Source organism: Tachypleus tridentatus, chromosome 10 (assembly GCF_004210375.1).
Source record: "Tachypleus tridentatus isolate NWPU-2018 chromosome 10, ASM421037v1, whole genome shotgun sequence".
NCBI classification, from domain to species: Eukaryota; Metazoa; Arthropoda; class Merostomata; order Xiphosura; family Limulidae; genus Tachypleus; species Tachypleus tridentatus.
In genome coordinates this window covers 169,656,810-169,800,988 of record NC_134834.1, presented here as the reverse complement: position 1 = coordinate 169,800,988, position 144,179 = coordinate 169,656,810, and the positions used below count along the sequence as shown (strand labels likewise).

Sequence of the window (144,179 nt, the reverse complement as noted above, 5' to 3'; positions counted from 1 at the left end):
CATGATCAGTATAAGCAGTCTAAGATGGCTAGGGAGCTTTACAGAATCAATAAGGATTAAGATCAAATGGAACATAATAAAAGCCAAATAAATTACCAAAAGGTGAACCTTAAGAGGTAAGATTGCTACAGCCACTTTAGAAATGAAATTAGCACCTTAATTTTTTGTGGAATTTATTTTAGTACATTATTATTTTTTAAATAATATATATATTATATTATATAATTATAATATATTTACATATTATAATCTATAAAATAATAAATACATTTAATAACTCTTAAGTGAGAATTTTGAAAAAAAACATTTTAAAATATTATAAAATTTTAATTACACGAATTTTTCATGTATGTTTAAGAGAAAAGGCTTACGAAAAATTAGAGACATTTCTCTAAACATATTTGTAATTTACTTGATAAAATGTAAAATTACTGTTTTTTACACTTTTATACATTTTAAAGCTAGTATATAATAAATTTAAAAGTGCAAGTTTCTATATAATTGAAAATATGGAAATATATGGAAAACAATAAAACTAATGTTTTTATGTATTTAAACGTGCTGAATTACAATCATTGCTTCAATAATGATGTAAATAGTATTTCTACAGATAAAACTGACATTTTCTATGTTTTTGAAAGTTGCTATGCAAAAGTACAAAAAAGAAATTTTATAAACATCATAATGTAGAAAAATATAAAACTACAATTTTTTATGTATTGAGTTATAATTTTTATAATGGATGAAACTAGAATTATCATAGTTATAAAAATTACTAACTAAAAGTAGAACTTCAAGATACTGTTTTCAAAGACATATTCGCAATATGCCTTAAAGAGTTATCAATGAACTGTTTTTATCCTTATCTTTGTTCTCGTAATAGTATGGTTGTTGTGAATTCAAAAGTGTTTTTTTTTCTGCTGAAAGTCTTTCTCGTTTTCTATTATGAACATTTTGAACTGTATTAACATCTCACGTTAATTATTGTTAAAAGGTTTTATTCTCATACCCTTGGAAATAATCAATTATCTTAAAGGTTTCTGTTCAAAGTATTTTGTATTAATCTTTTTATTAAAAGGGAGTCGAAGGCCGCCTTCAAATGTCACCTGTTTTTAACTCTCACACTACTATACAGTAATGTATTGTCTGTCAGTCAGTCAGTAGACTCTAATTTGACGTCACACGCTTAACGTTGCAATTTTTACTGCCGTGAATTCAGAAAAACGTGCGCTTAGCAGAAATTACAAGAAGGATTATGCACTTTGTACGTTACATTAGATCATGACGTATGAACTTCAAAAGCAAGAAATAAAAATATTTGTTACTCTTAATTTTGCTTTCATTTATTTTTTAAACAGATCCTGCGAAAGTACATCTAGTATTATAATTTATTTAAGATGTTGTACATTACATGTTTTTAATCTCCACTACTCTTTATTATTGGCCATTGCTTGCCTGCTTTGTCTATTTGCAGTGCTGCAAAGCATGTTTGTCTGGTGCAAGAACGCAATACAGTTAGTAGTTTATATTCTTTTTTTAATTTATTATTGTATTTCATTGAGGACATAGATAACAAAAACACTCGGAAGTAAAGAGGAAATAGAGAAATATCAGCGGTTTTATTCTCTTTCTGCTTATTCATATTACTTATTCATAAAGTCTTCAAAATGACTTGCACTTAAGTGAGATAGAACACATGTTCATACGCAACGTGTAGATAATTAGTTTTGAACGAACTAAACTTTTTTTTAGCTCGTTATATATTGTTTATGGTCATTATTCTTACTATTTTATTGTTTTATCCCTCAATGGATTAGCATTGTTGAATAATTCGTTTAGGCTTGCGTTAATTAGTTTTTTAATAACTACATGAAATGGTTTTCTGACCCCTGAAGTCGTGTTTAAGTTTAGAAACGTTGTAAACTCCCCCTGTTTGACTATTGAGATTAACACAATAACATGTTTAACAACACTATTTGAGATAGTTAGCCGCGTCTAAGTTACGTATGGAAACGATTCTTAACAGAGTGGATTTTTCTCAGGGGAATTAACTAAAACACTGTCACAGTGTTTCACTTGAACTTTGTGTCTTATGCAATTAAATAGCGTTTTGGTGGGGCAAAAGTTAAACTGTTGGTACTTCGTGGTATTGAGTTTGGTATTATATGATTGATAGTGAAGAAAATACGACAAAGACAATTGTAAACAATGTAGTTATTTTTTGTGTCAGAGTAAAACGCTATAAGTTATATTTTAAATAAAACATCTTTATGGTCACTAATGTATAATTACATAATTTATACTATAATAATACAGAGAGACCCAATGTTCGCAGCGAGGGAAACAAAATGGTACATATCTTTTAACTAAGACTCGAACGTTGTAATTTAAATTATATTTATTTTAAATGTGATTTACATGAAATAATAAAAATGTAATATGAATTTTAAGTAAACGAAGTACAATACTATGTATTATTCTTATGACTTATGAAACATGTTATGATACAAATTAGCAGTTAAACGATTCTTTCTCAATGGAAAATATAATAACTGCTTAGTTAACTCAAGCAAATTATGATGGTTTAGTTTTCGCGGTTGATCGTTCAATGTACCGAAGATCCATGATAGAATATCGACGAAAGTAGATTTAATGATTTTTTTTATGTCAATGGAAAACAAACAACAACTCCCTTAACTTAAGCAAATCATAATAGGTTTTTTTCGTGGTTGAAGTTAAAATCCATGTTAGAATATTGACGAAACGATTATGCATCGTCACCTTCATAATAACTGAACGTAGATTTATGCGAGTTAGATTTATGAGCTATTATCGATGTTATGTTTTGCATGTATCATGTTGTGTTTTGCATGTATCATGTTGTGTTATACATGTACCATGTTATGTTTTACATGTACCATGTGTCATGCTGTTTTTACATGTATGATGTTATGTTTTACATTATCATGTATCATGTTATATTTACATGTGCCATGTTATGTTTAACATGTAACACGTTAAAACATGTAACACATACATGTTTTACATGTATCATGTATGATGCTGTGTTTTACGTGTATCATGTTGTGTTTTGCATTATCATGTCATGTTTTACATATATCATGTTGTGTTTTGCATTATCATGTTATGTTTTAGATGTATCATGTTGTGCTTTACAGGTATCATGTATCATATTGTGTTTTACATGTATCATACATAATGCTATATTTTACATGTATCATGTTGTGTTTTACACGTATCATGTATCAGATTGTGTTTTACATGTACCATACATCATCTTATGTTTTACACGTATCATATAACATGTTGTGTTTTACATCATGTATCATGTTGTGTTTTACACGTGTCATGCTTTTGTACATTGTGAAGAAGAACAAGAGCAATCAGAGAAGTTACATACACTCACTATTCCGTTGCTTTTCCAGACTGTATACGTTTATATAGGGTAATGTAAAATTTCACCTTCGAAATCACAGAAAACTATTCTTATATCCAAAATGATAAACTATTCAGCTCATTTTTTGTAGTGTGATGAGAAATATGAATCGTAATATGCATAAGAAATTTGGTAAATATCCTATCACAATTAACAGAGTTATTAACCGAAAACTGTACCATTGTCCTGTTTATAAATTAGAGAAAAAAAATGTTTCAAAATGATGCAGAATCAGATAGCGAAACAAATTTGGGGAGAACTGTTCAATATTGACTTCTAAAGTGGTGTCCTCAGTTGGTGCAGCGGTAAGTTTAAGGATTTACAACGCTAAAATCAGGGCTTCGATACCCTTTGGTGGACTCAGCAAATAGCCCGATGTAGCTTTGCTATAAGAAAAACACAAACACATTCTCAAGTAGTGTTAGCGTTTCGTGTAGATCATCTATTACCTATCGAAATACGCTCGCATAAACGCAGACAGAGAGAGAGACTCGTGGACCCAATTACAATACCTTCGAAAAGTGAGACATAATTCCGAAAGTTAAGTCGTCAGATTTTTTATTATTTAAGCAAATATTAATGTCAACATGCAGTTAATCATCACTTTTCAAACATCTATATAAACTTGGAAGTAGTGTTTGATAGCAAGTAATATACTCGGGATTGTGGGTGCTCGGTAGAAGTAACAAATAAACTCTGAGCATTATCATAAAGTGCTGTTGACTGGCTTTCCCCTAATGAGTGATTCTAAATTAAAGCCTTAGTATCTTTTCCATCGATATGAAATTTAAATAAACTTAAAACTTATAATCTTTAACGATAAAAGGGCGTTACTGTGCGTGTGTGTGTGCGTAACCACCACAACTCCAAGAGAAAGAAGCCAATTGCTTATTACATTTTAAAATAGCCTGAAACTGAGATAAATAGTAATTTAAATTTAGAAGTTACTTAAGTATCGAGATCTATCAAATTTATGATATTTGCTAACAAGGTTGATACAAACAATTTTCTTTCTTAACACAAATATGTTTTAACATTCAAACAACAATATAATTTATAATAACTGTTATTACAAGGTGGTTATTTGGCTGACTGATGCAAGTTTTTCCATCTAAGATTCATCTGCATTTTGCATCATCTATTTTTTCCTTCAATCTAACAAGCTTCACAGTTTCTGCTGATGAAGCTCGGCATGGCCAGGTTGTAGGGCTCGTATTTAAGGGTTTCGAATTCCTATCGTAATAAACATGCTCTCTTATTAGCTGTTAAAACGGTTATCACAAACAGTTATTCCAATTAATGATTCATATACAAACGTTTTACATATTAAAACAATATCGAGTCTTTTATCCGATGTAGAACTGAATACTTTATCGAGGGTTAACGACGAGCGAACTAAATCTGAGTTGGTATAGGTACAATTCACTTAAGGGGGAGCTAGCTATCTCTTCGCCGATTACATGCGAGTTATTAACCGCTGAAGTTATATAATATCTCATAAAAATTCTAAAGTACAGTGTTAAGTTGCTAACGTTTAATCGTGGGTAATGTTCAAATTTTATAAACGTTCCTGGTTAAAACATCTGAAATTAAGCATTGATCACAATTATAGCTTCCAAGGTCGAAGGTATACCAACTGTAGCGAACCATTAATGTACACTGTCTTTTGGCATGTTGTGTTGATTAATTTTATAACAGTAACGATCAATAGCATTCACATACACATGTAGTACATTTTTACACTTTAGAATATTCAACAACTTCAGTGAATAGGCGACAATTTCGCAATACAGATTTAACAGTATAATTTATGTACATTTCTAAAATAAAATTTAACTTAAACATGTGTAGATAACAAATTTATAATAGTAAATCCGTCCAACCTAGATACCTGAAACTTTGTACATATTCTAAGTAGACCCTCAAGGTGCACATCTAAATATTATTATTTATCCATGTGTATGCATGCATGCGCATATTTTATGTAAAAGACCACATAAAAAAGAAATGTCTGACATAGCTCCAAGGCAAAAGAAACTAGAAACCTTAAACTTTGCACACGTTCTAAATTTATCTTGAGGGTACACATCTGAGTATTATTATTATTTATCCACGTGCGTGCGTATCTTTTTAATATGACAAGCTGAAAAACACTGTGTTTTTCGTATAGCAAAGCCACAAAGGGCTATCTGTTCAGCCCACCGAGGTGAATCGAACCCCTGATTTTAGCGTTGTAAATCCGGAGACATACCGCTGTACTAGCGGGGGGCCCTGAAAAAAAACACACAAAAAGGGGACTCTATCGAAAATTCACAAAGAAAAGAACAGTTACTCATATTATAAATAGAAATCACAGATAAACGTTCACGTCTGTGCGTGTCTGTGTATGTGTGACGTCACATCTCGAAAAGAAAAGAGCTTAGTAGCATGAAATTATGAACCCATACTAAGTGGATTCTAAGGATTTGCACCCGGGTGTTGTTACTTATCTACGTCTGTGCGCACATGCGCGTGTGCATGTTTTATGCGAGAAACACATACAAAAGAAATGTGCAAGTGCTTACACGTATGGGTATCTTTTTAACAAGGTCATCTAGCGAAAAACTACATAGAAAAGAAGTGATGCCTTATATTACGAATAGAAATCACAGACAAACAGACACGCACAGGCTTTTCTGTGTATTTGTTCCCGCCATAGCTCCAGAAAACAACAAATATGTTTTCCAATTTTGTAGTGAATACATTTCATTTTATACTTTCAGCGCATACAAGAACAATATTAGGTTATATTTTTATTGCTAAGCGACATAGAAGCAATTTTTGGAACTCGTTTGTACCAAAACGCAATGGCTTTTCTATATACATGAGGTTTTTGATATATGTATGGAACAACTTATTTTCTATATGGTTTTCAGTAGGTTACCTCTAAAAAGACGCGCACGGGCTCATGCACGCTATAACTGTCTGTTTGTGATTTATATCTGTAATTTGTAATAAAAGGAAACACTTTTTTAATTATTATATTACGATGCTAATAGCATTATTATTATAGAGCGTGTCTGTGATTTCTTTTGAAAAACAGCCAATATTGTCTAGCCTAAAGCATTGCAAAGGTAAAACACTGTGATAGCTTCTGAGATAAAAATTTATATCAACTACAAATGTAAAATGTTTAACGCAATGATATTGTCCCCTGACAATAAATAACTTTTAGTTTACTGTATTCTCTTTACGCCATTTTTATGTTTCTGGAAATTAAAATTTTATAAAAATTGTTGGCTGTTCTTTCATGTTACAATAGACTTAGAATACACACACTAACATAGTAGTCGAGAATATATCAACCTAATATCCCAAGCGAAGCCGGATACTTTAGCTAGTAATACATAATTTAAACACAATGCAAACATTTGAATGTCCGAAATGTATATCAAGCTAAAAATTATTGCTAGTGTATGGAGCAAAAGCCTGAGTAGAGTTTCACGCATGAGCTAATAATACGTCACATCAATAACTCAGTGATACGTTTGAGGGCTTAAAACACTGGAATTTGTAAGCTCAACTCTCTGGTGGGCAGAGCGCGATAACCCTCTGCTTAGCTTTACGCTAAAACAAATCTTGAAAGGCCTTATTATTTTTAGTATTACCTTTATAAATTATATAGAACCAGGCTTCTAAGTCTTGTCGTTTAATTGTATGTTTCTTCAAGGATGCAAAACAGGAATTTGATAATATAGTCCGTTCACACTTGTTACTTATTAACTATAGATTTCATGAATAATAGTCTCGTGAATCAGTAAAATTCAATTTTTTCAAATGCTGTTTAATCCTGTGGAAACGAATAACACCGAGTTTATAAGTTTCCCTTTCTATAAAGTAGAATAAAAGCAGTGATAAGTTGAATCAGGAAATGCTCATATAATAACTAATTTAAAAGATGCGTGAATCTAAATGGCCAACATCTTATTTTTAAAAGTACATCTATTTTCTACAAACTACTTTGTGAACCGATCATTAGAATGTAAGCTATAGCTCCTCTTTATATCTTTTTTTAGTTTGTTTCCATATATCTAGTATTCTTTGTGAATCAATACACCTTTAAATGTGTATGTTTTACTAACACCAAAGCCACATTGGGCTATCTGCTAAGTCCACCGAGGGAACTCGAACCTCTGATCTCAGCGTTTTAAATTAGTAGACTTACCGCTATTTAAGAATGATTTTCTTTTATCTATGTTTGCTTTTCTTTACAGCTTCTTCAAAAATCTTTGATGGAGTTTATCGAACAAAATAATACACAGAATGAATTGCATGTGCGCACACAGCAATATCAAATACGCAAATGATGCAAGTAAGTAATGACAGAATGTAATTTTAGGTTAACTTTTAAGCCTATGGTGGTTTAACAGTTGTTACAAAACATATAAGTTAAGCTGGTTAAAAACTACAATGAAGTTTTAACTTAACAGAAAAATTAATTTAAATACGTTTGATTGAAACGGATGTTAATATAATAGGTGATTTTTGAAACAGTGACTTCAACAAATAAACAGACATGGAGATCATTTCTCTACTGTATAATAATTTGTTTTTAAAACTCATGATGAAATTTATTTATTGTTGTTTCAGCTGTTGTGTAACAATATGATTTTAACTACAACATTCCTGATACTCATAAAACAAAATTTGAAAAACTGCTGAAGTCAAAGATTCTATTTTGCGAATAAGAACAAACATATTCCTCAGAAGACAACGTAGTATTCTGTTATGTGATGGAGTATCTACGTTGTCACTACCTTATTTCGATTAACGGGCTTCAGTTACAAAAACTAGGTAACTTAACCAAGAACGTTACTATTGTGATGTTGTAAAACTGATATAAAATTATTAAAACGTTAAGTAATTCATGCAATATACCAATATTTTATTGTTGTTTTCTTTTCTTATGCAGTCAGCAAGTTATTCTTTATAAATAATGAAAACGTACGTTAGTTTTCAAGCAGTCAGTAACAGATGATGATGAATTATCGCTGAACCTGTAAAAGGATCACAGTAAAGAAGATAGAGCCTTTAGTTACATTAGACAAACCCCCTACGTGTTTTCTACTGAACATCTAAACCTACTTTAGTAGTAACATTTTCGTAAAAGATTTTCTGAAAAAAAAAGAACTACAATTTCTCTTGAGCAGCTGAAAATAAATCCTGTGAGAAGTTGAAGTTTCTTTGTATTTTATATAAGAATTTGGAGAAATATTCAAGTTCCCTTATGGAATATATTGACTGATAGCCACGAGAAAAACTGCTTAGAAATTAAACAGGATAGATGTCTAACAAGCTACAGAAATAATGCATAATGTATTGAAAGTTGTTGAAACCACAACTGTAACGTATACCTGAAAGAAAACCTTTGCAACATATTGAATATAAAGTAATCCAAATAACTACATAATACATGTAAATGCACAAAATTAACGGCTTCACGCTTAAAGTGAATAAATCTTACTTAAATCAGTAAACTGGAACGGACGGCAACTGTCTTGTGTAAAAAATAAAACATGAAGTGTAGAAATCGATGTTTCGAAAGTTTTTCATCATTTGTCTGAAGGAAGAAGATTTTCGAAACGTCGTTTTCTACACTTTTTTTTGTACACCAGACAGTTGCCATCCGTCCCAGTCTACGCTTCATGAATACTAAGCCTATCAAATAACCTTAATTAAAGTTTTAAAACTAATCTCCAAAATATTACATCTAAGTACCTTAGGACGTATAATTTTATTAGCTCTTTTTAAATGCACGTTATATTAAGTATTCATCTAAATTAAAACTGCGTATGGACAAACATTTGCACTAATGTTAATTATTTTGAAAAAAATGATCTAAAACTCTTTTATATATTTTATGTTAACTCCCAGGTTTGTCGTTGACTTTCTGTATTGAACAAATATATATTGTACCATATTGAATTAGTTAGTATTGTTACGTGTTATAACATTCGGTGTAAAGAACTGACCAGAGTAAATGGTGAAATTACTAATTCTCTTTAGATAATTATTAGAAAACATGTGCTGATACATAGTAGAACTAATTACGATATTGATGGTATTTTTAAGGCATTTTTGTTTGACTCCTATGTCATTAAGACCCTTTCGATAAATATACGGTTAACCATTTCTTTCTTTCCGTTTCATAATAGATTTACTGTCCCTTTTGTTTTATGAAGTGAAAAAAACGCTGAGTAAATTACTTTCAAATAATTACAGAATTTTACAAAATCAATGTATTATCTATTATGACTAATATTTCTCCACACTAAGTACTGAATAAAGATTTAAGTTTCTTTATAGCAAAGCTTAAGTGTGATTTCGATATGAAATGTAGTGTCCATACAATTACTGCCAAAATCTCTTCTAATGTGCAGCGAAATAAATCGTTGCTTTTTAAGAAGTTTCGCAGTGTCCCAATTAAATTGAAATGTCGAACTAAATTTACCTGTTCATTAAGTCCATTCTAATTATGTTCAATTTACTTGAATTCTCAACCTTAATTACTTTATCTATTTATCAATCAAGTTAGCCAATATCAGATAGATTTTAAAGCTTAAACATCCATCTCTTCTAATCACGTTAAGCTCTGACGGAGTTCGTTATATCATAACAGAAACTGATGACGTCTATTGTGACGTTTCTTTCATGATTTGCTCTTCCTTATTCTACTGTAGGAAACCCGAAGAAGTAAATTTAAAAAGATAATAATAATAAAAATAGATGAACCAAATAAAAAAAGTAGAAGCACTTTAGTCTACAGCACATGTCATGTATTAGATCGTTTAAGCATTGCATCAGAGCATTTGATAAAATCTTTGAATCTTGTACTTAGATCTTACTTTATGTTTATTAAAATAACCGAAAACTACAGCAAATGTACAAATATTCTGCAGTATCTTCATCGTTTTATAACTATGATTTTATATTTCATAACGCCAATATCACTCATTTTTGTGTTTGTTTGTAGTAAAGTATAAAGTTACACAATGGACTATCTGAGCTGTGACCACCACAGATATCGAAACCTGATTTCTAGTGTTTAAATCTAGAGACTTAGCACTCTGCCACCAAGAAGATCTCAGTTTTATGTTTCTTATGTTTCGGTTTGCTTTTTTTCTTAAAATACATAAACTGCAGTGCAGGAAATTATCAGCACTGTATTTATCAGACAGTAAGTTACATGCGTTGGCCCATAACTGTAACACAAGCGTATTTATTAGCACAACTTCAACTGATTTTCGTATTGTCAACCCGAAGACACAGCATTGTTGCAACTGAGAACATTTCAAAAAGAAAATTTCAATGATTTCTGTGAGCAAAGTTTTCCGCAATTTATAAATTAAATGAGTAGTTTAGTAAATATCTCTATGATTTAATATTATATCATCAAAAGCGTACGGATACGTAAACGACTTTTAGCTAGTTACTTAATTTTAATTATCCAGTTTTAAATGTTTTAAATTAGCATAGCAACTGTTACTGAAATAGTTATAATTTTCAAAGTATGACTTAAATCCAACACCATTCTAATTTTTTATTAACATTTCCTTAGAGTTTTTCACTGCTTTCTGTCTAACTTGATTATCATAGAGTTGTAAGGTTATATAAAAAATGTTAGTGCTAGTTTGTGACTATAAAACTAGCTTCCCAGATTCAAATTTGGACTAATATAACTGCAGAAAACCACATCATGTATATACTTAAGTAGAAAGCAATATTGTAAAAACACCATTATGCTACTTGGAAAGTTAATGTATCCAATGATTAGCTATCATACTTCTACCAAGGTGTAAAACGATAATTGTAGAAGAAAACCACGTTACAAGACTTCTCTTTGTTCATGTCCCATTATCAAAAGTTTAATAGTAAGCTTCAGGACTTAGAACGCTTAAATTCTTGGTTTGGTTCCTGCTTTGGAACATATCAGCCCTTTGTGTTCAATCAAAAACCAGAATTTGTGTTAACAACTGTAGTTTACTTTTATCATCAATCTCAATGTTCAATCGTATTCAATGAATGTTTAGAATTCGTTTCGATCAAATAATGAAGCTTAAATATTCAATGTATGTTATTTTAGAGCTTCAGTATATATGTATACTTATATTTCCAGTAAACACGTTACAGTTTGTTTTTCCAACAATCGACTATTTGCCAAATATGTTTGAGAAATACCAAGCAAGTCGTTTCGATATTCGATATATTCATGGTATTAAGAAATCCCATTATCTAGAAATTTAATGAATCACGAGAAAAAGAAATCTAATATAAGACATTAGCCTTAAACCTATTATATATTTAACGTTGCATTCCTTAAGAGAGTGAACAAAGAATGGGGGGTTAAAAAATTTAATAAGCCTACTACTAATGTCTTACGGCAAATATAATTGATTATATTTATGTTTCGCCAACTTGGAAAAGGGATTCATATTATAAAAATTGTTAAAGAAACCTAATAATCCGTGCGCTTTCGAAACGTAAACTACCTTCTTCAGGGTTGAATTTAAAAAGATCACGAGTTGAATTATAAAGTACGGAAATTGATAAAGTGATTATTCAGTGTTGTCATGGATAGCAGCTCACTGACATGGGGTTTAGGTTGACTTTTATTTAGAATACTGTAAACGTGGTTGATTTATAAGTGTACGAAAATAAAGGAATGAGGCGGAAAATTAATTTGAGAATCGTATAATAATTAAGGCTAGGGGAAGAAGGATTTGTTTTCTAAGCAAGTATATGAACGATGAATTACCTACATTGCGCCAAACGCAGATATATAAACCCTAATTTTTGTTTACAGGCCCTCGAGCTCAACGTTTAGAGTTATTTGCAGAAGTTTTCAAAGCAATATGAAAAATAAAATGGAAGTGAGTGCGAAAGTAGGACGCACATTGTGGTGGGAATACACTATCTACCAGTCTTAGCCTCCATTCTCCAATCTCACATAAAGAAATAAGATAAGGAAAAATAAAGGAATAGCAATAGGAACTGAAATTATAATAATAGAAATTAGGAGAACAGGTGTGGGTCTTCAAGCTCACCACATCCCATATCTATATATGGTAAAAATAATTGTGGTAAGGTGACTGCTCTCCAAAGTAAAAAAGTTAAGAGTTACATTAGTTAGTTCAGGTAACTGGTTGTAACCCTTCATACTAATATAATTCGTTTACTGGGCTACTATTCAGTGCCTCACTACCATAATGAGGGCTGGAATGCTAACTTCAAAAGGTAAGTTTATTTAACTTACTTACCTCAAATAGTAGTACCTTATTTTCATTATTCTGTTTTTCTTCTTCTTTACATTGGAGAGTATTCACCTTCCCACAACTGCCTGCATCAGTGGAGGGTAATATAGATGTGGGTCATTGTGGGCTTGAGCACCAACATTTTGCTATCTTATTTTCTATTATTATAATTTTAATTTCAATTTCTATTGGTGTTCCTTTATTTTTTCTTTATCTTATTTTTTTATGTGAGACTGACGAACTGAGATTAAGACTGATAAACGGTGTATCCCCACAGCAATGTGAGTTCTACATGTTTAGTCACCTCCAGCTCAAAAACTTAGGGTACATTTTATATTCCATATTATAGCTTGTTTTCTGGGGTCCTTTCAATTAATGCAGCTTTTTTTTTTTGTTTCGGCTTGTTTTAGTTTATAACAAACTAACAATAGCCAGAGGTTTGAAGTTGCTGTTTTTAATGCAGTTCTTTTTTTGATTTTGTTTTATTTTACTTAACATATTAATATTCTCTTTATATAAATATGACTAGATATGCACAGTGCTGATTTTGTGCTCTTTAGTGCTGCTATTTCACAATTTGTGCTTCTCTACAGGTTAAACTATCGAGCAATTTTTGAGAGAATTTGGAATTTTGTTGTTTTTCTCGCTCATAAGCTACTCTATATAGCTAAATACAGCATGTGTACTTTAATATTATCTTAGATTCGTTTGAAAGCATGCCATTGAATTGTCTCTTAAAGTGGGTGCTTTGCATCCTTATAATTTTATTACACCTACTATGGTACTTTTTTGTTAACGTTTCAATGTCATTAGCATAATTTGTCATGATTTTTAATACACGACTGTAAAGAAAACCTTTAAAAATGTCATAACAAACTAACCCTGTTCATTATAGCCTCGAATATTTGGTGTCATATGAATCTGAGTTTGTTGTCTGTCTAGACTTTAGATTTTCTGACTGTTACCTGCACATTTTATTTGCTTTTTGTACTCAGACTGGACGGGGTGTTTAATTCTTAAGTATTTAATCACCTTTTACACAGGGTTAAATAAAAGTTACAACACTGACATATTGTGCACATTTTTACACTATGTACAATGTTGCTATCCTCCTCTTTATTCCAAGCTATACTACAACGCTTGAAGGCGCCATGTTTGTTCTTGCTGTATTGGATACACAGAATTTGTCGATCCCAAGTCTTCTGTTTCCCTCTATGAAAGAAACAGGTCACCAACCTCATAAATTGAATTTCGCTCTTAGACCCACAATATTCAAAAGAAACTGATGTTCAAACAACATGTGTTTTGACACAGATGTTTCGGTGTCAATGAATGTAACCTGTCCCTACAACCAGCTATTAATGGCAATAATATATTTAACTAGTTTAAATATATTATTGCCATTAACTGCTGGTTTAAAAAGCCGATGCATAGCAGAGACAAGTATACCATTAGATATACTATTCACCCTTATGGTCTTTTATAATTACATTGGTCAACCATACTGATCAAAGTCATGAAATTCGAAATCTATTGGAAATTACATAAAATGTACTTGCAATTTTTAATATATCCAAAATTCATGATGTGAGACTGATTTTTAGTACAGAAAACCATATGAAAATGGTTTTATTTAATATAAATCACCATATTAAACTGATTTAGTTTGGTATAAGTAATTATATGAAACTGAATTTGTTTAGTATAAGTCACCATACGAAACTGAATTTGTTTAGTGTAAGTCACCATACGAAACTTATCTTATTTAGTTTATACCTTATGTGTAATTACATTTTGATATTAAGTTTAAGAAGTGATGAGATAGATTAGGTTTGTTCAGACAGTTTATGCAATATTCCTACTGCACCTCATTACATTATCATAACTGATTGACCAATCTGGACAATCTGAGGTCAAGTTTTCAGTCTAGGTGAAACCAGTAGTTTAAGTTCACACTTCACAGTAAAATCCCACTTAGTAAGTGTCTCAAGAGTCAGGGCTGTAAGCAGTAATAGTTATCCTTCGACGATTCTCTGTGGGCTCAGCAGATAGCTCGATGTGGCTTTTCCATAAGATAACACACACCCTTCGACAATCACTACACGAGGAAGTAAGGTGAAGCCGATAATTTAAGTTCACACTTCACAGTAAGAAAAACAACATTTATCATGTGTCTCAAGAATCAGGACTGTAAACAATAGTAGTTATCCTATCCTTCGACGATTACTACACGAGAAAATATTTTTACCTTAACACTCTGTCAATTATTTTAAAGCTTTACAAACAGTGGATGTTAATTTTCATTATTTTTTCCATATTTACCGTTGATATATCATTACAATTATTTAGAAACATTAAATAGTTTAAAATTATTTTGTTATCGCTGCAGAAACCACTCACCAGTTTTGCTAAAGATAAATTTTCAGATGAAAATAAAAATATTGATTTGCAGGTGACTTCATAGAAAGAAGTAAACCTTTCACGTACAACAACCTAAAGAGGTATGAAATGAGATTCTTTGTGCTATCTTACAAACTATCAGATCGACGTCTATGAAAACCAAAGATATAATTTTGTCTGCAATTCCAACTTGAAGATCCTTAAAAAACTGAAAATAGGCCTAACTGTTGCTGTTAACGTATATGTAAGTTTTTGTTTCTCTAACTGTTATTTCATTCTATTTTCAGTTTTACTAAATATCTCTCCAACTTTTTTTACACTTCTATCTCTTCTTACACTGGAGTAAAAATATTTTGTAATTACACTTGTAAGTGTGGTTGAAGCCACAAGGAAATCGTTACCATAAGAGAAAACTAGTTTATTATTTAACACCGGAGCTTTCCTGAGAATTGGAAAATTATAGGTTATGAAGTTCTTGGTTCACAAGATAACTCAGGAACCATAAAGTGTGAAATATTATTCATTTACTTGGAACTACACCGTAATATTAGATCTAAATACTATATTTTTACCATGTGACTGCCCTGAAATCTGCAAGGGTCTCGTTTTAGGGAAAAAAGTGTTTAAACTGTGGTTCCTTCTTAGAAACTTTCAAAACCTATAAGACATATAAAGCAATATAAAAACCTTATACTAAGAAAGAACCTGGACTTTGACTGTGTTTGTTCGGTATATCTGAGATAAATGAATGAATGTTTATTGTTTTATTAATATTTCTTTAGAAAATCTAATATATCACACTTTTAAGTGTCAAAGGTTTTAAGATGAAGGTTGACGTGTCTTTTTGTATGTTTTCTCTTTCTTTTCTATTTTTTTGGTTCTTGGGTTAAACCCATATTCAGAGGCAAATAAAGTATTCTTTCATATAGAATATAATCTCTGCATATATACGACTACATCAGAAACAGACATCGATTTTCTACCAAAGTACAAATGTTCTTAATTCAATAGTAATTAGACACGTAGCCAAATAATTAAGGCACTCAACTCGAAATTTGAGGGTCGTGGGTTCGAATCTCCGTCTCACTAAACATGTTCACCCTTTCGGCCATTGGGATGTTATAATGTGACGGTCAAACAAAATATTCGTTATTAAAATAGTAGTCCAAGAGACGGCGGTGGGTGGTGATGACTAGCTGCCTTCCCTCTAGTCTTACACTGCTAAATTAAAGACAACTGGTGCAGGTAGCCCTTAAGTAACTTCGCGCGAAATTCAATACAAACCAAACGATCAGTAAATCTTTCCAGTTCTCATAAGTTTCTAACTCCCTCTTTCTACCAGTAGTGCAGTGGCGTGTCTGCAACCTCGTATTACTAGAAACCGGGTTTCGATACCTGTGATGGGCAGAACACAGAAATATCTCTTGGTAGCTTTGTGTTTAATAGGAACTTAATTTTCTATCATTTTTACATTTCATTACTGAACTAAAATGGAAATTAGATAGAAATAAATGCAAATACAGAATTGTTGTTGTTAAAAGATATTATCTCATAACAAAAACTTATAGGTGACCTAAAACATGTCAAATGGAATAAAGAGGAAAGACTTCACCCTGAACATACAAAACGTCTTATTTTCAGCAACAGAAACTTAATAGTTGAGAACAATATTTGTAATATAAGCCCATCAAGCAATTTAATATGGCAACAAATGTCTGAGGAACTAGAAGGGACGATTTCTGGGACGATTTTGCAGACTTTTGCTAAAAGTAACAAACTTGGCATTTGAAGAGTGTTGAACCTACGTTAATAGAATGTTGATGTTGAAAAGAAAGTGGAAACAACCAATTTCAGTAGCAGCAGTATATCTTCAGTATATCTTCAGTATATCTTCAGTATATCTCCTGATGACAGCGATTTTTATGAGTTTGAAAGAGATGATTTGCCAAATTTTGACAAATTTACAATAAATAAATAAATAAATTACAATAAATTACAATAAATACTTCCAAAAAACTTGGAATTTTCTGCTAAAAAAATTTGTAGAAGAGAGAGAGAAAAGGACAAACATGAGTACATGAAATGACATGATTTGAATTGAGTATTCATACAGGCAGAAATATAACAAAATAATGAAAAAAAACATTACTTAAATAATACTATGTAACACAAATTTTGTTCCTGGATAGCATATATTATTTCTTAATTGCTTATATTGTAAAAGTACATCCAGTGACCTGCATAATGAAATTTAGAAATTAACCCATTTTGTAAAAACGGGCAAATTTTCACATTTTCATTTACATAGAGTCTGAATAAAACAACATATGAATCAAGATTTACATATATTTATACTAAAGTTATTCAAAAATCTTTAGAAGTAAGTAGTTTTTCGAGATTTACGACTGTAATGTAAATCAATTTCACGTATCAGCTCCCAAATATAGTCTCCCATTATGTTTTCGTGATACGCTCCCAGGTTACAAAAGCAATGTTTGAAGAGAAAAATAGATCTTTTCTATTTACTTTAGGCATAAGCAATTGGGAAATAACACTTTCTGTTTGTTTGTTTTATAATTTCGCAGAAAACTACTCGAGGGCTATCTGTGCTAGTCGTCCTTAAATTAGTAGTGTAAGACTAGAAGGAAGGCAGCTAGTCATCACCACCTACCGCCAACTCTTGGGCTACTTTTTTACCAACGAATAGTGGGATTGACCGTCACATTATAACGCCCCCACGGCTGAAAGGGGGAGCATGTTTGGCGCGACGGGGATGCGAACCCGTGATCCTCAGATTACGAGTCGCACGCCTTAACACGCTTGGCTATGCCGGGCCCCCAAAATAAGTAAAATAGTGTAACAGAGCAATTGTTTTGAATTACTGCACTTAATTTAAATAAAATTATTTCAAAGTTAGAAGTGGGTCTAGCTACAGTTATATTTCACTGTGAAATCTGAGAAAATTGTGTCAAGTTGTTTTACTGAAAATTTGGAAAGATAACGTAAAGGATTTCAACCCACTATCAATAAGTTTGTACTGTAATTTCAGAGCTGAAATTTTGGAGCATTTGGCATAGACCGGAAAGAAACAGATGAGTAATGGACCTGGAGAAGTCTGAGCCTGCACTCCTGCTATTATTAAATGTTCTACGAAGAGCTAAGAACCAACATGAAGCACAAACGAGAATCGATAACTGCTATCAATATTGCAAAAATCCATGGGACTTAATCCGTTTTTCGTACATTATTGGACTAGTTCCCAAATGCATTTTTACAGAACTTACTGCAGAATTGAGAATTCGAAGTTAAGATTGAATAGAAGAGACGGTGTTATTTTGAAACTGAATTGATCTGATGGAACGCTTTCCTCACATATTTTCCTATATCAAGAAACTACTCACTATATCTTTTCTGAATCAAACTTTTGTTGTATTGCAAGTGCTATGTGAAAGCATACGATAATTATGACACTCTTTTGATTGTTGGAAAAGCTGTGGAATAGCGATGTTTTCTCCACAAAGGTGGCGCATGGTTACTCTGGTAATTCTGAACGTAAGTGTCCTTGGTTTCACATATTTGGAGAAATACTGTTACTGTCATGTAACGACTGCAAGGAAAATATAATTGTAACTTCTACATATTTTCATCTACCAAACAATTATGGAATCTAGAAACCTATAAGAGTTTCAATGTCTCAGTTATATACAGAATTATGCGATAAAGTTATCATTCTAACAGGAAAACTTGCTTTTAATGTTGAAAGAAAAGATTATCCCGGTGGAAAGGTAGTTCCACAATATCAGATGAGGAAAGTTATGGAAAAAAATCCTGTCTTTATCAGTGTGTACAGTTACTTCAGATTCTGCGTATGCAATGGGATTTTTTCCACTGATGATCACATATTATCATCTTGCAGGATCTATTTATTTCCTGAATATTTAAAACCTGTAAGTAACCAAGAAAGTTACAGAGAAAATGCCTTTTTCTAACTTAATAAAGCTCAGCTACAGAGCGGCACACTGTTATAAAACACTTGTTAGTAGTAAAGAACTGACGTGGAATATCTCTTAAGACAAGCAATCCTTTTTGGCAATGTGTTAATTTGTTCTGTAAGACTCGTAACGTATGTAAATTATTATGTTGAATTATACACGGACTTTTCTTTACGTTAAAATACTTTTATTTGCGAGCTTTCAGTCTTCTTTAGATCATAATGTAATGAATGATAAAAATTCGTTAAACTGTGGAGCATGCTTTAAAAGGTATGTATTCAACAGCCGTAACAATACACAGTAGACTTATGATAAATGTAGAATATAAATCGATTGCTTTGATATAGCAAATATAAAGAGAATAAAATTGTAGGTATTATATAGAGAAATAAAAATAAAGAAAGTTCAAATAATACATTGTAAAATTAAAGATTTATTTTTTTATTGAAATCACGACAAATAATATGTTTTGCACCTTTTGCCAGATATGTCCATGCAATAATGAATGGTTGCTTGCCATTGTTTTGAGTTACATCTACGACTAGTCTGTTGTCTTTTGCTTGTATGGCAATAGCTTCCTTGATTTCCCTAAGTTTGGTGTTTTCTTGTTTGCCTGTTATTTTAGCATATTTTAGGTCTATATTATATGGTAGTTCTTCTGAATGCAAAGAGTTATAGCTGAAGTGTTTTAGCACAGCTCTTAATGTTGATTTGATGTTCTTTGAACCTTACCTGTAACGTGAATTTTCCCCAATGCAGTGTTTATTACATTCATACATAAACGGCTATAGACCACGTTCTTTGAGAGAGGACTGAAAAGTATTGATTTTTATCTTCGTATAACTGTCGAGAAGTGTAAATAACTTAAGAAAACTACGGTTCTGTTAATTTATTCATTATCCTATGAAACTTTTCTAGCAGATCTGGTATGTAAGGAAGACAAGCTTTTCGTTGTAATTTTCAGGTTACGTCTCATTAATATTTGAGAGAGATGAACCATGTAATTCATATTAAACTGTTTTATATGGGTAACTGTTATTTCTGAAAAATCTCTCAAGATGTTTGAGTTCTCCATCTAAGTAAAACATATAGTATATACTTGTAGCTTTGGATTTTAGTGTTTTGATAATTCTAGTTTTGACAGCTATTGTATGGCATGAGCGAAAGTTGTTATAGTTATTTCTTTGAGTCTTATTTTATAACAGTCCTTGAAAAATAATTTTACATAAACTAGAAATTTTAAAGAATGGTAATGTTATAGGTTTCCTGACCCAAGGCATGAAAGCATTCGTTTTCGCTTATGAATACGTATGTATTTGATGTTATTGCTCAGAACCTTGTTACTTGTATTCTCGTGAACGCCGACTACTGATATTATTTTCAATCAAGCACACACTCTGACATTATGAAACTGATGCAATAAAACAATTCAACAGACCAAACTGTAGGGGGGATGATTGTATGCAACATACCCCCACCTAAAATGAAGGGGGTTGTATCCCACCCATCCCCACCCCCAAAATATACGCCCCTGAACATTTCTTTTTCAAGATATTTGGTGTTAAAGCTTTGTCATGAATGTAGCCTATAAAATAAATGTATATACTTAACCTTAACTAACAGAATGAAATATTACAGGTTTAAATATGTGCTTCTGCAATACTGTTTTGTCTATTCTTTCACTAGAAGAATGGAGCAATTCTTTTTGTCAGTTTCCTGTAAAAGAAATAATAACACTTCGGAACTGTTCGATGTTTTGAATAAAAATTAATAATAATGAAAGTAAATTATAGTATAAACCCTCACGTGTATGTTTACTTTGTATGACAAGCCAGATCTTCTAAGTTATGGGCACTGGACGAAATTATTAGAGTACAGTTTTTGGTTAATTTGTCAATAGAATTATCTAGCAATTTCTTCAGTCAGATATTTTAGTTGTAAGGACTAACTTAGATTTATTGTATCTATATTTCATGTTTTTACTCTTTCCTGTGAATTATTTGCCTCAAGTATTGATTAAATACACCTACGTGTGTAGCTTAACCTGATGCGTTTTATAGAAGAACAAAACTATCTGATTCCTTTTAATAATAAGAAATAAAATTGTAGTTTGTACTAATACTATTTGAATTATCTGGACTGTTTCTGCCTCAGTCCAATTTCAGACAATCTTATAAATGCAGCTGACACTTGATTATGTATTAGTTATCTAAGGTAAGAGCCACTAGAGGCGAAAGAGCAGAAAAACAGTCAAAGTATAAAGACGTAATACAAAATATAAAGATATAATAAAAAGTATAAAGATATAATACAAAGTATAAAGATATAAGACAAAATATAAAGATATAATACAAAATATAAAGATATAATACAAAATATAAAGATATAATACAAAATATAAAGATATAATACAAAATATAAAGATATAATACAAAATATAAAGATATAATACAAAATATAAAAATATAATACAAAGTATAAAGATATAATACAAAGTATAAAGATATAAGACAAAATATAAAGATATAATACAAAATATAAAGATATAATACAAAATATAAAAATATAATACAAAGTATAAAGATATAATACAAAATATACTCTTCAAAAAAAGAAACGCAAAAGGGATATTTTTGTTATTTTAAAGAGAAATATATGTAATAACGTTACAAGCTCAGAGTATGTGATGTTACACGTGTTAAGGCACTGATTGTCAGACCAAAATGACAATAAAAGTTGTACACTTTGAAAACGGAGGAAAGCATCGGATTTTTCGCCAAAACGCATTCGTGTCCAATAAATTTGTTTGAGAGATCTGCATGTTCTGCAAGTGCAACATGTGAAAAATCCCTATAAAAGTGACGGGTTCTCGGTTTCCATAGTTCAGTGTTAAGTCACCGACACACGCAATACAGTTACGCCAAGACTGACCGAAGCACAAAGCAACAACGCCATTGTTTGCTTGAAGCAGACGAATCTCGATCAGATGTTGCCAGAGCTGTGAATGTCTACCCAAGCACCATCACAAGGCTATAGAATCGTCACCAACAACATGGATCAACTCGTGACCGTCCACGATCTGGCAGACCTCGTGTGACCACGCCCGCACAAGATCGCTACATCCGGTTACGTAACCTTCGGGATAGGACCACCACTGCGACGTCTACTGCCTCAACCATGCCAGAGCTGCGTAGGATTTCCGATCAGACCGTACGCAGCCGTCGACGAGATTCTTAGGCCCCATGTGCAACCCATCATGGTGAACGTCAACGACGTTTTTCAACATGACAACGCCCGTCCTCACACAGCCCGACTCACCACTGTCTTCTTGAGACACCACAACATCAACATTCTTCCCTGGCTCTCCAGATCACCAGATTTAAACCGCATCGAACATTTTTGGGACGAGTTGGACCGACGTTTGCGACGGCGACAACCTCAACCACAGACTCTACCTCAGCTTGCAGCAGCTTTGCAGGCTGAGTGGACAGCCATTCCACAGGATGTGATTCGTCATCTCGTCGCTTCCATGGGCAGGAGATGCCAAGCAGTTATTGATGCTCACGGGAGGAATACTCGTTATTGACGTTGAGTGACGTTAACCTTCAACTAGTGAGCGTGGACTTCGCCTTTGCAGACTTTGGATGTTCAGCAGTGAATGTGCAAAGTTTCACACATGTCATACAGAACTACCCGGAATACTTGTGAAATATGTCTCAAATTTTGCCTTTTGCGTTTCTTTTTCTGAAGAGTATATAAAGATATAATACCTACGTAGCTATATGAAGAAGAATACAACAACATATAGCAAAACATAAACATTTTAATATATATGAAACTTGAATGCATAGTAAAAAATTAGCCAAACTGTTGTCATATAAAGAAAATAATTATTACGGTTTTGAGAGTTTTAAGATTCCGGGAATGTGATAAACAAAAAAAGTCAGAGATTTTGAACTCTGTTGATGATCCTAAACATGTGAGGGAAGTTTTCCAACATAGCCTTAACTTTTAATTCTTAAATGGTGGTTTATCCTAAACACTCTATGATTTTATCTCTGATAACTACAAGGGCATGCATAACTTTGACTAATTGCCATTTTATCTTAATAACGTATTAGTAAACCAGACGTCTACCCATACACGCACGCACTTACAAAGACTGCTTAATAAACTTAGTTGTAGTTCAGCTTAGTTGGAATGTATAGCACAAATTAACACAAAATCAGCTTTTAGTTTCATGAGTTTAAGAATCAGTGGCGAGCTGAAATGAAGTCAGCTACCACTAACTATCTCCCCCCAAAGCACACACAACACAAGTTGCCTCATAGCTTTAATTGTGGTCAGACATGGGATATTCGTATTCAAATACAGCTTTGTGGGTATTCCCACTTGTATTCAATTACTGTGGTAAGGAAAATTAAAGTATTCGTATTCAAAGTGAATGGAATGATATTCGTATTCAAATTGAATGGAATAATATTCGTTTTCAAATTGAATGGAATAATATTCGTATTCACCGAATGATTTAGTGATTACTTAATATTGTACTTTTAACTCACCGGTTTTTAAAGTATTACTATTACATATGCAGCGCGTTAATTTCTCTTTCAATACGAGCTGAATGACGTTTATACTCAAAGATAAACTAAAACTTCTCTATGCAGGAATCTACGTAATATACTACGTCAGTTGATACATTTAAACCTTGGCTTTCTATAACTCTAAATAATATAGTACTAAACTTTAAAGAGAACTGCTGATAAGTCCTGAAAAGAGGTTGTGAAAAGTGAACGTGTGCAAGAGAGATTTTATTTTTTACTTGATAGCTCTGTAACTTAACAAAATTGAAAGCTATGAAAATTATGCTTTGCCTGACCGATGGAAATATCACTATGAGTAATATACGTTACACTTTGCACTTTTTGGAGATGTTGTAAATAAATTAAACAAGAGAGAATGTCTAGAGAAGAAAAGTCAGATTTTTCCCACTAGAGGAAATTCAAGATTATTTTTAATAATGTTTTATAAAACTAAGTACTTATAATTTATAAACTATTAAAATATTGATCAATAGCTACGATTTTACGCTACACTAATTTCTGTAGTATGAATAAAAAGTAGTTTAATTAAATTTTGAATGTAACTCAATAAAAACCTCGTATCATGCGCAGTAAAGTATGCCCGTGGTGAAAGAGTTAAGCGACGTCAGTACTCTCCAACCTCCTTAAAATGTATTGTATTACATGATTACTAATTCAGTAAAGTCACTTAAGAGAATCTAAGATGGATACTAAACAGCCTTCAGTGGTGCCTAAACACTTCATATTTCCTAATGATAGATCTGTTCACATCAGAGCAAACTATAAATATTGTAAGCAGAATATACTACTTCAGGAAAATCCATTTGTAACCTGCTAACAAATCTGAAAAAAATATCGTATTTATTATTTTTGGTAATGTTAACTATATTCTATGTAAATTATACAACTAAAGCTCTCATTTTTTATTATTTTCATTTATTTAGTGTTTTATGTTTCAATTACTTTTATTATAAATTCTATACTCTATTATATAACTGAGATACGCTTTTGTATTTCTAGCAGAATCATGATGCAGAGCTAAATAAATCTGCATCTGGTTCTAGTATTTCCACCCAGGTGCAGCAATCTACAATGACAGCGTACTGTAAAGAATGAACTAAATATAAGTCTATATACTCTCGACAGAAAAACATCACTAACAAACTCGTCAATGTTATTGTTGGTATAGTGCATCCTTTCTTATGGTGCAGTGAAAAGTTTTTCAAGATCTAATGATAGCCATGAATGTGTGATATATTCTTGTCAATCGCAAGCAACTTGAGAAAGAAGTCAGAACTCAGTCGGTAAGACCAACACAATATAACTCAGAAAGTAAAATGATTAAGTCTTTATTGACTATCCCGCCTGAGAAGTTGGATAACCTACATACCGGTACATCGAATCTTACTTTTCATGATCGAATTTGTATTTACAGATTTGGTGACAGTAGTGATACCGTTTGAAAAGACAACGTATTTCAGTCAGGATCAGAACATTATTACCTTCAGTTATCTAGAGCCATGTTTTTCTGAGCAATTGACTGAGATTGACAGCATGCAGTCCAAATATAATTTCAATCTTTTCTCTGCACTGAAAAAATATGTTCACGCCTGGCTGAGTCAATATGAGCAACGAAGTGTCTTCAACTTGACTGCAGCAATGGATTCTAACTGTCAACTTAACTGGTACTCACCAGACCCATGGTCTATGAATCCAATCGAATACTCCTACAGCAAAAATTCAAGAAAGTTTATTCAACAAATATTCACACAGCCATGGAAACAAAAGAGGACTTTAAATCCTATCTCTCTCTTTAAAAAAAAAGTAAGTTCTTTCATTTCTCTGCTGCCACCAAGAATCCAGCCACCTCGTCTTCAGAGGATACAGAGATCAACACGCCCCTTGATGGTCCTGGTATTCCTTAAAATGCAACCTTCTATATTATTGGAAGATTCATGAACAAATCTTCTTACCTTACCTCTACTAGCCAAACGCTACCTCAGTGTTCTAGCATCCTTTACCCTCGCGGTGTGTTTGTTTAGCATCAGAGGCAAAACCCTCAGACTTGAGCACTACTGCCTCACTGAGAATACCTTTGAAAGACAGACCAATGGACAGTTATTACATCTATAAGTCTCCTTTAAAGATATAGTTTTGTTCTAAAGCTATGTTTATGTGTTTTGTAAAATAGAAGTATTGTAATGTTACATTCTGGTGTTTTATGATTGTTTCATATTATCTGACAAAGTATCCATCAACGTATTCTATTCATTTTCAAATATTTAGCATTTTTCTGTATTCGTTTTCTTATCTGTTTTCGGCTATTGATCTCCAATATTCAATGATTCTCAAGTGCACAACAAATCCTGTTAGTTGCGGAACAAAAAACAAATCATCAACATTAAATATATTCCAAGTTTCATATAGATCAGAGTCAGTGGCGTAAGGCTGAAGCGAAGTTAGCCCCCTTAACATATATAGTTCCATAACTCTATTGTGGTGCAACACATTATAGAATAATCTCAGCACTAAATATATTCCAAATTTTGTAAGCGTTAGAATTGGGGTACGAGAAAGTTCACTTTAAAGCTAGTCTCTTCTGTAAGACAGATTGTCATTTGTAAAACAAAACAAATATTCATAGATATTTAGCTCTTACCTCATTCAAACTGGCGTTTGACATTAAGGTTTGTGTTTATTTCAAATTTTCATTTTCCTTTTTTTCATCTGATGGTGAACGTGTAAGAGAGAACCATTATAGGTTCTTTGTTTACATTCGCTCCCATTCAATACCACGCATCCTCTTGCGTTTCATATATATTACGTTTATAATTAGAATGAAATTAAAGACTGAGATTTTACATTTTTTGTGTGTTGATTCATTCTTTGTTAAAGTTGTTGTTTGTTTGTTGTTTTGAATTAAGCACAAAGTTATACAATGAACTATCTGTGCTCTGTCCAACACAGGTATCGAAACCTGGTTTTTATTGTTGTAAGTCCTCAGACATACCGCTATGCGAAGTTCATGTGCCAGAAAATACCACAGCGTTGTCGTTTGTCAAACTTTTATGCAAGCTCATTCGTGGAAATCCAGCTTTTAAAGAATGAAGGACCACAAAAAACACGAAGGAGCCATCAAGTTGAAAACTGGTAGTTTTGAGGACAAAGTAAGAATGATAAAACAAATTTATGAATTTATTCCGAACAAATAAAAGAATATCCTTATAACATTTAAAAGTGTGAGTTTCTACGGTGCCTTTCTTATGGTGTTGGTCCTCCGTGTAACCACTAAAGATGCGTGTATAGTAAAGAGCTGTTTTAGTACCCCTTGTAGTAGAGGCATTGTAAATGTAATATTCAATATTATATTCAAAGTAATTCATGAATAAAACAAAACATGCCAGATGAAAAACTGTGTGTGCTGCGAATACATAGTATAGATTTTGAATAGCATTTATAAAGTACTGTTCTTCACCATGTGAAATATTAGTGTATAAGGAGAAACGGCCCAAACACACAGAACACTGTCGATAGGTGATAGTCTGTTGTTATTGATTTTCTCACTTATACTGATAAAACGTATTGTGTCTTTAACGTAAGAAGGAAGAATAGTGAGTTTGTCACAAAATGAGCTATCCGTACTATGCTCACCACGAGTATCGAAACCCGGTTTTTGTTTGTTTGTTTGTTTGTTTTGGAATTTCACACAAAGCTACTCGAGAGCTATATGTGCTAGCCATCCCTAATTTAGCAGTGTAAGACTAGAGGGAAAGCATCTATTCATCACCACCCACCGCCAACTCTCGGGCTACTCTTTTACCAACGAATAGTGGGATTGACCGTCACATTATAACGCCCCCACAGCTGAAAGGGCGAGCATGTTTGGCGCGACGGGGATGCGAACCCGTGACCCTCAGATTACGAGTCGCACGCCTTAACACGCTTGGCCATGCCGGGCCAACCCGGTTTTTAACATTATAATTGTGATAATGTATTTTAAGTATTAGTTAGCATAGATAGATAGCTTTCCGGTTGTGAAGGCAGAAATTATGGGGCGGATATCCAAAGTTAATAAAAGTGTGTACCTAGAATTAGAAAAAATTATCCTTGGACAAACCTTTTTCAGTGTGAAAAACTGAAAAGTGTTTGTGCTTATCGCTGAAAGTTTTAATGTAAACTGAATTGTAGCGTTCCCAGTGAGTTTTGTACAGAAATGAGTGATCTTAAGTCGTCAGTTAGTCTTAGTAATATATTCTTATAAATAAGGATAAGAAATTTGTCATCTTTGTTCGAAAGTTAATACTGATATTTAAGTAAAGGCTCTTAAAACTATTCCTTTTTGGTTGAGGTTATTGAAAAAACTCATAATCTGTTTCAGAGTTTGGATTGTGTTATTTTAAAATAGCTTTAGTGTAAACTCTATAAATGTGATTTTCTGTTTGTGTGTGGGCGGGGAGTTCAAGATGTATCTTTGAAAGCGGATGCTGTTGTTTCCATGGTGATTATACTGTGCCGTTCAATATCAAAAGCGGATGAATGCACATAATACGTAAACCAGTGTTAATCAAGCAGACATGTTTCTATTGAATTTGTAGTATTTATTCTAGACTAACCAGCAATTAGTTCGAACTGATATTGGGCTAATTGCTATCAACATTCGCTAGCCTTGTTATAAAGGAATATGTTCAAGAAGAAACAGCGAAATTCCCTGACTTTTAAATATAACCTTTTATATCCGCTGTTTACTCACTGAGAAACTTATTATTGTAGTTAAGTAAAAGTTACCTTCATTAAAATTATATTTCCCCTGCAAGATGTCTGAAGAAATATTAATTATATTTATCTTAAAAGCTAACACTGTTACTTATTTAATTTAATCAGTAACGTTGTACGTGCTGTGACATACTTATTAGAACAAAGAAAAAACGTAGTAAGAACATTAAAATCCAAGAAAATGTTTCCAGTAATTAGCTTAATTATGTATTATAAAACTAATAAATCAGTAATTCTTTACTTTTTGAAACAATTTAATATATGTGTATTAACTTTCATTAAACTGTAACTACTAGTTATGTTATTTGAATTAAAAATAACTTAACAGTTCAAAGCATATCACACAGAAAGCGTTAGTAACAATAAACATAAAATGTGTTTTTATGTTGTTTTGGAATAAAGTCATATTTGGCCATCTGCTGCTCAACAGAGGGAATCAAGTCTCGGATTTTAGCGATGTTGCTCACTAAATTTAGAGACGTCATCACAGTAGACATGAAAATGACACAAACTCTTCTTATCTTTATTTGCACCTCACAACTAGTTTAAATATCTGATGTGTTCTTTAATCATACAGTTTTACAATGCAACATCATAAAATGTAGCTAATATTTGATTTTTAAACATATTATCGTATTTTATAACGACACCTGTTAACATAAGTTGGAATTTTTTTCTTTCTTTAAAACATTTATCTTAAAAAATTATATCATTCATTGCGTATGTCAAACTTACAAAACTAGAACAGTATTAATGGTTACATAAAACACACAAAGACATTAACTGTATTAAACTAACTGAATCGAAAGCAAAGGTTGATAAATATTTGCATATATATATATAGTTATGAATGAATATGATTAAAGTGTCGTTATGAGACATAATTCCATTAAAATACATACGTAATTGAGAAACTGGACATTCCACCAGTGGCACAGCAATATGTCTGCAAACTTACAATGTTAGAATCTGGGGTTTCGATACCCGTGGTGGACAGAGCACAGATAGCTCATTATATAGCTCTGTGCTTAACTTCAAACACACAAACAAACAGATTGGACACCTGTTCACAAGATAATAAAATCCTTGAAGACTTTTAATATTAATTTTAAGGCATAACCAAAGACGACCTCTTTCTGAAAAGAACGTCACAACTCTACATTTCATTACATATTGATGAAATATTTTTGAAAACATTTTGTATATTTAATACAGTGTTGATTAGAGTGTGAAGATGTAATAGTAAGAAATTATACTTGTTTTTGATAACATACGTTTTACAAAAGGATCTTTATAAAGGTGCCGAGGCTCAAAATTGAACAACAAATGTAAAAGATGAAGCTTATTTCCATTCAATAAGATCGTTTTATTTATTCCTTCATAATGTCAAAGACAACAGCCAAAAGCATACAGAGTAAGCAGTCTTTCAGTCTACGGCAAAATTTCATATACGTACAGTTCATGTTGCTCTCGTTTCTAGGCAGTCTGTTCCAAATTGACTTTCTGCTGTTTGTTGTTTTTTTTTCTATCATGCATAGTTTTCAATAACAACTAATAAATATTAGCTGGATTAGACAAAGGAACAATAAATGCATGCACATTGTACGCAATATTAAATGTCCAAAAATTCTAGAACCATAGTTATTTCAACGGATTTTACAGAATGTATTGTACATACTGCCGTTTTAATTGCTAATAATTTTTGCACCTCTCGCAAAAACGTAACCTTGTGCAGTTTGAGTCTTTAAACTTCAATTAATTGAGTTTTATACAAGCTGTCCCTTTGGAAAAAAAGGTTAAGCCTGACTTCTTTCCTACGTTGCTTAACAACTAACGTAGAATATAGGTTGCATACATTTAAATAATGCAAAATACCTGTCTAAGAAGTCGAAAAAATAACAAGTTAACCAATCAGGCACGTGTAGATCTATTTAATATAACATCTAACAGAGAACTGGAACATCTGGAGATCTTATTTTTTTATATAACTTCTGTAAATCTCACATTTTTTGTTGATTCAAAATGTTAAATTTAACATGAAACTAGTAGACAGAATAAAATGTTCAAATGCTTCACATGAATTCAACTTTTAGGTACAAATCAGTTATTTTCAGGTAATTTTATATCGAGCTTAAAGGTTAGTATTCTTAAAGTTTTATAAACTTTTAGGGTATTAAAGTAAACTACTTACAACTCCTATATTTATATAACAATTCACTGAAAACTTGTTAAAATGTTTATAGGTAATCTCTACACTAAGAGCGAAAATCATGACTTAGCCTATCAAAAATATAAAAGTTTTATCAGATTAGAATGAATGTATTATATAGATTTATTCTGAGCCAAGCCACGCGAAAGATGTTATTTCAAGGTGGCTTCTTCGATCTTATGAAATTTTTATAAGTCGTTTTAGCTGAATCGAAAGTAAAAAAGCTGATTTTTTTAAAATGAAAAGATTATAAAGAGTAGAAGTAAATAAAAAGGTAAACATTAACAAAATATTGAAGGTTGATGTTTTCCTTATATGCCAAAATTTTCTTTCACTCTAGTAGTAAAACAGTCTTGTAAAATTTAACCTTTCGTAACGAGCAGTATATATAATTACCAGCTGAAGTACCCGTCTCCTAAAAGGAAGTTTTGTAAATTCTCGGTTAATGAAAGGTTATCTTAGGACATGAAAATTTGGTTGTTTTACGTGTACTTGTAGAAAACGCAAAAACGCCCATAAAACCTGCAAAACGTCAGGTGTGCACATGGACCCAACAAACCTTCATACCAAATTTGAAGATCCATTCAGAAGGGGCGAAGCAGTGGTAAATAATGCAAAAACGCACATAAAAACTGCGAAACGTAAAATAATTTATAAAATTTATATGTAACGTAGCATTGACCTAATGAGCCTCCAACTTTAGTGAAAACGTATTCTCACCTTGTGAAGCAGTTACAAACATAAAATTAATTGGCAAAAGCCTTACACGTGTCCCAATTTATCGTACGATTTCAGCGCAATAGAACAATTTAAATTGACATTGGCCTTTTACACCTGGTGAATTATCGAAAACTTACATGGAAAAATAGTGGGGTTTTGGACATGATACGCTGCAGTGCTATTGTTAAGATGCACGGTTGTTAGATTTAGTATGATCGAACATGGCGACATAGACTTTAACAACTTAGAGAGGCTCCAAAATCGTTTTAATATAACGTATCCAATGCTCGGTATATAAACATATAAAATAATTTATTTCTAGAAAGTGTCTAATATAATACGAAAATTTTATTATCTGACTTCCAAATGTTTTAAAGAAATATTAGAAATCGGTCTGGAGATGCACTATCACGTTTCTGGTTTATTTTATAATAAGACACCCTTTTAGTTTTCTCCATGCACGAAAGCTTTTAGGTTCTTTAAATTTAGCTTAATTAACTTACAGACGAGAACGTTTTCTTGTATTGATATTTATACATGGTTATTCATAGGTTTATCTGAAGAAAAACCGCAGTGTTCTTCGTATATTTGTTTTTATATACTCAGAGCTGAATAATAAGGTAACAGCACTGTTCTCACTGTAAAGTTCGAAGCCCTCATTTTAACATTACAAGCACTCAAACTTATTCAATATTGTATTCAACTGAGTTAACTTTCAAGTAGTAACTTTGAAAAATGATATGCAAAGGTATAATGTAATAAAACATAAAGTTTTCAGTTATTTTACTGTATCATTTGTGTCCTAAATCTTAATATACGCAAATATAAAATGTTAATTAAAGAAGTAATAGTCTTTTGCTAAATTTCTCTGAACCATAAATATTTATTTAAAGATAAGAAATTCGATTCTTATTAATGATATGTTACACTTAAAAGAGTATGTCTCGTATACATTCAACAAACCGAGAAAATACATTATCTGTAGCTGTCAGAATGTTCCCATGACCGTACTATTTAAGCCATAGAAAGTTTTACTAAGGAAATTATTTTTAAAAATGGTCACACTGTTTTATAATAAACATGAAAACATTTAAAAATAAATACATTTTCGATACGGAAAGTACCTTTGTTGGCACCAGGGGTACTTATATATATTTAAGTAGATAAGATTACAGTTTATTAATTATACCGGGACGAGAATATTAACTTGAACTGGCGAATCTCCTTCGACTTTTCTGCTTGAAACTTGAATAAATTTTCAAGAGCAAGAGAGGAGGTTGGGACTAAGAACTACATAAGAAATATTAACATCTTTTATTTCATTTCTTTTATAAGGGCGGAGGTTAGGGTTAGTAGAGATATTATGGTAGTTTCATTTCATTTCTAGCTTAGGAATTATAAGACCTCTTAAATGTGGTTGCCTTCCAATAACTGGCTACCGACAGTGAAAGCCAGTATGAGACGTTGTGGGTGTACACACTCTACTCCATATCATTAACTTATTTTCCATGATTACTGATCAGTCTAAAATCTGTTATGACTTTAAGATGGCAACTGGGAGTGGCAATGGATTTTGTAATACTTATTTTATTTTAAGTTCATTGTTGTTTTATAGTGTTGGTTTTAATCACTTGTTAACAACTAATCTAAATAATGTAAAAAAGTATTGAAGTTATTTATTTCATTATATATATATGTATATGTTTATAACGAAAATAGAATCTCAAATTTACATTGGTAAAACAACAGAATAAGAAGTAATCAAGAATGTTTATAGAGAAATGATATATAATTTAGTTACTTCGAGGTATGGCCCAGTAATATCTTCAGTTTTACGATAAGGTAGAATATTATGATACTTTATAGGTGTTGATAATGAAAAAAGCAGAGTTAGCTTTCCATAAGCCATCTAGTGTTTCAAAACGACACTTTTTTGTTTTCTATTTCGACAGTTCGAACGCACAGAAATCCATGGGAGGCTTTATCAATATATCTTACTATACAATAGCATGAACACCCATCTCGTTCACCAGCTGCTTGAGATATGTCATGGTTGAACGGCTATGTCATCGAAGGAGCTTAGTCAACGTGGCCTTTTTCACTTTTCCAGATATGGATCTTTCTTGTTGCCTGGTGTTATTTTGTTATACAAAAACGGGTTTTCCCACTGGCCTTTGTGTTCATGGAATCTACCTGTTAAAAGACGCTGCTCTCTACTTACCAAGACAGGTCTCTTTCTGGATGGTCTTGGTACCTCAAACTTATTCATTCCTTTGTCTTCTAATGTCATTAAGTACAGGGCATATCTCGTCTTAACAATTCTAAATCCTTTATTATATACGTATCTTTATGACCTGAGTGTAATGATATTTTGCCTCTGAGATGGAAAGGCTATTAGATGTCCTTTCAAAAATCGATCACTTTTCAATTGTATAAAACTACCCACAAAATGTCAAACAAAGTCAAAATGTACGAGATCTAGTGCATGCTGTTCCATTGCGGCTTTATATCACCTGTATTTGGTACGTAATTTTTTGACTTTTGTATTCACATTCATTTTACTATAACGTATTTAAACTTTTGCAAAATACCAAAATAATAATTGTTAACGTCATAAATGAAGGTTAACGTACCCTAATATTGTATATTATAATGGCTATAGGGTAAAACAGACTTCTGTGTACGTGTGTTGCAGAACTAAGTAAACAACAAGGAAATAATCGGCTTACAAAATTGTTTTGTGGTCTTGTGAAGCTCTCTCAAGATTATTCCATCAGAATTTTTTCATGTTTACGTCAGTATTATCGAATGAAACCACACACTAAGAAAAATATGCCAATTGTTACGAACATTTCTAGAACAAAGGGATGATAATTTCTCTGGAGTTCCAGTATATGTATCTTCAAGTCTCAGGTATTTCCTTCTAAATTCTAATTTGCTGTTTTACTCAGTTTATACTGCAAGATGTTCTTAGAGAGATTATCAAACAGTTTCAGACCTCCCTCTACTCAAGCTTATAGTTGTTTAAAAGAATCATTTTTCTTCCAGCAGCTCATATGATGATTATGTAAAACAATTTTTTTCATTTGTGCTTTTAGTATTCTGGATACCAAGACTAGGGCCTTTTCCTCTGCCCGACCTTACCAGGTGGTTAGGGCGCTCGACTGAGGGTCGCAGGTTCGAATTCCATTATACCCAACGTACTCATCCTTTCAGCTGTGGGGCATTATTATGATACGATCAATCCCACTATTCGTTGGTAAAAGAATAATAAAAGTAATGACTAGCTGCCTTCCCTCCAGCCTTACACTGCTGAATTAGGGTTGGGTAGCGAAGATAACCCTCCTGTAGCTTTGCGCGAAATTCAAAAACAAACCAAATAAACCCTCTAATCTAATACTATTAAATTAAGGACGGTTAGCTCAGATAGCCTTCGTATAGCTTTGCGCGAATTTCAAAACAAACAAACAATGTCACCCATCCACTATATTGTCTATCAGTTCAGAATTAATTACTGTTGGCTCAAATAGCCTTTTAGGTACAATTGCATAAAAACATAGCAAAGAAACATAAATTTTCTTAGTTGAGATGTGTACAAAATAGCGCAAAAGATAGACTAGTCACATGTTAACAAGTTTTTGTCCTATTAATTTTTTTTCTGATTTCGTTTATCTTTATTAGAGACAAGTGAAGAGCTGCAAAGTATTTACGATCACATTGGTATCTTTATTGCAACAGCAATTTCTTTAAAATAAAGGTTTAGAATAGTATAAAATAATTGTAATCGCAGACACTGAAATCTGTAAGTTCACTTGTCTTAGACCGAACATTAATTAAGCTTATACGTGCATACCATATTTGATGCAAGAGATAAATTAACACTGCAAATTATGTACGATTTTGCTTTAATTTAGTTAACACTGTAACTTGTGTACGTTTCTTGCTTTAATTTAGTTAACACTGTAACTTGTGTACATTTCTTGCTTTAATCTAGTTAGGGCTAAGCTTTACCATACTTAATACCATCAATATATAAGCCTGTAATGTTATTGTACGATCTAACATTAGACCTCTTTTAAAAACTTTAATAAGCTTTTTAATTAATATGTTGTTATACAAAATGTTTGTTGTTTGTTTTGGAATTTCGCACAAAGCTACTCGAGGGCTATCTGTGCTAGCCGTCCCTAATTTAGCAGTGTAAGACTAGAGGGAAGGCAGCTAGTCATCACCACCCACCGCCAACTCTTGGGCTACTCTTTTACCAACGAAAAGTGGGATTGACCATCACATTATAACGCCATCACGGCTGGGAGGGCGAGCATGTTTGGCGCGACGAGGGCGCAAACCCGCGAATTACGATTCGCGCGCCTTACGCGCTTGGCCATGCCGGGCCTATACAAAATGTCTACTAAAGATAGTTTAAACACAACTTTTGTTTACATCCGTTGATATTAAATGCATTTAGAAAGCAAAGAACACGAGTATTATCACAACAAATAAAGTGAGTATTTTGATTGATACTTCAAAAAACTACTTGGAAAGGTACGTTTCAAAATGAGAAAAGCGGTGCAATTTTTGTACATTTTACTCCACTATATCTCTTTAATTTTCAATCAATCATAGATTACTTGGCTCTAATTGTCAGGAAGCCAAACTTCTTGCATCATGTAATAAGCTGTTATGATATCAGTGCGTGACGAAAGACAAACAAACAGATCCACATTGTGTTTTATAGTATTAAATTAACAACTAAGCAATTCTATATTTTTAAGACGATATGAAAAAAGTACCACTGTACTGAACCACTGATTATAAAACAGATATAATAATTTTGTTACTCGAATTAGCGAAAAAGTGAAAGTTTCACATAAAAATGGGTTCAAATGTTTAACTCAAATAATTTATTAAAATGTTCATCTTTCAATGGGTCGTTTTCTCATGTTTCACTTAGACGTAAAAGTTTATGTTAAGATGTCAAAAAGCTGATTTTCAGTTAACCACATAATTTTATTAGTTATTTTAAAACTTCATATATGTCGCTTACGATAATTAATTTTAATTTTCTGAGTATTAAAACATTATTTTGAAATAACATCTCATGTGTTAAGGTCAATATATACAAACACCCTTGACTTTAGCACAGAGCCAATCAGTACTATACTAATTATATTTATTTAACCAAATAAGTCTTTTCCACCTTAGTGTTTAATCATTCCTCATAAGGATCGCATTAATTTTATTCAACTTTATTAAAATAAAGCAATGTGATAAAGAAATTGAAAGAATTCAAAGACTTAATCTTGTTTGTGAGTACAGATATTGAAAGATAAAGTACAATAAAATAAAGAATAACATACAAATAATCGGTTTGATAAAGCCTCTGTATCTTTCTGTTTAATTAATTACCACACTATTAGACATAGTTTGTTTACACAATTATGCAAGTGTTGTTTGAAATTTTATATTTTTCATCCTGTAGAAACATTTAAGGTGAAGAAGCGAAAACAGGTAAACAAACTTAAAGCATCGATCAGAAAAACGTTCACTAGTGTTAAAAAAACAATTATGAGTGTGTACGTTTTATTTTATTATCATTATGTTTTGTCTTTCATATTTGAAAAATGGAAATTTATTTAGAAAATATGATATATTTGCATCAATTGATCTAGTGAAAGACTGTGTGAAAAGTGTAAAAAACTAAAAACATGACTTCTGGTAAACGAAATAAGGACGTTAGACTATTTAACTAAATATACAAAAATTACAGGGATAATGCCATAAATAGCAGATGAATTAGCAATTAACAGGTTTACGAACCACACATAAAAAGTTATTTAAATTAATTTTCTAAGACAAATAAAGACTATTTATTACTTTATTCACTGTAATAGTTTTGTATGATGAAAACGAATGTCTGAATTTTCACATTGTTAATATTGTGAATTTCGAACAAGTGTTCAATGAGATGAATGTTTACGACGAGATATAATAAAGAAAATGTAGAGGGCGGTGGCGTTAAGGTCCTTCAGCAAGACATATTTATACAAAATTTACTAAAAAATACTTTCTCAAAATCGAGTAAAAGCATATTTGTTATTGAACGTCTTTCAGCAAGATATATTTACATAAAATTACCGAAAATACTTTATCACAATCGAATAAAAGAAGGATTGGCGTTAAAGGTCTTTCAGCAAAAAATATTTACATATAATTTACTGAAAATACTTTCCACAATCGAATAAACAGCTTAAAATTACAGTTTTAAATAGTTGTAAGCTGCATTTCGTTTCTTAAACTAACTTTGCTAAAAAACTCTCTTTCGGGTACATCGTGCTACTGAGTATTGAAAGTCGAAAACAAATATGGCGTTTCGTGATACGGTTTGTTTGTATGTTTTTGAATTTCGCGAAAAGCCACTCGACGGCTATCTGCGCTAGACATCTCTAATTTAGCAGCGTAAGACTAAAGAAAAGGCAGCTAGTCATCACCACCCACCGCTAACTGTTGGGCTACTCTTTTATCAACGAATAATGGGATTGACAGTTACATCATAACGCCCTCATGGCTGAAAAGGTGATCATGTTTGGTGCAACGCAAATTCAAACTCGCGACCTTCAGATTACGAGTCGAACGCCTTAACCCACTTGGTCATGCCGGGCTCGTGACATGGTAAATTATTGTACCTGTGTTATTAACGTTATATTAAAATACATATATTTTTTGTATAATGAAAGGTAACGGCTTTATTAGCTTTTAATTTGAAGTTAACCACAAAGCTAAGTAGTGAACTATCTGTGCCCACCACGGGTATCGAAACTAGGTTTATAGCATAGTAAATCCACAGACATACTACTGTGTCATTGGGGGCCTTAAACTTACATACTTTATTTTTTATTTTTGAAATTTTGTGGTGCTTGGTAAGCAGTGTTGTAACAAATTCACGTGCATGAAATACTTAATAAATGAATAATAATATTCCCAGTCTAACAAAAAATAAAACAAAGTATACGGAAAAGTAATTATTCTTCGACTACGACATTGTTGTAATACTTTCACTTCCAGAGGTCTAAGTAACAAAAACACCTTTACATAAACTGTCAGTGAGTTAAAAATGATACAAAAGATTTTTATTCGATTTGCTTTCGATTTTCCTCTCAGTGGCACGTCGCTAGATACCGGGTTTCGACACCCGTGATGGGCAGGGCACAGATAACTCATTGTACAGCTTTGTGCTTAAGTTCAAACAAGCAAGCAAGCTTTCGATTCAAAATTTGCCAGTGAAAAGATAGTTTAAGGTAGTTTTACAAGTATAAGAAATGTTAAATTCATATAAATGTTTTAGATCTTTAAAACAGCGAGATAAAAAATTAAGTTCTAGATTCAAGTATTCTTCTGTTTGTTTTCAGAACAAACTTAAGATAAAAAAGTTTTTCTTTTTTTTGTCTTTTTGAAACACATAAAATAGTTGTATTTCATCTGAATATTTATAGATACGTAAAATCCCAACTATAATCCATATTAATTTTTTGTTTTCTTTGTAATTGCGAAATAATTTTGAGAATATTATTAGGCAGCTATAACGCACGTTGTAAGAAAGTATTTACTTGACAGTATGGCCCGGCATCGCCAAGCGCGTTAAGGCGTGTGACTGGTAATCTGAGGGTCACGGGTTTGCATCCCCCTCCCGCCAAACATGCTCGCCCTTTCAACCGTGGGGGCATTATTATGTGAATTTCAATCCCACTATTCGTTGGTAAAAGAGTAGTTCGCGGTGGGTGGTGATGACTAGCTGCCTTACACTGTTAAATTTGGGACGGCTAGCACAGATAGCCCTCGAATAGCTTTGTGCGAAATTCAAAAAACAAACAAAAAACAAAAATATTTCATAGTATCCTCTTAACACAACTGTCTTAGTAATTTAATGTTTAATATATAAAGTAAAGAAAGCTGAAAAATATTTTGCTTTATATTTTACAAAACAATGTTTATAAATATACACTGGAGGCAAGGAGTGACATAAACATAACTTATCAACTTTAGCCAGTTGATAAGCACTTATCTTCACTGGCTATTTTATTAGCACGACATTTGTAGAGCACTCCTTTTATCTGCATATGAAAAACAGACAGATACAGCTACGACAGAAAGTGTTCGTACCCCTGCCTCCTGAGTGGTTCTTTGCTCATAACTTAAAAAAGTATCACGATTAGGCTAATAGAAGTATAATACAGGGTGTTCGGAAAGTCACTGTGCAGTTTTGTAATCATATTTTTTTATATTTCAGATTTTGATCCCAATATGGTTTTAACAACTGAAGAACGTGTATGGCTCGTCGAACACGTATTCCGAGAAGGTGTTAGATACACAGATGTGGTGCGACAGTGATTTGCTGAAAAATTCCCAGATACACCTGTTCCACATCACAATGCAGTTCGTAACCTTGTTGATAAGTTTCGGGAAACAGGATCAGTGGATGATGCCAAACGCTGTGGAAGGCCGGCAAAGCTATCGGAGGAGAAACTGTTGGATATTTCTGACAGCGTGATGCAGAGTCCATCAAAATCATTACGAAAGTTAGCTCAGCAGCATGATAATGGTCTTGGAACTACTCATAAGGCCGTCAGAAAGAAATTAAGGCTCTTCCCATACAAAATAATGGTGGTAAAAGAACTGAAAGCAAATGATAATGAAAAACGAATACGCTATTGCAGATGGTTTAACCGATTTATCGAAGAGAATACAGCTAATGTGTTGGATGTGACCTTTTTCACCGACGAAGCATGATTCCATCTCTCGGGTTACATTAATTCACAAAATTCAAGATTATGGTCATCCGATAATCCTCACAGTTTGCACGAAACACCCCTACATGATTTCAAGATTGGTGTGTGGGGTGCGATTTCCAGACGTCGAACTGTTGGCCCTATTTTTTTTTTATGAATACAATAAACAGCGAGCGCTATTGTTCGGAGATTCTTCACGCCTTCATCGGTCAGATGACAAGTGATGAAATCAATTACTCATGGTTTCAAAAGAATGATGCTGCTGCCCACACATCTCACAGATCTATGCGGTTATTAAAGGAATGTTTTGGAGATCGCATTATTTCAAAAGACGTGTGGCCCTCACGCTCACCAAATTCTAATCCACCAGACCTTTATCTATGGGGAGCAGCAAAATCTGCAGTGTATCGAGATCGTCCACGCACGCTGGATGACTTGAAAGCAGCGATAACAGCATTTATTCAGTCTATTTGAAGCCAGCAACTGATAGCGGTGGTTAGAAACAAAATAAGAACGATTCAAGCCTGTATTGATGCCAACGGGGGTCACTTTCAACATTGTTTATAATTGTCATTCGTATTTACCTCCTGTATTCTATATTGAAATATGTCAGTTAATAAACATATAAGTGCACAGTGACTTTCCAAACACCCTGTATATTATAGCTATTATACTAACACACATCTACATACATTTTTATGTAAATTACACGATAAATAAACAGTTTATAAACAAATAACCAAAAATAGGAGGAACAGAAAGTGTTCGTACATTTCAGAACGTGTGAAAAAACTGATATTCCCGTAAAAATTTTGTTTAGTTTGGCAAATAAACTACATTATACCATTCCAGAACTAGACACTGGATTCGTAATTATTGGAATTTAGCCAGCAAAAAATGTACTTACGGTAATTTAGCGCCGTCTCCGTCATTATCTGCTTGGTCATCATGGCGAACAGGAAACAACTGTCCAGTGATTTAAAAAACCGAATTATTGTAAAATATGTCTCATGTGTCTCTTTCCGGTATTGCTACACAAGTTAATGTGCCGAAATCTACTGTTCAAAGCATAATTGCCAATTTAAGCTCACATCGTTCCGGACGCCCAGAGAGAAAACAAAGAGGAAGGTTCTCAGAGAAGTTAATAAGAACCCTCGTTTAAGGCGCAATGACATACAGAAACTGGTAAGGGAAACTGGAGTTGAAGTAAGCACCTCTACAGTTACGAACATGTTACGCTCTTCTGGGTTCAAAGCATGCCGTCCTCGTAGAACTCCATATTTAAAGCCTGTTTATTTAGAAGCATGATTGAAGTATGTGGGAAAGCATGTAGATGAACCCTTTATCTATTAGAAGAGTATTCTTTGGTCAGACGAGACTAAAATCGAGGTTTTCGGCCACAATGATGTTTGCTATATTTTCCGTAAGAAGGGGGAACGAAATCTTCCAAAGAACACCATTCCTACAGTTAAACACGGAGGTGGCTCGATCATGCTATGGGGTTTCTTCAGCTCTTCTGGTGTAGGCAGCCTTCACCGCGTGAATGGAATCATGAAAAAAGAAGAGTACGTTGATATATTAGGCACTTATATCAATAATGATGCTCGGAACTTGGAGATTTTGTTGAAACTGATTATTTCATTATTATTCGTATAACTTGAAATGAGTCGAAACAAAGAACTGACAAGAGTCCCGTGATTGCAAAATAAATGCTAATTTTAAAACTGAAAAATTTGTTGTTTTTTTCTCTTTTGTTCGTTTTGCTGTAGTTTTTTTTCTTATTGATAATTTTATATAGCTTTCATTCTTTATTGAAATATCTATAAAGGTGACATTTCTGTCATATATAACACATTGTTTCTCAATTACCTCCTCAAATATATTAATTCCACTAACACAGAAAGAGACACAAACAATGCAAATTCGCTTAAAATCAAGTTAGCTTTGTAAGTTTTCTAAGTTGTTACGAAACCTGAGGTATAGCTGGTTTCAGTGTATCACAAAATCACGTTTTAACCTAATTGTGATATTATTGTCATTGTCTATCAAACTTTGAATACCTTCACCACATCAAGCACTTTTCTCAATCAACTAGAATGCTAACATGAAGTATTTATGACTCACATCAACATATTTCGTACCCTTTGGTGTTATATCGTTTCGCGTATCGTCTTAAATAATGGACAGTTTTATCCTATCCTAAGGATTCGTTTTAGATGTCGTCTCAAGTGTTTCCATGTACTAGAAGAGCGTTGTAAGATACCGCAGATAGCCCTCAAGTAGCTTTATGTGAAATTCAAAACAGACATCTTTAGCAAGTTTAACAAATTTAATATACGCAGCTCTTTGGCTACAGCTAACTTGCCAGAAAAATCTATGGAAAGTTAGGGTTAAGGATCAATGGTGTACGTTATATAAAGAATAAATTCCAATAAGAAAACATAAAAATTATATATTAACATATGTTTAATAGTGCAGAAGCGTTTCATGTTTTTACCTAAAACTACGATATTATCATAGCTAAGACTAAGACGAGAATAATCAGTAGTTAAACCCAGTATCTATGTACCAGTAAGAAGGGAAAATGACAGATATTATGCTTATTTTAGTTGGATGTGATAATTCCTTTATTTCAATATTATAACTATGTTATACTTTAATAATTATTTTATTGTTTGTTTGTAATTAAGCACAAAGCTACACAGTGGGTTATATGTACTCTGTTTACCACAAGTACCATAGACATAACGCTATGCCACTGGGAGTGGGTGGGTGATTATCATATTTTATATAAAGTTTATCATATTAATTTGTTTGGAATTTAGCGCAAAGGTACACCAGGGTTACTTGTGTTAGCCGTCCCTAATTTAACAGTGATAGACTAGAAAGAAGGCAAATAGTCATCACTGCCCACCGCCAACTCTATTACCAGAAAATAGTGAGATTGACAGTCATATTATAATGCTCCCATGACTGAAAAGGCAAGCATGTTTTGTAATGGAGATTTGAACTCACTACCGTCAGATTGCAAGTCAGGCGCCAAGCCACGGCAAGACTTTGTTAGTTTCAGAGTTTCACTTTAAATGCTAAAAGCTAACATAAGTTTATAAATCACTAGTCCACAATTTGTAAAAAAAATCACGTAAACTGAAGGTGTTTAATTTAGAGAACAAATTATGCACCTAAAGTGTTTTAGTTCTTTTTGCTATTCCCTTTTTTTACTTTTCTGCACGACGTTCAACTTTACAGACTGCAATTGCTAAAATAAGGGAGTTCAATTATCAGTGTTGAACAATGCATAGATTGGATAGTTTTTAAATAAGCAAACAACAGCATAATTACAGACTTTACACTAGTCAATCAGAAGCATTTCTATATATGTTTTATATTTGGTTATTACGTCCATTTCAAATGTTGTTGAAACATTTTACTTTAAAGATACGTGTAAATTTGTATATGATAAATCATTTAGCGTCAAGAATATAATGCTACTAAGTTAGTTCATTTTTGCGTTTACGGGATAATTTTTGCTGATAACAGTAAAATATTATTATACCTGTGTAGCTTATTAGCATAGCTATTATTTCTTTGAGTTTCCTCTCTAAGGGTAAAATATCAATCGGTTGTTTAGATGGAAGCCATACAAAATTCTTGTTGTCATTGCTTAACTAATTCTGCAGTCATCTTACATTCGTTTTCAACATATGATGTAATATACTACATTACATTTGATAATTCCTTATCTGTGAAATGTATGTATGTTTACGTATACGTGCCAGAGAAACAAAATCAGTAGGAGCCTATCAGTGGATAGGCCTAAATTAAAATTTCTTCTTCATCTTTTCGTAAAGTGTATTTTTCTCAGTCAGGAACATTTCTCGTAACAAATAAATTCTAGAACATTTCGGTCGTTTATTTGGCTGCAAAGTACTTTTTTCAGGTGCACTTAGCGCTCTTGAAACTGATGCCAATTTGTCCACTTGAGCCACTTGAAAGTAATCACTTTATGTAGTTGGTTTCGTACCTTCTCCAACAACATTCATTTACCGTCACGTTTCCGTGATACCGTCATAATGTAAATTGCATGTAATTAGCTTTATGCGTACCTTATGAAACCTTTCTTCCTTTGCATTCTCATTTGTTTTTAGTTGCATTATTAAATGCTGCACTTCAAGTTTCTTTTTCGGTTTGCCCATAAAGGTAGTTACGATTACCTGTTTACGATTATTATTTTTCTAAAATTTTGTGAGACATGAATCATAGAGTTCCACTTCTTTTGAGAATTAAAGAAATGTAACGAATTTGTCGTACAAAAAGGAAGTTTGTCAGGAAGGACATTTCTAAACACTAAATTAAGAAGAAAATGAAAGTAAAAAGTATACCAAGTTTTAAAACTTTCACTAGGCCTATAATTAGTATTCAAAGAAAAGCGTTTTAGTTTATAAATTCTAACAAACCGAACTTCATGTATTTTGCTATTAGCTTTATTGTTGGTCCGGCATGGCCAGGTGGTTAAGGCACTCGACTCCCAGTCCGAGCTTCGCGCGTTCGAATCCCCATCACACCAAACATGCCCTTTCAGCCGTGGAGGCATTATAAAGTGATGGTTGATCCCACTATTCGTTGGTAAAAGAGTAGTCCAAGAGTTGGCAGTGGGTGGTGATGACAAGCTGTCTTCCCTCTAGTCTTACGCTGCTAAATTAGGGACGGCTAGCGCAGATAGCCCTCAAGTAGATGTGAAGGAATTCAAAACAAAACAAACTTTACTGTTAATTAAAACAAAACGTTATCCTTAACAAACGTACATGATGGTCTGGCTCTAATAAGAGCTACACCTTTCATTGATATATTCTTATGACGTCTTGTTCTTAATATTATCAAATTGTATTAATTATTTTTGTCTTTAGATGAAAAACAAGTTTAAGTTGGTCGGTTTGTTTCATGTTTGATATTCAGAAATGTTTTTTTTTTTTTCAAAATGAAATATCATGATAAAATGCTTTAAAGCAGAAACTCCTACAATAAACGTATTTCAAAGTTATATTCAGGTGAAGGCGTAGTCTTACAAAATTTGTTATATGGTCAGTAGGCGAGTATTTACCATCACATTTAACGTGATGAATATTCTTTTCTCACAGCAATGTTTTATTAAAATCTACATAGACATAAAAAAAGCAAAATTGGTTTATTTAAAACAAGATAAATAGAAAAATTTGTGAAAAATTTTGTGCATTGTATATACTGTTAAAGTTTTTTTCTCAAAAACAATGTTTATTATTTTCGCTCAGTTGTTTTGAATAGACTTGTCAATATATACATATTGTTTTTAAATATGAAATTAAACCTAATCTCATTATTTTCTATGTATATTAATGTTAGGAATGATATATGTCTTTCATTACGGTGTAATTTCAATATACTCATTTTGTCTTATTTGTTTCACTCTCCAAAACTCAGTACTCTAGAGATAGGCCTGCGATTCTTGAGTCATTTCTATAACCATAATTAAATTAGCTAACTATACTAGAAACCTCTTCACAGAACATATTTAAGGTACTTCAGACTTCAAGAGACTTCTTATAATGAATTATCTTTTGAGAATAATATATGATAATATATGTGATAACTCTCAAGATTTAATTTAAATTAATACATACCCGTGACGTTTTGCGGAAAACAATATGCAAAAAAATAATAGTTAACTGCTTGTATATCAACCTTTTTTTGACAATGTATTGAAGGTATTCTACTTGCTCGAAAACATTTTGAAATAATAAAACCTTGGAAATATGACGCAGACGACGTTTCCTTCAAATGTTTTATTTTGTAATATATATATATGAATGCCTTCAACTATTTGATTCAACAACAGCATCCTTTGAGCTTTGGGGTTTTTCAAACCATCACTAACATCAAATCTTAATTTGAATTAACATTCAAAATGAAACTTCATTAATGTATATATTACATAAAACTTTTAAGATATCATACATCAATACTGCATAATACTATGAAAGTGGACTTTAGTGTCTAAAAGTTTGGTTTTTTACATTTTTCCGTGAATCTTAACATACTATAATCTATTATGGTGTCCGCTTACTTAACCTAATGTTAAAATATTAAGATTCTTAGTCATATGACAGAAACTTGGTAGTATTAATGGTGATACTTTTCTATATTACTTTTTACTTTACAAAGTTTTAAAGTAATCTCACTTATTTTATTTTCATGTAATCGACTGTCAAAAATTGAGTAGTTTGCTTGTTTGTTTGTTGCTAAGTTTAAATCTACACAATGGGCTTTCTGTGATCCGTTGCTCTCTGGTCTATAAAATAGTATTACTTTTACACGAGAAAACGAACGTACGGGCAAGCTTAAATATCAAAAATAAATGAAATAAAACAATGACGTGAGAAAGTATAACTGCTACTAAAATTATGTTAGAAAATTAGCTAATTGTTTTATAAACTATAAGGATCAGTGTGTGTGTGTTTTTCTTATAGCAAAACCACATCGGGTTATCTTCTGCGTCCACCGAGGAGAATCGAACCCATGATTTTAGCGTTGTAATTTCGAAGACTTACCGTTGTACCAGCTGGGGACCAGTTTTGGATAATCAATGATTTTCGAAACTAAATTCCGACATAAAAAATGTGTTTAAAAATAATTATTACTCACTACATACAAAGTCAAACTGATTAAGATTTTCAACTGTAAGTGTAAATATATATGTTTTAAGAGCATTAACTATAATAATACTTACACTGTCGTACTATGTTGGAATATATTCCTCTATTTTGGACTATATTTATTGTTTAACTAGCAGATTATCTCCTGATGGAAAAGGGGTATGTTTGCGGATTTATAGTACTAAAATCCGAGGTTTGATTCCCTGTGGCGAACAAAGCAACTAACCCAACGTAGTTTTACTCTAAAATAAAATGACCAAACGAACTAGTAGCAGATATTGGAAAACTATCATTCAAAACATTTTTAAAAAGTTTAGTTTCGACAAAAATACGACTTTTTTATGGGTTTTTACCCTCGTAAAGGATGATAAAATTTTACAGTCTGAAAAACACTTTCGTCAAAAAAGTTAAACACTTCACCAGAAGTGAATATATTGTAAATATGTACAATAAAAGATGAGACCGACTGAGGCAACTGCAGTTCTCTTTAAGTCCTCTAAAGAAATAGCCAGAATAGCCTGCCTCAGCAAAACTCGTTATGATATTAAAATTAGGAACATTTTAATCCATAGTGTACATACATACAATTATAGATATCTTCAACTGTCCATATGAAGGTTGAGGAGCAGCTGTTGTGATACAACACTTCCACTTCCAATATACTTTAATATTTTATTTCTTCCATTCATGGAGTTAGATAGGATGGTATACATTCTGGAGCTACTCAAGTCAGCTCGTGTTACCTATATCTATAAAGACGTGGATATTAAATACAAAAATTGAAAAAAAAAAACATATAATTCGAACTATTTTGAAAGTTCATTCTCCATTAGAGATGAAACGGGTGTGAAAAAAGACAAGGTTTTGATTATATGTGGTCAAAATGACGTTCTGAGGATCCACCAATATAGAGTAATGTAGTGTATGGCAGGCTGTGTTGCCATCTGACGTTGATTGAGGAGTAGTCATGATTGAAGGAAAAGTAAACAAACTAAAAAGTATTTATGAAGTTAAAAATGAGAATTAAAGAAACTTTCTTTAATATAAAATAAAATTATAAATAATAATTTAGAAAATCAAATTGTAGAAAGAACGTTGAAACTACAACTAAATAAAATAAGAATATAAAACCAAAAGGGTCCAATAATAAGGAGTAAATGAAACCAGACAGATGAAGTTAGTAGTTATTTAATAACATTAACAATCAACAACGTATCTTTTGGGATTTCGTTGAAAAACAAAAATTGTGACTTTAAACTTTTTTTTTCCATTGCCATCTGGCCTCACAGGCTTCTTGTTAGAAATAAAACTCGGTTATAGTTTTTTTCAAGGCACTGCATGGCCAGGTGGTTAAGTCACTTGGTTCGTAATCTGAGGGCTGCGGGTTCGGATTCCTGTCACACCATACAAGCTCGTCCCTTCAGCCGTGGAGGTGTCATAATGTGACGGACAATCCACTATTAGTTGGGAAAAGAGTAGCCCAAGAGTTGGCGGTGAGTAGTGATGACTAGCTGCCTTCCCTCTAATCTTACACTGCTAAATTAGAGACGGCTAGTGCAAATAGCCCTCGTGTAGTTTTGAATGAAATTTAAAAAAAAAAAGTTATTTTTACGAAATTTGAAAATTGTATAAAATAATTATCTTTGGTCTGTTTTTTCTTTAATTTCTCAAAAAGCTACATGAGGGCTATCTGCGCTAGCCGTCCTTAATTTAACAGTGTAAAAGTAGAGAGAAGGCAGCTAATCATCACCACCCACCACCAACTCTTGTTCTACTCTTTTACCAAGAAATGGTGGGATTGACCGTCACATTATAATGCATGTTTGGTATGACAGGGCTTCGAAACCGCGACCCTCAAGTTACTAGTCGAGCACCCTAACCACCTGGCCATGTCGGACCGTTAGTTTTATTCACTTTTATTTATAATAGCATAAAAGAGAAAAAAAATATTCTAATACACCTTTTGTACAAGATAATTTTTGCTAAACATCGAAGATTATAAACAGTTTCAAGACTAATGTTGATAGTTTAAACGTGTAAGTTTTATATTCTAATGTGAAACATTACCACCTTAAAATAATCGCATTTCCGCTGCTCAGCAATTAACATAGACTCATTAACCTAAAATTCAGCTTCAGATCAAGACGACAAACCCCGCACTTCTCCTGATATATTGTGCACCATTATACCTGTCAATAATTTTAATTTGTAGAGTGATTAACTTCTGAACTCTAAGCAATTATATTTAAAACATTGTTTATGAATTACAGAGATATTAAACATAGTTTTGTTAAATGATTTATAAATAAAATATTCCTCAGAAACAGTACAGAGTTATTGTACTTTATCATAAATACTCAGCTTCGATTATGTTATTAGCTGGACCTGTAATGAACAAGAGTTTTTATCTTTCAATTTTCGATATTTACTTATACTATAATATAACATTTTAACAAAATGAAAGATACATTTCTTTGTTATGGAAACAATTTATTTCTCTAAGCAAATCTCCATTGCAAAGTAAAGTGAATTACTTAATATTTACGTTCACACAATAAAATTGCAGCACCCAGTTTACTTATTCAAAATTAGCTTATGATTGGAAACATCAGAATAGATATAAAAAGCAAAAGTGTTTACTTCTTTGACCATTGTTTCTGATATAGAATAATGAGTACAGATGATATATAAAGAACACATCCTTATAAATACTAATAACTGTGTATTACAGCGCAGTAAGTAGAGAGACCTTTAAGACGACTTTTTGTTTCTACTTTGAGTGTTCACAATATCTACTTAAGTGTGAAAACTAAATCCATTTGTTTGGTGTTCATCCTGAATTCTAGGCCACATCTTATGATTCGCACCTTTCTATAAGGACTATAAGTTTATTTTTATATAGGCCTATAAGCATTTGCTTCTTTATTTGTTTACAAGCAACGTACAAAGTAACATTAATTCAGAAGCTTCTCGTGGGTTCTCGTGAGTTGAATCAACTTACGAGCAACAGCGAAAAAACAAGCATTCCTGCAGTAAAAACAGAAAATGATTTGTTGTTGTTGCTATCTGTTACTTTTATTTCTCACAAGCTATACATCAGATCTATAGAAGCTCTTCCACACTAGGAATCGAACTTCGAATTTTATAGCTGTCAGTTCGTAAAACTGCATCTGGCCCCCTATGGGAGAGAAGGATTTGTCATAATGTTAATATCTGACGTATTTTCTTGTTTACAATTATCTTAGTTTCATATTTCAAATATTATTAAACCTCTGTTCGTATTCATTTCTGTCGTTATAACATGTAGTACAAAAGCTTCATTGTGAGCCGAGCTCTTCCTTGGGATTTGTTCTTACTGTTTAATACAGAACTTAAATACAAAATTATTCTTTTTATTCTAATGTTCTTACCAAATTATTTACTCAGATGCCGTATCTCACAGCAAAAAAAAAAAAGATATAAATTAGTGTTCAACAACGGGATGATGTTTTTTTTCCTTGCTACTCAAGCAAGCAAGTTTTAACATTATATGACTCAGTCGGAAAAAAGCTTATAAAATAATCCATATACATTACCTATGCTTTATATTCAAATATTGAAAAAGTTTAGCAGCAATCTTAAAAAATATGAGCTTTTATTTTTTTAGTATAACATTCTGATTATTTTTAGTTCTTTTAGCTACAAATAATTTCTTTGCTCCCATTTTATTTTTAATAAGACAATTAAACCAAACCATTACTTCAAGATGAAAGCCTCAGTGTATTCAACACAATAATATACAACTTTTCAATACGTGATGTGTATGCGTGTTTTTTTATTATAGCAAAGCCACATCGAGCTATCTGCTGAGTCCACCGAAGGAATTCGAACCCCTGATTTTAACGTTGTAAATCCGTAGATATGCCGCTGTACTAGCGGGGGGCTGTTATATTACTAAGAAGAATGCAGATGGCGTCAGGATATTGCCTGAGAAACCATATTTGTGGAAGGCACACTTGGTCAGTCGAGGAAGCATTTTGATTAATTATTAGAGCGTATCGAAATGACTAGTACCACTCGGTGACCTGAATAACTTCAGAAGCGTAAGTAGAAAATGTCCTCAAGAACATCTGAATAGTCACGTTAGCAAAGTTCATGACCTCGATCAGAAAGTAGCTGATGAAATACAAATTATGGTTGTTCAACTTTGTCATTAAATAATTGACTAGTAACGAGCGTGTGTGTTTGTGTGTGATTTTTGTAGCAAAGTCACATTGGGGTGTCTGCTGTGTCCATAGAGAGGAATCGAACCCTTGATTTTAGTAGTGTAGATCCGTAAACTTATCGCTGTCCAAGCGATGCGCAGTAACGAGGACTCTCATGCTTAATAAACTGTGATAAAACACGAGAATTTAAGCCCAAAATCAGGGTTTTCAATCTGCCACCTTACGTAAATTTACAGAAGTAGAAAGAAACGTAAAACACAGAGGCTTGTAGTAATATAAAAAGCATGCTCACAGGTCGGTAACCATGATAAATTGTTTTCCTTTTCTGCTGGGGAATAACTGTCCACACCTGAATAAGACACTTCGACTTGTTTAAACCACACGTTTCACACGTCTAAAGGATCCAACAGTAAGCTCATAGTTATGTCGTCATTCGAAATGTGATCGGTATGATCATCGATGTATTGTCTTCCTTTTATAAGAAAATACAAGCAGTTAAAAGTATTGTTCGTGGCCTTGTAGTGTAATCGAAAAACATTGTTGTCGATTATAATGTAAAAGAATAGATAAGCCTGTTTACTAGTAGTCAGTGAACAATATAAAATACTTTGGATAATTTTTAACATTGAGAAATAAATACAGTGAAACCTGTATAAGCTGGAAACTGCATTGGGTGGAAACCTGTACAAGCCGGAAATATCAAAATTTTGCAGCATTACCTTAAGATTTCTCTTATAAAAAGCCATCTATATGGCGGAATTTACGTAACGTGGACGGAAAACTATCTTTCACCTACCTTACCTACCAACAAGTAGGATTAGAGCCTAAGTAAGGCGGAAAAATGTTTTTTAATCAGTTAGTAATTTGTTTAAATATTAATAAATTCTTGTTAAATTAATAATTTGTTTAAATATTAATAAATTCTTGTTAAATTAATAATTTGTTTAAATATTAATAAATTCTCGGACATTTTGTGTTAGTAAATATTGGTTAAATATATTCTGTTCTTTTTTCTGCCGTCAATACTCTGAAGGTCGCTATTCGAAAGAACGATTGACTGTCCTTGTGGTTCCATTTGCTGATGGAGAACTAGAGAAATCATGAGCAATAAGTAAAAGTGAAAATCCACACTGTTTCGGAAATTTAAGGAAGAATCAACTTCCTGTGTAATGGAAATCGAATAATAAAGCGTGGATGACAAGTGCTATATTCGAGGAATTTTTGAAGAAATTAAACAAAACAATGGAACAAAAAACAGGAATATTCTACTTTTCCTAAATAACGCAGTTTGTCACCCATCAGCTCAACTTTCAAATGTTTGCTTAATCTTTCTACCTCCATGTATAATATCAGTTCTACAGCCACTAGGAAATGAATTATACAGTGTATAAAACTGAAATACCTAAAAGTGATGCTTCAGCATATTATTGCAAACATGGACGCCTGTAAGAGAGCACCTGAAATCACCGTGAAAACTGACGTGTTAGATGCAATTGCATTTTTAAGTCATTCATTCAAATGTATAAAAGATGAGTGCGAAATAAAGTGCTTTCGAAACTGTGGATTTATTCTTGATAATGGCGGAGACTGTGGAGAAGTTGTTTGTTTTGACGGTTCTAGTGAAATTCAAACTGTGATTGAGAAAATTGATGCAGATGGTTCTGTGAACGTTGACAAGAATGTTTTAACAGAGACCGATGAAATTGATTTAAATTCTATAATAGAATCGCAAGACGGTAACAGTATGAAAAATTCAGAAGATGAACAAAACGGGAAAGATAGTGAGGATATAAAAATCCCTACTTCATCACAAGTGTTAAGTTATATTAACGCTTTTAAACTGTATGCAAAAATGAAAGGGGAAAATAAACTTCGTTAAAAGGTCGTAGAATTGGTGTTCTCTTTTAACAGCATGAGAAAGTCCATTAATAAACGAAACAGTTGAAGTTGGACACTTTCTTCAAATACGTTTTATTAATATTTTGTGTACTTATGTCTATTTGAATGTCTATTTTTGTTCTTATTATAGTAAATATAGTGTAAACATTATAATAACTTTATTCACAAACGTCTTACTTCCTTTAAGTCAAGCAAATATAACGTTCCGCTCACAAACTATATATAATTAAGGAAATGCATGTTCACTATCTAATCCGGGAAACCTGCTTAAGCCGGAAGTTTTACTCGGTCCCGTGCGATTCCGCCTTAGACAGGTTTTACTTTATATTGTTCTCGAAAACACAATAAGTATTATGGATTTCGACTTAGAAAATATACGTTTATGTTATTATGAAATGAATTTACTATTCTAATTTTACAATTTCACGGCTATTTGATAACGCCCATCTATCTAACTCCAAGTGGAGTTTTATAATAACAAAAACTAACTACATTTCCGAAATCTATATCATTATTCTTTATAAAAACAACAGTGATATTTTAATTATGTATTTATATTTTAGTTACATCTTCAAGTTAACTGGATTCGTATGAACTCATTTTAATGTTTTATTATTCCTAATCAACATTAAGATAATAAATTTAGTAAACATATTCGAAAAATTAAGTATTCACAGAAAACTTATACTGTTAAGATCTGCAGAGCTATGAGACGGCAGCTAATGCGTTGGAGAATACATGTTATTTGGCTAACTAAGCGGAAGCCTGCGTGCTTCAAGAACGAATGGTAACTGTACTAAGACTCAATGCAAAGACAGTAACTTGTCGAACCTGCGCTTGAGCTAGCTCATACATATGAGTTCATACAAATGAAAACTGTTTCCTAGACAGCGTATACTGTACGTTGGCACTGAGGTATTTCTAACTAATCCGTTAAACGCTTTAGGCTATACTATGACGGAATAAAATTCCTCATCATAAAAGACCTAAGGCAACTCTTTATCGAAGCAGAGAAAGTTTAATCTACTGAAAAAATATATTCAGAAAAGGAACACAGGCTGTTCAATAAGTGTCATGCAGTGATGTTATACATTTTTACACACTGAGTATGAAATATTTACAAAACACTTTAACATATTGCATTTTTCTGTTCTGTAAACCTCTACAAATAGCCATCACTGTCTGTGTCTGAATATTGTTACTTCAAACTGTGTCTCTTATTTTTTGTCAAAAAACTGCTAAAATAAGCTTGGAAAGTGGATTTAGAATTTTCCAATAATGATTTGAAAATTCAAAATACTTAAATCAGGGTGTTTATTTTTGTATAAGGATGAGTTTTAAAGGAGAATATTTATTATTAATTCAGTTACATTCGATATCTTCAGTAGAATGAGAACTCAGACATCATTCTTTGAATTATACTTACAAACATGCGGGCGTTCCTTACGATATGTGTTTTATTTGTAAGTTCGGAAAAGAGTACTTAAAAATAAAAAGTATAAGAAAACATTATATTTAATCAATAGAAAAAAAGAGAAACTGTGTGATCTTTATAGACAGCATTAAAGAATCTTTCAACATAAAGTATATAATGTTTAAGTAGGACCCCAGGTTAGAGGGCGTTATATTTCTAAACAGTGAACTTTCAATCTTCTAACAAACCAGAGGGCACCTAACTGGCAGTATACCTTGCCACATTAGTTGTGTCTGGCTCTACGAAATGGATAGCATGATTGACTGTGAGACATGAAGGGCAGAGCGTGCACTTAGATCAGTTCTTTTTGTTGTTGTTTGTTTATTTGTTGAATTTCGTGCACTCTACGAGAGGGCTTTCTGCGCAAGTCTTTTTTAGCTTACATGTCACATATATACTAGAGAAAAGGTTGCTTTTCAATGCCACCCACCATCAACTCTTGTGCTATTCTAATCGAACAGTAGCATTTACTGTCACTTTATGACTCCCCCTGGGTTGAAAGCGCTGTCAAAATTAGATTTTTTATATTACAGACGACAAAAATATTTGTGAAAATATACGATTCCAATTCTGTTTCTTATCTAGTGGTAAAACACACCACAAAATAAAATGAGTGCTATTTATTCTTTAATAATGTATTGAACTGTCAGATACTGTGTAAACCTGAGCTATATCAACCTTCTGTTATAAAAGAAAGGTGATTTTGAAGAGTGAAGCTAATTGGTGGTTTCTAAACCAAGTGCAAAGTTCAATAAAAACGAAATCAAAATACTTAACGAACTGTAAAGTCACCCGTAAGTATGATGTGCGTGTATCCATCTTTCCGTTGTACATAATAATTTCTTCCAAAGTCGACTTAAAGCTTAAAAATAGATAATTTCCACGAATATTGTTCTGACTGATAATGGTATTTTATTAGATTTTATACAACAGTACTATCGTTAAGTTTTTATCACATACAAAACAGAGAAACATTTTTAGCTTGCGTTAGTGTATCCTAACGTGTAATTTGAACATGGATAGACCTTGTCATGAATTTTACTCGTACGTAAAGAACTTTTAACCCTATAACACAAATATACGTGTACCGTGTGCTTAGAAACATAAACGAACATAATGAAAATAATTTTGTGCTGTAGAAAGCTAAAAAGAAGGCAAAACTCTGTATACTGAGAAATTCAATAATAATTGTTTTTAAAACTCCTAATTTTGTAAAACATGAGTTTCACTTATCAAGGTTTACTGACAAAGCAGTGAGTGTTATATTTGAAAGACATCTTTCATTCCTGATGACGAGAAACCCACTTGAAGTAAAAATGTATCTTAAGACAATTGGTATGGGTATTAAAACTTTTATTAAAATAAAGTACAGAACAACATTTTGACCTTCCTAGGTTATCTTCAGGTTAACAAAGAGAAAGTTTGGAACTGACTGTTGCAGGGCACATATCTTTATAATAGTTTCGAATTGACTTCCCTCTAGTCTATTACTGCTAAATTAGGGACGGCTAGCGCAAATAGCCTTCGACAGAGTAACTTTGCACAAAATTACAAACAAACCAATCAAACTGGTTTCGAAGGCTAATTCTAAAGTGAAAACCCATAACACAGAACACTGCTAAGACTTGTCCTGTTTCCAAATGAAGATGAGAAGGTTATATGATAAACAATTAAGAGTCAAATAAAAGCCATTAACGAATTTCCAAAACAAATTTCAAACTAACTAGTGATTCATTAACTAGAAATAAGTTAAAGTAAGTTCGTTCTTTTTGGATCTACTCTGATGAAAAACGTGTTGGCATTCGTTGTGCATTTGAATGAATGCCAACTAGGTTTGTTTTAAGAAAAACACATTATATGTGCAATAAAGCGGACTTTCTTGAAAGCTACTAGGAACTCGGGTTCCAGTGCGATACAGTCAAACTGTTGGTAATTAATGCAGGACAAATGGAGACAACATCTGGTTCTCCTGAAATAAACGAGGAGCTTCAGCATTCTTCTGGTCTTTCGGTATATAACCAGAAAGCAGTTAATTGTCTCGCTCGAGTACCTGATGTCAAACACAGACTGAGTCAGAATAAACTGTAACAATCGGTTTCATAAACTTATTCATGAAAAGTATTTTTCGAGCTTCTCCTTCTTACTATGAACTTATATGTTGTTGTTCTATAAGATAAACGTTGATGTAAGCGTTTTATCTCTTTTAATCTTAAAGATAAAACATCCACATGTCTCCAAGAGAAAGCTTAGTAATTACTGCAGTATTTGTATAACCAAGTAATGCAACGTTTGGATTCTTGAATATTACAACGTTAAATTATTCAGTATATAGTACATTCAAAGCGAGCCTCAAATCAATGATTATTTCAATAAGAATTAGTAAATACTACTGTCCTTTATTTGTTCCAGTTTCTACAATTTTCTACATGAATGACAAGAGATGGGACAATGCTTTATTTCATTCATTATAAACGATTTTTTTTCAGGAATTACAGGACGATTTAATAAGAGTAGATTTTAGTTGTTGTGATTTATATTTCCCAAAAGAATGTTAAATAATACCAAATAACTTCTACAATTCGTTTTGGTGTATCACAAACATTGATAAAAAGTCATCCATAACAAAGTACGTTCATTCGTTTGTTTGTTTTAGTTTCGCGCCAAGCTACGCAAGGACTAACTGCACTAGTCACCAGTAATTGTGATGCGATAGAAGAGCGAATAAGAGGTTTGACTGTCACATCATAACGGCTTCACGGCTGAAGAGGTGAGCATGTTTGGTGACTACAAGTTGAGTATCCTAACCAACTGATCAAAAACGTTGAGTGTCCTAACCAACAGACCTAAAAATTCATCTTCTGGTTAACAAAAAGAGTTTGCAACTGATCGTTGCCGGGCACATGTTTTAGGGACGAGAGTGTAAACGGACACGAGATTGTAGTGGGAGCTGCAGTATGTCTTAGGTTATTAATTAGCATAGTTATAAAGATGTTCCTTTGTATTGGTTTAATTTTGGTTTGAGTTGTTTTATAAGTAGGGCTTCTTTGATTTTGTATTTGTTTAGATTTGTTTCCCTACTCAGTATCTGCGTGTTTTCTATGGGTATGTTTTGTTTATTTGATTTGTAGTGTTCAAAAACGTGTGAAGGTTTTGAAAACCTTTTTCAACAACAAGCTGAAAGTAGAATTATTTTCAGAGAAAATATCAAAATTGTCATTCGATCTCCTTCCGCTGGACTACAATAGTACTAGGTAAGTTAGCAAGATTACATCTTCTAGATGTTTCTTTTCACACCAAAAGCTATGACTTCATTTAATCAAATTGATATCATTGAATTTACTTCCAACCAATTTGATACGCAGTATAACCACCTTAGTTTACCTATAAATTTAACCCTAGCTATAGGATGCGACAGGTTTATGATTTTGTTCTTACCCTGGATTCTATCTATTTTCTAGTTCATCACAGACTGACAGAAACAGTTCAGTATTATCATTCTGACCATAATCTTAATAAAAGAACATAAGAAGAGTATTTAATGTCTTATTCCAGTGATTCACTGACATGTGCTTTTACTTTACCGTTTAACCAGTGTTCCAGAGACTTAGTTATTTTGAACAAGTACAATATATATATATATACACACTCCAGTTTGCAGCGGATTCAAACTTGTAACAAGCTATGATAGCTATATTACAAAGAAGCAGGAATAAAAATAAGTTTGACTATACTGATAGTAATTTATAGTGTGACAAGTTGAGCAGTAAGCGTATAAGGCTAAGTCTGTTTCATTTGAGAACTAAGTGAATGGTGTGTAACAGAGCAAATTCCAGTATTTATGTTCAAAATATCGTTTTTACATACGGTCATATTTCCTTTTCTGCGAAATATCAACTTACCCAGTTATCAACACGTGTAGAAATATATATTGGACACGTTTACTTTAAACCAATTTACATACATCTACAATCCTGACATTGGTAGGGGAACATCCTTTCTTCTAAACATAAACACTTTCATTAATCATCTAAATCAATTGCTTCTCAGTTTGCTATAATACTGTCATTAAATAGGAAAAGTTATCATTCGGATCAGTTTTATCCTGGATTACAAATACAACTCTTTGCATAGCTCATTCATCCATGTCATCAGACATACAATGATATGGCAAAGTTCGTCTTTTCCAGTATATTGTACAATTTGCAAAGTGACTGTAAATGTGTGTCATGGTTGACATATGTGTTTTCAGGAACATCAAAGCTAATTGATCAACCAATAAATGGGCAACAACAAGAGTTTTGGTATTAATGAGCGAGATACACTTTGCTTCATTGGAGGAGTAATCAGTAAAATCTCAATTTTGTAAGAGATTTCAAGCAATATCCAAAATCATTTAATGTAGTGGGAATACCATAAATCTTTATTAAAGAATTCCTTGACATGGTCAGTTTTATCTCTGTGCAACACACACACCACAGCGTTTTGTTTTTTTCTCACCTTTCCATATTTGGGTGTGAGTATCGTCAATAAACGTCTTCCGCTGTTTAGAGGTTATGCTGAAACCTCTATGATATTCTTACACTTTGACTATTCAAAGGTTTAGTGACTATTCCTGAGGACTCTAGATACGTCACAAGGCAGTCTTCTCACACGTATAATCCATATCAGTTGTACGAAAATTACAATTTGTGACTATTTATCTAACTGGACGTAGAAATGTCAAAGATTGTTTGTATTTCAACTGAATTCACTGTCTATCAAGAAGTATCCATGCTATATCTTGAGTCTTACGCTGATTCTCTTAGAGCGATTGTGATCCCATTGGCTGGTGAGAAATCCAATCTGTGTTGTCGTTGAATTGTAATGTTTGCTTTATTTTAAAAAATGTTATGCAGAGTTTAATCATGCCTTGAAGCTAGCTGACGTTCGTCAGTCTCTTCAGCAATGTATGTTTCATTCTACTTTCGCTCAAACAGCTAGTAATAGTAGAAATACTGAGCAAAGCCAATACCTGATAACAGTTCTTTTTTTCTTTGTATCACTGAATGGAACGTAACAGTTGTACAATTAACTAGTAAATGCAATATCTTTTTCTTCTAACTGTCATATAACTGCTCTGCCAACTGAATTCACGGTAAATGAACTACGTTTCTCCAAATAAAATAATAGTGGTTCGTTAAATAGTGTCTATTTAATTTATTAGAAAGCTTGTTGCTTTCCTCAGTTGAGTTCAAGTGTGAATCAGTTTCAATCAATGCCAACAGTGCTGTTGAAATCAATGCAAAATTGGTCACATATTAACTATAATATACTGAACAAAAAGTAGAAACTGCAGATTTTTGTATTGTTTGTAACATAGGCACAATACCTGACTGACGTGACATTTGCTGGATGTCTGGACATGTGCACCAAAAATTTCACTCGCATTTGCATGAGCACATTTTTTTTCCATATTCAATTTGAGGAACACTTTACTTTTGCATTAGAATCAAATCTAAAGCAATATAAAACATGCATACACTAAAAATATATATTTCATGTTAACTGAATAAAAAAAATGTTTTCATTAAAGACATCGCAACACAAAAATTTATGAACATTACCTAGGCTGCATTGCTCTGGCTTCATATAATGTTCATTGCAAGTGTGCCAAAAGCAGTCTTCATCCAGTTCTATATGACGAATGAATGTATCAGAATTGGCTGAGAAGGTAGTAGTTACTGAGTTATAAAGTTCGAGAGAAAAAAAAATATCCTGAGATGTAAAACAAGAAATAGTGTGTTTTGAAATAGTACAATAAGGTAGAAGGAATAATAATCCTCCATATAAGTAAAGCAACATCGTATTTTGTCTTTTATGGAATTAATGAGGTTAAACATACTCTATAAGAACAATGTTTTCGATATAATACTGTCTTTTTTTTTCATCATCGATATCACTCAATCTGATGAATATGATTACACGTTATTGCTCTAATTTCTAAATTTCCTTTTAAAAAGTTTATGGTAAGGACTACAAGATCAATCTTGGACTAACGTATCTATAAACTATACGTAAATCTCCCTCTCAAAAAAAAAAAAAAAAAACGTATAAGCGTAACTAGTACAAACATTCTCTTGAACTGCATTAGGGGGCTTTACCTGCATGTAGTCATATGTGATTACTATAATTCTAATATGTTCAGCCATTTTTATCACGCAAGCACCTATTGTTTTTAAAGTATAACTAAAATCTTGTAAGCATTCGCCAATTTCAATATTTTGTAATTATCATGATATCAGTACTAAGACATGTATACTAACTTGAGATCAGTACTAAGACATGTATACTAACTTGATATCAGTACTAAGACATGCATACTAAATTCATAACAGGTAAAGGCAATCTTATCCTACATTTGCTCTTTGAGAATTTTTGCTTCCAAGAAGAACACTGGAAGCACCTTTATCAAAAGTTTGTGTCTTTTGTCTTAAACTTATCGATTTGTTTGTTTGTTTTTTTTAATTTCGCACAAAGCTACTCGAGGGTTATCTGTGCTAGCCGTCCCTAATTTTGCAGTGTAAGACTAGAGGGAAGGCAGCTAGTTATCACCACCCACCGCCAACTCTTGGGCTACTCTTTTACCAACGAATAGTGGGATTGACCGTCACATTGTAAGGCCCCAGGGCTGAAAGGGCGAGCATGTTTGGCACGACGGGGATGCGAACCCGCGACCCTCGGATTACAAGTCGCACGCCTTAACGCGCTTGGCCATGTTGGGCCCTAAACTTATCGAAAATTCTCATTGTACAATTCCACACAACATGCATGTGTTTTGTTTTTTTTTCCAATAGGAAACAGTTTTCCAAACGAAATTAAGACAGAAAAAAAATGTTTGGAAATAAGAACTCTAAATAGTGATCAAATAAACGTCTATATCTATTGTATAACATCGAAGAGTTTTAGCCCCTGGTCCTTTTTCACCATTCATCCTTCAATCCCCAAAGCAGGAATACACTGCCAGACTCCTCCATTGCGTATATATATATATTTATATTTTTTCTAGCACCCTTGCTATAAGAATGTTCTTCCTTCAGTTTGAACTTATCATGTATTGTTTTCGAGATTCTTTATTTCCATGAAGAACGTTAAAGTTTCCGTACATCGATATGTTTAAGAACCTGGCTGTACAGAAATCTAACTCCAGCCATAAGTCTGTTAATCAAAGGGTCAAGCATCCTCCATCGACTAAACAGGTGCTAAACATGTTACCCCTAACACCACGACTCCCACTTGTAACTGCACTAACACACACCAATCATCATAGTTAACGTCCTCAACCATCTGTGTAACTTGAATATCTGATAAAGAGCACCAACAAATAGAAAGTAAAAAAAGCTCTAGCTTTACCAAGCTTACAGCAAATAGGAGCTACATATGAGTAGAGTAATGACTACAATATACATACATATATCTATAAGATTATCATAAGTAGCGCGACGCTGAGTATAGTAGACACGTGATGAGTTACTATAAAATTTATAACAGTTGCAGTGTAATTTAAATTACAAAAGAGTTACAAAATATTACTGTTAATGTGTTCTGCCTCCAGAATACTGAAAATGGCGAGGATTTAAAGTATTTTGTATAAATACTTAAAAAGGAGTGTATATTATAATATATCTTGAGTATTCTACTTATTCCTCATAGCCTTGGTTTGCTAGTGAAGAGGTGTTTAATAACATTTGCTTCAGACAAAGAAAGACATTTATTTACTTAATGCAATACATATGGGAACAGAAACGTTGCTTACGATAACAATTTGTTTATATATTTTAAAATACAAATATATTATGTCCTTATATATCTAAAAACGGCTCGATTGGGTTGAGAAAATTTTTTACGTAGAGGAGCGAACAACGTTCGACCTTCTTCGGTCATCGTCAGGTTCACAAAGAAAAAAAGAGGTAACTGACCTGAAGCTGACCACATATTTGAAAGGGGTTGTGTAACTGAGTGTCGGAATGTAGAGGACGGGCTTAGATGTTTGGATATATACTTTTATATTATTTATTTTATTATTCTTATTTATTATATTATTCTTAATATAGATATAAAGGTGTTCCTTTGTATTGGTTTATTTTGGGCTTGAGTTGTTGTATAAGTAAGACTTCTTTAATTTTGCGTTTGTTTATGTTTGTTTCTTTATTTAGTATTTGAGTGTTTTCTACGTATCTGTAACAGTATAGTGGTGGATGTAATGCTGTGTTAATTGCTTGTGTCATAAAAATATTGGCTAGAACTGGTGATACTGGGTTGCCCATGGTTAGGTCATTTGTTTGTATATAGTTGTGGTTGTTCAACATGAAGTTTCTCTTCGTCGTGGTGAATTCTATGAGGGTTTCTAATTGGTTGCTGGGCATGTCTATAGATGGGTTAGGGTCTCGAATATAATGTTCTAAGGCTATCTTGCAGGCTTCAGCGGTTGGAACCGTAGAATTAGACAAAATAAAACAATACTTCATCAACATCAATAAGTTTCCTCCACAAACCGTACAAAACATTACACGCACACACCTAGACAGAAAGCAAAATCAACCAACAAAAGTAAATATATCTCACGAATCAATAAATCACGAAACCATATACTGTTGCATACCATTTATTCCCGACATCAGCAGAAAAATAACCAACATTTGGCAAAAACTAGTAACAAAACATGACATTCCAGTTAATACCAAATTTATTCAAAAAACAGGCACAAAACTGAGATCTATACCATGTAAAAACTACACTGACAAACACCACATCAACATTATTTATAAAATACAATGTAATAACTGCCACGACTTCTATATTGGAGAATCAAGTAGAAAAATAGAAACCAGATTCAAAGAACATTAAAAGTCACCTTCACACGTTTTCGAACACTGCCAGTCAAATAAACACAACATAACCATAGAAAACACTCAAATACTAAATAAAGAAACAAGCATAAACAAACGCAAAATTAAAGAAGCCTTATTTATTCAACAACTCAAGCCCAAAATAAACCAATATAAAGAAACACCTTTAAACCTATAGTAAAAAATGATATATTAAAGAATAATAATAAAATAAATGATATAAAATTGTATGTTCAAACATTTAAGCACGCCCTCTACATTCAAACCCTCAGTTACACAACCCCTTTCAAACATGTGGTCAGCTTCCGGTCAGTTATCTCTTTCTTTCTTTGAGAACCTGAGGATGTTCGCTTTTCTATGTAAAAACTTTTCTCAACCCAATCGAGCTGTTTTTACACATATATTTTTTATGCAAATGGGTTTTTCTCGACATCACTGAATGTTATGTCCTTTTTGTGTAGTACCAATGGTTTCGTGAAGTAATCATTGGGGAATGTTCAGAAATTCAATCACATAACTGCCTCAATAAAATATCTCTCCATGAACAAAACTTAAAGGACACTCACCATAATGGCTTGTACGGAGGAGATGATTATATGATTGTACATTTTGAAAATATTCACTAAAATGTACACACTCATAACCAGTGTCTGTAGGTGTGTTTGTCTGTTATTTTTACACACATGCACTTATATATAGTTCAGAACAACAGAACTTTTAAAGAATGATGCCAAAGGATGAAACTTTGTGACCAACTCTGATTTTTGTTCATTAGTCACATGTTGGTCAATAACCTGTAATGAAACCAAAACTATTATTCATCTCATATGTAAAGACACAAAACACTAACTGTGGCTTTGTATGATATAAATGACGGAAAATGCGTTTTATGGTTTTCTACATCACTTATTATTGGAACACCTACTACCATGTTTATTGAAGTGGATTTTTTTTTTTTTTTCAATACGGTAGCATAGTCTCGTATTGCGATCTCACAGCTAAAGGTATGGTCTACAAGAAAAGACATATCTCTCTCTTATATTAAATCAGCTTATAAAGAGCATTCCTTGAAGATTCACACAAAAATCCATGTCAGGCATTCACCAGCATAATTAATTTTATTTCTAGATATCATTGTTCAAAGACTTGTTAAGTTATTATTTTTACTGTGTTGCATAACAAGAAAGTTCTTACATTTTAAATGTTTACAAAGTTGTTATAAGACTTATGAAAATTTAATAAAGTTCACTGTAGTAACAGAAATAAGTAAGTCAGAACAGATTATCACATGGTTTTATTTAAGTTACAGTTACCAAAATTCAGAGATGAGACAATGTTATACACCTTTAAATTAGCTTTGTGATCATCGAAAAATATTTTTATGGTAAAAAGGTGAACAACTTGGAACACGTTGTTGCTGCAGCCTTATTTCTGTCAGTGAAAAAAAAACAAATTATGGCTCAGTGTTTGACAGCAGCCTCGAGGCCTCGTGCCAAAACGATCCAGGTAAAAACGTCGAGATAATCAAAGTTCCCTCATACAGAGCTACAAAAATGTATGATGACTTTCCTGAGCTAGAGAACATTCAAATACAAAAGTTTGTCGCGGATGTCTGGCGAGACATTTCACAAGTATCTCAGCTCATACTCTGAATATCTGACATTGTGTTATGTGTGAATCTTTTTAGAATATGCTCTATAAGCTGATTTCAGGTAAAGGATAGATATGTCTTTCTTGTAGACCATACTTAAGACTAATATTTTAATTACATATATTAGAGTAGCATGTATATTAAGCTATAATTAAAAGTGCTTTTTATGTAAGGAAATCACTGAACATTTGAAAAAAAAAGTTATATTACCACAACAGCTTCGAAACATATGTAAGGAAATATATGCTTTGAAATAGTAAATAGATAGTTCATCTGAGCCTACTATGTGAAATATTTCATGATTAATTTGCATTGAATCATTTATTCATTTATGTAGTGACATGTTTTTAGAAAAATACCTCGTCTTATTTCACATTGTTTTCACATGATGTTACACAAATGTAAAATATAAGTTCTAACTGAAATAGTTATGTGAACACAATGTACAGATAATGTACGAAAGTTAATTTTGTATTTTATAAACTAAAACGTTTCAGTATGCGTGATAACAGTTTATTTAGAAACGTGAATAATTGAATATAAAATATACAATAATTGTATGCTAACTGAAATATCCTATCAAATATCTCAAATGTACATTTAGCCTCTTGTATCACTATTTAAAGTGAAAAAGCTATGTTTCCTGACTTTTAAATTAAGTGGCATACAAAAACTATGGTCCAAGTTAAATTTATGTAGAAAATATAAGAACTTCTAGAGTTGGACTTGTTTGTTTTCAATGTTACGTATAATGTAAATAAACAAACAGCGATTACAATTTACTTGTTCCACTTTTGTTTTCATAAAATATTTTGGTCATACTGATCACCCTCTTCCATTAGTAAAACTTTTATTCAGATGACATATTCTACATTTAAGTGAAAGCATTATCTGTTTTACCTAACATAAAAAGAACAAAAGTTTTTCTAAACTTGGCATTCTACCTTGTATATTTTCTAAAACTTGAATTTATCAGGCTGGTCAGTGGTCCAGAATATCAAATACGTGACTCACCTGTAAAACGTTAGCACGAAATAAGCTTTACTAGACAAAAAGATGACAACTGTAATTGTTATTTACATATACTATTTAACCTCAACAGAGTTATAGAGCTAAACATAAAAACAAGCACCCTTTTCAGGACAAATTATTTGATATATAACAACACAAATTTTAAATGTTACTGTAACATTCTTTTATAATACTTAATAATATTTTCGAGTCTATTGGAATTATTGATGATGTAATTAAACTTAAATTTTGATCACTTCTTCACTGTCATTCATAAACTCATGCATACTAAATGAATATAATTTGTGTGAAAGCTAATCCAATAAAATTTAAGCTATGAGGATTATATTACCTGAAGTTTTATTAAGTATGTAGAAAGGTATATTAGGCTATGATGAAATTTAAGTTTTATACAAGGACACTGAATTCTATAATTCATGTTATCAGAAAACTTTGAAATAATTACTTGGTTTATAATTATAACTCCTTACATGCATTTGGTAAACTAATAGGTTTAAATGAAAGATACAGAAATAGAATTTCTGGTTTTTAAAAATGAAAGTGTTATTTACGTATTCTCAAGACGGCTGGTATGGGTAATAAATCACAATGAAGAACATAAAGAAATAAAAGAATAGAGAATATTTTGATTCATTAGGCCTGTCTCAACATAATCTCAGAATAAGAAAATTCACCAAGAAGAACTGTTGAACGTGGATTTATGACCAAAAGGTACTGAAAATACCATATTGACTTGTCTGTGAACAGTAGTGTATATATTATGGTTATTATATTGTCAACATGTGTCGATAGGAAAATTCCTATATAAATCTGTATCTCGCAAATATATTAATATGTCTGTTCATGATTTTGTTGCAAAATATGTTTTGTGTAAATATGTTCTTAATAGGTCAGATTGCTAAATATTTATTGTGAAATAATTAATAACTTGTTACAAAAGAAATGTTGTGTTCATACTTTTTATTATATTAAATCAATATTAGTTTTACATGTAATTAACTCTGGTAATTGTTAATATGTCGCGACAATGAGCTCATAATTCTCCATTTATAGAAATATTACTCTTAATACTTATTTATATGGATAAAGACAAACTAGTGAAAGAGAAAGACTTAGATGTAAAAGGCCAGAAAATGTAAAAAAGTACGAATAAACATGGAACTAATCAATTAGTGTTTCATACATTAACTGACTGTATTAGATCTAGCCATTGCGTACACGTTCACGCTTGTATTTTGACATCATCATGATTATCGTTCCATTCTGGTGTAACTATGACGTCATGTTTGTCTGCCATGGCGACATAGCAACGCGCTCTCTTAGTGCCACTTCGTGGAATATGACGTTATTGTCTCTGGTGATATTGTTATTTCTACTCCTTCCCCTTCATCATTTGTGGCATCTTTTAGAGGCAAGGCGCACGATTTCTGGAACAACAGACATTAACATCATTAAAGATACATATATATATATATGATTTTAAGCAACTCAACTGTGTTCTACAATTTAGAATTAATAAATAGGGTATCAGTACACACTTTCTTTTTGGTCTTTCGGAAAACTTCTTTACGAACAAAATAAATTTAAAAATGATTACTAGAGTACGCTACTGTCATAGGAAGACTGACTGACTTATGGTCGTTATTTTTATGGTTTCTTTGTTTGTTTCCAAATTTCGCGCAAAGCTACACGAGGGCTATCTATGCTAACTGTTCCTAATTTAGCAGTGTAAGACTAAAGGGAAAGCAGCTAGTTAACACTACCCAGCGCCAACTCTTGGGCCACTCTTTTACCAAAGAATAGTGGGATTTACTGTAACGTTACGAGGCCCCCACGGCTGAACGAGCGGGCATGTTTGGTGTGACGGGGATTAAAACCCGCGACGCTCAGATTGTGAGTCGAGTGTCCTAACCACTTGGGCAAGCCGAGCCCTCAGTAGTTTGACTCTCGAGCAATAAGCAGTACCAAAGTGCAAGTCTTTTTTTGCTGGAATAAAATATTTTTTATCAAACGACGCTACATGCTTGCATTTTCCACAGTTAATTTTTTTTCGATTAATGAAACCGTGACATAGTGTGGACACATAATTTATTATACCGAAGTATAGGAACGATTTATTGTCGAAACCAACTAACTCAGAGATCGTTCCAAAAAAAAGAGAACCTAGTCGTGTTACGAATATCTGGTGATAAAATATTGCTCGAATAAGTAAGAACCACATTAAAACACAAATACTTCAGAACGTCTTCAATTTTTTTACATATAGAAAGCCAAATAAGCAGAACATATAAAAACATGCAATAAAGTAGCAAATTATATGGGATCAATCACCAAACTAAGTGTATGTGTATGTGTTTTCTTATAGCAAAGCCACATCGGGCTCTTTTCTGAGTCCATAAGGGAATCAAACCCGTGATTTTATCGTTGTAAATCCGTAGAATTGCTGCTGTACCAGCGGGGGACGACTAAACCAATCACAAGATAAACTTTCAGATAACCTAAAACCTTCCAGAAAATATACTTCTTTCTTCAGGGTAAAGAATATTTTAATATTTAATATATTTATGAGGGCAATCATTGAAGTTCAAGTAAATATATATGTTGAATAATGAAAAATAAGTAAAAACTATCATATAAGGATGAAGTACATATATATGTAAAAACAGCTGATGTTTGGGTTGAGAACATTTTTTTATGTAGAGAAGCGAATAACGCTTCGACCTTTTTCGGTCATCGTCAGATTCACAAAGAAAGAAAGAGGTAACTGACCGAACGCTTACCACATGTTTAAAGCGAGTTGTGTAACTGAGTGTCGGAATGTACAACCGAAAACAACCTACAGAAAGAAGACAACTTCGACAATTTTATTGACATCCAACAGCCAAACTTCCCACATAAAATAAAAAAATTATATTCTCCAGAAACACCTAAATACAACATCTTAAACGATTTTTTCAATGAATTTTCTCAGAAAACCATCAACATAATTTCACGAAACACAAAAATAAAAAACAATCTTACAAAAAGAGACATTAATTCCATTAAAAACCTAAAACAAGACAAAAACATAAAAATTCAAAAAGCAGATGAAAGAAACGCTATAGTCATAATAAACACGAATGAATACATCCAAAAAATGAAGAGCATCCTATCAGACACAAACAAATTTAAACCAATACACACAAATCCAACAAAGACACACGAGACGCAACTGAACAAATTGCTACTACAAATGAAAAAAGCCAACACAATTTCACAAACACTTTATTCCTACCTACGTAAAACCGACTCACGCACATTGCAAATATACGGCATCCCCAAACCTCATAAACCAGATTGTCCATTACGACCAATAATGTCCACAAATGAATCGTTTAATTACAACCTTAGTAAATACATAGCATGGGCATTCTCCAAATATGCAACATCAGCCAGCTCATTCATCAAAGACTCTTTTAATTTCAAGTCTAATCTTAATCAACTTGATCATAAAGCCTTAATGGCCAGTTTCGATGTTATATCCCTCTTTACAGACGTTCCAACCACTGAAGCCTGCAAGATAGCCTTAGAACTCTATATCCGAGACCCTAACCCATCTATAGACATTCCCATTATGTTGAACAACCAAAACTATATACAAACAAATGGCCAAAGCATTAGACAAATTAGACAAAATAAAACAATACTTCATCAACATCAATAAGTTTTTTCTACAAACCGCAGAAAACATTATACGCACACACCTAGACAAAAAGCAAAATCAAATAACAAAAGTAAATATATCTCACGAATCAATAAATCACGAAACCATATATTTCCGACATCAGCAGAAAAATAACCAATATTTGGCAAAAACTAGTAACAAAATATGAAATTCCAGTTCATACCAAATTTATTCAAAAACCAGGCACAAAACTGAGGTCTATACTATGTAAAAACTACACTGACAAACACCACACCAACATTATTTATAAAATACCATGCAATAACTGCCACGACTTCTATATTGGAGAAACAAGTAGAGAAATGGAAGCCAGATTCAAAGAATACAACAATGCAAATCAAATAAACACAACATCACCATAAAAACACTCAAATACTAAATAAAGAAACAAACATAAATAAACGCATATATAAAGAAGTCTTACTTATACAATAACTCAAGCCCAAAATAAACCAATACAAAGGAATACCTTTATACCTATATTAATAAACATAATCAAACATCTAACACCACCCTCTACATTCTGACACTCAGTTACACAACCCCTTTCAAACGTGTAGTGAGCTATCGGTCAGTTACCTGTTTCTTTCTTTGTGAACCTGACAATGACCGAAGAAGGTCGAAACGTTGTTCGCTCCTCTGCATAAAAAATTTTCTCAACGCAAACCAGCCGTTTTTACATATTTATTTTTCTCTACAAGTGGTTTTTCTCGTCATCACTGAAGGATGAAGTATGAAGTTTTGAAATATTTAATAATATTTTTTAATGTTTCTTGTTGAGTGATGTCCTTAACTTTGTTACATGGGAAATGGATATGCCCAACCTGAACAACACTTTGTGCAACATATGGACTAGACAACCATGTCATAGGACTTAGAGGTTCAAATAAAGTCGATAACTTTGCTCTTACACTCCTGTGATTACAGGATTGCTCGAGACTCAAGGGGGTTTCGAAATACTTTTGGTCGGTTAAAATGTTTTATTATTATATTTATTTTTACTTCAATTCAACACAATGAAATGTGTTAATCAGTTTATCTTTATTTAATTACCAAAAAAAACATTAACTGCAACACAAATATGTTACATCCAAGAAGCCAGGCAATAATTAAATTTGGATTGTCAGAGTGGTTGCATGAGTACCTAACAGTCTTCGAATTCCACATGACATATCAGTAACTATTACTACAGACCACGTTACTGAAGGCGTCAGTTAATTACGTTAGCACTTGGCAAATGAGACCACTTTCGAAATTTATCTAAAAAGGTTCCACACAAATTATAAACTTTATATTGCAGGAGAACTGTTATAGCTGAAGTGTGTTTAGAAGAAAAGACAAATGGTTCAAAAAACAACACTGAAAAATACTTAAAACAGATAAATAAATAAGCGCAAATCTTAAAACAACAAACTACTTAGTTGGAAAAAATTACACAAACATTAAAATAATTAATAGGTGTAATTAATTAAGAATTATTTACATAACTATAGTGATATAGGATACGATAAAGGATATGATTAAGTATAAACATTCAGAGGAAGCCTAAAAACATTAAAAAATGCACGTTTTAAATATTTATTCTCTTAGCACATTATAAAAGCAACAATTTATAACCAATTATTAAAAAATGTGAAACAAGTACTTTAAAAACTATATAAAAAGCTTTTCTACATTTTGAACAATTTAAACAAAGATAATTTTTTCTTTCTAGTTAAGTACAAAGCTACACAATAGGATATTTGTGCTATGCCCACCAATGGGCGGGAGGCAAATATTTTCCAAGAAGAAACTGTAACTGATTGACGAATGTTTTTTTGTGTTTTTCAATTCCTTAAAATATGTTCAAAACCTCTTACAATTTTACAGGAAAAATATTCGAACTCTATTTGAAAACAAATTATATAATAGCTAGAACAGCTCAAACTTTAATTAAAATTAAATGGCAGCATTTAATAGGCATATTTAATGGAATGACTTCAATACGTATGGATTTGACAAAGATGAATAAAGCTTTTTTCGGGTCTTTTGTTAGGTTAAACCACCCCAGGAGCATAATTTCCTTCCACAAGTGGAATCTACGTCTAGGTTGATGTCACAGTAAATGGAGACGTGTTTAGGCTCATAAAATAAGAAACAAATCATTATTAATTGAGCTCTGAAATCCGGAATAAATTCATTCAGATGCTTTCAAAAAAGTCATAAATACTATTCTTGTAGAAATTGAATCTATGAATAATATTTTATAATTACGGACTCTACTCGTCATGTAAGTCAGCAAGTGCAGTTGTCTATAGTTTTAAGAGTAGGAATAGATGTAAATGTTTAAAAATTAATAATAATTTCTTTCATTAACGTTGATAATAAATCAGACTTGGTTCTACATGAAATCGTTCTTGATAAGTTCAAGTAAACCAAAAAGTTAGCTGCTCTCGACAATAACACCAAAGGTTAAAAGATCTATTGTATTGAAAGAAAATGCAACAGTTTGTCACAGATGGAAATGAATAAAAATAACTTGGAACGAAGGTTTATTTATTGGAGAAAACAGAAGAATTACCAAAAGTGGGGATTGAAAATAAACTGTATTGTAATATATTCAGGTGAAAAGTAAAATAAACAGACTTAAAGTTGAAGAACATATGACTCACATGATGATAACAAGCAACAGATAAACGTTAAACACAGATTCCTTGAAAAATAAATATATACTTCAAAAGATCAAGATACTTTGTCTTTGATTCATCTTTTCTAAGTGAATTTCCAATTAAAAAGGCAGATCACCGGAATTCAGGAGTATATTTGCTCTGTGAGACAATCAGAAAGCAGTTTTCCATAGAAGGTAAAGTAGGATACAACAAAAAATACCCAATAAAAGAGTATATTGTCTCTATCATCTAACCCTGGTAAAGGGCTGGATATAGCGCATGACCTCGAGTAGGTTTATATGTTTCAAATTATATTAAAAAAACTAAAATATTTGCAGATAATAAACATATGGTATGAAATAGAGAAATATGTAGTATTTACATATGGCAACAGCTTACGAAGTAATGGATTCTCTTTGAAGATTGCTGAAATCAGGAAATATGATAACAACGCAAGTGTGACCGGCTAACTCTTAAAACCGGGATAACATGTGTTTTTAGTTTCTTTGTGTCTATTTATGTGGTATCAGATTGGCTGTTTTTACTTCTTTGTCTGTGTGTGAGCGTCACTCTTAGACTTTTTTCTTAAACACACACACATAATTCTGGCAGTTGTTTAGAAATAAGATTAATATTTCTAAGGAAATATTATCCCCCAGGGGTCCTCGAAGACTAAACAGTCCTCCCACAACCCCGCTCTTGGTAGAAGTTAATAATTTTGACTACATGATTATTGTTAATTTTGGGTTAAAAAGATTTATAAGTTTAATCAGTGCATGAGTAAACTAGAATTTAAAACGATTAGAATGTATTCAAACATTAATTCGAAACTCCAAAGTCAAATAATGAAATAATCTATGGTTAAAAGTATATTATAACTACATACGTTTTATTCTACTTTCTATGCAAAGTTATTTTGAATAGCAGTAACGAATTAAGTGTTTAATATATATACAGTAGATTATTTTTATTTATTTAATATTATTTGTATATTTCATATTATACGCTATTTATTACGTTGATTGATTTGCATTGCTTTATAGAAGTTGGGGTTTAGAGCTAAGCTAGATCTTCTAAACGAACCGAATATTGCGAGATATTATTGGAACTACGGCAGAAACATTATTAACAGAGAAGGTACTTATCTGATAAACCAATTATTTCAAGTAATTATAATCTTTTGTTATATATATTCGCATACTCCTAATAAGAAAGGAATATTCATGTGTGTTTTTTTCTTATAGCAAAGCCACATTGAACTATCTGCTGAGTCCACCGAGGAGAATCAAACCCTGATTTTAGCGTTGTAAAGTAATATTCATTACATGGTGGTATTTAGTTCTGATCCATATAAGTGGCTTGCGTTGATTAATAACTATCAAAAATAACTTTTACTGAACCTAGACACATAATATTGGTCCTTTGAACATGTGACTTCCATACAGTAACAACATAAACGTAATTTTATTAATCCTCAGTAAATAAAAATAATGAAATATTGTTTATTCAAATATTTTACTTTATCTTCCCAAAAACGTTCAAGTCTTTAAGGTACATCAATAATAAAATAGATTCTGAACATGCTGCATAATCTGTAATTACTCATATACCGTGGATGTGGTAAGAAACAGCCCAGCGACAGTGTTACAAATTTTGTATTGTCAGAAATGGCCAGTGTATTTTAAAATTTGCACAGTTAATGTGAGGTTTGTCACAGCACCACTGTGATTAATTAAGACTTTGGCGTTGTGTATACATTGTACAAAAATTAATTATTTGATACATTTAAAGCATATTAATACTTGGTTTTTCTTAACTTCATCATTGTAGTTATTAATATAAAAATTAGTAACCTAACTTACGATGAGCTAAAAATTTACTGGCAGCTTCCACCAATCCAACTTCGTCGATGAAACATGTTTATTTACTGTTGTTTTTCTTGTTAACCTAAATACTTAACAATAAGGTATTAATACGTCGACTCCCAAGCCTAGTTTGCCGATACTTTCCAGGATCCCACTAGTCATTTTACAATTATTTTTTTAGGAAGAGTGTCTGTGTCCCAGCCAGTAAGAGATCCTTTATAAAGAAAATAGAACACGATTCACTGGATGGATCATGTGGAAGCCAAAGTGTTAAGAATGTTTTACTTAATGTAATATAAAAGTATACGACAAAACAAATGTAAAAAAAAAATTATTCATTAAATGCACACTCAAACAGACGTAGATTACTAATTAGTTTGTAAGAACTGTGAATCTTAATGTTAATAGTTCCTGTCGTGCTACCACAAAACCTTAACGAGCATTTGGGTGGTCTCTGATGTGTTTTCAGAGTAAGATTAAAATTCCAGTATATAGTCAAACAAGTGTAGTCTATCAGCTCAAAATTAGAGATGTCTATGTTCAGACACCCTTTTATTAGCTTTGTGCAGAATTTTTAAAACAAACAAAACAAGAAATTATTCATTCTTTAAGTATAAACACAATGAGATATAGTAGAAATAATTCACTAAATATAAATACAACATAACATAATGTTTATGGATAACGAGGAATCTGTTGGTTTGTCTCGGCTGTTGGCCTGGCATGGCCTAGCGCGTTAAGGCATGCGATTCGTAATCCGAGGATCGCGGGTTCGCGCCCGCGTTGCGCCAAACATGCTCGCCCTACCAGCCGTGGGGGTGTATAATGTGACGGTCAATCCCACTATTCGTTGGTAAAAGAGTAGCCCAAGAGTTGGCGGTGGGTGGTGATGACTAGCTGCCTTCCCTCTAGTCTTACACTGCTAAATTAGGGACGGCTAGCACAGATAGCCCTCGAGTAGCTTTGTGCAAAATTTCAAAAAAAAAAAAAACACTGTCTCGGCTGTCCCATTATCTAAGCTAAACTAAAATCATTTTAAAAAATAAAAACCAGTTTGTGTCATTCATTTATCTATGAAGATTTCTTTAAACGCACTCAAATTTACTGCCTTCAGAACATCCGAAGGCAACATATCCGTAGGCCAACCACCTCATTTGAAAAATAAAATTTTCTTAGCTAAAGACAGCTTCTACTTTGTCTAAATATAATATGTTCCTTAATTCTATAATTCTTGCTGTGAAGTATGAGAAATATTGGTGCATCAACATTATCAACTACTTTTACAATCTTAAAAACTTCAATCTAACTCTTCTTTTTAAAATAATATACGGAAAAAATAATTATTTAAATGCGAAACAAAATCATTGAATAAAATAGAATCCAAGTGATCGTTGGCTTGGTTTTATCTAAATAGAAGAAACTACTTTAGTCATATATAATTTTACCTGTGTATAAAGTGTAGCATATACACTGTACGTCAAAATACTGAGAGAAAAAAAAGACATATAATTATAACAAATTATCTAAGACGTCTCTACAAGTTGCAAGATTTCAGGGTTTAAGTGTTAAAATCCGAGGGTCGATTTCTCGTGGTGAACAAAATGCAGATAAACCATTGTATAGCTTTACAATATGAAATGAACAATGTTTTTGCATACAAAACTTGTAACTGGAAAAATAGTTCTGATGACTCGTTCCTCAAAAAGTTAAACCAACAAATTATGAAAACTGCCTGATAGTTTTGTTTCTTTTTATTAAAGTATTGATTCAATTTTAAAGTATTGTGATTTTAATTTGCTATTTTTACAAGCATAGTGCTCTTTCTACAGATTTTGCCATGTAATGCTACAAAAGATTAATTTTAAGAACAATGTTTTAAATCAAGAGTTGTCATTGGAATTAAATATATAGTATGCTCTCCCTATATAACAAATCGTTTTCAGTAATAGCCATAGTTATGCGTTATTGTCTATCACTACACTTTCTAATAAACAATGATATGTGAAGGAAGGTGAGATCAATCATAGACCACATATTTTAACGAACTTTACATTGATTCTCCACAAGGGTATTATTCCAAAAATGCTCCTTTATATTCTACCGATTGGAGAAAAAAACACAAATCTTTATCGTGTCTTTAAGCCACATTTAAATATATATATATCGTTGTAGATTGTTCATTGTCCTTTTCCATGACTTTAAAGTGTAAATGATTAATAATCTGCCTTCTATGAGTTTTTTCCGTTTATTTTGTCTCCTAAGGAATAAAAGGATCCGGCTACTTCCACAAAAATGTTTTTATTCACACAAACTAACCATTCAACAATAACAACACAAACAAGGTTGAGGTAAGTATTCGTTTTAGTTTACAAAATTTATTTTACCCTCTGCACAGAAAGCGAAAATTGCAATTTATTGTTTTTGGTTTTGCGTCTACTTACTATTGAAGTTGTTTTTCCAGCTTTCACTAACAATTTCTGCAATGTCTTTTGCATGGTATTGTTTTTCAATCATCGTTTCTTTCGGCCTGTTACCAAAGACTGTCACTAAACAGTAATCCTAGTGGCAGGTGTATTCATTTTCTATTGCCCTTGTTGTCAGATTCCGGTAGAAGATTCATTTGAACAAGCTGTCAGGGAAAAGACTATTGATAACAGTCCTACCAGATGGGAACATGCTATCAGGGAAAAGACTATTGATAACAGTCCTACCAGATGGGAACATGCTATCTATCCCACCTCTTTGAAATTCAAAGAGATCTTTGCTCTTAAACATTGTCTTTCAAACTAACATAAGTACGAGAATTGTCCGAAACGTTCGTGACCCGACTTAAAAAAAAAAAAAAACGTCCCCCGCTTGTACAGCTGTAAATCCGTAGATTTACAAAAGTAAAATAATGTGTTCGAGTCCCTTCGGTGGGCTCAGCAGATAGCCTGATGTGAGTGATGTTATCTAGATCTCTTCCCTCTAATCTACCACTTCTAAATCAAGGACTATGATCGTTTCGGGTACCTTTAGATGAAATTCAACAAAACAAATAATCTTTGAAACTACTCACTTATAAAAACGTTACATACTCCATACCTTTAACGACAAACTGTTTAATCGTAAATCGTTTTATTAAACAACTAAAAATGTTACGTGCATGGATAAAAATAAAGAAGTGTCCGAATTATGCTACTACTTAATACAATAAAAATTCACGGTGTTTGTAAAAGTCTTGTATTTGTATTTTTCAGGTTTCTAACATCGCATACATGTATCATGATTTTGGTTAAACAAAGCATTAATTTCGCTTGCTAGTATTCCAGTACAGAAACACCTTTGGCCAGTATATAACTAGCTAGAAAGTCGTCTATATACAATGACAAGACAAACAAGGAGAATAATAAATGTTACAATTTGTTGTTTTAAGATCCAGTTTTGTATAGTTATTATTATTTAATTATTTTAAGTTATAATACATTTCAATAACAACTTTTGAAACAATTTTTTTCAGTTTATTAACATGCGTTTTGATAGCCATTTAAACTCGTTTCTTAAGAAATTGCATTACATGTACAACCCTCATTAATGTTAATTGTGTATTGTCATTAAAACGCAAGCTTCATCCCCTCTTCTAGTGGCTCAGAGGTAAGTATCCAGCCTACAACGTTAAAAATCGGGTTTTAATATTTGTGATGGGGAGAGCGCAGATAACCTATTGTATGTTTTGCGCTTAACAACATTAAAACACATTAAAATAAATTTAAGATAGCATTTAGTAACATTTTAAACAATACTGTAAAGATACTTTTGGATAAATATGTACATACTTATAGTTTCATTTGACATCAAGTGAATATTTTCTCCTGGCATTTCATGACAAAAATAGTTTCGCCTCATGTGGAAATTTCTCTTCAACCCGTAAACTTTGTTAAAATCGTGAACCTATTTAGACATACTCAAGCACATCTACAGTGAACTATTTGAAAAATCACATTTTATACTTTTAACTGTCTTAGAATATTTTTTTTTAAATATCCGACTGATTCATCTGATAAGAGGGCCTGGCATGGCCAAGCGCGTAAGGCGTGCGACTCGTAATCCGAAGGTCTCGGGTTCGCGCTCGCGTCGCGCTAAACATGCTCGCACTCCCAGCCGTGGGGGTGTATAATGTGACGGTCAATCCCACTATTTGTTGGTAAAAGAGTAGCCCAAGAGTTGGCGGTGGGTGGTGATGACTAGCTGCCTTCCCTCTAGTCTTACACTGCTAAATTAGGGACGACTAGCACAGATAGCCCTCGAATAGCTTTTGTGCGAAATTCAAAAAACAAACAAACTGATTTCGAAATTGTTAAAAATTATTATTTACCTTACAAATGAAATGATTATCAGACAAATTTCAAAAACAAATCATCTGATAAGCGAAAATTTACTCAAACTTTTCCCTAGTAAGCAAGTAAAAGCACGACGAATAAAATCAGATATATTATAAATTGAATGTTATAAAACTAATCTAAAAATTGGCGAATGAGTTTTTTTTCTTTAACTTAGCTAATATCATATTATGCTTTTAGTAAAAAAGTGGACTAGACTTAGTTATATAACAGAGTGCATTTAACAAGTTTTGTAAACTGTATTATTGAGAGTTACTTGTAAAGCTCCTATCAGTATCCACAAACTATTTTTTATTTCAAATTCAAACGTAAGTAAATTAATAGTAATAAATGACTGAGTTCGGTTTAGTTCTTAACGTTCTGTATTAAAAGAATTATTTTCCATCCTAAAGGCAGCTCGAAAAGAGCAAGTGTAAAGTTGTTTAATCAATATTGAGAAAGAAAATCAAAATCTCACTGAGTTAATTTTTAACATCCACAAACAACCTCTTCAACGTAGTGCTTATATTTGCCTCATTAGTGGTTGTAAAGTCGCTACTTACCCTCCCTAGACTGACCCTTGACACCTTTAAACACATATTCATGAGGAACGACGCTTCAGCGTTCATTACTAGAAAACAAAATTGGATTTACATTTTTGATTGCTGAAATTATTCTTATATAAAATGGTACAACTGATTTGTGCTAACATGGTCCACAGTTGTGCAGAGACTGAGCTAATTGATTTACATTGTACTGTGGCTTTATCTAAAAAAGAGATTTGCATATTAAATGAACGAGGTAGTTTGACACACATCTTCGAAACACAGAGTGAATTTCACACTTACACGCGCACTTAAGAAAATATGCGCAGGTAAAATCATATCAGAAACAATAAAACATAAAATCAGCACCACAAAACAGTAATAAAAGCTACAAAAGTATAACTTTAAGGATAGTAAAATGGAATAATGGTATGTAAAGTGTGCTACTTAATAATCTGCCAAACGTCAAGGAAAAATTAGTTGACTTAACGGATTAAAACTATAACTTCCAAATCTTATTATCCCTCACTATCTTCAAACAGTTAATAGAATGACAGTAAACAACCCTTAGAAGTTGTACTTTTAGCGTCATAATTATCGTGGCAATTTTATATAATTATCCCTCTATACTAGTTCGATGCACTGTCCAAATGTCATCAACAAACTACCTGACTAATGTAATAAAATAGAGAAATAGATAACTACAAGTGTTCTATTTCAACACTAAGTTGAAAATACGCTTAATAGTTGAGAATAGACAAGATATTGCAATAAATAAATTGATAGAATTACAAAAGTTATTTATTAAATATAAAATATCAATCACATTTTGTTTTTAATTTTGTTTTTTTGGAATTAAGCACAAAGCTACACAATGGGCTATCTGTGCTGTGCATACTAATGGTATCAAAACCCGGTTTTGTGCTAACATGATCTACAGTTGTACAGAGACTGAGCTAATTGATTTACACTGTACTGTGACTTTATCTAAAAAAGAGATTTGCATATTAAATGAACGAGGTAGTTCTGAAACTAACTGTCCGCAGACATGCCGCTGTGCCACTAGGGGGTGGAGGAAGGGTACTTTGTGAGAACAGTTTACACATACTCATGCAGTTGTCTTCGCCTCATACGTGAGCCATGGAGTCAAAGACGTATTTATAACGTGTTTTTATTTTGGTTTGCGGCTAATTCCAGTATAGACACCACGGTCAGAAAACAGCACACCCATTTTGGTGGAATTATCGTTTATCAACCCAAATTGTTAGACAAGGTAGAGCCTAAGAATACGACGTTTAAAAGGAAGGAGCATCTAAGCCTTAATTGTGGCTTTAAATCATATAGAAAGTAGTTCCAAAGGCAGCCCAAAACCCGGAATATCATTTTTTTAAGTTATCTTAATCCTTCGTATTTAATCCGCTGAAATTAACATCAGGCACTAAAAAGTAAGTGAACTTTCACTCAGACCATAACAATGTGTTCATGTAATTATCTTAATTAAAAAAGTGTTTTGTAATTGCAATAAAATAATAAATAATTATAATTCAAGTGTAGAGGTAAAAATTTGGAACTCCATACGAAAAGAAACTTCCAATGTTAGAGATCAAGTGTATGTAACACAAAGAATATCTTAAATATCTTTAAAGATGTACTCGATTATACACTCTATCTTATTTTATTACAGAACTCGTTATGACGATACATCTAAGTAAAATTTGTATTGTTCAAGTTCTTTGTGTGTTACAAAAAGTTACATTAAACATTCTAACTGGAACTAAATGTATTAACTCAAGTGACACCACAAAAATGCATTGATTCAATGTTTCTAAAATGAGTTTGGTTTGAATTTGCGCAAAGTTACACGAGAGTTATTTGCGCTAGCTCTCCTTATTTAGCAGTGTAAGACTAGAGGGAAAGCAGTTAGTCATCACCACCAACCGCCAACTCTTGGGCTACTCTTTTTCCAACGAATAGTGGGATTGACCGTCACATTATAACGCCCCCATGTCTGAAAGGTTAAGCATGTTTGGTGCGAAGGAGATTCGAGCCCGCGACCCTTAGATTACGAGTCGAATGCCTTAACCACCTGGCCATTCCGGGCCGTTTTAAAATGGGACACTAATCTTTAAGATAACATCTTTTATTTTATTCAATAATGTTTTGTTGCCTAAAACACCTAATAAACAAATCAAGATGCATTGACTGCTAAAACACTGTATTTGACATTCAGTTTAGTACATTAAAATAAATAATAGCCTTTATGTCAGTTATTATACTTATTTTGTCACCAGTTTTGTTTTTGAACATATAACAAGTTGTGAACACACATCCAGTGGTTTTTCGAGAGATAATAGATTAATTTCAGACATCAATGCTTCACATATCTTATTGACGTAAGCTGAAAGGACCAGTCAGATAGAGACATATTTTCTCCAGATGTCTCTAAGCACTTGTATAATTTTGGGCTTGAAACGACTGCACCTTCTGCTAAAAACTCTTTCAGATATTTGCGGCCATTTCGTAACAACCAGCTGTGGTTAGCCAACTTTCATTTGTCCAGTGTTTCTTCGCTCTTCCTACAGTGACCTAACCTAAGACATTTCACACGTCTGCTGCCATTTCTTTAAGGTTATAGTTATAATATAGAGGAGGATTTAAAGATAAAATCAGAATTAACTGTACAAAAATAAAGAAATATTTATGTAAATTGTAATAGTTTAAATATCTGTTTTTACACTGAACCTAGTAAATGTAAACATATTTTAGGCATTTAAATAAATTAAATCTATCTATTACACTTTTCTCAACAACGTTTTTACTATATATTCTTCTTTTAAAGTTCTGTTGTGGCCTGGTGGTTAAGGCTCTGAACTCGTAATAAACGAGTCTCGGGATGAAACTCCGTCACTCAACAATGTCCCATCTCAGCCGTTGGGCCTTATTATGTGACAGCTAATCCCACTACTTTGCTGAAAGACAGTTCTCAATGTTGGCGGCAGATGGTGTTGACTGTCTTCCCTAAAGTCTATCACCTCAAAAATTAGTGACAGCACTGTTAGCTTTCGAGCAGCTTTGGGCGAAATTCGGACCCGGCATGGCCAAGTGTGTTAAGGCGTTCGACTCTTAATCCGATGGTCGCGGGTTCGAATCGCGGTCGCACCAAATATGCTCGCCCTTTCAGCCGTAGGGGTGTTATAATGTGACAGTCAATCACACTATTCGTTGGTAAAAGATTGACCCAAGTGTTGGCGGTGGGTGGTGATGACTAGCTGCCTTCCCTCTAGTCTTACACTGTTAAATTAGGGACGGCTAACGCAGATAGCCCTCGAGTAGCTTTGCGCGAAATTCAAAAAAACATTGGGCAAAATTAAAATAAACTTTATTCAAAACAACAGTAAACACTTATTAATTAGTGGTATTAAACTTAGATTACAAGCGGATACTTTATGATGTTTTAAAATACTGTTATACAAAACATCAACCATTAAATTGCTGTAAATTATTTATAACAGAAATGTTTAAATCAAGTTCATTGGCAAGCTTTCTTATGCCATTTTAAATGTTAACAAACAAACACACTTTAATATAACATGTTATAACCTATTACTAACTTATAACTCTACAAATATTTTAAACTAATTCACACTCTTGTAGTTCGTTAGTGTTAAACTTCAGGGCTTATAATTCTAAAACGATCCCCCTAGAGTACACATTACACATAGCCATTTGTGCAGGTTTGCGCAAAAACTAACACATAATTCAATTCTTAAGAATACAAATGAATTAAGCCTGACATGTACTGTTTATTAAACATTTTTACTGAAAACTAGAAAATTGTACAAAATTCTAATTCACAAAGTACTTTTTTCTAACTTATGGACTTTCTTCAGTTAAGAATACTATTCTTTTGTCTTTATATAAACATGTAATATTTTCTCAATTAGTTAAATCTTACAGAACTTTGAAAATAATATATTTTCTTAATATTAAATATCTTTAATTATACAATCTTAATCATAATGATTTTCAACTTTATGACATACTAAGTATTTATTAGAATATTTCATGAAATAACAGTAATACTAGCAAAAGTTCATATAAAGTGGTCAACAACTTTTATTGTAAAAACATATATTTTTAAATATATATATACACCGCTGGTCAAAATCTTAAGGCCAATGAATGCAAAAAAAATATGCATTTTGCGTCGTCAGACTCAACCACTTATTTGAGCAGAGCTTCGAAAGATGAAAATAGAAAAGGGAAAACAAAAATAAAAAACTTTTTTAGTATTTAATAGGGAAAATGTGAACACCATGAAATTAGTCTAAATACTAGCTGGTCAAAAGTTTAAGACTGTACTAAAACGAAGCGTTAATCAGTAAACACGAACGAAATTTAGTCATTTGTGTTCAAGCATTAGCGTTGTCAACATCTCCCACTGACATCTCATGTGTTACATTGGGTAAAGACATGGCAACAGAGTTTGAACGTGGCAGAATTGTCGAGCTGCAAAAGCAAGGTCTCTCTCAGTGTGTCATCGCTGGTGAGATTGGGCGAAGTACAACTGCTGTTGCAAATTTTTTTAAAAGACCCTGAGGGATACCGAACGAGAATTTCAAGTTGTCGGACCAAGAAAATGTCGCCGGCGTTGAGCAGGACACCAGCCGATCGTCGAACCAAATTAAGGCCCTCACGGACGCAGAAAGCAGCCCATTAATAATAAGACGGCATCTACGAGAGAAAGGCTTTAAAAACCATAAACGTCTTCAAAGGCTACGCCTCCTTCCACACCACGAAACAGCTCGGCTAAACTTTACTGAGAAGCACCAAACATAGGACGTAGGAAAGTGGACGAAGGATTTGTTTTCTGATGAGAAAAAATTTAACCTGGATGGTCTAGATGGCTTCCAACGTTACTTGCACGGTAAGAATATCCCACCGGAGACATTTTCTAAACGACACAGTGGAGGAGGTTCCATCATGATCCGGGGTACTTTCTCCTTCCATGGAACAATGGAGCTTCAGGTTATACAGGGGCGTCAAACAGTAGCTGACTACATTGGAATGTTGGAGAGAGCATCCTTATTGACTGAAGGCCCTCGCTTGTGTGGAAATGACTGGATCTTTTAGCAGGACAACGCTGCAATCCACAATGTCCGCAGTACAAAGGACTTTTTCAAGGCGAATAGCGTAATTCTTTTGGACCATCGAGCGTGTTTGCCCAAACTGAACCTCATTGAAAATGTTTGGGGGTGGATGGCAAGGGAAGTCTATAGAAATGGACGTCAATTCCAAACAGTGCATGTTCTTCGTGAAGCCATCTTCACCACTTGGAATAACATTCCAGCCAGCCTTCTGCAAACGCTTAGATCGACCATGCGAATATTTGAAGTTATTCGCAATGACGGTCGTGCAACTCACTACTAATACCTCTTGTTGGGCATTTCCTACACTTTTTAGGACTTATTTTTAGTCTGGTCTTAAACTTTTGACCAGCTAGTATTTAGGCTAATTTTATAGTATTTATATTTTCCCTATTAAATCTTTAAAAAGATTTTATTTTTATTTTCCGTTTTCTTATTTTAATCTTTCGAAGCTTTACTTAAATAAGCGGTTGAGTCTAAAAACGCAAAATGCATATTTTTTCTTTATGTTCATTTGTCTTAAGACTGTGGCAAGCAGTGTATATAATTGGAACTGTACTGCGTCTGGTTAGAGACGAACCATGTGTCAACGCTAACTTTTCTAATCAGTAATATATCTAAACTACAATACATGCATGTGTATTTAAGTTCATGCACCTAACTGTGCACCTCTCTCTCACGTTGCAGTCTTCAGTTTGTGAATTATAAAATCTAGCTGCAACTCTACCAATCTAAAACACCAAGTCTTCATATTGTTAAATCTGGAATGGCTGTAGTATGGAAGATAACTTGTTCGGTTAATAAGGATTGAACTAATTTAGCCCTATGTCCAAAATAGTAGAACCAGTTAATTTAAAGTTAAGAAGAGCCTGCAAATTGAAGTGAAGCTTTAAGCTCGTGGTCAAAATGTATGTTAGGTTTTGGTGAGACAGTCAAGTCCATATCGTTGTTTCAAGCACTGTCAGCTGCTATCCAAAGGTATTCCAAAAGCTGGTAAAGAGAGAACATCTACACTAAGGATAAACCTGTAGTATGTTTGAACTGATATCCTTTGTTGAGTTAGAGATGTCATCCCAAAGTAAACTAAAGAACTGCAACTTTCCTGCTAAAATTTCGGCAAATAACATTTCCTGATCATTTTTAACATTACTAAAAAGTAAAAAGGCCAGAAAGAAAGATATACGATTTCACCCTATTAACCAGGGTGTTAGTTTTAATCCACACCCACTTTCTGCCAAGAGTTTAGGAACCACAGTTGTATACGTTCCACAGACAACATATAGCGATTTACTTGTTTCCAGAACAAGTCAAGGTATTTTTTGCCGTCAAGTTTTAAGGCTTTGTGTCTCGGTGAACAGACAATACAGGTTTGGCTACACACTGGCATCTCTTTTTGTATATTTTGTTGCTGAAGACATGGCAACAATAAAGTCTTCTCCTTTTACTAGTTACATCACCAACTATAGATATCTGCCTCACAATCCTCCTGAAAATGGACAATATTTAGATTTTATTACTGCGTACTTTTCTTTTAGAATAATTCTGTAGACAAACTGCTTCTATGCAAGTTTTTCAACACAAAAACTGTGTAGTTACTGCCTCTGTTCCTTAACATTGGTTAATAAACCTGAAGTATAGATTACAGACTTGCTCTACAGATCAGAGTAGGTTGATTGAGATAATTTGGTCCCATGTGTAACAAAGTAGAATTAATTAAAGAAATGCCTGCAGATTGAAGTGAGAATTTAGGTTTATGGTTAAAATGTATGCATAGTTTTCGTGAGACAGTCAAGTAAGTCCATAAATTCAATCAACTAAACATTTCCTCGAAACTGTGAAATTCATAATAATAATTCTGACTACTGACCTTGTCAATTTTCTGGAAAAACGTTCATATCGGTGTTAGAAATATTTAGTACATCCTTGAAATTTACAATGAAAATATCTATCTTATATTTATTATTCAAAGCTTACAACTGATATGTGAATATGTTCAGACACGTTATTTGAATTTTTTTCTGTAATCCATTCTAAAATAATGTTTTTAAGGCCTTAGCTATTTGAAGTTTGTTATTATTAATTAAATTGTGCTAACTATCTTATAATTAAAATTAGCTCTGTACCTTAAACTCTTCAATATACAACTTTAGAGTTACGACACTTTTATCATGGCAGAGCTTGATGTCACAATGATATTACAATAATTATTTCGCAAACTTCATTCACAACTCACCAGTTATAAATCTGATCATTAAAATCTTGTACGGAATTGTCTGTTTACGTGCGTGTTTAGCATTAAGTTAAATAACCCTGGGTAACGATAAGTAGAACTTTCATCGCTTAAATTCGTGTTCCGATTTAGATAGATCGCAGATAACACACTGTAAAGGCATGTGCTTAAACAAAAACAATATTAAGCTGAGTTGATGGTTGAAATTATAAACGCTCCTCAGTATAATTTTTTAAATTAATTTATCAAATAGTTAGATAGCCTGCCAAATAATGTACACATTAGGATGTTTGTGTCATGTATGTTACTGTTCGTATTATAGCTCTTTGTTTATATCTCAGGATGGATGGTATGGGTATTAACGCTTTTACTAGTAAAGCAGAGAACAACGTTTCGACCTTCAGATGACCTAAGAACTGAAAAGGTCGAAACGTTGTTCTATGATTTATAAGTAAAAGTGTTCCTACCTATACCAGGCGTTCTGATATATATATTTAGTGGGTTGTATTTTTTAAATTTATTTAGGAGACTAGAGTAAATGGAGATACTCCTTTACAAACGAATGGTAGGATTTACCATAGCATTATAACGCACTTATCTTTGAAATGGCAAGCATATTTGGTGTCACGGGATTCGAAGCCGTGATTCTCAGATTGCGAGTCGAGCGCTCCTAATTGTCTAGCTATGCTGGGCTAACTCGTAGTATGGCCGTCAATGCAACTTGGGTGGTATCACCAGATTTAATTTATCCTTAAGGTTTTTCTGGCTTAGAGGCGGTTTAGAAATATAATAAAAACAATTTAACTTGACATAAACTTTGCTTAGTTAACACGGAATTAACTTTCCGTTTGTTAGTTAACTCTTAAATAGCTAAAGGTGTCAAATGACGCATTGATTGAAAACACATCACTTCAAACAAACCACTCTATTAGATAAGGTAATCTTCAGATGTAGCTTGGAACTTAAAATGCGCTTTTGTCACACTAAATACATTGAAATTCCATTAAATATAACATATTATTGTCATTATGCTCTGATTAGTAAACAGCACTGCTTTCCATAATTTCAATATAATAACAAAGAGAAATGGGTCTCTACTTAAGGATAGTATTCAAATGAAGATTTGGGACAAGTTAGATGTTGTGAAAACACTATATTCAACGTGACTTGAAGTTAAACATTCGACGTTAATTCAATTTGCGTCCTATAAATAAAAACGTATTATCTGAAATGGACCTCTGTGTATCTTTGTGTGTGTATGGATTAAATCAATAATAGACTTGTTACATGTGGTATCAGTGTATTTTTACAAAACAATATGATTTTAAGTGAAAGTCCGGGAAATTCTTCGCGGCCATGCGAGCTATATTTTTGAAATTTATTTTGTATACCTCAACAGTTAATCAGTTGATAAAGAACCAAAAATAACACATTCTATAAATACGTTGCTGTTGTTGTGTGTGTTTTGTCTTACATTAAACAATAAATATATAAAGCTGGTCTCGAGATGTTAATGAAGTGCTTAATTTCTCACTCTTATAACTTTATTTTTTATCTATAAGATTTTACGTAATATTTAACAATATTTTCAAAACTACGACTTCTGTGTATTATATTATTTTAGGAAAGAAACCTCAAGAAGATATATCTTTAGATAAACCGTTGTCCGTTTAAAATAATGTTCTATTCTGTGGTTTTACTTATTTCTTTATGTTAAGGCACTCCTTGCATTTGTAAGATAAAACTAAGTCTTTGAACTAAGAGTTTATCTTAAAAACCATACGGCGCTTCTAGCTCCTAACGAAAACGATGTTATCGTTAGAAACCATCCATGCAACAGACGTTGTAATAAATGCGCTAATATTGACACCAGGACATTCATAGAAGGTTCTAAGTCCACTTAAGGCGTGAAGGGCTACTTTACTTGTTCTTTAGCTAGTATTTCGTTAGCTGTTGTGAAACATTGTAAGAAAGAAACAGGGAGTTTGTTAACTTAACGATATCATGAACATATTTGATACGACTAATAGAGACAAAACATTCCAATGACTCCTTTTATTAAAACTTTCGAATACTTAAAATAATTAGAGTCTAATGCCTAATTTGGCACAAAAAAAAATGAAAGATTTTCAAAACATAATATCACGGTTAAGGTTGAGTCTATTATTTAAAATAAATTTCAACTAAAGTTTTATTAGTTTGTAAGGTCTATACATTTAAGATAGTTAATCAACTCTCCCACTAGTTGTGTTCCTATTTGTACCAATTGTCTTCAGCATTTGATTGTTTTCTTTTCTACGGCTTTTCTTATATTAAACTATTATCTATAAGTTCTGACTTATTTTAACAAACGATGTTTAACCTTAATGGTTTGTTTATTTGTTATTAAACACAAAACCACATAATTGGATATCTGTGCTGCGCTAACAATGAGTATTGAAATCTAGTGTAAACGGTGTTCATTTAACATCACAGACCTTTAGATTTTTCGTTGTGTCACTGAAAGCAACTTTATTCTGAAGTCTATGTGTAATTATGACAGAACATTAGGTAAACAGGATTACTTAAACTAACATTATTAAGAAGTTGCTGAGTGGATTAAACTCATTAAACGAAACAACCCCAACCACCATACAAACAGCAATATATCTGAGAATTTATAACGCTAAAAATCGGGTTTAGATACTCGTCGTGGTCATACATGAAAATCCGATTCTGTAACTTTGTGGTTAATGAAAAACAAATCTACTACTAATAGTAGGTAAATACGTAATACTTTGTAGGGTTATCTGAAATAAAGTTTAAACCCATATAACTTCACAACCTTAAATTTATATAGACACAAGTTTTAAAACTCCTACTTGTCCACTTCAGTCCAGCGTTTCTTTGAAAGACGAGTTGCCATGTTAGAATATACACCAGTAACCGTAAGTGTTCTTAAACCATGACCCGTGAGCTAGCTCCTTAACTCGTGAATTGAAGTCCGATGTTGATACACCACTAGTAAAGTCAAGCCCCCACAAACACTTTAAGGTTATAAAGGGGCTTTGAAGCGAATACGTGAGAACTAGTCTTACTCCTGAAATATAAACCTATGAGTATCCCACTTTGTTATGTATTTTAATTTAGAAGTTAATGAATGTCGATGTGAATTAAATTTATGATATCAGTCAACGATATTGATACTCAGAATTTTTTTCTTAACACAAATGTATTATAATATAGAAACAACAATACAATTTATAATAACAGTTATTACAAATAGTGATTTATATACGAAAGTTTAACAAACTTCCAAACGATGCTAAGTCTTCTATCTGGTCTAAAGCTGTATATTTTATCGACGGTTCACGATGAGTGAATTAATTCTGAGTTGATACTGCTACACTTCGCTTAATAGCTAGCTAGATATCTCTATTTTTGGCTGTCCTCATACAGTTTACAAACTGACTTTTCTCCGATTACGATATCTATTGTTCTTGTTAATCACTGAAGTTAAACGATTTGTAATGTTCAAAACCTGTAAAAGTTATTGGTCCAATTTCTGTAGTTTCCCGATTGATAAGCGTTTATCAAAGCTACAACTTCCGAAGTTTATAGTATACAAACTGCAGAAATCCAACGATATATAACTGTCTCTCCACGTGTCGGTTTATAAACGTTAAGGCAAGGTTCTAAAAATTTCAGTTGGCAACAATTAAAAACACATGTCGATTCTTATACTCGAGAATCTACAAATTTAGAGAATAGGTGGAGATTTAACAACACGTATTTAAGACTGTAAGTTACATGCACTTTTAAATACATATTTAACTAAAATAAACATCAGTATTAAAATAAATGCATAATAGTAAACCTGTTACAACTTGGTGTTAAAGGAAATGAGGCTTTTTCTGATCCACAAAATGTAGTGAAGTGAAGTGTTTTCCGCTTCGGCACAGGCAATGAATTCTAAGGTACATTTGAACCGCGTTTTCTTGGCTGGCGAAAGCTTCTTGCAGTCTTCCAGTTTTGTTTGTAAACAGTTTTATAATTAAATCTTCATCGTAACAATTGTTCTTTAATTTCGAATAAGTTGAAAAGTATCTTAACTGTTTCATATAAACTATATCACAAACCTTATTTGAGACACAGATTAAGTAGTTTTTATCTCGATAATAATTTATTTTTAAGCACATTATATACAGAGTAAACAATACAAAAATGACGTGTTTTATGTTATTTAATATTAATATTTATACATCGCTATTATTACAATGTTTTCAATGTAAATCAATTGATTGGAGACCAATCAAGTCACTAGTCGTTACGGGAGACTAATCAAGTCACTAACCCAAACAATATCATTTTAAGAAATGAATTGAGTTTTAACCAACAACCAGTATAAATACTGAACGTCATACATTACGTAATCAGATACATAACCTACTTTTGATTTTAGCACAAAATAAGCATTGTAACAATATCGAGAGGAAAAATTATAAAATATATATATTCCTAAAACAATTATTTAACAAACTTTTAAAAAGAACAAAGTAGTTTTGCATTCAAATCAATGTTATAATACAATGATTATGGAACATTTAAGAGACAATATAATCATACGAAAGTTGAAAACGATGATTATGATAAAAATGTAATTCAAAATATTAAATAATTACTTAAACATACGATGTAGCACTTCACGAATTAGAAATACATTATTGATATAATTTTGTTTCAATTTCGAGTGTATTTTATATTTTACTAAAAGTACATCTTGGAATGTACAAGTTAAATATAGCTTGGAATTTATGTATTTTATATTTTACTAAAATACATAATTTCCAACATATATTTAACTACTGAACCTTCTTACTTCCGGTATTGACCCATTGTTGCAGGACATCCATCTTATACTCACCGTTTAATTTCTTTTATGGGTGGACTACTATTAAAACCGTTTATTGTTAAACTTAAGAGCTATATGAGAAACGACTGAGACGTTACATCCAAGTTTCCTAATAAAACTGCTTATAACACCAGTTTAATTTTACAAGGTATAGTATTTTCTGATACTAACATAAACTTAGTACTGCAGCTTTAAACTCTTTGTAAACGTCATCCAGAACTTTTGAAATCTAGAATCATATAGTAATTTCTAACCAAAGTTATAAAACTAATAATGAAAAATAATTATCTTCCTAACATAATGATTTCTATCATCAAAAAAGAGCATCGCCATGTGTACGAAAATAACAACTACCTATATTATTTAAATAATGGTCTTATATTTTTCGTCAAAGAATGAAGTCAAATGCTGATTCATAATGCTAGAAAAATATATAGATTCAAGAAATCGATTTATCACAGACATATAATAACCTGTAACCAGAGGGCAGTTCTTACGAATTGTGGACCATTCTTCTACAGAAATAAAGTTTGTTATTGCTTGTTTTGGAATTTCGCACAAAGCTACTCGAGGGCTATCTGTGCTAGCCGTCCCTAATTTAGCAGTGTAAGACTAGAGGGAAGGCAGCTAGTCATCACCACCCACCGCCAACTCTTGGGCTACTCTTTTACCAACGAATAGTGGGATTGACTGTCACATTATACACCCCCACGGCTGGGAGGGCGAGCATGTTTAGCGCGACGCGGGCGCGAACCCGCGACTCTCGGATTTAGAGTCGCACGCCTTACGCGCTTGGCCATGCCAGGCCGTTTGTTATTGAAGAAGAAAGGTCCACCTTTCAACAGTACTCTGGTTATAGAGTATCGTGTCTTTGTGTCCAATGTTTATTTTTATTTAATAACAATTTGGCTCAAATACAGTAGAAGTTTTATTATTTGCAATCAAGATTGAAACTGGTTTAAGTTCAGTTAAGTTTTACGTTATCTCGATCCAAACATTAAAATGACTGTTGAATAGACATATAAAATAATATATTTCTTATATTATTAATTTGGATCTCTGAAAAAGAGCTATTTATAAACTGACATTCTTGTAAATCCACCAGTTCTCCCGCTTATTTAGTGTTTACGACAAAGTATGTTCCACTCGAGAAAAGAGAATTGTACAGATCGTAAACTATAAAGACAAATTGTTTTTAAAATAGAAATTGTTCTAACTTACAACTGTGCATTTCACGTCACATTGTATAGTTCAAAAGCTTATCAGTCAGAAGTGTTACAAAAGTCGGTCCGTCGTCCGTGTATGAGAGAGGAGGTGTTTCTTTTTGAATCGACTATATTATAGCTGCTAAGCCTTATCGTTAAGGGCACACTAAGACTTGTTTAGTATCGGGTAGATCTCCACAACTCATTGAGGCAATGAGCAAATTCTTAATTTTTTCTATCGTATTTTTAATTTCTTGCTTTATGTAACTAATATGTTTAGGTTATATTGGGGTGTTTTTAATTTACTTCATTAACAAAACGCTATGCATGCTGTAGGACTCTTCCTTTATCCTGATTCGCCCCAACGTTTACACTTATTTTCCTTTTGTGTATTGTATTAACTTTTGAATTGGTGGCCAATTTTATTTAGTTCCTTATACTTTATTGTATGTAAAGCAATGAACTCTGGCAGTATAACCCATTCACCTCTCATTCTTATAGAATCAATATCAATAATTTATGTTCTTCCCCATTCTCGCCAGAATACACTTGTGTCCTTATACTCAACAATTCTGCTTCGTTGAGGCCCCAAAAGTGGTTAAAAAAGCATTGCAAATAATCTTTTCAGCCTTATCTTCCATTCTAAATTGAGATATTTTCCTTACCATCAGTGAGTCCTCCTGCTTCTGTCCTAAACCCATTTGTCATTCTGTTTAAGTCACCAGACATCCGGCTTAGTAGCTGTAACCACCTTCGTTTGGTCATGACTTTGCGTGAATTGATACCATCAGATAGATGATCAAAATTTGAACGCTGGTAAATAGATCAGGGGATCCAAAGCAACAGTAACTCAATTTGGTAAATTTCAATACATTACCCTGTACCTCAAACAGAAAAACGAGAACATGGTTTGAAGTTTCGCATATATTACAGTTTGAGAAGCGCGTAAAGCAGTTTCCCAACAATAGTACTCTGTTATAGTTGTCAGATGACTTACCTGAAAAGTTGATGAAACTTATGTTAACACATGAAATGCTGCATTTGAAGGTACTTGTCTCCAAACTACTGTTGCCTTAGCATTTGAGCTGTTTTTCCATAAGGACTTTTGTAGTCAGTCCTATCCAGTGCTACAAGGGTTAATGCTACAGTCCCATTGAACAACTTATTAAATTCTATCAGATGTTCTACTTATAATGAACCATATTTATGTGAGAACTATGAAGCTGACTTCCTACTTTGTGCAAACTGTGGAAGAACCCACCATGCTGGACTTGAATGTTGCCGAATTCTTCTTAAGGTATAGAAATTCGAGTGGGTTAAAGCTGTATAGAGCATTAATGAAAAGGAAGTCACTTCTTACACCTTCTTTCTTTTGTGCACGACTCTTAATTCTTAAACTTGTTTCACGTAATCTACCTAGCCCCACCTCTTCCAAAACAATCATGTTGCCCACCCCAACCATCTTCAAACGTTTTTGTTTAGAGTGCGCTGTACCTCTACAAACCGAGCAATTCAAATTTCAAACGAATTTCTGTCACCAACTGGAGTTAATAATCATACCTTTGACTTTGTGGCATTTATTACAGAGCTAATAAATGGCCATTATCAAGTACTTAACCATTCATACCTCGTTAAAGTTATTCATTGGTAAACTTTCAAACACCTCCTTTTGACTGGCTCGGCTCCTAAGGATATTGTTGCTCAGTTAAAATCTTGTGATCATGATGACCCTATCATCTAACATATTCCAGTAGAACTTCTAGGGTCTTTGTGTGCATAATTTTAAACTGTAATGTTTTGTCTCCAGATGATCTCCTAACATTATATGCATTAGTGATACTTGACTTTTCCTATGTAGACATTTTTTGTGTTGATTATCTTTCATATCTGTGATATCTCATTGATAATGATATTTCTTGTTCTCCTATTTCTTTTCAAAATTTATATCCGTTGGAGATTATGAGTAACTTTTTTCTGCAACACTACTTTCTTCTCTATCATTAATGTTTATGATCCCAGTATCACCTTTACTCATGTGAACTTGGGTACATTGATTCAAATTTAACCCACCATAATGGTGGCATTCCTTCACTCACACATACATTCCAAAAAATCATCATGCTGGAAGAATATCAGTACTTGACCTGACTTTGGTCTTCATTTCTTTTAATGGAGCACTTGGCATGTTCATCCAGATAAGCTTGGAAGTGAACAATGTTCTTTAATTTTTTAATTCCTTCACTGTGATCTCAATGTGCCTCATCCTCCTATTAATCGGTTAAAATGACACATTTAGACTTGAATATTGTTTCAGGAGCTGGCTTTGATGAAGCTTTTGGAGCAACTCTTTTCCAAGGTGTTCATTTGACTTCACGATCATCCTGCTTTGCATGTACTTTGTGGCAAAACGCCAAGTGCAGAAAATTTTTTGTACTTTAAAACAGGGAGTATAATTGTTTAAAGTGTCATTTTAATAAGATTAATTTAGTACATTATTCTACTGAATTTGCTAAAGTTAAAAGTCATATTTGAACTTCCAAATGGGCCAGTTGACGACATCTTTATTCCCTAGCTACTAAAAATTCCCATATTTTTCGGACATGAGATGTTTTCTCTATTTCCATCATGTATGAACTATTCCAGTAAACATGGACTGAATTTTTGAAAGTCATTCTGTAATCACTCTTCAGGACATCAGGACATAGATGAAACTTGTGCTATTTCCATTCTTAATGGATTTCTATTCGACCCTGACCTAATTTCTTCTGATGAAGTTCTAACAATAAGGTAGAACTCACAGAAGACTCGTATGTGGTTAAATGCATCTCTTACCTTGACTGAATATAAAGAAGCTTTTATCTATCCTTGTGAGGATTCATTAACCTAAAGTATTCTCTCACAATTAATTCGCATATTTCGTTCTTTTCTTGGCAATTTACAGTGGTAGGTGGATATTTCATCTTTGTCTCTCATCTTAGAAGCATGCAGAAGAATCACTCTTGTTATATCGTCTGGTATTATGAACCTTTCTTAATTTTCTCCATCTTTTTGACATCATATATAGTTAAAATATTTGAGCACATTTGAAATTCTTACCTTTAACTGCCTCTTGAATATCATAATCATCTTTCATCCAGTCAAAATGGATCTCGTTAATGTCAAAGTACTATAAACTGCTTATCACAATTGCACGAATCCATCTCCGTTTCTATCACCAACAAAGAATTGCTATTGTCATATTTTTATACATCAAAGCAGCTTTTGATGCTGTATGGATTGAAAAATTATTTTCAGTTGATTATAGAGGTCATAATCTTCACCTGTTAAATTACTACATTCAGGGCACAACCCTGTTTATCAAATTGGAGTGTGTCCAATTTACTGCCATTTTTCTATACAATGTTGTTCTCCAGGGATTTATGATCAACACATTATCTTGCAATATTTGGACTCAGACAGAATTTTTGCAGATGAATAAACTACTAAAGGAGAAATACAGCCTTGGTTTTTACTTCCTTTTAGAGTAAGCTAGATCATTTACGCAAGTAGGCTTCTGAGAGTGGTTTTCATCTCACTCCAACTAAATGTAAATATCTTGAACTCTCCAACCGCTTGAATGTTTGTTTTGAATTTCGCCCAAAGCTATACGAGGGCTATCTGTGCTAGCCGTCCCTAATTTAGCATTGTAAGACTAGAGGAAAGGCAGCTAGTCATCACCACCTACCTCCAACTCTTGGGCTACTCTTTTACCAACGAATAGTGGGATTGATTGTTACATTATAACGACTCTACGGCTGAAAGGGCGAACATGTTTGGTATTCCTTGGTCTCCAACCCTCAAATTGGCGTTGACCCAATTTGTTTTACTTTTACATATCGAGCCATTGAAAGAAACTTTTAGTTTTGTTTCTTCAGGTTGCTGATAGATTCACATCTCATCTGGTGTACTTACGTCATTTGTTTTGTCCTTAATTTTCTTCATTGTCTGAACTTTTATTTCGCACTTGCCTCGCTTTGGTTGTTTGTTTTCATTTATTTGTATCCGAAGTCATATTGGAACTTGTTGAGAATTGATGTGTAGACCAGTTGGCGATGAAAAATCAATAGACGTTTCTCTCACATTTTATTTTTCTTAGTGTCCAAGATATCCACTTATGTTTCCTTCGTCACATGTGCTAGTGGACCACCGACCGCCTTACTTATAGTTATTTATTGAACCTATCACCATCCGTTTTACTTATAGTTATTTACTGGACCTTTGTTACCACCGCCTGTTTTACTTATAGTTATTTATTGAACCTCTGTTACCACCGCCCGTTTTACTTATAGTTATTTACTGAACCTGTCTTACCACCGACCGTTTCACTTATAGTTATTTACTGGACCTCTGTTACCACCGACAGTTTTATTTATAGTTATGGTCCGTCATTGCTAGGCGGTTAAGGCACTAGACTCGCAATCCGAGGGTTGCGGGTTCGAATCCTCGTCACACCAAATATACTCGCCCTTCCAGCCGTGGGGTGTTATAATGTAACGGTCAATCCCACCCTTCGTTGGTAAAAGAGTAGCCCAAGAGTTGGCAGTGAGTGATGATGATCAGCTGCCTTCCATATAGTCTTCCACTGCTAAATTACGGACGGCTAGAATAGATAGCCCTCGTGTAGCGTTGCACGAAATTAAAAAACAAATATTTATGTCTCAGGTGTTTAAATTAGTTTACTTGAAGAACGGTCTTAATATTGAGAAAGCTGTACCAACCAACTGAAAAAAACAGAATAAAAACCAACAACAATTTAATCCTGTGCTTTCAATATATATTAACTATTTATTTTTTACTTCTGTTTGTCAATTTGTCTGTATTAAGCGCAAAGCTGTTTAGTTAGCTATCTCAGCTGTGTCTATTGCGGGTAATTGAAATCATAAACCCTAAAGGTTTTGCTGGGCCACAAAGGAATATTTATTCAAGAATAGATAAAACAATCCAGTTTCATAAATAAAATAAAAGATAATAGCAAATGCAGAAATGTGAATACATCTGTATGCGTAATGTGTGTACATTATATAAGAATTTTTATAAAATACGCAGATTACAATGCGAAAAAAAGGTTATAGAAATATATAGTAATTTGAAACTTTATTGTCTAACAGAGTAAACTCACGCAACAATAAATGATAACATGTAATAACATTTTCTTCCTAGATCTTTGGAATTCTATAGAACTTTCATTTTTACCTACTGTTGTTTTTTTCTGCCTTTGTTATACATCACGTTTTAGAATATGTTTTAGGTAATGATTTCATCAGATGAGACCTTCTTTTTATATGCAAAAACGGCTCGTCTGGGTTGAGAAAATATTTTACACAGAGGTTCGCTCTTCTATGTAAAATATTTTCTCGACCCAAACGAGCCGTTTTTGCATATAAATTTCTCAACAAGTAGGTTTCTCGACATCACAGATGAGACCTTCGATTAAATGGGCTAAAACTGGGCAAACATTTAAAAACAAATGTAAACGAATAAACGAAAAAAGAAAACATAACTAAATTCATAATTGGAATATGCGTATCAGTGCACGTGCATGTGATTACATCTATATTCCACCAATGTTCATGGTTCTTCGTGGTAACTGTAGTGAGAAAAAATATAAATAGGAAACTTACATCTTTACATTTTACTGATGTGGACGAAAATATTTATGTAGCTTTCATAACTAAACGTCAAAAAGAATATGAGCAATACTTTGGGCCCCGGCATGGCCAGGTGGTTATACGCTCGAATCATAACCTAAGGGTCGAGGGTTCGAATCTCTATCACACCAAACATGCTCGCCATTTCAGCCGTAGGGTCATTATAATGTGACCGTAAATCCCACTATTCGTTGGTAAAATAGTACCCCAAGAGTGGGTGATAATGACTAGTTGCATTCCTTCTAGTCTTATCTTACATTGCTAAATTAGGGACGCCTAGCGCAGGTAATCCTTGTGTAGCTTCGCGCGAAATTAAAAAAGAAACAATGAAAAGAAAAAAGTAATAAGAAAATAATAATTTCACGAGCACATCTTTTTCTAAACTGAAAATTAGTGTAAATTATTGTAAAATTATCACCTAACATAATTAGATGATCATTAAATTTATCTTTAAACATTCGATTGATTGATTGATTTTTGGTGTTAACAAATAAGTTTTATGTTTCAAAGTTAAAAGTTTGCTAAAATTAAAATGTGAGCACATGAAATCCAGTTATTAGACAAATATAATAAATAATATAGTCAAACACTATTGTTGATTTTTTTTAAATAATTCACTTATTTATCTCACAATACAAACCGAAAACTGCACGTATTATGTGTCAAGACGAAAGCTGGTAATAAATTACTGAGAAAAAAAGTGCTTTAGTTTTTTCACGTGAATCTAGTTCTGAAAGCACTTCATCATGCAGTAAATGCTGAGTTTTATTTTAATATTTTTGTTGCAGTTTTCAGTAACACGTGCTATTCATTTGGAAACTTCATCTCTGGAATAATAATGTCTTTCTTAAAGGACTTATTTGAATGAAAAATAATGTTTCTCTTACAGAACCTCATAAAAATACTTAAATACAGTTATAAAATATTTATTAGGTGGTTAAATTGAGTTAATAACAAAAAAGAAATATCTGTTGAAATATTAACATTTTATAATTAATTTATCTAAAATGCACAAACAAAATAAGTTCACAAACGCAATTTTTTTTTATTTCGCACAAAGCTACACGAGGGCTATCTGCGCTAGCCGTTCCTAATTTAACAGTGTAAGACTAGAGGGAAGGCAGCTAGTCATCACCACCCACCGCCAACTCTGGGTTACTCTTTTACCAACGAATAGTGGGATTGACCGTCACATTATAACGCCCCCACGGCTGAAAAGGCGAGCATGTTTGGTGCGAAGGGGATGCGAACCCGCGACCCTCATATTACGAGTCGCACGCCTTAACCCAACTGGCCATGCCGGGCCCAGACACAAAATTCGTTTAATTTTACATTTCTGCTCTCTAGCGTATTTTGATTTCTTACAATTATTATGATGTTGATCGAAAACCTACAGAAACATTGGCTGAAAAATTACGTCTCCCATTTGTTAATCAAAACACTAAGTTGTCAAACAGTTCTTTTAGGCAACTTGTACCCTTAAGTATATTTTGAAAGAGCTCTTAAATATCTTTCTTGCATTAAGTGTATTATGTTTAACTAACTATAACTGATACACAGTACAGTTGGCTCTAAGAGGACTAGCATGGACAGGTGGTTAAGGTGTTCAACTCATAATCTGAAAATCGTGGTTTCGAATGCTCGCCCTATCCACCTTGGGAGCATTGTAAAGTTATGGTAAATCCTACTTGGTAAAAGAAAAGCCTACAAGTTGGCGGTGGGTGGTGATGACTAGCTCCCTTTCTTCTAGTTTTAAAAAGCAAACAAATTAACTAGTCAGTGGGAAAACAAATTTAAGCTGCACGAGTGCTATCTGTATAATTTAGCAGTGGAATACCAGAGGGAAAACAGCAAGTAATCACTACCCACCGCAAACTCTTGGGCTACTCTTTTACCAACAAATAGTACAATTGACCATTATATGTAATGCTCTCATGGCTGAAAAGATGAGCATGTTTGGTGTGACAGAGACTCGAACCACGACTGTCAGATTGTGAGTAAAGCACCCTAATCACATGGCTATGCTGAGACGCAACTGGAAGATCCTAAAATAATAAAGCTAAAAATTAACATTACAATTTCCACTCACATGAATAGTTAATCTGGATAATGAATGGCTTCATCTGTAAAATATTTTACTTTTTATACAAAATAATTTACTTATGTTAGGCATGTTCTAATCGTCTCTAGTTACATGTTGTTTTAGACTATGTTGGTCATTTAACTATACTTTTTTAACAGCACATACAGCATATGAAGTATCTTGATATTTATTTACAGACTTCAAAACTAAATAGAAATCATGATAGATGTACATGAAATAACTTTTCTACATTAATATTTTTCTCCATGTTTTCTCTTACTTTGAAGTAGTACATATTTTAAGAGATCTTTAGAGAATGTCAGAACTCTACCCCAAAAAAAAACAAAAAACAAATTACTTTGAAACATTTCCTGTGACTAGAATGTATATATTAGAGTATAAGTAATTATGAAAAGATGTGAAATTCATAAGCATAATGCATTCTTATATCAGTGCGAAGCAGAATCTGCAGAATACTCCAATTAAAGTTAGACCTTTATTAGCAAGTATTTCTAGCTCCAGGGTATGTAAAGTAATCTGTTCAGGTAAGCCTGGAAAAGAACTCATTCATTTTCTGTTTCCTACAGGCAAAGAAAGATACTATTAAGTTAAGCTTTATTAATTTGAATAAAACTTAAGAAAACAAGTATAACTTGAAATGCGAAACAGTGGTATAAAACTTATTTCTGTTTTCATTTAGATCAACGTATAATTTTACACATAAACGCTGCTGCTAACACACGCGTTTTTTACTGTCACGGTGTTGTCTTTCGTTAAGTCAGAATACTTTCATCTAAACATGAAAGTCTCAATACGTCGTCATCCCTCTAGTCTACGGATTTCCAACGCTAAAATCAGGGGTTCGATTCTCCTCGGTGGACTCAGCAGATAGCTCAATATAGCTTTGCTACAAGAAAACACACACACTCAACACGTCAAAATTGTATTGTGTTGCCAGAGCCACTTTTATTATTATCTCTACTCGTTAATGGAAGAAAATGTTACGTCAATTTCATTACACAAGTTGTTTTATGTTACGTCAATTTCATTACACCAGCTGTTTTGTCACGTTTTTTGTTGTTAACGTTGAACGTTTGACACAAAGATAAATGTTTCAGTGCTTTGTCTGTTATTTAGAATAGTTCTATAAAACATTCATTGGTGCCCTAAGACTTCCAGATTATTGAAGATAATTCCATATTATATAAAGATAAGCATTTAAATTATCCTAAATATGTTTCAAGATTTCTACCTTATTTAGAATATCTGTTTATTACATTAAGAAAAGGTTGGTAATTCTACCTTCTTTTTTTAGTTCCATGTAGCATTTTTAAAGTTTCAAGCCTTTTAGACCCTTTAAAACTATTTAATGTGACTTATATTAAATCTTCATCTCTTTAATAAACATAACTACATCTATTAAATTCAAAACTTATATATTTTTACTATTATTTTTACTAAAATAAAAGTAAAAATATTATTTTTTTAATTTAGGACTAATTTTTTGCCTTTATATGTATTTCAGAACTTCTTGTTATTCAGGATAACTTTGTGTCACATATATAGACATCAAAAATTTGTATGCTATGTAAGATAATTCCTTATCACATACAGCTTTAAATCTCATGTAATGTTTAAAATAATTTCACACATACACACACTTGTTTATAAGGTTCAAGACTTTTAAATGGATATCCAAATCCAATTTTCCAAATATTTAAAATTAATATCTAATTTCAACTTAAAGTTATTTTTCGAACTATTTTGCTCAGTGTATCAAAATAAAAAATAGCTAAAACACTAATTCGTTACACACTTATATAACACATATATGACTATAATGCATCCTACCTAACTTTTTAAAAACTAACATCATTTCTTTGTTTAATCAAATTAAAAAATATATTCTGATTAAAGAAAAGTTTTTATTAAATCCATTATATTGTACGTCTGAGAGTTAAATTTTTCAAAGAATAAGAAAGCATGATTTTAAGTTGCGGATTTTCAACTCAAAATTTCATATGAGTAAAGAAAAATTGATTTATTAATATAATTACACATTTCAGGCACTATCAGTTAGACAGCTTACATGTTGTGGCTGGTGATTCTTTCCTGATGGCCCAGGTGGTTTGGGCTATCGACTCGTACGTAATCCAAGGGTCGAGAGTTCGAATCTCCGTCGTACCAAACATGCTAGCCCTTTAAGTTATTATGATGCAATTGTCAACCCATCTACTCTTGATAAAAGATTAGCCAGAAAATTAGCGGTAGCTGGTGATAACTAACTGTCTTCCCTCTAGTCTTACACTGCTAAATCAGTGACAGCTAACATAGATAATCCTCGTGTAGCTTTACGTAGAAGTTCAAAACAAGCAAACCTTCCGCGCAAATAATTTAATCCCTAAAATATGCTTGATATTTTTATACGTAATTTAATAATGGGGCCAGGCATTACCTACACGGTTAGCACCCTGGCACTATAAATCCGAGGAGTCACCACGAAAATGCACTTCGCGTTTCGAGGACCATGAAAGAACTGTAAAAGTATTAATTTGTTTTTCACACAAAGCTACACGAGTGCTATCTGCGCTAGTCGTCCCTAATTTAGTAATGTAATACTAGAAGGAAAGCAACTAGTCATCACCACCCACCGCTAATTCTTAAACTACTCTTTTACCAACGGATAATAGTATTGACCATCGCATTATAAAGCCCGCGCGCCTGAAAGGACGAGCATGTTTGATGTAACTGGGATTCGAACCCGTAAGCCGCAGATTACAAGTCGAGCGCCCTAACCACTTGGTCATGCCGGGCCCTAAAAGAGTGACTCTCAAGTCTCACTATTCAGTCTAACAAAGATATTGTAAGAGCTGGCGTCTGGTACTGCGAACCATCTACCTTCCATCTGGTCTATCAGTTAGAAATTGAGGACAAGCTTTACGCAGATACCTCATGCGTATCTTTGCACAAAAGTCTGAAAGAAATAAACATTGGTAAATAAAATACAATATTAAATTAATAGAATCGGCTGCGCAGCTAAGCGATGGTGTGTTTGTTTGAATTTCGCATAAAGCTACTCGAGGGCTATCTGTGCTAGCCGTCCCTAATTTAGCAGTGCAAGACTAGATGGAAGGCAGCTAGTCATCACCACCCACCGCCAACTCTTGGGCTACTCTTTTACCAACGAATAGTGGGATTACCCGTCACATTATAATGCACCCACGGCTGAAAAGGCGAATCTTTTTTGGCGTGACGGGTGTACGAACCCGCGACCCTCAGATCACGAGTCGCACGCCTTAACACGCTTGGCCTTGCCGGGCCTCGGTGGTGTGTAGGTGCATGTCAAGTGAAGCTGTATAAGTACTATCTACGCATAGCCGTCCATAATTTTCACTTGAAAAATTAAAAGGGCATGAATTAAACAATCCTTGGACTGATTTTGTTTGACTGAAACGTGGGGTTACCTTATTTCTCTGTTAGAATGCACCAACAACCTCAAAATGCCGAAAGCATGTTTCACAAATTTAACAAATTTAATAAGCCCGCTTTGAAGTTGTATCATTTCTTTTCTGCGAAAAAATAATAATCGCCTTTCGGTTCATGAGTCTAAAATTTTTATTTTTTGCTTATATATAAGGTAATTACTACATACTTTAGAATTTTGTAAACTAATAATTAATTACGAAGCAAATATAATAAATAAATAAGTATGCTATGGTTTCTGATAATACTTAAAAATATACTCGGTACGTTACTGAGAAAAAGTCTAAAGCAAGCTAATCGTATGACACACTAAATTAGATTTATTAGTTTTTTATGGCGAGTATATATATATATGTATAACATTACTGTCATTTTCATAGTAAGTTTAAAAAATCAACTCTTCACACAGGGATCTTTTTATCGATAAAGATGCAGTGACCTCTTTATTCCTTTCAGAGGTTTGTTTTACGGCTAGGCATGGCTAGATGGTTAGAGCGCTTGTTTCGTAATCTGAGGGTCGCTGGTTCGAATCACAGTCACACCAAACACGTTAGCCCCTTCAGCCGTGGGGGCGTTACAGTGTGACAATTGACTGTGGATGGTGATGACTAACTGAATTTCCTATAGTCTTACACTGCTGAATTAGGAACGGCTAGCGCAGATAGCCCTCGAGTAGCTTTGCGCGAACTTCAAATCAACCATTAAAATTATGATTAAAGTTATGATTTTACAGTATAAGTATTATAGTTATAATACAACTTTTCTGTTTAAACTTAAATGCGTTTTATTGTCGTCTTATATGGTTTGTTTTGCAATGAATTTTGTGTAAAGCTACATGAGGGCTTTCTTTTTATTTGCTGATATATAGCTACTTTTTTAAATCAAACACAGTGACTCCGCCCACCTCTTTCCATATTTGGAAACACTTACTTATGAACACCTATTTCTATTTGTGACGTGTAAAAAAATAATATAAATCCCTGCATGTCCCCCTTGTTTGTTTGTTTTTTAAATTTCGGGCCCACTGCCAACTGTTCTTTTACCAACGAATAGTGGAATTGATCCTCACATTATTACGCCTGTACGACTGATATGGCGAGTATATTTGATGTGATGGGAATTCCAACCTGCGACCCTCAGATTACGAGTCGAGTGCCTTAACCACTTGGCCATAGCGGGCGTGTTTTAATGAATATAAGTTAAATATACCTACTTTCACATCTATTTTATTTTTAAAATGACTATAGCGCTCTGAAATTCACATTAAATAGTGAAATCTATTAAACAAACATGATTGTTTTAGATATTGTCCTTACAGAAGGTCGTAAGTTAATGTAAAGTAGTGTTAAGAAATTTTGTAAACCAAATTTTATTATCTTACTCTAAACCATTTTGTTAAATTCGAGCTTAAAACTTTACCCTCTTCGTTAAATTACGCTTGTTAAAAATAAATGTACTAAAGATTAGTATGTATTATATTAAAATAGTTTTCAACATACTAATCAGCAAGCTGCGTGATAACCACAGCCTATAATGAATTCGAGGCAGATTGACGTGTCTCATATCTGCGTTTTGATATCATTTGGCGTTTTGTAGGTACTTTAAATTGATCCAGTTTGGGAAAGGTATGTAACAGCTCCTTACCACGCAAAATCTTCATGTACTGAGATGGTATGATGAATTTCTGAGATACAGAGATATTCTTTGTACTAAATGTCGTTGGCAAACAAATGATTTGTTTTTGTTATGTTAAGCACAAAACCAGACAATGAGTACTCTGCCCACCACAGTTATCGAAATAAACTTATACAACGAAACATAAACTAAATGAACACTAGGAATTACAGGGACAAAAAGATCTGCCACAACAAAAAACTAGAGAAACTAAGATGCAAACAACAGAAAAGACACCAACACGACAAACCATTGATTAACCTCATAATTAACAGATCCGATCGACAATTAAACACAGACGAGATACATCTGCTTAACAAAGGACTCAACTTCGCAAAAACAACTTGGTACATTCCAACCTTAGAAATTACAACATGTTTAGAAGACGAAGCCAGGAGACTTGTGATACTTTCCACAGAAAACAACCAACAGAACGAAGACAACTTCGACAATTTTATTGACACCCAACAGCTAAACGTCCCACAAAAATTTAAAAATTTATATTTTCCACAACATCTTAAACGATTTTTTCAAAGAATTTTATCACAAAACCATCAATATAATTTCACAAAACAGAAAGCTAAAAAACAATCTTACAAAAAGATACATTAATTCCATTAAAAACCTAAAACAAGACAAAAACATAAAAATTCTAGAAGCAGATAAAAGAAACGCTATAGTCATAATGAACACGAATGAATACATCCAAAAAATGAATAACATCCTATCAGACACGAACAAATTTAAACCAATACACACAAGTCCAACAAAAACACACGAAACGCAACCAAACAAAATACTACTAAAAATGAAAAAAGCCAACACAATTTCAAAAACACTTTATTCCTACCTACGCAAGACTGACTCACGCACACCATAAATATACGGCATTCCCAAACCTAATGAACCGGATTGTCTATTACGACCAATAATGTCCACATATGAATCGTTTAATTACAATCTTGGTAAATACATAGCATGGGCATTCTTTAAATTTGTAACATCAGCCAGCTCATTCATCAAAGACTCTTTTAATTTCAAGTCTAATCTAAATCAACTTAATCATAAAGCCTTAATGGCCAGTTTCGATGTTATATCCCTCTTTACAGAAGTTCCAACCGCTGAAGCCTGCAAAATAGCCTTGGAACTCTATATCCGAGATCCTAACCCATCAATAGACATTCCCAGCAACCAATTAGAAACCCTCATAGAATTCACCACGATGAAGACAAACTTCATGTTCAACAACCACAACTATATACAAACAAATGGCCTAAGCACGGGCAACCCAGTACCACCAGTTCTAGCCAATATTTTTATGACACAAGCAATTAACACAGCATTACATCCACCACTATACTGTTACAGATACGTAGACGACACGATTGCGGGATTCATATCTATAGAACACACACTTAATTTTTTCAATTACATTAACTCTATAGATCCCAACATTAACTTCACATGTGAACAGGAAGAAAGCAATCAAATATCATTTCTTAACCTCAAAATTACAAGAACCGACACACAATTCAAAACAGAAATACACCGAAAAATCACCCATGCTGTACTATACATTCCTAGGGACTCAGCACATGATACAAAACAAAAACTCAACATACTAAAAAACCAAATAAACGCAGCCATAAAACTATGCTCGCCAGATAAAATTAACGACGAATTAGACAAAATAAAACAATACTTCATCAACATCAATAAGTTTCCTCCACAAACCGTACAAAACATTATACGCACACACCTAGACAGAAAGCAAAATCAACCAACAAAAGTAAATATATCTCACGAATCAATAAATCACGAAACCATATACTGCTGAATACCATATATTTCCGACATCAGCAGAAAAATAACCAATATTTGGCAAAAACTAGTAACAAAATATGACATCCCAGTTAATACCCAATTTATTCAAAAACCAGGCACAAAACTGAGGTCTATACTACGTAAAAACTACACTGACAAACACCACACCAACATTATTTATAAAACACAATGTGATAACTGCCACGACTTCTATATTGGAGAAACAAGTAGAGAAATGGAAACCAGATTCAAAAAACATAAAAAGTCACCTTCACACGTTTTCGAACACTGCAAGTCAAATAAACACAACATACCTATAGAAAACACTCAAATACTAAATAAAGAAACAAACTTAAAAAACGCAAAATTAAAGAAGCCTTACTTATACAACAACTCAAGCCCAAAATAAACCATTACAAAGGAACACCTTTGTACCTATATTAATAAATATAATCAAACATCTATGCACGCCCTCTATATTCCTACACACAATTACACAACCCCCCTCAAACATGTGGTCAGCTATCGGTCAGTTACCTCTTTCTTTCTTTGAGAACCTGACGATTATTGAAGAAGGTCGAAACGTTTTTCGCTCCTTTACATAAAAAAAATTCTCAACTCACACCAGCCGTTTTTACATATACATGTGGGTTTTCTCGTTATTATGGATTAAGGCATCAGATAAGACCTTCTGACGCTATATTCAAAGTAAAATGCAGCTTAAATTCAACCAATAGTGAAAAATAAATTCACAAGAATCCAAGTTTCCTATAAGTTTATAGTTTCATTACATACATTACATACATACACGAATGCTGCCTGCTTTTTGTATAGACTAACATTGTTTGACATTTTACCATAAGAACAAGTTGGTTCGAATGTCTCGTTGAACATTTTTAAGTAAGCAATGATGTTTTGACACTTATTTGCATCTTCTCCCTCAACTGAAATCGGTTTACTGTCTCTCAGAGAATTAAGCATGTTTATAAAGTAACCAAAATACTTTGAAATAGCTAATGAATTTAAATATATTGAATAAACAAAAACAAAATAAAATCAGTTATTGTCACCAAGTGTTCAATGTACACACGTCGTACTTGTGCCCTAACACCGCATGAACCTTCTTTATTTCGTTTCCATGACAACAATGTTAAGAAACTCACCATGTGACTGATTGAATTTTCAGGATGCCTGTGGAGAAGACGATGGAAGCTAGTATAATTGCAAATCGGGTTGCGACATAAAACCTAGTTTTTTTTATTGAAAAGTACTGCAAGAAATTAGGATGAAATTGTTTAATTCAAACTCAAGTCCAGACCTCTGTCAATGTTTCTCTAGAGATGGGAATTAAGATTGCCACTGGGCATTAGTGTCGATAGTTCCGGGTTTTAGTGTTATATGAGCACTTACACGCATCCAGTCACAAATATATAAAATTATCCAACCCATAGAAACGAGAAAAGTCTGCTTTTCTTCATTACAGTGGCTGACAGAAGAGGATTTCTATGTCTCATCAAGCTTTCCACAGTGGCTGATAGAAGAGGATTTCTATGTCTCATCAAGCTTTCCACAGTGGCTGACAGAAGAGGATTTCTATGTCTCATCAAGCTTTCCACAGTGGCTGACAGAAGAGGATTTCTATGTCTCATCAAGCTTTCCACAGTGGCTGACAGAAGAGGATTTCTATGTCTCATCAAGCTTTCCACAGTGGCTGAGAGAAGAGGATTTCTATGTCTCATTAAGCTTTCCACAGTATTTGAGAGAATAATTTTATTATTATTTATCCACGTAATGTACTTCTAATCAGACCGTAAGAAACTATTGTTTTCCAAACTTAGATTAATGAGTCTGAAAGTGTGTGGGACAAATTTATAGTTCCATTTCATTTTATTTTTGAAATCTACTAGGAACATCTCGTGTTTGAAATGTAAAACAATACACGAGAATTATGAATAATTCGACTAATTACCAAAAAATATTCTGTATCTCCTGATTATATATTTAGCAGTCCACCCCAAGTTAGCTTATAAATATAAACTCCTTTAAAGCTTGTGGGAAAAAAAATATGTTCTTTATAATGATTACAGCATCAGATTTGAATCAGTCATAATTAGCTAAATACATGACTCCGTGGTTGACTGCAGTTTGTGAATAAGGTATATTTTCACGTTAACTGTATAGAAATAGTTACAGTAATACATATATTTGTGTTGAAAACACTGTTGTTGATAAACCAGTTTGTTCTTTTTAATAAATATAACCTTATTTATGTGTCCATGTTAGAGACCATCACAGGTTTCTTTCATACATGTTTTTTATCTCAACTTCTTGTATTGTAACACCTCTTTTTTTCAATTACAATGTATAATGAGTCACAAAATGTACCTGAAATATAGTTTGAGAATATCTATTTGAAAACATATTACTAAAGATGTTTAAAAGATGAAAAATTCACAATTAAAATATTTTTTTCAATTTTATACTTGTTTGTTTGTAAATGAGCAAAAAGCTTCACAAGGGGCTATCTGTGCTGTGCCTTCCACAGGTATCGAAACCCAGATTCTAGAATTGTAAGTATGCAAGAATACCGTTGTACCACTGGGATACTAAGGTACTAAATTATAACGAGTATCTATAGAAGATAAGATTTTCAACATTCTTAGAATTTGTCAGTCGATGAATCTTCTTATCAGTAAGAACAAGTGACATATTGTAAAAAACATGGTTACATAATTTTCAAAGGATAATGAGAAAACGCTATAAATCAAAAGTTAGATAAGATTTGACTTTAACCAGTTTGTAACCAACAACAACACAGGAAAGTAATGTTGTCTTCCTTTTGCAAAATTGCAAATAAAGTCAAAGATAAAGCAAAAGTCAGAGTTCAAGATCACTGTCAACCTTCACCACAAGTTTGAAAACAAACATGAAATAATTACTTTAAAAATAGATTTAGAAAATTTGCAAATAAACAACAAAGACAAAATGGTTGTTTAACAATGATTCGAAACTCTCTTAAAGTATTTGATGCGAATTTTTTTATCTTAAAATGTTTTCAAATTTATTTATCAAAATCACAGAGATAAATATTTAGAACATAGATGAATAACTTTGGTGAAATGAAAATATTTTATTTTTTGGGTTTATATGATTCTAAACCCTGTTTTTGTAAGATAACTTATTTTTGAAGGATAATGTTTACAAGTAATTTGTTATCGTTGTTGTTTTTCAGATACTTCGTTTATACTTCAGCTGACTTCAATCAACGTTTCTCTAAATAACTTAAAATATGTAACGATGTTTTTCCAGAAGATTCATTTAAGATGCACTATGAGACTCATCCGATTATGTAATATCACTCCTAGTAATGATTTATTATTTTCCATCATATCTTAATCAAACAAATCATTTTTGTTTGAAGCCCAACATTGAATAAAAGGTTCTTTACTGAACATTTATTTTAGTTCTTGTATAAAGTACTTTTTATCAAACAGAAGAAAAAAAATCAGTGTATTTGTTTATTGTTTTAGTTTACATTAAAAAAGTATATTGTGAAATTCGACGTCTCAGCAACAGTTTTACTATAAAAATAATTTCAATCTCTAAAACTGCGCTAATGCTATATACGGAAATGTTTACCTACTTTATTTGACGTATTATATTATAACTTTAAAATTTTCAACTGTGGGTGGGTTTTATGTCTTAGTGTTTTCAATCCCTATTTCACTTTTATGCAACAAATACAGTTGTAGTTTTCAAAGCACTATCAAAAGATATGTGTGTATGAATCTAAAACAGAACTTCAAGAACAAACAGTAAGGATTAATCATTGTTCTCACAATCTACTTTTAAAAGAAAAATTCAAAAATAATTTGATAAAACTCTTCGTGAATAAAAAACATAGGAACATGTTCAAGTTCTCCCGAAAGTTAAACAAAAATATACGTACACGCCTCACAGTGGATGTAAATCATCTTTGCTTGAAGCTTCAGTAAAAAAAGTTACACAAAATTTTATCAAATTAACCAAGTGTTTTTTTTGAGAAACCTGCTTGCACATATTTTTAAAACGTCCTATAATGATAAGTTTTATACAAATACCTCTTAATTACTTTAAGCAACAGTAATTTCCACCTGTTCGCTCTCTTTTAATATCTCTGAATCAGCTTATTACAGTGGAAATACAAAGATATTTCTAAGCTGTGGTATATGAGTCAACTAAAATCTATATACATATCTACAGCATTACTTTTTATACAGGGTGTTCGGAAAGTCGCTGTGAAGTTTTCTCTGTTAATAAATATATAAGTGCACAGTGGCTTTCCGAACACCCTGTAGAATGTAATTAGCTTAAACCTTGCACTTCGTTACCATTAATTTCTAAGTTATGTGTTTCTGCATACTTCACCAAGTTCTTCAAAATCGATCTTCAATGTTCAAGAAAAACAGAACGAGAAACGCTTTACCATGCTGTAGTAAATCATTGTTGTTGCCACTGTTGTTAGATTAGACAGTATATTGTCCCTATATTTGAGGTCTGCCACTGGTGACTCTGTTATTGTTCAGGGCATTAAGGGTGACTTTGTTAATGTTTATCTTCATGATATTTATTTAAATTCAGACCTAGTTTCCCGACCAGTTGTGGTTGAAGTAAGCCCTATTCTGCCAATTAAGGGTGTATCATTATTGTTGGAAAACGATTTGCTGGTGTTTGGTTTTGTGTTGATGAACCAACATGATTAGCAAGTTAATCACTGTTTCATCCAATGATGATGTTGTTATTGAGGGGAATCCAGACGTATTTCCCTCGTGTGATCTGACAAGATCTCAGGATAAGAAATTAAACCAAAAAGAAGTGATAGACATAGGAAGATATCCTAGATTTGTTTCAGGCGTTTTTTGGATCTAACAGGGACCTTTTGCAAAAATTTCTATCAAACTTCACTGACCAACGAAAGACATAACCATCAATTTACAACAACAGAATTGTTATCCTTCTGATTACAAACCACTTGAAAGAATTCATACAAAACAACAGAACGTACAGTCGTTGCCAAAATATTTCTATATTTTGTAACAAATAAGATCATTATTATTTAGATGGTCTACAAATATATAGTTAGTGCTGTCAAACCGAAAAATACTTCTTATATTAAACATCTACTTATATAATTTATATAATAAGACAAGTTCTATAGACATCAGGAACGATGTATTAAAACAAAAAACAAATTTAAAAAGATGTGTAATTTATTATAACCTATGATAACAAAACCTCACCGAAACATATATAATGACAAAATATAACATCAAATTAATCCGTGATGACGAGAAACCCAGTTGTGGAGAAAAAATATGTGTCGAAACGGCTGGTATGGGCTGAGAAACTTCTATGTAGTGGAACGAACTACGTTTCGACCTTCTTCTGTCATCGTCATGTCGAAACATTGTTCGCCTCTCTACATCAGGCACGGCATGGCCAAGCGTGTTAAGGCGTGCGACTCGCAATCTGAGGGTCGCGGGTTCGCATCCCAGTCGCGCCAAACATGCTCGCCCTTTCAGCCGTGGGGGCGTTATAATGTTACGGTCAATCCCACTATTCATTGGTAAAAGAGTAGCCCAAGAGTTGGCGGTGAGTGGTGATGACTAGCTGCCTTCCCTCTAGTCTTACACTGCTAAATTAGGGACAGCTAGCACAGATAGCCCTCGAGTAGCTTTGTGCGAAATTCAAAAACAAACAAAACACACAAACCTCTCTACACAGAATTTTCTCAGCCCATACCAGCCGTTTCGAAATATATAACATCAAATTATTACAAATAGCATTAGTAACATTATATCAGTTTATACCAAACATTCAATACTTAATTTGTTCTCATCGTACTCTAATAAACTCTGCAAAGCGACGTGGCATGCTGTCGATGAGGTTATTAATGTATTCCACAGTGATTTCATCCAAAGTTGTCAAAAGAAGGCGCTGCAACTCAGCTACAGTGGTTAGTTTAATGTCGTGAGTAGAAAGTTTATGGATCAGTTCTACCCAATAGTTCTTCGATGGAATTACAATCTCGAGATTTTGCTAGCCATGGCAATTAGCTATAGTATCTAATTAGCCCTAGCATAATTGAGACATGTGAGGTAAAAGTAGTGACATTGTCATCCTGTAAAAAAAAATTGTTGCCAAACTTTGCCCTAACATATAGCAGAAATATTGTCTCTATGTCATGTTTGTAAGAAGCACCATTGAATTTTTTTCTGGATAATATAAAGAACAGGATTTACACCATGATGAATAGCTGCTCAATTACTGTATTATACCTCCTATTGTGTATTTTCTTTGGAAAGGTTTCCTCATCTGCTCTCCGCGCAAACAACGAACACGAATCCTACCATCAACCTTAACAAGGCTTGTCTGAAAAGATGTATACCAGCAGCGTCCTGACTGTAAGTTGACACGCTGAATTCTGATAAATATCAGTTTATATATAGTCCCTTTTGCAAAATAAACTTGTTTCATTAGTTTCCTATTTACTGTTCTTTTGGATACCTTAAGAAGAATGTGTTCACTTCATTCTTGTATTAAGGTGCTGTAGGATTTTTTCGATCTTGATATTTTAGTCTGATCAAAATACGGTCATCACAGGCTTTAGTTTTTCGTATCTACCAGTAGACTTTTCTGGAACAACAGTAATAGTTAAAGTGAGGTCCGCGAGGCACATCGCCAAAGGACGCTACATGTGTTTCAACCTCGGGGCAGTGGAAGAGACAATGAGAGGGTGTATTGCTAGGGATACGTTGTTAGCTCATCAACATGACGTCTTAGTTCCACAAAATGGATCAACATGTCTCAACATGGCTAGATTTCATTCAATCGGTTGAATACAGTAATTCATTAGTTCTGTGTTTAGTTACATTTCCTAATCATTTAGAAAAAATGACGATTTGAAGAAGATGTTACTCGAATATTATGTAATAATTAAAGTTTACTTTCTCAATAGTGTGACTTTACTTATAAATCAAGTAATTATTTCAAAGGTTTTCAGTAATAAGATCAAAATAAAAAAACGTTCTACTCATAGTATTTTTAACGTTCCATTAATTTTCTCACAATAAAGATTTTGCAAATTGACCCACATGAAAAGACACGTCTATTAGTGACGTACTTACATGAAAACACTTCACAACTCATGAACAATCATATCGTTACTATCTTAATGTGATCCAAATTTGGATAGGACTTTTGGTTTTGATGAAACGTGTCGACAACGATAATAAATATAATATACACAATATCGTCCACACAGGGACGAATATGGTTCTTACAGTACTTTTTAGTTGTAAGTCCATGTTCGACAGTTCTTTTTGATGAATTTTCTTCCATCGTGATTACATGGAAACAGTTCTAATGGATCAAAGTATTCCACAGTGGTTACGATATTTGTTATTTGAACCCGTGTTAACGATACACAGTTATTTTTCTACATGATCAGGTAGATGGTCACAGGTAACACACCTCCAAACTTCTTATGTGTGAACAAATGTTGTAATATTATCAAATACATTTCTAATGTGTTCATCAGATATGAGATATGATGTTTCCAGATTGATCATTTTCTAAAACTAATTGACGTTCTGCTTGAGCTAGAAAATTTATAGTGTTGGGTAAAGCTATCAAGATGTATTTCATTTCGTAGACTTCCCTGTCTCGCCAAGTTAAAGTGTAAATCTCTAGCAGATACATCTGATGTAAGATCAAAATCAAAGAATGGATATCGTTATGAGTATTCGTCATATCCTAATCAGTTCTTTGGTCGTTAATGTGCTTTCACGTTTCACTAAACGATGTTTACTAGCTTCGTGTACATACTTCAGCATCAAACTCTTGACTGTATAGATCGAACGATAATCTGTTTTTCGTCTACGTTGATTGCTACGAAATTGAGATGGAAGTGTTTGACATTGTACGGGTTTTTCTCCCAAGACCCGTTAACTGCATCGTTATCAACACATCTAAAACAAATGTGTAGTACTTGACCTACAAGTGCATTACCAGTAGATGCTTCTACGTTTCCATGGGGAATTGAAAACGATTTTCACACTATATATATTGCAAAGGATATTTAGCTGTCTTTTTTCTGAAATGCTTTAGAGTGTGACAAAGCGACTGACTGACTAAACTTGGCATTTCTAGCATAGATAGAAACGTGTTGTTATACAGTTTTGAATCACGATTGATCGTTTGGCATAATACAAAATTAACACTTAAACTTCGAACTAGTCGAAGTTTTAGCTTACACCATATGAACTTGTTCTGTATAAAGATATCCGAATGTGCTACAAGCGCATCACCAACAATACGAGGATCCACATTATCTGAGTAAACAATAATTCCACCATGCAAATTACAATATATCGAAATATAGTAGTCTCCGTTATCATGTGGTTATTACTAAATCCAAGTACAACCGATAGTACTGGATCAAGTGTTATAAAGACTTGATCATTCATGTTTGTGCTTCCTTTACAGTCGAACGAATCATAAGTAAGCATAAGTTTATTGTTTTGTTTAGGAAATGTATATTCTACTTGGTTTAAGATTCTAATTCAGTATTAAATTTATTTGTAATGACCTGATCTAAAATAATTTATTATAGCAACAGAATGGGAGTCTAAAACATATGGTAACCAGCTTGTACTGTTGGGCACCTTATATCAGCTTTGTGGATACTGAAATTCGACAAGGGCCACTTTTCACGAACCTTTAAGGATGATAGACTTCGAAAGAAGTCATATAGTTTGTAAGAGCATTGTTAGCAAAATAATTCACAGAACGGTTACTGGGTAACACCGCGTACAAATGATCCATGTTGAATAATGTTTGTTTGTTTTGAATTTTGCGCAAAGTTACACAACAGTAAAGGTAAAGCTTTCAAAAAATTTTAATAAATACACAAACATTATCCAAAATTTACAGAAAAAACTACTTAAAGCCATGTTGAACACAAAATACAAAGAACTACATGACTTACAAAAACAAAAAATGAACCTAGACCGTCAACTGGCATACTGCATTAAACCAGAAATTTACGGACTTATACAACGAAACATAAACCAAATCAATACTAAGAACGACAGAGCCAAAAAGATCTGCCACAACAAAAACTAGATAAACTAAGAAAAAACAGAAAGAGCATCACGACAAACCGTTGACTAACATCATAATTAACAGATCCGACCGACAATTAAACACAGACAAGATACATCTACTTAACAAAGGACTCAACTTCGCAATAGCACCTAGGTACATTCCAACCATAGAAATCAAAACATGTTTAGAAGACCTAGCCAGGAGACTTGTGATACTTTCTACAGAGAACAAAAACCCATACTGGAGGAAACAACCAAAATCAACATCAATAAGTTTCAACCAACAGAAAGAAGACAACTTAGATAATTTTATTGACCTATCCAACAGCCAAACTTCCCAGGTAAAATTAAAAATTTATATATTACAGAAACACCTAAAAACAACATCTTAAACAATTTTTTAAAAAAAATTTCTTACAAAACCATCAACATAATTTCACGAAACACAAAGCTAAAAAACAATCTTACAAAAAGAGACATTAATTCCATTAAAAACCTAAAACAAGACAAAAACATAAAAATTCAAAAAGCAGATAAAGGTAACGCTACCTAGTCTTGCAGTTTGTACCTTGGTGGATTTCTTTCTGTTTTCTCGCAAATCGTAAATATTTCGTTTGTCCATCTATACATACAGCCTTTCTTAAATTGACGTTTCATTTTGTTAATATGAACCTCATCGCCTATTTAAAAAGAAAAAGAGTTTTCCACACCACAACTTATTAGAATGATTAATATCTGTTTGTCTTATTTTAATGTTGCTATGATGTCATTAATTATATGCACTGACAAAATGTTTCAATATTTATAAATTCCATTAGTTCGTTTTGTATGGTAAAGAAGTGAATGTCTTGTTCCTTGAAATATCGTTGAAAAAACTATTAGTAAATTCAATCGCAGCATTGGTTTGAAGTTTATAGAGTTTTTGGCCCTGTTTTAAAATTTGTTTGAAATATATTACAAGTGTTGCACATTTCTGATTTTCGAGTGGAACAACCACCAAGCATGTATAGAAAACACGTCTATGACATGAGTAAGTACTTAAACTGACTATTATATTATTTACTTAGGCTAGAAAGATCCACTTAATTAGCCTACCATTGTTTTTAGATCCCTGAAACGAAAACTCAGTTTCTCAAAAACTTAATCTTACTGGTAGGTGTAGAATGTACGTATCCAATCGATTTGTCCATTTGGAGTAATGGATTTACTAAGTGATTTCACAGATCTAAGTAAAAGCTGTTCTCCGCCAAAAATAACAGGATATGTAGGGTTATGATAGATAGTTATTAGAGTTTTATTAGACATCATTTTCTATATGCCTACTTTCATGTGGTTTACTATCAGCTTTATAGAAATAACTCGACCTTTACAACTGACGATGTTAATTCTTAGGTGGCTGCAGATATCACTAAACTTAATAGGCTCTCAACACTCCATGATGACATTCAAGACTCAAATGAATGAATAATACAATACTACTTCATTAAAAATAAACCAGTTTAGATACAGTACGTTTAAGCCTTTTAAACACGTGTATCATACTCCATATATTTCCTTCTGTTTTCATTTCCAACAACTTCTTGGAGAATATTTATGTCTGATCATTCTTCTGTCAATACTTTCCATCCAGTAGAGTTAAAATACGTTCACTTTCGAAGCACATTATTGATTAGGTTGATTATGTTATTGTTTGGAACTGGGACAGATCGTCCACTAATCACCAATTCTTCATGATCATTGTACGTTAGATTCCCACTGGATTATATCAAGTTTAGTAATATTTTATCTTTCTTTTTATATCTTGGAAGCACATTGTCAACCCTCTCATAATAAACTCTCATATCTAGAGTTTAATATTTTATGTACTGACCTTTGATAAACTTTGAGTTGATAAAGAGAATATACCAGTTTTTCAGGAATAAAGACCATTCATTTTGCCATGTTGTTACATTCCAACAGCTTTATCAGTAGCCCACCCTGCCAAACCCCTAAATAATAAAGCTGTTGATACTAAACGTAATGATAAAGACACTCATTTTTGTATTAGTAAGTTTCTCTTTTGCTTAATTTATACTATCTTAAGAACCAACACTCTCAATAATAACTTGTGTAGTCAAGTTTCTAGGTTTTGTATGTTTGCTATGAAAAGGTTACCCTTTAAAACATTTAAAGAGCATTCACAAATAATCAAAATAAATTCATTTGAGCTCCAATAATCATCCCTTTAATCTGTTTATGTGTTGCTTTAGGTAATTCATGAGGCAACTTTTGATATTTTTTAATTCTAAGTGTTATGATAAATAAATGGAAAAATATTGCATGTACAACATATAAAACCTGTTTATTTATATACAACACATTTAAATATAGTATCTACTTTTTTCACCCTACAATTATAATGATGTTTAATATGAAAAATAAAACAATACAGAATTTATTTTGGAAGTTAATTAACCATAGGACATCCAAGCATTCCAAGTTGTATGAATGAATTTTTATCAGATGGCTTTCCCTCTTCCTTTTGTAAAAGCTATAGTAAAGTTCTCTCTCAACAATCTAGCCACATTTTACAGGTAAGGATGGTCAACGTTACCATATTATCACAGAATGAGATGAATGTGTCACATCACTCAGTAACACTGACGACGATCAAATAAATAGAATAAAATCCTTCTAGTTCTATCACTTTAACAGTCATAAAAATAACAGAGCATATATTCAGTTAAACATCAATTTTAATTTAGTTTGATACATGGTTTGAAATAGGCAAATGGTTAAGATCATCGACTCGTAATCTGAGTGTCATGGGTTCGATTTTTCCTTCACACCAAACATGTGTCATTATATTGTGACGATAAAATAGTAGCCTAACAGTTGATGGTGGGTGGTGATGACTAGCTAGCTGCCTTCCCTCTAGTTTTAAACTTCTAACGTAGGGATGACTAGGGCGGATATCCTTTGTGTGTCTGTGCACAAAAAACAAACAAACAATATTTTGATGTGTGTATTATAACTTATTCTTCAGGAAAAATTCCGATCCTCCATAGAGACTGTTCAGACGTTTACAGTTTCAAATCGGTGAGCAAGTAGCCATCACATTTTGAGCAATTTTTTCCAAAATAATTAACACATTCTGGAAACATTTGGTTCGCTAAAACGTTCAGCTGAGAATTGTCTCTGACATTCTTGAACAAAATAATATATTGATAATTTAAACTAATGTTACACATTTTTCTACTCTGATGAAATAGTTTCTGTACAATTCAAAACACTGATAAATTTAAATGGTGACTTCCACGTGTAGAAAACTGAGACACTCATTTATTTTCTCCAATTTCACTCATAAGATCGTCAGTGATGAAAATATTTTATTTATCAGATTCTAAACAGGTAAGCCTTTAACAAACTGAATATTAGGAGTACTTTGCATTAATGTTATATACAATGATGGAAATTCACCTAAACATCATACGATGTTTTCAGGAATGGGATATATAACCGAGCTTACAAACTCTGTTTTATCATTTCTTGTTGGACCTAATACTACACATGTAAAAGACTATAGTAGACAGTTATACATCTCGAACTGTAGTAAAAAACACATAAAATGGGATTTACCTTCAATAGATCATGTTTGAGTACACTTGGGATCTGTTCCCAAAGCCCTGCTCACGCTCTCATTTCAGTCCATAGGTCATGACGAGGAGTTAATTTCATTAGATGAAAAAAATCAGTATCCACATGGAAGGTTGTTAAAGTACAGAAGTATTTGTTATTTAGTATAAAATGTATGATAGTTATTCTTTTCTTCCTTGTTGTAAATGGTCTAAGTCTTTAAATCTTTTTATGATTAGTCACAGGAATAGAAAACTAAAAAATTATGAATATGTCTGTCATCTTATACTTCATTATTGTGAAGTTCCATTTTTCATTGTTGGTCAAAGTGACGATAAGCCATCCTATCTTACAGCATGATTCTCCGTCGTCGTGTAAGTACCCACAGTTTTTTATCATCACTGATCCGCGATGTTATAAACTGTCCATCCAACTCATGTGTAGACTCTTTACAATAATGTCCTAGAAACGGATCGTTCGATCCTTCTTAAATGTAGACAATACTATCCATATCATAATAAAAACAGACGAACCTAACCTCTCAAGTATATGATTTAACTTCAGTGTTTTGTGTTTTTCTTGTAGCAGAGCTACATCGGGCTATCTGCTGAGCCCACCGAAGGGAATCGAACCCCTGATTTTAGCGTTGTAAATCTGGAGACATACCGCTGTACTAGCAGGGGGCGATTTAACTTCAGACGAACGTGCACTGTTTTGAAAGTTTCAAGTTGATTTTGGATTTCAATAATACGATTGTTAACAAACCTCAAGGGTCTATTTAAAACTACATTCTTTGTTTCACTGTCATAACTTATTATGACCATAGTAACAGCGCCCGTAAAACTCATAGATCGTGTGTTGTTCCACACAGAAACTATCTATCTATAACTCAGGAATTATTTTTCTCACCACTGTTTATTGAATGTCGGATTTAACCACTGTGATATTTATGTGCACAATCTCACCATTAGATACTTACTTAGCTGTAAATATCGGTCGTAACGTGTTCATGATTAGATATTAGAACTGTAGAACATTATGGTATAAATTTGATTCTGTGTACAGCCATGCATATGAATGGGATCTACGTCACAAGATGTGAGAAACTCTTTCCTCAATTGAAGACGGTACGGTTGAAGTATATTTATATTTAATAGACAGTATTTAAAGAATGATGAACATAACATTCATCAAAATAACATTTAAAAATAATCAACATTGGTCGTGTTATTTTTTCTTACCTGTACATCTCCTCTTTAAAATCAAAGATGTGCTCTTCTACTTGTCGCTGACAATCAAGTAACTTTTGTCTTATGGATGCTTACACGGTACCAGGAGAGTGAAAATTGGCATCTGTATAGATTCTTGATACTCCTGATTCGATTTAGTATTGAAAAGATGAGGAAAATACATTTGATGTAGTTCTTATAATCCAAACATTTTTGGAAACAGTTACAAAGACATAAAACTGTAACTGGCAGTTATTCTTACTCTGAGACTTTTCATGGTCATGACACTTATTTTCCCGCCATTTATGAAAGTGTTTGATTTTATCCATTGACGAATAAAATAGTTCAGAATAAAAGATCCGACACATCCTTTCATATCATTATGTTCTTTAATCAAAAAATAACTTAGAAAATTTTTCATATGTATTATAACATTATAACCTTTTAAAACTGTTTCGTTACTGTTAATACCCTGGACCACACAATATTTTAACTCATAAATTAGTTTCCTAATCTATCTCGAAAAAATGACTTCTTTATCCTGGAGAAAATATTTAAACATACAATTTACATCCTACACATATGATTTTGCCATATCAATGAAATTCTGAATTAAGTTTCTTTGTGTTAGTAATAACAAAACAATTTCTACATTAGTAAAGCTGTTCTCATAAAGATTGTTTGTTCACCATTCTTTATTTTATACGTATCGTAACAATAGGCTGATTTAGAAAATCTGTTACAACAAGCAAAAACTATGGGCTGATCTCTCAAGTACTTATTACTGTAACAAACATTACAATATCCTGAACAATGACGTTTCTTTAAATGCTCAAATGCCTTGCCACATTTTGAACAGTAATAACACACCGCGGGGAAACTTTTTATTGACGTGATAACTTCAAAACGATGATCATGGTACCACATGAATATATTTTCGGGACGTGAAGAACCCTTATAAATTACACGGTTGAAATTTTCCTGAAATACAACTTGATTTAGAATATTTACATGACGTTCAAATTCAGAAATTCCTTCCCTTCCGCACGATTCTTCTGGAACATTAAACAAAGTATGTTAGTCTTCAGACACGCGTGTAAGCAGCGATCGTCCTTACTTTCTATTACAGTTATATTTGGGATCTTTTATAATCGATGTTAAGACTCGTACTATAGACTTAGTACAGCAAAGGTCATCATTATTATTTATAGCAGTAACTTTCCCTTTATTTTAAGTCTATAACGACTAATGTTTTATAATTTACGTTTGGCGCTGCTTACTGGTACTTCCAAAGTAGTAACTTCAATTTTGAATGAGTTATCTATGTGATCTAACGGTATTCTATTTTGCTTTGATTGGCTTTTTCGATTGTACTTAACAGCCGTTTAGGTGACAAAAATGACTTATTACGTAAGCATTTACCAATTGGTTTATTTCTTAATTTATCTCTGTTATTTAGGTATTTTTTGTGGATTTTTTTTTCATTTTCTTAGTAAGCGTGTCCGTAACGTTTGTGAGCCGTGTGATTTAGGATTAAACAATACAGCCCCCAGTGACACAGTGGCATGTCTGCGGAACACAAGAAACAGGGTTTAGATACCCGTGGTGGGCAGAGCACAGATAGCTCATTGTGTAACGTTGTGCTTCACTTCAAACAAACAAATAAAAAATACATTATATGTTGTGTAAGTTTAATTATACTCTCTGTTTCTCTTAATCACTTTCTAGCGATAAAATATCTGTACTCCTCTCGGAGACTTTTAGCAAATACCTTTAAAAGACAGGGAAATGTATCTATAAATATAATTTTGTAAAGGAAATTAATTTCATATATAAGAATTATATATATATAAGTTTTGAAAACTTACTTCTTCCATAATAGACGATCGCTTGACTCCTCGGTAAATTTATATACCTTCAACGTTGAGTGTCTGTAAAAGAAAAAGGTAAATGAAGTAACTTTGTACATAAAATAATATTATTCAATAAAAATGATATGAAAACGACTTACAGTAGTCGATCAGAGTCTCTACATTTTCTGTTTGTTTTGTTTGTTTTTGGAATTTCGCGCAAAGTTACACGAGGGCTACCTGCACTAGCCGTCCATAATTTAGCAGACTTTAAGGAAGGCAGCTACTCATCACCACCCACCGCTAACTCTTGGGCTACTCTTTTGCCAACGAATAGTGGGATTGACCGAACATTATAACTCCCCCACGGCTGAAAGGGCGAGCATGTTTAGTGCGACGAGAATTCGAACCCCCGACACTCAGATTACGAGTTGAACGCATTAACCCGTCGGGCCCGCGTTTTCTGTCTCTTCAACAGTTTGAGGCAACAGAAGGAAATAAATCCTACCGAATTATAAACATACATTTATCTTTAATTCGTATAGGTTCTCACAGCTGATGGATAGTGGGACTATATCCTAGATGAATATCCGTACACGTTATCAAAATAGGTCTATAACAATACTTGTTTCATTTAGTTCAGAAATATATTAAAATATCATACTTCGTTCAGATTAGTTGTCAATTATTATCACTATTTACCTATAAGATACAGTATTCTCATGAATTTTGAATTAAAAGTAAATGTATACTGATTGACAACCGTTCATATACGGATGACCGAACCAGATTTCACTGTATATTGCAAAATACACTTAGCCAACTCGAAAATCACCTTTGTCATGTATATCAAGAACTCTTTCTGTGCATTATTTCGCCTGAATATATAATGGCAGTATTTAATACCATAACAATACGAGATATTTAATATAATAATTAGATATTAGAGTATAATGGAATCTTCTACATTTCACATGTTTTATTAGATATTAAAGGTAGAATTTAATAGATCTTTCATTCTGAAAATTATTCGATGCTGACTGTCACAGTATAAAGTAGGAATTATGTATTAGTTACGTAATAACCGAAATGTCCCGTCAAATATTGAAAACTTATATTGAATGTTTTCTATCACTGTGTAAACTGGAAGAACTATGATTACTGACTCTTAAGTTCAGTGAATTACGTTGTAGTTGAAGTATGACGAACATTAAACTTATATAGAAAATACATGACTATGTAGAGTTTAAAACATTTATTTTCAATATTAAATATAATATAGATACATATGTAACACCAATGAATTATAAACGTTTTTATATGGACAAGCGAAACCGTTGAACTGTGTATTGTGAAATAGACTTGGTCCACTCAGAACTGACCTTTATCTTGTGAGATAGCATACTTTCCATGCAGAAACATCTTTGTCAAACGTATGGAATTAAATGTATATTAAAATCTATATACAACCCCGAGTAACATTGTTTACCTTTGTAAAATACACGTAATACAGATAAATAAATATAATAGAAAACAAAAACGTAAGTTATGATCTTGTTCATTCAAATAATCAATGACATCTAATTTGTTAAATTATTACGGACAATAAAATTGTCACTAACATTATGATTTTAACATAATTAAGTCCAGACATTGATGATGTATTATAAGTAGAAGTACAGTAATACCTTCCATCCTTGTTAAACTCATGTAAGTTAAAAGTATAATGTACCATATGCGAAATGATATATTTTCTCCTGTTATATTGATAGCACAAAGTCAGACTGATGAAACAGTAAATTTTAATTAGTGCGTAATATTTAACTAAACGTCTTTTTTTTTTCTTGACTATTTACATAAATGGTCAGAAAATGTAACATAAAACTAATGAAATAAATATAGCCACGTTGAAACATATTGATCTACTTCGCGCAATGCACCCTCTTTGATGACAGCATTGTCTCTATGTGTGTCTCAAGATTGACACACGTGCAACGCCATCTGATAACGTTCTACGCTGAATTCGTCCTAACTACCAACATTTCCTGTAGCCAAGTGACGCTTCAGGATTCTGAATACAGTAAACTGAACGCACTTTACTGTTCTGGCAACGACTATTTGTTTCATATCATTTTTGGACAATCAAAAAATTTATCGCCCTGTAACTGCTGGCACGTGACGAGGCATGACTCTACACCAAGTACAGAGAAATAGTCTGAACAAAGCACTGATCTGTTTCAAAAAGAATATACCAAAAGCAAATCCTTTTGTACAAAACATGCGTACATGTGCTTTAAAGAACTTATACAAGCTAGAGTAACAACTCATACGTGTTTGTCCAATCATATGCTACTTTCTGTGTTACTACACGTACATTTACTCAATAATTATGCATGTAAACAATAACATCAGTGTAAAACGGTATACAAACATATGGCCAAGGCTATATTAAATCAACAAACGTTTTTGTGTGATTCAAACCGACTAAGGCTATATCACTAGTTAATCATGAAATAAATCTTCATCAACAATTTTTAAAAATTCCGTTAACTTCATTAAGATCGAGAAGAAAGCTTAATCCATAATGCCACCAGTGATATATTAGTTAATTTAATATTGTTATGATGTAAACAAGAAAGCGAGAAGAAAGAAATGTCTTAGTTCAACCATTAAAATGATAACACATTTATTTAACAGTCCGATTTTGGAAGTAATAATATTTTGAGATAAAAAACGTATCTTATTCATACAAAATGACTGCGTTAATTCTGAGCTGTTGAAGAAAAATTGGGAAAGTTAGAGGAACGACGAGGCTTGTGGCCCAGATATTTCCCTAACGGTTTTAAAGAAAGTTAAAGATTGGGTATGTGAGCCACTTACTACTATTTTTTATCAGTCAATGAATAGTGGTCAGGTACCAGAGGATTGGAAGTTAGCTAATGTAACTCCTTTTTTAGAAGAAAGTGATAAATTTGCCCCAGTAATTACAGACTCATTAGTCTTACATCATTTGTGGAAAAAGTTTTCGAAAGTCTGTTAAAATAATTCATTACAAAGCTATTTAACAATTTCATAATTTCACTGAATAGTAAATATGCTTTCACTAAGGGAAAGTTTTCCTTACAAATCTTTTGACAGTTTTTTAAAATGTTACTGCTTACGAAGATGAGAGTATGGGTGTAAATTTGGTGTTCTGAATTTCCTAAAAGCATTTGACAAGGGGACACAAAAAAGTGTTGTAAAAAATTGACTCTATAGGTGTGGTGAATAAATTAGCAAATTGTATAAAATAATGGATGGATAGAAGAAGGCAGAGGGTTGTTATAAATAGAGTTCAGTTAAACTGAATTAATATCACAAGTGGGGAACCCAAGGGCTCAGCCTTAGAACCTTTACTATTTTTTATTTACATCTATAATATAAATGAAGAAATTGTCAGTAAGTTGCATTTGCAGACGATATTTAAGTCTTGCATGATGCTAACTGTGAATAATATACTGCTGCTTTAGAAAAGGATTTAGATCATTTATTAAGTTGGTCCAATAAATAGCAGATGGAGTTAAGTTATAATAAATGCAAGATAATGCTTGTGGGTTATCATAATTTGAAACCCTATTTCTAATGGTATGAGTCCGCAGACATTCCGTTGTGACACTGGGGAGTTAATTTCATTGTACAGGTCACTGGTTAGACCATATTTGGAATATTGGGTTCAAAGGTTCAAAAGAAAGAGGTTCAAAGAAGGGTTGCTAGAATGGCTTCTGGGATAGAGAGGTTGTCAACTAAGGAGAAGTTGAAATCTCTTAAATAGTTTTCTGTTGGAAAACAGAAGAGTTATAGTGGATCTGACTGAGGTGTTTGAAATAGTAAAGGGAATTGAAAGTAATGATGCATCATTCTTTTATTCATATTTCACAGCGGGAATAGTAGGAGTAGGGGACATAAGTATAAATTCTGGCATTGTAAGAGTAATCTTCAACTGAGGCAATTTTATTTTTATAATAGGGTGGCCTTTGGAAAGGGTTGCCATCAGATGTTGCAGAAGCAGTAAATTGAAATGAGTTTAAGAAAAGTATTGATAAAAATATGAATTATAAGGACAGTCATTAAAAGATTTTTTAAGTTAATTTAGTTTAGAGTGTAGAACATCTGAGATGGACCAGTTGGTCTCATGTTCTCCCAAAATGTTATGTTAAACCGGAAGGCTGTTATGTATTTTAACATACCTCTTGCCCTCTATCTAATCACAGTTCCAAAGACATTTCATAAATTAATGACAACTTGAGAAAATCCCACTTCAAAAAGAAAGCTTTATAGTTTAGAATTCCTCTCAAATACTCTTTTATTTCAGCAAATGACTTTCCTATGAAGTTTATCTCACTTTGTCTTGACAGGATCTTAGCCCACATACCACAGACTCCTTAAATTCTTATTACAAACAATAATCTTGTTGATTTATCATGTTTCGATTCTCATGCATTGAAAACTTTCCTTTTTACTACGAGTATAACAGCTTTCTTCTGATTTACCACACGTGATGTGAGTGTGAAAGTCCTGGGTGTTTCTTAGTCTATTTGAAACGTGTACAGTTATAGATATCGAAGCAGGGCCTTTATTTTCCTTAATCTTTGTAGGCTACCTTTATATCAAATACTCTACTAACATCACGGGCCACTTTGTTTATAAAGTATTTGATGTCATATTTGATGAGCCCCACAAAACGACTTTCTAATTTTCAAAATAACTTTCCATAAAGCACTGAAACCATTTATTCTGCCTTTCTGCTGATATAATCTATTCGTAATCACTTTTTAATAGTTTTGTATGATTTTAAGCAAGTATTTTTCCCACTTCATTTCTCTCATAGCAGTAGATCTTTGTTTAACTTCGAAAATTTACTATATCTACTAATATAAACCTTTACCTTGTAATATCTTCTATTATGAATAACACAGTTTCTTCTATTCGATTAAAGCAGAGCGACATTTACATATGGATGTGCAATGTACGGATTTATAAATAGATACTCGGACCCATGCTCAACATAGCCACTTGGCACACAACTGTATTACTGGACAGCTGCCAATAAAAAAACAAAAAAAATTTAAAGTAATATTTCCGGTAAGCACACATTCACATATATACAGACACGTCGGTAATGACACCCAATGGATTACCTCCGTCTATGAAACATTTTGGCTGTGAAGTCCACACCCATTACAGTTTTCCAGTCTTTTGTCTAATAACTCAGTAGAAAATCTAGTAGCTTGAGTATTAGAATGTCTTGGAATTCCTCTAATAAGAATAAATCAATATTCTATTGCTTTTTGTTCGATGAACGCTCTCAGCCTATATACATTCATCACTTGCAATCCACAATGTTACGTCTCTGCGCTTGTCTCTTTTTCTTTCTTTTGGCTCCTCCGTGGAATAGAGATACGTCTACGGTGTTATAACGCTAAAATTCGGAGTTCGATTCTTCTCAATGAACAAAACAGATAGCTCAATACGACTTTCTTTATGACGGAAAACCCACTTGAAATAGAAATGTATCTCAGTTGTTATCCACTTATCAGTAAAAGTGTTAATACCCGTACAAGCCGTACTGAGATACGTACTCAATACGACTCTGTTCTAAAACAAACGAACAGATCTTAATTTTCTTCTGAATTGAAAATGTTCTCGGGGTTTGTAATGTAAGGGTATTTGTTTTGTTTAACAATGATCAGTTATAACGTCTACGTTCTTGATTGCAGAAAACGTTGAAATCATCACGTATCTTATTTATTTTCTTATTCTTTCTTATATGGGGAACACTATTGCATTGGATATTTCAACTGATTCTGAAGGAGTTTGGTTAATGAAATTGTACAAATGTGAACTTGCGTAAACCATGTATAAGCATTTTCACGTCCATATATATAGATAGCTTTAATATTTATTCTTCTTTTGTTTCAGATCAAACATGGCTTCCAAAAATAGATATCATTTCAGAAACAAGCCTGATGCCTTCTGCTACATATATGGATGCTACACACTCAATCGTCAGAGACGTAACATATCCTCGTTCCTCAAGCGTGCCTACAAGGCATATTTTGAAGTTCATCTTGGTGATCAAGACAAGCAATGGGCTCCTCATGTTGTGTGCCACAATTGTGAGGAAATGCTTCGAGACTGGACCAAAGGAAAACGCAATGGTCCGCCTTTTGGTGTTCCAATGATTTGGCGCGAACCCACCAACCATGTAACTGACTGTTATTTCTGCATGGTAAACACAACGGGTGTTGGGAAGAGAAACCGACATAAGATTACGTATCCGAACATTCCCTCAGCTATTCGGCCTGCTCCGCACTCTGAAGAAGTTCCTGTTCCAGTTTTCAAAGGCTTGCCTTCATTGGACGATAAAGACATTGGACATGATATAAGCGAACAAGACAGTTGTGACAGTGAATTGACAGAAAAGTGTACACAATCGGAGAACTGTTCTTCAGACACTGAACCTTTCCCCGTCCCCAAGCCTCTTCCCCAGGCTGAACTGAATGATTTAGTGCGGGATTTAGGTCTTTCAAAGAAAGCAGCAGAGCTTTTGGCATCAAGATTACAAGGCAGAAATCTTGTTGATCACTCTGTTAAAGTATCATATTTCAGAAAGCGTGACCAGCTTTTAGTGACCTTCTTTTCAGAAGACAGACAGTTTGTTTACTGCCATGACATCCAAGGGCTTCTCAAAGAACTGGGTGTACCTTACTATAGTCCTGCTGAATGGAGACTCTTTTTAGACAGTTCAAAACGCAGTCTAAAGTGTGTTCTTTTACATAATGGGAATGTTTATGGAACAGTACCTGTCGGTCACTCAGTGCACTTGCGGGAAGACCATGATGATATGAGAATGGTCATGGACTTATTAAAATATCATGAGCACAATTGGATCATTTGTGTAGACTTAAAGATGGTCAACTTTCTTCTTGGACAACAGAAAGATTTCACCAAGTTTCCATGTTTCCTCTGTATGTGGGACAGCCGAGCATGAGACAGACATTGGGTCCAGAAGGACTGGCCTATTCGTGTCACCCTTGAAGCAGGCATGCCAAATATCATACAAGACCCAATTGTAAGCAGAGATAAGATCATCTTTCCTCCTCTTCACATCAAATTAGGTTTGATGAAGCAATTTGTCAAGGCACTGGAAACCGAAGGTGAATGTTTCCAACACATCATCACAGCTTTACAAGGGTTATCATTTGAGAAGATCAAAGCAGGCGTGTTTGATGGCCCACAGATTCGAACCCTAATTCGTGATGATCAGTTTGTTGCTAAGATGACCGCTTTAGAAAAGGCAGCATGGTTATCTTTTGTGGCAGTCGTTCAGAAATTCCTTGGAAACAATAAGGCGGAGAACTACAGTGAACTTGTGAACAGAATGCTCCTCGCTTTTCGTGATCTCGGGTGCAACATGAGCATCAAGCTTCATTTTTTGAACAGCCACCTGACAACCTGGGGGCTGTGAGTGACGAACAAGGAGAACGATTCCACCAAGACCTAAAGGTCATGGAAGAACGCTACCAAGGGCGCTGGGACAAAAGTATGATGGCTGACTACTGCTGGAGCATTAAACGAAATTGTCCAGATGAAGTGTACAAACGCAAAAGTTACAAACGCAAATTCCTACCTGAATAAAATACACAAACAAATTGATAAGCTATTGCTATAATTTCCTATAATAACGAAAAATTAAAAAATAAATAAAAATGTCAAATTGCATAAAATCTGTAGCTTGCAGACAAAAACCGACTTCAGATTTGAAATCAACACACTCAACTTGACTATAGAAAGGTCTTTTTTTAAATGCAACAAAATGAGTGTTCCCCAGTGTTATACAGTTAACAACATAATATACTACAACAAATTATTTATATGACCATTTTTTATTCAATTTATTTATTTCATTCTTGCTCTCGGTGTATATGAAGGTGTTTTTGTCATTATTAGGTATTCCAGGGTGTAACATCAGCAATTTGATTCATTTTCAGTTACCATAGTCCTTTCATTCTTTTATGCCGAAATATAATTGTGTGACCCTTCAGCAAAGTGGGCACCTATTAACCTGAGAAAACACCCATTGGTTAAACAATGACTAAATTACTGTACTGTTACTACTCAATATGTAATAATCATTCAGTATAGCTTGCTGAAGATGGAATGTGTGGTTTTCGGAAAGTTAGAAAATTAAATGTTTACTACTGTCACACGCGTGTCAAATGTTTGTTGTCGTCACCGTCTACCTATTCTCCATAATTTCATGAGTTTTCTGATGAAAACAGCAGTTCAAATTGTGGCTCCAGCTAATCAGTCATCCTCTAGTTCGGATCCTTTGGTATTACCTTGTTAGCAGCACCAGGTAATATAACCAGTACAATGGTTTTGGATCAAAATTTTCTCTATTGTTATTGTAGTTTTTTACTTAGCAAATGAAGGTTTTTGTCTTGACTGGCCTGAGATCAGGAGTGGCACCAGTCTGTTCCAGATGATTCCACGGTGGCGAGCTAGTCTAAAATTGACGGTGCTGCACTCTACATCTTGTGGCAACATGTTCACTTCGTACGGATACAGGGCAGCCACATTATTCGGCACCTGCCCTATGAAAATGAGTTTTCTGGAGGTACTCTCGTTCTCCCCACTTCCTTCCGCACAGCTAAATTGGATCCTCAGGTCCCGGCTCCGAAAAGGGATAGATCTACTAACTCCAACCTCCTACCTCTTGTAAAATGAAACCAAAATACAGCGACGGATTTAAGGTTGTGTGGGCCAAGGGGCTAATAGTTTTTATGGGCCTTGCACTCCATGTAATCTTACATCGCTTAAAATTATCACTGGGCCCCTATTAAGACCACGGGTTTTGGGGCCAATCTCCCTCTAGCGACAACCTAAATACGCTACTGCCAAAATAACCAGGCTCTAACCTGTACCTACTTAAGTGAATTATCTAATAAATAAACCTGAATTAAATAGCAGTAAAGAGAATAATCATAGGTAAACTACTCCTAAACCTCTGTTCAAACAACTAGTTATCTCAATATCAAATATTCCTTCGAACTGGCGTGCTTTCACAGTCGCTTCGTTCTGTGATCACGTAAATCTGCTGTAACCGCAACTCATATCTCCAAGAAACTTGTACATTCCTCTAATCTGTAACCCCAGCCTCGCAGCTTTTCACGACGCTATGTGGCAACACACACACTACAGCCTATCCCCCCACAACTTTGGCCAAAGCCTTACAGTCTCCCACTCGCTAATTAAGATAAACATTAGACTGTTTTGTTTTTTCGTTGCAGCAAACTATATACCCTAGTTGTCTTTCATTGGGTGCAGTAACTATCAGAGAATACTAAGGCACATTGTGGCATAGCTTCAACCTCAGTAAGCCCCCTCACCTTATCGCTGCCCCCACCCGAAATGCTCTCCGGGTCCTTTCCTCTCGGCAGTGCAATATTTTCTTCTTCCATGAGCAACAGTAGATGCTGACACCTTCTTCAAACTAATCTTTCTTTGGTACTAGTCCGCTACATAATCTTGCAGTATGAACATCTATCTTTAGAGACATATTCCTTTAGTAAATAAATGAGTTTCAGAGGTATTTCACAGATGTGGTTATCATATTCTGCTTTTGTATGCAAAACGGAAGCCATAGTTCTAGAACCATCCTGAGACTCGCATAGAAACGGTACCTTATTTACATTGTTAAACTTATTGGTGAAAGGAAAATAAATATAACGACAGGTGAGCCAATATTTAATAGTTCCAATACGTTTTCTAATAGGGAAATAAATTACCCAGTAATGATTATCCAGGACTTATACAGATATTAAACCTCTCTCTTCTTATGTAAGATATTTCAAAATTACATTATTATCAAGTACCCTTATTTTTTGCAACCTTTTCTATCGTATACGTCTACACTGTAACAAAAGATGTTTTATCGTAATCTCTGTTGTTTTATATCAATAAATATAATAAAAAATCTGACTCCTCTCGTTAGATTTTCAATCGACATTTTTCAGTTGTTGAGATAAATTTTATGTTCTTATCTCTTGTGAAATAAGACTGCTATTAAGCTTTAGAATATGGTAATTTATAATAGATTTAAAATTGATTATTTTATTGTTTAATTAGACTGCTTCTCTTACGCATATAGTTTGTTTGTGTGGAATTGAGCACAAAACTACACACTGGGTTATCTATGCTCTGCCCACCATGGGTATCGGATCCAGGTTTTCAGCGGTGTGAGTCCGTATCTTTTCTATGGTGTACCACTTAAATTTAGGAACAGATTGCATAAATAGCCCTTGAAATTTAAAACAAAAAATAAATACTAACCGATCAGTGTTACCTCGCACCTTTAGTACCACTGAACTTTATACTAAGTAACTATAGATGTTACGAGGAGGTAAAATCAAATGAATTACAGTATAGTTCAAATACTTTATTATCTTAAACGTTTGTTAAATAATCTAGTTTAAATGATTACGTGATCCCGGAATTCAAATGCTAAATTACCTGTTAACAGTGGCTATTATTGAGACCGTCAAGTTCCGATATTATAATTTCAAGAATCATAGTGAGAACTTATAGTGTAAAATACTACTGAAGGAGAACGTTAAGTTATATCTGAAGACGTTTGTCTTTTTTTGGTTAGAGTGAGAAGTAAAGAACACGTGTACTTCAGTTACGTGGCTCAGGAACTTTTAAAATGGGTTGTTATAAAGTGCAAACGTCGAGATTTGTTATCAATGGTTAGATTGACGTTTTAGTAGTTTCAGTTAATTTTATTACATATTTAACCTAATACCTTTGGTGATTACTGCAAAAAGCATGATTATTTTTTCTTATTAGCTTCAGCGACTTTTTCATTTTACTTACTTTTGTCATTGTTTTAATCAAAACGATTCTGTTCTGATATTGTCTGTTTTTTTTTCTGTCTATAAATGGACTATTAAGCCTTTTTCTTCAGTTTCTTTTAAAAATATGGAAATAGGAACGTTTGGTATCGATTGTCAGACCAGTCAACCTAACCAGAAATCAAAGGTATTTTAACTAATAAAGAATTATGTAAGTCCTCAAATGAATCTTCATCTCTAGTACAAACAACCACTTGAGACATTCCTCCTGCCACTTACTCCCACAGCTAATCTATGCAACGTTCTGTTATAATTATACAATCAGAAGATGTCTGTCATCATTAGTAAATGTCATTCATTATAGTTTGCTAGAGTTTAAAACTATTTCTTCCATCATTAACGCATGAAAGTTGGTCAAACGGAGTAATCTTCAATATTCAGTTGAAAGATTAGAAGGTAAAGTTACCGAGTTTCCCTCATTCTCTGACTACTGCCTGTCATCGTTTCGTATCTAGGTTGATAAACTCCATGAAGAAGTCACTCTACAAGTGCATAGTACTGTTAGATTACTCTACTGAAACGTTAAAGTTTCAAAGGAGAGTATCTGGAATGTTGCTGTTACTTTTGAAGGAACGAATCTTCCACTAACTGTCATTGTTGAATATAAACAAGTTCCTGCATGTTATTTTGTGGCACATCCCACTCAGAGAAGTGTACCACATTTCTGATCGTGGAAAAGCTCGTCAACATTCACACTGTATTGTACTAAAGTTATTCCTCACTGCATAAACTGTGGTGATGTCACTGTGCAGGCTGTGATCAACAACGGAATAAATTATGACCACATGAACTAGAACAGTATCTACAATATCAATAGCATAAAAATCAAAAAGCTCACTTTCCCTCTCTTTTAGTCATTAAATCAACCCAGTTACTCTCAAGTCACATTAAGTAGTTTCCCAGTCTGTCATTCGTGTGATATTCTTTCTCTATGGTCGTTGAATGTATTCATGTAGATTAAAGCATCCAAATCATGGACTTACCTTTTGTGGTGTTAAATCAAAACACGAATTTTGTTCCATGCACTGCAACTATAGTCAGTGGTTGTATTCAAGCCAATAAACACTCTGAACATAACTTAATTTCAGCTCATTTTTAAGCCACACCCGTCGTAATGCTTTCACAACACTAGTTTAAAATTCTCTCTCCTTACAATTGTAGCATAAAATTCAGGTGAACATTAACATGGAAGGACCGGTATGGCTAGGTGGTTAGGGCGCTCAACTCGAAATCTGAGGGTCGTGACGGTCAATCCCACTATTTGTTGGCAAAAGAGTACCTTAAGAGTTGGCGGTGGGTGGTGATGACTAGCTGTCTTCCCTCTAGTTTCACAATGCTAAATTAGGGACGGCTAGTGCAGGTAGTCCTCTTGTAGCTTTGCGCGGAAATTCAAAACAAACAAAACAAAATTGCCATGGCTTATTTTACCAATGTAATGTTGTGTCAGAAATAATAAATATCTAATTTTTAATGGAAGTAAAGACCGACTCTAGGCAATGGCATCATAATTAGAGTTCATAAAACAAAAATTCTGTTACAAACTTTTGACAGTTCTAATGACCATCAGTGTCTCAATAAAACCTTGAGTAGGTGCACCTTGAATCAAATATACACCTTCATTCATGGAAACTGCATAAACTTCACCACATTTCAGTGACAGACAATGTGATGTCTGCATCCTCTAGCGCTGGTTGGGAGCGGAAAAGTAACATTATCTTCAACAGAAATGGCTCGTTTGTCGTGCTTCATTTCTTTCTAATGATTGTTCTCTAAGGTTATGCTGGGAAAATTCCAACTACACCTAACTTGTCACAGATACCTAGAGAGTGCAGATCAAGTAACATCTTGTACTTTTTCTTAACAAGGATTTTTCAGGTTAAATTTCGTAAATATAATTCCAAAACGTTAGGCACAGTATTTTCTAGTGACAAGGACACATCTGACAGAAAAAATACATGTAATATATAGGCCTATATAGAGTGTTCGTATTTGAAACTACTGGTGTGAAACATTTGTGCCAAATTTCTGACACTTAATTGCGTGTATGCGTATTAAAAGTTTACACAGCTGCTTTAATATCTAGTCTACAGAAGGAGAAGAAACTCATCTGGAGAAACGTGTCTCGCTATTGTGCCAAAGTCCATGATAATCTTTGTTGTTACATCATGCTATTTACATGCAGCATTGTCTTTGCCTAACATGGACATATTTCTGCTCGTCATTTATCTCCGGATACTCAAGTTCCAGATATCCACGAGGACTTATAAGCTAGACGTCAACACTCTGCTGATCTACAGCCACAGACGATCATAAATGAAATCGTAAAATAGGTTGTTGTTTTTTTAATCAGTTTTTGATCAATTGGAAAGTCAACATCTGAGACAAAACAGTAACTGGTGGTAATTCTTGATGACGAGAAACCCACTTGAAATAGAAGTGTATCTCAGAATGGCTGATATGGGCATTAACCTTTTTACTAATAAAGCATAGAACAACGTTTCTGTCTTCCTAGGTCATCTTCAGGTTAACCTGAGATACAGTAATTAAAGGTGTTATTATATCGATTCAATGAAATAAAACAAATATGTCCAGTTGCCAGAATCTCTGCGATTAACGTAAATAGACCTGAATCTAAAAAGAAGGGTTCAGAATTTATAAATTTCACCTGCAAAAAATATTGTTTTTTGAGTTCTCACCTGGGCCACATCAACAGACACGACTATGACAGTTTAAGGTCTTACATCACGAGTCAGCATTGCTGCTTCACGCAATCCAGAAAGACACTTGCTTCTTCTTTTCTCACCTGTTCATTCTTTCTGGTACATATATTGACAGAACATGTTTCTGTCTTTCACCTGCAACTCAGTTGTTATCTAACAGTCACTCTAAATTCCGATCCCATCAACAGAGGGCCATGTGACTTTGCTGCATATCGCACACTTTACTTTATCAACTTGGCTGCAATAAATCTCTTGTTCTTATTCCAGAATTAAAGAATGTATTTTAACATAACATATCATTGCTATGCAGAAGACAAAATCATGATGTGTGTCAGATTTTATAGGGCCAGCTTCTTTAAATTAGGTATCTGACTTCATGGTGATAAATTTCAACAATATAAAAACAGCGCCAATCCACTTGTTTTAAAATAGTACATTCAAAATACGTCAAACGTGTGTACAAAACTTCGTTACTCTATTGGTTGTCACAGTTGTATTCAGAACGATAAATAATTCTCTTGTCTTGCCCAAAGTCCACACAAGCTGGTTCTATTACTTTAGAACCCAGTTGACAAGACAAATTATTTTACTGTACCCTGTTTCTTACTATACCATCTGCGATAAATTCACTTATGTTACCTAATGGGTTACCACAGTTTTATTCAGAGCTTTAAATAATTCTCTTTCACTCCAAAAGTGCACACAGATTGGTTCAGTTACTTTAGAACCCAAAGGACAAGACGGATTATTTTATTTTGTCTTTGCTATTAAAATACAACGCTGTGATATTCACTTTGAAATCACTTATAACTGTTTTCTACCACACTTATATCCAGGGATTAAAATAATTGTCTACTTTTTCATCAAAACTCTACATAGGCATGTGCAGAGCCCAAATTATTTTTCCTGTCTCTGTTGTTACAATACAGATGTGAAACTTACTAAAGAATTCGCCCATTAAAGCTAATCACTCACACGCCGGCTGATCCCATGTTTTCTTTCGCTAACTAACGTTAACTTCTTTTCTGTATCTACACATATTTACAACACACGACAGAAATATTTAGGGATACCTAGATGTTTAGCCCGGCATGGCCAGGTGGGTTAAGGCGTGCGACTCGTAATCTGAGGGGCGCGGGTTCGCATTCCCGTCGCACCAAACATGCTCGCCTTTTCAGCCGTGGGGGCGTTATAATGTGACGGTCAATCCCACTATTCGTTGGTAAAAGAGTAGCCCAAGAGTTGGCGGTGGGTGGTGATGACTAGCTGCCTTCTCTCTAGTCTTACACTGCTAAATTAGGGACGGCTAGCGCTGATAGCCCTCGAGTAGTTTTGCGCGAAATTCAAAAACAAACAAACAAGGAATACCTAGCCCTCTATTGACAGCAATATTACACATAGCGAAGAAAAACTTAGAAGCTTCGAGGAAAATGATGTCAACAATATTACGAAAACCAAGTTCAACAATTAATCTATATATAAAATGTTTAACTGATACAGAGTTACATAACAAAACTTATTATAACTATCGCTTCTAGAAAACTAACTTACTATTAATACTATTCTCATGAAAATTAAATATTAAATCATAAAATAAACCAAATAATAACACTTATTTATATCCAACAATGTATTTTATATTCACTGGCCTGAGCCATGCATGACTAACTTAACTGGTATTGTAGACATATCTCTTACCTCCTAATGTTCTGCTCGCTAGTCAAGTCATCCAGTGTGTTACACAAATGAATCTGTTCCGTCCAATACTTACTCTTTGTCCTTCAAGCAAAGTTACCTCCTGGCTGTGTTTCTTCAACTGGCAGCCTTCCAGCTTTATCCCTGAGTAACTGAACAATTTTAAGGTACTTTTCAGCAACAATTTTCCATCTGTATTTTGTTTTTTCCATATGACTGCTTACAGGTTTTTCTTTATCTTATATCTTGTTCAGTTGTGTTTTTTTTTGTATCTCACTTTTTCCTGATGTGATTCCAATACTGAGCTTTGTCTGAGATTATGTTTCTTTTTATTTAGATTACGAAATTTAACTTTTACCTTATTCTAGGTATAAGTCGGAGGTCTTATGATAGAAGTTTCATTTGATTCATTTTCGTCTGTAGATCTATCTTTATCAAGTCCAGACATACAAGTAGCATAATTTCTACTGGTGTCTGACTTACTTGTAGTGTCATCAGAATCACCATAGTAACCTACCACTGTAGATACTTACTGGTTGGCCTTCATTCTCATTCAAAACTGTCTGTTTCTAATCGTCATTGACTTCTGTTTACATTGTTCATATGTATGTCTAACTTATTAAGGTAATTTTTTACTTCCTGCCTTACCTAGAATGTCTCCAGCTATGCTGTTTGCCTTAGATATCTCTTGGTTTGCTTCATCATAGACTCTCAAAAATCAAAAATTATTTAACATGAAAGTCACAGTAATAAGTAGGTTTAAATCATCGTCGTATGCTTAGATAAGATCACAACAGCATCCACGAAAAATCTCCAAGATAATCTTACTTGTATATGCTGCCATCTTGTGATTATATTTCACACTTTCTAGAATGCATTTATATAATTAATTTTAAAAATCATGCATTAAGTAACAAATGTAATTACATTCTTCCACTTTTGTAGCATTTGTGTAATGAAGTGCCGACTCCCCTCCCCCTATCAGTGAACCCCTATTTGTGAACATGACGATGACCGAAGTAGGTCGAAACGTTGTTCGCTCCTTTACGTAAAAAATTTTCTCAACCCAAACGTTTCTACATATATATTTTCCCCTCCCCTAGCAACAGTTAAATAATTTATAGATAGTCTCCAATATATGTTATATTTCTTCTTATCACACTGTTTTTAATGAAACAAACCTTCAAAATCTTAGTATCCTATCTTTATTTTTGTCATACAACATTCTTTTTTCACCCAGTTATTTTCCCAAATGTGGCACACTTAGAGATTATTTGTATTTATGTTGCCTGTGGCTTGATTAACTTATTCATTATTAATGTGTATATTCTTTCTTCCAATTTAAATTTGATCAGTTAAACAATCTTATTTATATTATTATTCATTATACGTATATTTAAGAAATCCTTAACCTGAAGATGACCTAGGAAGGTCGAAACGTTGTTCTCTCCTTATCAGTAAAAGTGTTAATACCCATACCCGACGTTCTGAGATACACTATAAGAGTTAATTATTCCCTTGCTAACCTGCGGCGTAATGGATATCTAATTTACAGATGTTTCGTTCACATGTTTTCATTTGAATTGTATTCTGGTCACAATAATGTCGAATATTTCAACCCTACCTCTTCCCTGATAGTGCTTAGATTTACTACCATTCTTCTTTAATTGCATTTTATTACAGATGAAGGATATAACTAGTCTGACACGTATTTTTTCTTGCTCTTATACGTAACTTTAAGCTTTTCCATCTTTTTCTTTCTCTCAGTCAGCCTTGGTATGAGAATATTGCTCCATTTTCTACCATTTAGAATGTCTTAACTCTTAACTGCAAGCTATATTTTATTTGGTTGTCAAAACATGTTGGAATTGCTGGTCATGAATGTGTCAACATACTTGTCAAGACTGCCTGTCTTCGAGCATCTATTTATTTCTCCCCACTCCTGAATTTCTCAATAAGTTTGTAACAGTATGATTAAAAGCTACACTAAACCTCGTCTTTGCAATAGGCATATTCCTCTAATGGAAGCTTTGCATATGAAAGTGTCCTTTGTCTTTATTCTACCTTTTTCATATTTCTAACAGCCACTTTCATTCGTCTTCGTATATGCCTTTTGAATTTTACCTTATTTGAAATGTGTATTAATGACTTTCTATCATGTTAATCATGGAAAACAAAACCTAAAAAGTAAACGACATATTCTCTGTGGTAACTCTGTTCCATTTAGTCATACTGGTCCCTAAACTGGTCCTTAGCAATTTACAGTATTCCTTTCCCATGGAATTTACCTTGGTTGTGAATACTTGTCGCTACACTAGCTATTTTCTAAAATTTTGCAATACTCCATTTTTAAGAATATTTGCCTGATAGACTCTATGTAAGTTTTATTATTGTTTTAGATATATACTCTTCAAAAAAAGAAACGCAAAAGGGATATTTTTGTTATTTTAAAGAGAAATTACAAGAGACGTTACAAGATCAGAGTATGTGATGTTACACGTGTTAAGGCACTGATTGTCAGACCAAAATGACAATAAAAGTTGTGCACTTTGAAAACGGAGGAAAACATCGGATTTTTCGTCAAAACGCATTCGTGTCCAGTAAAGTTGTTTCAGAGATCTGCATGTTCTGCAAGTGCAACATGTGCAAAATCCCTATAAAAGTGACGGGTTCCCCGTTTTCGTAGCTCAGTGTTAAGCCACCGACACACGCAATACAGTTACGCCAAGACTGACTGAAGCACAAAGCAACAACGCCATTGGTCGCTTGGAAGCAGGCGAATCTCGATCAGATGTTGCCAGAGCTGTGAATGTCCATCCAAGCACCATCACAAGGCTATGGAATCGTCACCAACAACATGGATCAACTCGTGACCGTCCACGATCTGGCAGACCTCGTGTGACCACACCCGCACAAGATCGCTACATCCGGTTACGTCACCTTCGAGATAGGACCACCACTGCGACGTCTACTGCCTCAACCATACCAGGGCTGCGTAGGATTTCCGATCAGACCGTACGCAACCGTCTACGAGATTCTTAGACCCCATGTGCAACCCATCATGGTGAACGTCAACGACGTTTTTCAATATGACAACGCCCGTCCTCACACAGCCCGACTCACCACTGTCTTCTTGAGACACCCCAACATCAACGTTCTTCCCTGGCCCTCCACATCACCAGATTTAAGCCCCATCGAACATCTTTGGGACGAGTTGGACCGACGTCTGCGACGGCGACAACCTCAACCGCAGACTCTACCTCAGCTTGCAGCAGCTTTGCAGGCTGAGTGGACAGCCATTCCACAGGATGTGATTCGTCATCTCATCGCTTCCATGGGCAGGAGATGCCAAGCAGTTATTGATGCTCACGGGGGGCATACTCGTTATTGACGTTGAGTGACGTTAAACTTCAACTAGTGAGCGTGGACTTCGCCTTTGCAGATTTTGGATGTTCAGCAGTGAATGTGCAAAGTTTCACACATGTCATACAGAACTACCCGGAATAAACTTGTTAACAATGTGTCTCAAATTTTGCCTTTTGCGTTTCTTTTTTTGAAGAGTATATGTTAATACTATGAATTGTTGAACTTTTTGTTTGTTTGTCTTTTCTTCATTTAAACATCCACTGCATGTGCCTCAACTAGATTAAAGTCTACGATAGGCTTGCTGACCTGGTAAATCAGCAAGCTCAACAGAGAAATGGAACTGTGTACAAAGGGTACTTTCTGTAACCATACCACACAGGTGATATGAAACTATCAAAATGTCATCTGAACAACTCAATCACAATAACATTTTTGAGAGTAGTATCAATTTGGAGTACGTCGATTTCATGCGGTAGTAGGGTGAATTAATGTTTAATGTTCTTGTTGAATTAATTAAAGAAAATGTTTTTGGTTTGTTTTTTTAATTGAGCACAAAGCTATACAATGGGCTATATGTGCTCTGCCTACCACGGGTATTGAAACCTGGTTTTCAGCGTTGTAAATCCGAAGACATACCGCTGAGCCACTGGGGGGCAAATATTAGTGTGTGTTTTTTTCTGTGTTACAATTTATTGTAACTTTCTAAGTACGTATTGTAATAAATGTACTATTGTCGGATATATAACGTGAAATTTAGAATTTTAGGTACTTTTAGTTGTTTTTTCTTGTAATCGTGGTCATGCTTACTTAATGAGTTCCAACTTATTCTCATCAAGTGGTTAATAATTCGTGTATTAGAACATACAAGCTTACGAACTACGTAATATTCAGTTATTAAGAAACATGCGTCCAATGTATTCACGTTATGAAGTTGTAAGTAGAGAACAATCTAAGATCCTCGCACGTTCAACAGAGAACAGGAACTGTGTATAAGGGAACGTTTCTGTGAACATTTCATACAGGTGTACTACACACTAATCTCAAACTATCGAAACGTCATGTGAATATGTCAAGTTCTGACGTGGAAAATGTTTCAGTTTGAACATTTTGTTTAACCCTTTATTTTAATCAGATTATTATTAAAATATTTTAAGTGAGCTTCATTATCTAATGTTATCATTTAAATATTGTTATTTATCTATTGTTATCTCTTTTATCTATTATTATCTTTTTATCTATTGTTATCATTTAAATATTATTTTTACTAAATTTTAGTATTCTTCAAGTTAACACATTTTACATTCATCACCAAATGTATTGACGTGTACATACTACGGCCCGACAGTACTATGGAAGATTTATATGATAAAGTTATCCCGTGAGGCTCAGCAATAAGACGGAGGGCTTATACTGCTAAAAATCGTGAACAGAACAGATATAGCCCATTGTGTAATGTTGGGCTTAACAATAACAACAGAAACGAAACTTTAGTAATTAAAAAATAATGCGAGAAAAATTGATTATTAAACGTATATGTCGTATTCAACAGATTTATTAACATTAAATCTAATTAATAAATTACAATTTTTCAAGAACAGTCACAGGTTCAAGAAAAAATTACTGTTCATAGTAACCTCTCAAAGCTATTCCAAAAATTGATTTATATAATTAAATGAAATAAAATATTGGTCAAAAATTACTAAACTAGCCAGTTATTAACTGAATATCACCTGTTTTGGTATATGTGTATCATCAGTAGATACAGAGCTAGGATATCTAATTTTTATATTAATTCTGCCCAAAACGTGACTAATAGCGTTCCATTTTAATTGTTTTCATTCTCATTAAGTTTACTATTTAAACACATTTAGTTTATTTTATAACTAAATGATATTACTTAAATCTTGAGAGATTTAAAGAATTAGGGGGTTTAACATAATCATTATATTGGTAATTATTTTTATGTGTACTTTCATTATTGTCATCCAAGGTTTGAGTTTCGTATTTTTTATAATAATTTCTAACGTAAAATGTTTATTCCAAATATCCCAAAAGACAGAAGAAAATTCAGTGTAATCCTCATTAGCTCATTTAATACCTATACTGAGGTTCAGTTCCTCATGGAATTGAAGAGAATAACAGAAGCTTTTCATCATCTATTAGAGGCATCTAGTCATAGAAAAACTGTTTTATGGAA

General features: G+C 33.2%; 1 long non-coding RNA gene across 5 annotated transcripts; it reads right to left on the bottom strand.

Annotated features, from left to right (window-relative positions):
• Positions 1–66,985: 66,985 nt before the first annotated feature.
• Positions 66,986–138,730, bottom strand: LOC143230891 (uncharacterized). 5 transcript variants are annotated; one of them, XR_013016662.1, is made up of 4 exons: positions 138,620–138,730; positions 123,265–123,327; positions 79,201–79,268; positions 66,986–67,469 (listed from the first exon to the last, which is right to left on the bottom strand). It is a non-coding gene; the product is annotated as an uncharacterized LOC143230891 (long non-coding RNA). The 5 variants fall into 5 exon arrangements; XR_013016664.1 differs by lacking the exons at positions 66,986–67,469; positions 79,201–79,268 and adding exons at positions 100,799–101,006; positions 121,409–121,541; XR_013016665.1 differs by lacking the exons at positions 66,986–67,469; positions 79,201–79,268 and adding exons at positions 119,008–119,518; positions 121,409–121,541.
• Positions 138,731–144,179: the final 5,449 nt, after the last annotated feature.